This window comes from Nannobrachium achirus (assembly GCF_963921795.1).
Source record: "Nannobrachium achirus genome assembly, chromosome: 8".
In the NCBI taxonomy this organism is placed as follows: domain Eukaryota; kingdom Metazoa; phylum Chordata; class Actinopteri; order Myctophiformes; family Myctophidae; genus Nannobrachium; species Nannobrachium achirus.
In genome coordinates this window covers 53,970,817-54,114,995 of record NC_137817.1, presented here as the reverse complement: position 1 = coordinate 54,114,995, position 144,179 = coordinate 53,970,817, and the positions used below count along the sequence as shown (strand labels likewise).

The following is a 144,179-nucleotide window of genomic DNA, read 5'->3' as shown; positions in this document are numbered from 1 at the left end:
CGATACAATGTCTCCACGATATGCCTTTTCAGAGGTATCGTATATATCGTGATACAATTGAGGGAGCCTTGTAAAAAATCCTGTTTAATCCTTAATACAGAGATTCATTGCAGAATTCATTTAAATCTGCATTTTGGTCTAAATCAGCAGTTCTCAGACCTTAAAATGTCAAGGTCTCCACTTAACTCTGACAGTATACAAATGAAACCAAATGGACCCGTAAGGGTCCATTTGGTTTCATTTGTATACTGTCAGAGTTACATACTTGTAAAGCTCAATTTAGACCTCCCAAAAGGAACCCAGAGAGTCTAGTTTTTGTCAAGTAACTTGAAAAATAACCATCAAAACCAACGTGAAAAAGAATCGTGATAAAATCGTGTATCGTGAGACAGCTTGGGAAAATATCGTGATATTGCATTTTTCCATATCGCCCACCCCTAGGCCATATGGAAAAATACAATTTCACGATATTTTCCCAAGCGGTATCACAATACACAATCTTATCGTGATTCTTTTTCATGTTGGGTTTTTATGGTTATTTTTCAAGTTACTTAACAGTACAACCACCTACAAGGTAACAACGACTAAAAGAAAAAGGAGTAACAGACCATTTAGACCAGTGGTCCTCAACGTGGGGTCCAGGGACTCTCTGGGTTCCTTTTGGGAGGTCTAAATTGATCCTTAAAAGTTATGTAACTCTGACGGTATACAAATGAAACCAAATGGACCCTTAGAGAGATAAGCGGAGACCTTGACATTTTAAACGTTGCAGCGTAGGATATATCGCAAATACACAAGAGTGTACAATGCATTACTTATGGACTTAAGATTTCCTCAACACACTAATGTTTGCATCAATGATTGCATCAATGATTTTATTTGACCAGGGTATATTTTTATCTATCTAAAAGCAGGTCTCTAAGTCAGTGTTACTCAAACTTTCAAATCTCAAGGTCTCCCCTTAACTCTGACAGTGTACAAATGGAACCAAATGAACCCTAACGGGTCCATTTGGTTCCATTTGTACACTGTCAGAGTTACAGACTTGTATGGGTCCACTTAGACGCCCCTAAAGGAACCCACAGAGTCCCTGGAATCCACTTTGAGAAACACAGCTCTATTTGATGGTTGGGTATTTTATACGCAACACCTCCACCTTGTGTTCCTCTGGGATCACTGCATGTAAAACTGACCTTCATTTGCCAGGTTTATCTGTTAGATGTGTGTATTTTTCAATGGTAAACGGCTTACGTTATTTAGACTGACTTCATTATCTGTAAGTTGCGTCTTTGAAAAATGAGATCAGATCGTACTTGTTGTTGATTCAATATTTAGTCGATACGTCAAATATTTAGTAGGTGATTGAATATTTAGTCGACTAAAAATAGACTAAAGCTTTTCATATGACTAAAATATACGATTTAGCAATTTCCCAGAATTGCATCTTTCTAGCATCATCTAGTCATCTAGCAGTCTATTTTTTTATTTAGTTTTTATTTAGTTTTCGTCAGTGAAAAAAGCTAGTGGACAAACATTTTGACGCCATAGTTTTTAGTGGACGAAATCTGACCTCATACTGTATCAAGAGCTGTCACGATTATGACATTTTACATGATGATTAATTGTCACTCAAATAATTGCGATTAACAATTTAATTGTGTTTTTGTTGTTGACAATTACATTCCTGTTTGGCTTTTAAGCTTTTTTAGACGTTTTTTTTAGAAGTTGCACACGGCAGATATGACACATAAACCTAAATATACAAAGAAACAAATGACTGACATAATTGACAACTTTATACTTAAAAAGGAACATTGATAGTCGAAATAGCCGATCTACAAGCTCACAACGCGCCGCGGTGCGCCGCGTTGTGAGCTTGTAGATCTGCCATTTCCGCTATTTTAGAAAATGTTTGAAAATATATGAACATTTTTCAACATGGAATCGTCTGACAAAATAAATGCGATTATGTCAAATAATTGCGATTAGACGCTTATGTAATAAGTGTGACAGGCCTCCTCATATGATCCCACCTTGTGTCACCAGGCTGTGAACGTGGCGGGCGCGGGCCCCTTCAGCGAGGCGGTCCTGTGCCAGACGCCGTGCTCGGTGCCCGCCGCGGTCCAGAACATCCACGCCCTGAAGGAGGCGGAGCTGCTGGGACGCACCGCCACGCACGCCACGGGAGCAGAGGAGGAGGAGGAAGAGGTAGGGATGTTAGCGGTCGATCTAAAATCCATTGATGGCCGTTAAGAAATGATTTGATTACATTAAACGCTCGTTAATGTTATATACGTACATCAAGGCAATTGTGTTTCTGCACTCGTTTTTGGTTTTTCTTTTTGGTCCTTAACACATCGGATGCCCACGTGGTGTCTACAAGTCAATTTCTTTGATGTCGCTGGAGGCCCACGACGCGTTTGACGCGTTGTACAGTAAACTATACTGTACTGTAGCTACTGCACTTGGCTACCGCGGTGATGAAACAAACTCCATTTCCCAACATGCAGCGCGCAATTACGTCACCCGGACGTGCTGTGTGTCTCGTTGACTTCCTGTTTAGCGGCTGCACAAAAATGCTGTTTTCTCCGGATTTCTTCCTTTTTTCATTTTTTCTCAAAACGGCAGCCTCTTCTACATGCCGTAACACAAACACTGTGGCTTAGAAATGATAAAAAACGGTCCTGACTGAAAGAAAAGATTTTCGCGAAATAAACAGGACATACTCGGATTACATTTACTCGGATTACTTTTCTCGCCAGTACTCTCGCCGGTAGGTAAAATGACGCGTTGCCATGGGCACCAGCAAATTAAGACGTCAAAACCACGTGGGCGTCCGATGTGTTAAAAGAGCCACTTCCTTAACGTTAACGTACATCGCTAGCTTGGTTTTTGGGAGGGTGTCATGTAATTTGTAAAGTCTGTTATTGTTATTTGTTGTGTATTTGTATGTTTGTTATATGTTGTCATTGATTTTGTGTATTTGTATTCGCTCTGGTGGCAAAACATGTTTCCCTTTGGGGACTAAGCAATAAACCCATACCATACTTATTGATTAATCGATGGATAAGGTTATCAACTTTCGATTAATACATTGACTGCCGGGATTTAGATTTTTTTCTTTTTTGCGTAAAGTACAGAAAAAATGTACGCGCAGACACACACACATGTGGGATACTCAGTGTTGGGCAGTAACGAATTACTAATAATATATTACTGTAATATTATTACTTTATCCAGTAACGAGTAGTGTAAGGTATTACTCTGTCAAAAACGGTAATATATAACGCTTTACTCCGCCCAAAAAACGCCTTGTTACTATATTACTCGTGCCTCGCTGGCAGGAGAGGAGAGCACTCAGAGCAGCACATGCAGCTGCTTAATTGACGGTCGTTAACTTCTTTTGATGTTCTCTGAGAGCCTAGGTCAACTTGACACAGAGTTGCGCAGCGAGTTGTAGATTGCGTCGCACACACACACACACACACACACACACACACACACACACACACACACACACACACACACACACACACTGAAGAAAGAGAGAGAGAGAGAGAGAGAGAGAGACACACTGAAAAGAGAGAGAGAGAGAGAGAGAGAGAGAGAGAGAGAGAGATGGTCAGTGAGCCCCTCCTCTTCTCATTTACACACGACGACACACAGGGAGAAGTAGTTTCTCTTCATCTCCGTGGTGCTGGATTGTTTTTCAACTTACAGATACTCCTAATAAAGTAGGCTGCTTTCTGATTAGGCCTATATCCTTTATTCTGAGTTAAAGACCATACAGAGCCTAGGGTCAAAATTACTGACAGTTTTAAATGTCTGGTAAATGCACTGATCACAGCTGTCAAATAAAGCTTGTTTGGCTGATTGGAGACTTATTTTTCCAATAAATTGGATTCTGTTCTAAAAGGAGCTGGCTAAACAGATTGTGTCATTGTACCCTACATCTCTTTTCTTTTGCGGGGTAAAAAAAAAGAAAAAAGTAATATAACTTAATATATTATATATTACTCTTGATTCCAAGTAATAAGTAATATAATATTATTACTTTTTCCAAGGAGTAATAAGTAATATGTAACGATTACTCTCCTAAGTAATATTGCCCAACACTGGGATACTACACTTTCAAAAAAACTTTTGGTCATTTTATCATCTACTCAGGCTTTTGTGAACACCCTGCCTGGACAGTTTTTTTTATTTGCTTAATTCAATATTTAGATATTTAGATATAATACAATTAGATATTCATTTTATCAGATATAATACAATTAGATATTCATTTTATCAGACACTCATTCATTTATTTTTAATATTTTTTTAATTGTATATTTTTTTCCATTTTCCCAAAAAAGTATTAAAAATAAATGAAAAAAAAAGTTATCGAAAAAACACGGCCAGCTCATGTAATAGGAGGACAGTATGAGTCACCAGAAAAAAAGACGGGTGTTTTTGATGAATCTATCATGGTCAAAATGGAGTTTGAAGTTACAATGGGTTTGTATAGGAATGGGCCCTAGAGTGTCTGATAAAATGAATAATATCAAACATCTAAATATTGAATCAAGCAAATTAAAAACTGTCTGGGGTGTTCACAAAAGTGGAACATCCCTTTAGTCAATGTGTTCAATAATAATACAATAAGTAGGGCTGTCACAATATGACATTTTACATGACGATTAATTGTCACTCAAATAATTGGCGATTAACGATTTAATTGTGTATTTGTCGTTGATAATTACATTTCTGTTTGGCTTTTAGGCTTTGAAGTTGCACATGGTAGATATGACACATAACCTAAATATACAAACACATTACCGACATATTTGACAACTTACTACTTAAAAAATAACATTGATAGTGGAAATAGCCGATCTACAAGCTCACAACGCGTCGCGATGCGTTGTGAGCTTGTAGATCTACTATTTCCACTATTTCTGACATTTTTCAACATTCACGATTATGACGATTATGATAATAACTGTGACAGCCCTAACAATAAGATGATTTTCATCCCTAGGAAGAGGAGGAGGAAGATGAGGAGGGTGTCCGGGCTCCGGCGGCTGCCCTCTACTCTCCCTCCACCTGCCTGGGGCTGTGCTGGGAGCCCCCCTGTGACCACGGCTCTCCGGTCACCTCCTACCTGATCGACCTGGGGGAGAGGCAGCCCGTCTCGGTGGGCCCCGTCACCACACACATCATCCAGCACCTGCAGCCTGACACCAGCTACAGGTAGGGCTTCATGGGATCCTTTTCAACGTTTCCAGGCCAAGGAAGGACCCCTTAGTTGAGAGAGAGAGAGAGAGATGAAGCAGGGACCCCCACAACCTGTTCATAGCTCAAAATGCCTCGCGCTGCGAGGCGTTGTGAGCTTTTTTTTTTTTGCAAAGAGGTTTGGTGTAGAGGGGGAAAAAGAGACGACTAATTACAGAGTGAAAGGTCAAGTTTGACAGCACAATGATCAGTGTGTTTTGGCCATAAATTTGACCTTTCACTCTGTAATTAGTTGTCTCTTTTTCCCCTCTACACCAAACCTCTTTGCCGAAAAAAAAAAAGCTTTGAGCTTTTAGATCTGTTATTTTTGGCTAAAGTTCTCAGAATAAGAACACTAGGGTTCAAGAAAAGTGGTTAATATAAAAAAAGATGAAAAAAGTTTCTATCACACAAAGATTTGGTGCCCCCCCCCTGTAGTAACTCTGGGCCCAGTCACCCTGCTATAGGGTTTTAACCATTCCGGTTCCTTAACGGTTCTCTCTTAACTCATTTGCTGCCACCTCCCGAGTTTCCCTGAGTTATTCCTGTCGTCTGATGATGCCGCCACGCCGTGTTTCCCGAGTTTTGGCCGAATTTTCAAAAAAAAAAAAGACCCAGACCAACCCCATATTTTCAATATTATCACCAAAAGCCCCTTTTAGAAATGTCAGCCCCTGCCTCTCTAAAGTTCTTTGCCATAGGCGATTTTAAGGGGTGTCTATGGGTGCACTTGCACTGGCCGCCAGGGGGTGCAAAAAAATTTCTTATTTAGCTCTGGTGGCGAATTGCTCCTAAAGCCCTCTCTCTTAAATGTATTTTACACACAAGTTGTTGCAAAAATAAGTAAATAAATCATATAGACATATGCTCATGGTGTCTAGAAAATGCACAGTTTATATTGTGTTACAATTAGGTAAAAAATAAACCTTACAAACCCATTAAAACAACAGGATAAACCGTACAAAATCCGAAAATGTTCACACGTGCGCAAGCGTGCGTGCATGAGGAACCCAATCTTGCACCCCCTGCTAGAAGAGGCTAGAATCGCCTATGTTCTCTGCACATCACTGACAACAACAATCTCCTTCTGTTCTCTGTGTGTGTGTGTGTGTGTGTGTGCGTGTGCGTGTGCGTGCTGTGGAGCAGGATCCGCATCCAGGCCCTCAACAGCCTGGGCGCGGGCCCCTTCAGCCACAGTGTGAAGCTGAAGACCAAGCCCCTGCCGCCCCCGCCGCCCCGCCTGGAGTGCACGGCGTTCAGCCACCACACCCTCAGGCTGAAGTGGGGCGACGGGCCCGCCAAAGCAGCCACCTCCGACGCCCTCCAGTACCAGCTGCAGATGGAGGACAGGAATGGCAGGTATGTACGGTATATACACATGCTGTGTTTCTCAACCTTTTCAGGCCGCGACCCCCAAAATAATCATATTTTATATTTATATTTTACCCCCCCATCCTGACGAGCACTAAGAGTTTAGGCATTACATTTTGTATAACACGGTTCTATTGTTCTATTGCGTTGCGAGGCGTTGTGAGCATGTAGATCGGCTATTTTCACAATTTCTGCCTCTAATATTTGACAATTTGGCCAATGTTTAGTTTGTCATTTTATAGGTATTAAAAATTCCTTAAATTGTCACTTTAGAAATGTGCAGATACCCTCTATACACTTAAACTTTATGTTGGTCTGTCTACTGTCGGGAGAGAAAACGATGTTGCACATTAAGTTAATCATCTTGGGACCCCCCCCCAAAATAATTTGGGGACCCCCAGGGGGGTCCCGACCCACAGATTGAGAACCACTGCTGTATATCAGGGTTTCCCAAAATGGGTGCCGTTATGCCAGTCTGATGGTGCCTCAGAATAAATTGATAATATTTAGTATTCTTCAATATCACTTCACTATGCTTAGTAAAACAGACCTGATTTGCACTGTACTTCATGAGTTCTTTATCCATCTACGGCAACTCTCTTCGCCCCAGAATAGGGATGATGGGGTTCAAGTGGTTAAACGTTAAGTATAAAGTTATTTTCAGTCAGTTCTGAAGGAAACTGATATTTTTCCGTGACATAACCTACAGTGTATCTCAGGTGGAAATATGTGCATATTTACATAGCGTACAATGATGTAAGATTCTAAAAATGTAACAGTGTAAATGGCTTTGCACACAGGCACTTTGTGTTTACTTTTTTTCCCCGTTTGCTGCATGATTAAAATGCATTGGATTTAGTGTTGAATGTAGCGCGGAATCCTCACTTTGGATCCGAAAAGGAGTCATAAAAGTAGTCAATGAGTTTTTACCGCATGCGAAAAGACGCACAAATCGAACTGGGTTCGATGGGGGGAAAAAACGCACTGCCGCAGCCACTTAGAGAATCATTGGTTTCTTTAAAAGAAATAAAAATAAAAAAATTGTCTGTTTTTTTTGGGGGGGGGGGCGAAAAGTCACGCCTATCTGCAAAGCCCTTAACTCAGGGGTGCCGTGGATGAAAAAGTTATTTACAGGGGTGCCCTGAGTCAAAAAAGTTTGAAAACCCCTGCTGTATCCACCTCTTTCCAGGGGAATTTAATGGAGAATTTTTTGCACCACACTTCCGGTTAACAGCAGACATACAAGCTCACGTCGCATCGCAGATGAAACCGTTGTGAGCTTGTAGATCACACTCGGCTGCGGCGCCGGAAGCTCCGTGCAACTTCTGTGCAATGCACGATGGGATGTTGGAAAGTTGTGGATATGTTGAATCAAAACAAAATTGTACCTATCGTACGAAGCTGTTGTTTTGAGCTTGTATATCTGCTGTTTTTATGCAAAGAGATTTGGTGTAGACGGAAAAGGCGATCTAAGTACAGAGAAAACACCAGGTCCAGTTTCCTGAATCTACAGTAGGGATGGAGCTTGTTCGTTTTATTGATAATGAGCACCTTATTGAGCCGGGCTTTTATCGAGCCCACTATTGAGCGTGTTCTAATATTTCGTGGAAAGACGAAAAGACAAATTCTGAACAGAACTGGTACATGTATCTTTTTTTATTGGCCAGTTGTTGTGACTATGAGTTTGTGGCTGACCACCATCTATGACAGTGACAAAAGTAACACACATTATCATTAAATATCATTAAAACAATCATTCATTAGTGTGCAATAAGTGTTAAATGACTTTATATTATGAATAGTACTGTAATCATTTCTTGTTCGCTTCTTGTCGTGACTGTTTAAACATGACGTCATGGGCCGCTATGCTCGATAACAAGCTTGATAAGCCCAAAGCTTATTGATACTGGGGTCTCAATAAATTTGGTATCGGGTTTGTAGCGGGCCCTTGTTTCGAGTTCCATCCCTAGTTTTAAGTGGTTTTTAAGTACCCATTCAGAACGGGTACTCATTATAGTGTATCATTATTTTATGCTTTAACTATTGAAAAATAGCAGATATACAAGCTCTAGCTGCGAGCTTGTAGATCTGCTATTTTTGAAAAATCATGAGATTTTGACCTGATTCTATAAGTGTCTTTTGAAAAACCTATGTTTCTGTCAGCAATCTGGCTAGCCATCGTCAAAGAAAAGGTCCTTTTCACTTAACTGGAGCTCAGTTAGCCTGTTCTTGAGAGACTACTATGTCAGTGGTGCTCAAACTTTTTCATGTGAAGGACCCCCAAAATTATATGTATTTGGCTAGCAGCATGTATAAGCATGTATAAGCTCGCAGCGCGGCACTCGTTGCCGCGCTGTGAGCTTGTATATCTGCTATTTTTCAATAGTTAAAGCAGTCAATAATCCTTGGCCTAAATGGGTTAATTTGTGCTGTTCTGTTATTCACCGTCATGCCACTCACCTTTCTCTCTCTCTACCTGTTCTTGTCTGTTCTTGCAGATTTATCTCCTTGTACAAAGGACCATGCCACACTCACAAAGTCCAGAGGCTTAATGAGTCTACCTCGTACACGTTCCGCATCCAGGCCTTTAATGAGGCGGGCGAAGGACCCTTCTCAAATGTTTACACCTTCAGCACCCCACGTTCTCCCCCCGCCCCCCTCAAAGGTACGCTGAAGAGCTGCAGTCGGTGTCTTTCATGACGTTGTGGGTTGACACTAAGGTCTCAGAGGCACTTGCCCGTCGGGCAAGTACAGGTCATGTTCTACTTTCCCAAGGTTTATGCTCACTTGCCCAAAAAGTAAATTGACCATTATAAAATGATAGGTACATTTTGAATTACTGTTCAACTTTACACTGTAACACAGTGTAGCAACAATGAAAACGGCACATTATAGGTAAACAATGCCCTTATTTTACATTCCACAGACCAGAAGACAGAGCGCTCTGGACACGTTCAGGTGTTTAGACAGATACTGTATCTCGCATTGTGTTTATAGAAGGTTGCGTCCCCTCTCAAACGAGCACTTGCCCGGTCGGGCAACCCGAAAGCAATCTCCACCTGCCCGAAAGTTTTATTTACCTGCCAAGGGCAGGTGGGCAACCCTTAGTGTGAACGCCTGAACGGTATGTCTCATTGACTGCTAACATTGTTTTTCGACTTATGACGTTCCCTGCCAGCTATTTTGAGTTTTCTTACCCTTTAACACATTCAGTGCCCAAAAATGCTTGTTTTTTTCCCCTACCTTTGAACACGTGCGACAGAGAATATGCTGCGACTCTCGTAGAATGAGGAAATAGTCCTCATGTGTGAGCGTTGAGTGAGAAAACAATATTGCACATTAAGTTAATCATCTGGGGACCCCCCAAAATAATTTGCCGACCCCCCTGGGGGTCCTGACCCACAGGTTGAGAAGCACTGGACCTCCCAGCGTCACAGCATGGTAGACTAACTATTCTCCCCCCCCTCCCCACTACTTGTATCCTCTCAGCCTCCCCTCACAGTCAGACCCACGGTGTGACACGCGCCGTGACACAGACACTGACAGCGTCATCGACGATAGTGTCCCTGACTTGCGTCAAGCACTCGTCTCGTCCGTGTGTCATCACTGATCGGACGCATTTGTTGGGCAGAATTGTCATGTGTAGACTTACAAATGGATTTAAATGAACTGCATTTTTCTTTTTGCCTTGGGCCGTCTGTCGCAAAGCCAAACATGTATGGAGTGGACCGCTAGCTCACTCATTCATTAACTCTTGAACCATTTAAAGGAGTAGTTCACCCCCAAAATGACTTTTTTTACCTACTCACGCCATGGAGACTTGAGTTCAATGACATTTTATGATAGTTTTTTGTCACAAGACAATAATTTGATTCCAATAAATGTACCCCCATTTGACCCAAATGCATTTTATTACCTTGGCTATTTAAAAATAGATGATCTACAAGCTCACAACGCGATGTGGCGCGTTTTGAGCTTGTAAATCTGCTATTTTCAAACATTTTTGTACTTTCACTTTTGGTAACTTTAAGTACATTTTGATAGATGCCAATAGCTTCGTACTTTTACTCAAGTACATTTTGAATTTCTGACTTTTACTTGTAACAGAGTATTTCTATATTGCAGTATTGATACTTTTACTTAAAGGGTCACTCCACCACTTTTCAACCTATGTTCATATAATTGGTCCTCACTCAAAAATAGCTTTTTTTCCCCTTTTTTTTCTCAGAGGAGGGCTGTGGGCAGGTCAGAAACCCATCGTCTTGTGACATCATCGATTGCCAATCCAGCTTATAGAAACTGAAGGCTTTCTATTCCTGAAAAGTTGCAATTTTAAAGTGGAAGCCATTGTTCTCGCGATAATAAAAATCTAAATATTTTTTTCAAAAATATTGATACATTTTTTTGGGGGGGGAAATGATGATGTCACAAGACGATGGATTCTGAACTTCCCACAGCTCTCCTAGTCCTAGGAGACTTGGACTGAGTAGAAAAAAAAATGATATTTTATCATGAACATTAGTGAGGACCTATTATATGAAGACAGGTTGAAAAGTGGTGAACTACTCCTTTAAACATACTAAGCGTAAGCGTTGTAAACTAAATGCTGTGTCCCTCTCTCTGGTTCAGCCCCTAAGGTGGAGCGTTCGGAGGACAACTCCTGTGAGGTCACCTGGGAGGCCCTGCCCCCCATGAAGGGAGACCCCGTCATCTACACCCTGCAGTGCATGCTGGGAAACTCGGATTTCAAACAGGTACTGTGTATGTCCACCTTGTTGTGCTTTATGAAGAGTAGGCCTGTCACCATAGTAGGGCATTCACGAACAGTGATTTTTAGTATTCGAATTATTCGACCTCAAAGTATTCGAATAGTCGAATATTCGACAGGACTGGCCAAACTGTCAAATATGAAGTCAGCAAGAGGCGAACATTGTGAAAATAGCTGATCTACATGCTCACAGCGCCTCGCGTTGTGAGGCGTTGTGAGCATGTAGATCTGCTATTTTCACAACAATATTTACCTGCGGATCCGAGTTACATTAAATGTAATACCTACAATTCCAAGTGCTTGTTAGGGTGGGGGTCCCCAGTTCAAATATGTTTATTTCGGGGGTCACAGCCTAAACAAGTTTGAGAACCCCATGTAAAGAGCATTAACAAATTCATCCACCAAGGATTTCAGGGAAATTGAGAACAGGAGCGCTCGTCGTGCGTCGCGGGGTGGAACAAGCGGTCGCTTTCATCCTCAACAACGACAACGTAGCGTCGGCAGGAATGATAGCGCCTCACCCCACGGAGGTTAGGGTCAGGCATAGTTTTACTGAGGTTAAGGTTAAGGTTAGGGTTAGAGTTAGGCATGGTAAGCTAATGGCTAAACACAGCTAGGCTAGTAGATAAACAAAGAAAGAGTGGTCGCAAACGAGTGACGTCAGCGACTACACAAGTGAATGGCTGTTGTCGGCATCTCATGGTGAATACTCAGAATTACACAGGTGCGCTGATAAGAGACTATCAAGGTTAATTGATCCAGGTGGTGTTAGGGGTGTGTGGTGAACTACAAAACGAGGGCTCTTACCCCAATCTCACTGAGTTACCCAAACTGACTGTAACATATATATATATATATTACAGAAGAAAATGAACTTTGTTTTGAGCTTGCGGATCTGCTACTTTGGTGCTTTTGAATTTGAATCCTGAAAAAGTTAACAGTTTTGGGTCTACAAGGTTTCCACCCCGACAAAGACGATGATAAAGTAGTGCTTATTGTATTGACGTGGAGTTAGACACACGCAGGGCCAAGAGGCATGAGCTTCTTCTGACTGCAGCAGCCGGAGAGTGTCACGGCGCTCCGCGTATCGGTCATCGCTGCCTTTAAATTGGCCATTATGTAAAGGTCATTGATCCACGAGCAGTCCCAGGTGTCTGGCGTTCTGACAACAAGCTCATCGCTCTCCGCAGCCCCCGGCCGTCTTAACCAGGAGTAATGGCCGCCCGCCGCCGGCGCATGTACGCGCCATTATGCTAATATCACTGCATCACACTCGGCTCACTCGCTCGGTCGGGTGAGTGAGTTGATGTATGACGCTGTTGCTGCTCTGCACAAGCTGTATAGGGGCCCTGTGTCCATAGAAATGGTTGCAGGGGAGTGTTATAGAGCGGAGGAGGGGGTTTTGGATGTGGATATCGTCGTTCGTCTGCACACAGGTGCGTTTATCCACACGGATAAAACGGACAATTTAATTTTTTTTAAAGAAAACAATGATTCTCTAAGACCTCATGCACACCGAATCCGAATTAGCCGTGCGACAAGTGGCTGCGGCCGTGCGTTTTTTTCTCGATCGAACCAAGTTCGATTTGTGCGTCTTGTCGCATGCGGTAAAAAACTCATCACTCCTTTTATGACTCCTTTTGGGATCCGCAGCGCCGATTCCGCACAGCATTGCACACCAAATCCAATGTGTTTTATTCATGCAGCAGACGAAAAAAACGCAACTATCCTGTGTGCAAAGGGCTTAAGGGTTAGGTTTTAGGGTTAGGTTTAGGCATAGTTTCACTGAGGTTAGGTTTAGGCATAGTAGCATTCACCAGGTTAACATTGAACGTGAGTGTTCCTGACTAAACTCTAACGTGGTGCTCGTCCTCCCACAGGCCTACAAGGGTCCCGCCACGTCGCACCACGTCCACAGCCTGCCGGCCAACAGCGACCACCGCTTCCGGGTGTGCGCCGTCCGGCTGTGCCAGGACGCGCCGGCGGGGGAGCTGAGCGGGCCCTACAGCCCCACGGTGACCCTGTCCCCCCAGCGCGGCGACCCCGCGGCGGGCAGCGGAGGCACCGCGGGCCCCGTGGGCGCCCGGGGCGCCGCAGCGTCGGAGGCCGGGGGCCGGCCGCAGAGGCGGAGCCTGAGCGACGAGCAGTGCGCCTTCCTCCTCCTCATGGTGTTCGCCGTCATCGCCATCCTCATCGCGTTCGTCATCCAGTACTTTGTCATCAAATGAAACCCGAGCCGAGCCGCGCGGGTTGTTAGCTTTATTTTCTCCCCTTCATTTCTGTTGTGATTTATTTGTTTTCTACATACTTTGTCTTTTCTTATCATTTCTTTTTTTTCCGACATCGGCAGATTTGACCGGTTAGTGCCGAAGCGTACTCCACTTTTAGAGCACAGTTTAAATGGGTTCGGTTTTGGGTGTCACAACATCTCGGAAGCATCGAACAGCCGACTTTATATGACGGTACCCGCTCCCCCAAACCTCTGAATGATGTCATATTGTAGTTTTTTGACAGAGCTGAACCGATTTGAACTTGGCTCCGAAAGTGGAGTATGCATCGATCATACTTCGTCATTAATTCGGCTGCTCGGTGCCACCGATATTTTGTGACTCCCCGAACCGAAACGAAATAAATTCGGCTCTAAAAGTGGAGTATGCTTCGGCCCTAAGCCGTGCGGGTGGGAGCCGGGGGGGGGCAGCCTGAATACAGTTGAGGGAATAGCAAGAAATCGTACGGAACACTTTTCCCGAAGCCTGACTTCATACTGAAGTTGAAGTTGTGCATCGAGTCTCAACACCGAAAAACGGCAGATCTACAAGCTCACACAACCTGTCGCGGCGCGATGCTTTGTGAGCTTGTAGATCGGCTACTTCCGGTGTGTGAGAAAACGCAACGGCCGCTTAGTATAAATGAGCCGTGACTCTTGTACTTTGGTCCCACACACACACACACACACACACACACGGACACACACACCGGGCGCACACAGCCCGTTTTCAACCAAGCTTCTTATTCCGTTCTGATTGACTCCCCCTCCCCCCCGCACACAAACGGACCCTCTGAAAACTGGAGAGTCGGGATTATGCAACATAAACCATAATGATGTGTGCATAGAAAAATAATCATTATTTATAGTTATATATATCGTTACTAGACAATGTTGTCTAGTATGAAACAATGTTTTTGATAGATGTTTCCCAAAAAAGAAATTCAATAGTTATATAGGTATGATCTCTGAGCCTATGTTCTATTTGATGATGGGACCGGTGGGGGGATGGGGTCCAGATGCATATTGTCGTTATCGGGCAGAAACCTTGTATCTCCAAGTTTCAAATTTGTACGTTCTTTCGCAAAGTAAAGCCCTGCTTAATCATACAAGGCAGTCGCACAAAAGTAGTGAAAACAGCAGATCTACAAGCACACAACGCCTCGCATTGCGAGGCGTTGTGTGCTTGTAGATCGGCTGTTTTCACTAGTTTGAATCATTTTTAAAATGAAAAATGCTAAACAAACGGTTTTGGACATACAAGGGTTTCACCCGACAACGACGATATTTATAGTTTGTGCCGCAGAGGGTACAGCACATGGCCAGCAGGGGGAGTAAGAGGCTTCAGTATCAGGTGAAGAGAACTTCACCTTCCTCGCCCCAACCACTTAAACCCTATACGGTTGGCTATATTGGAATCCGTAGGGAAGGAGTGCTTGTTTTCTGTGGTGACAACGGCGGCGCGCCGTCTCAGGCGACCTTGAGCCACGTGAGACCCCGCCGAGCGAGCGAGTTCGCCGTGTCGAGCGTTGCGATGGTCGCATGAGCCGACTCGGCGCTGTTACCGAGTTATGTGCCGTTATGGACAGAATAGTAAATCTTCATCCCCCCCGACTTTCAGCGCCTCCGCGCGGTCCAAGTGAACACAGCAGAGTGCTCCCGACCGCCGTTCAGCCAATCACAAGCCGCGGAATTCTTAATTTATTCACCCCCGTATCCTACGGACTCCATTGTCGCATACGGTTGGTCGGAGTCCCCCAGGGCTCTGTGCCAGTGTCTTCTCCGCTTTCTTGTATATTGTGGGGAAAGCTTTGCCGATGCGACGCGTCGCGAGCTTGTCGATCTGCTACTTTTGTCTGCGAAAGCCTTCCCCGCATTGAGGATGCTGGGGTTTTAAGTGGTTAAAATAGTAGATCTACAAGCTGGCAGCGGGGCACTCGGTGCCGCGCTGTGAGCTTGTATATCTGCTATTTTAAAGGTGATATATTATATATATATATATAGCAGCGAGATGAGAAAAAAAAATCTATAATTCTTTTTGGCGTTATAGAGCATTCATTTAGCACTTTCCAAAACCTTTTTGATGTTGAGAATGTTTAAGGATGCAAAAATGACTGGAGAAAATGTTTAGTATATTTTTGTACAGTACAGACACGACGAGGACCTGTAAGTTTGAGGAGAAAAAAACAAAACACACAAAAAGAAAAATGGCTCAGTAGGAGATAGAGTTGGGAAAACCAAACAAAAAAAAGAAGAAAATCAACAACAACCAAACTAACACAATAAATTCTAATTATTTTTTACTATCATGTAGTTATACTGTAGCTTCTTTTTACAATCATGCAGCTGCTTTACTCCCAAAATTACATTGTTCAGCACAAACAAAAACAAAAAAATGTATGCTTACCTGTTTGTTATATTGTTTCTTTATTTTGTTATTTTGTTGTTTTTCGTTCCCGGTAAATTGATTTTTTTTGCACCTTAGTGAACAGAAGATGAACCACGACTTGGTTGTCGTCTTGGTTTTTGTGATGCATTTTTATATGAATTTAGAAAACATTTTTGAGATTGTGCGAGCCCTCATCTTTTTTGTTTTATTTTATTTTATTTTGTTTTGTTTTTGGGCGGGGGGTGCGTGTTTTTAAAAGTTGTAGTATATCTCATCACGTGGCGTCGCTGAAACAGCCGATCCGTCTGAGAGAAGGGTTTGAGGAACAGCTGTTTCAGAGGCCTTAATGCATTGAAGAGCAGAGGGAGAGAGAGGGGGGCGTCTTGGCGAGCATTATCTTGATTTCTCTTAAGTTTTCAAAAGATTTTTTCCTTTTTTTCTTTTAGTGAACACTAGCGTTTTTATTTTTTACTCTTTAAGCAAAAACCTTTATTTCATGTTAGCGGAGGTGCATAATCGTCGAGAATATAAATTTGAGAAAAGTATAAGTTCTAGGCATTCGTTTTGTTTCTTTTTTCGTCGGGTCATACATGTGTGAAGTCTATTTTTTATAATATTGAAGTTAATATAAGTCAGTAACTCTCCAGAGAGAAAAAATAAAATAAAATCCTCAAGTACTCATGCACCATGGAAAGCTGAACGGCAAGATTATACAAAAAATTGTGTTTATCTCATGTGCTTCATGTGAATCTAAATTTTTGCCTTTTTCTCTCTGTATGTTTAAGTATTTGTAACAGATTTGCTAAAACGCTGAGTTCTCAGTGGTAATCTGGCAGTAGGGTCTATAGTGTTGTGTTTGGTTCATGGGCTGAAAAAAGAAAAACTATTTAAAAAGATAAAAACTGCTGTTGCAAAACCAAATGCAGGTACCTTGCAAAACGTGTTGGAGAAATTACATGATTTGGTCTTTTCAAGACATTCTGCAAAAAAAAGAAGGAAAAAAAAAACAAAAGAAAATGTCTTCTCTTTGTCATTTAAATAATTAAAAAAATAAAAGAATTCCTATTTTTGATAGTGATTGCAACGTGTGCCATTTTAATATATCTCCTCATCGCCCCCCCGGGGGTGAAACTACCTTTTTGGCTGTGGAGACATACAAAAACTACAAAAAAATATATAAGAATAAAATAAAATAAAAAAACATGCACAAAAAGAGACCATTTTTATGTAATTTTAATGTTTGCAGTTACCTCATACACCGTACATTCCAAAATGAAGATTTGTTATACTCTACATAATACCAGACATATCACTTTAAAATGTTCGTTATGGGAAAAGAAAATGTATAATCATAGGTATGTATCTAAAGTGTATCTGTATAGCCATGATATCGACAAAAGGATCCATGCACAATAAAAGATTTATAATTCTTAATCACCTTTTTTGAAGTTCTGGCTTTTCTTCCTTACGTCGGTGTATTCCAGGGACGTGCTGGCCATTGGGAAAAGCGGGACAACTCCCGAACGGCCGGGTTCATTCCCGGCCGGTCCAGGCCGGCCATTGGGAAAAAAATACAAATAAAATGTCTGCCTTCATTCCATTTTGGGGGCTGGGCGGCCAACAAAGTAAATCGTCACTGTCGGGCAGAAACCTTGTATCTCCAAGTTTCAAATTTGTATTTTTTTTTTTTTTCGCAAAGCAAAGTCCTGCTTCATCATACAACGCCGTTGCACAAAAGTAGTGAAAACAGCCGATCTACAAGCACACAACAGCGTTGTGTGCTTGTAGATCGGCTGTTTTCACTAGTTTAAATCATTTTTTAAATTATAAATAGAAAACAAACGGTTTTGGACATACAAGGTTTACACCCGACAACGACGAAATATAACTTGTGTAATTGGCCCACTGGCTTGTCACTTGTCATGATCTGAAATAGCAAATCTTTGAGTAGCAGCAGCGCTATAGAGAGAGATCTCTCTTTTTCCCGGGCTGAATCAGGGGCCCAGCACGTCCCTGGTGTATTCATCAATGAGACATGAGCTCATCAGACATCTGGGGAAGTTGATGGAGGAGGAAAAAAAGGAAAACGAAATGCCACTTCAGTGATTGTATCTAGAATTGCTCATGAATTTGACAGATCCCCAGGGGTTAGTCTCGCGTGGCCAGACTTGCTCCCACAATGTTTTCAAAATGCTTCCAGTCATACGGTCTGCAGCCCGGAAGCTCTGAAAAATCTGCTATTTTGGAAAAATCGTGAACATTTTGTGCAAGTCTGTGAAAATATTTTTGACCCGATTCTATAAATGTCTTCTAAATCCTTCCAAGGTTTTTGAAAAATGCATGTTTCTACATCAGCGGTGCTCAAACGTTTCCATGTCAAGGACCCATAGAATTATATGCAATTTGCCCGCTGACCCCCGTCTCAAAATATTATTTATCAAGGACTGTTCCCAGAAGCAAATATTTGAGTCACAAATGTTTAACTTTAAAAAAAAAGATATATTCAAAGATTTAAAGGAGTAGTTCATCCCCAAAATGACTTTTTTTTCTATTGATTAATCATGCCAAGGAGACTTAAGTTTAATTATATTTTTCGATTTTCGTCGGATTCCTAAGACAAAAAATTGATTACAATAATTTTACCACCTTTGATTCCGGATGGGGACCCAAAAGCACTTCCCCTGTGCAATTGACCCACACCCATGCCTATTTATTCATATTCTCATCAACAGGATAAGCCTTTGTGTGAAAACATTCTCTCCTGGCGGAGACAATTCTGAGTGATTTTTGTGGCGACACCCTTGCACTTCCCCTGTGCAATTGACCCACACCCATGCCTATTTATTCATATTCTCATCAACAGGATAAGCCTTTGTTGTTATTCACTTAATTATGCAACCATAACACACAAACCACAGGTTTACATAGCATTGTAAACCTGTGGCAAATGTCACCACTCTACGTCCTGTTAGGTAAGGATGACCTACATATTCAGCCCCAGGACCCTTAAATCAATGTGCACGGTCGTCGTGCACATACGTATTCATGCACATGCATGCACGTGCACATGTATACGCACCATAAGTTTAAATTGTGCATTTATACAGCGCCTTTATTCAAGGTGCTTTACACAGATTGTGCATTACATTCACCCATTCACACATGCATTCATGCACCGATGGCGGAGGAAACCGTGCAAGGCACCAACCTGCTCACTAGGAGCAACCAGGGGTTCAGATTCTTGCTCAAGGACTCTTTGACACTAACTCAGGGGTAGCGCGGGATCGAACTGGGAACCCTTCGTGACCGCTCTGTGTTCTAATGACGGTTTCTCTACCCCTGAGCCACTGCCGTCCCCATTGTTGCAATACAATCGTTGCATACAGGCAACGACTGATCGACAAACGTAATTTGTTCATGTTTTCTGATTGATTAGGTGAGCAAGTTTACATGAAAAAAACATAATAAGGCCCGGACCACTGGCGTTGCGGCCCGACCACCTAGGCTCCAATGTAGCCTGACTTCAAATCCCATTCCCGGCGATCTTTACTGCATGTCTCTCCGCATCTCTCTCCCTGTTTGCTGTTAATCTCCTCTATACCTATAAATAAAGAAAATTTAGCCCAACTCTTTTTAAGAACATGATAAATGTTGATGCAACCACTGAAAACAACTATTTTTTTGAAAACCGGGACATATTAGTGTTTTAGAGATATTTATGTCGAGACACTCGTTATTCAAGAAACGGTCCTACAGGCTCTGCCTGTCGTGTCACTCTGACCTGAGCTGAGTAAACACTATTAGGACTGTCTATACAAACAGAGCTGCCTCCTGCATCTGAGGTCAGGCTCATGCCATGACGGGACAGACAGGGCTCTGGTAAGACTCAAACTGTACATGTTGCTGTGAGTGCTGGTGTGAGACTAGCTCCTTTCGGAACCTCTCCCTCCTCTATGCAGCTCCCAAGATGAGGCTCCTGCTCATAACAAGCCCATATGAGCTTTTCCGGGGATAGTTCGCCACGTTTTTGACCATTCTTACCTTCACCAAACATCGTATCCGAAAAGTAAAGGTCCTATACCCATCTCTCACATGTCTACTTTTTTAACGGTGGGGGTAATCCAAGCGATATGTTGAAACAATACTTTTAAATCGCTCGTTTTGTCAACCAGTTCCAGTACCAGTTTTTTCCCAGTGCAATGTTACGGAAGCGGTAATGTGTGCACACGTGACTCGCCATTAACCTGTGTTGCAGCCACCAAGCGGTCGAGGCGAGAAATGACCACAGGCTGACAAAAAATCGAACCTCTGTTCGAAGTGGAGCTGTGTGTGTGTGTGTGTGTGTGTGTGTGTGTGTGTGTGTGTGTGTGTGTGTGTGTGTGTGTGTGTGTGTGTGTGTGTGTGTGTGTGTGTGTGTGTGTGTGTGTGTGTGTGTGTGTGTGTGTGTGTGTGTGTGTGTGTGTGTGTGTGTGCAACAGCGCCCCTCCCTTAACATGTGTGGTCAGAAAAGGTTACTGCAGGCTACAGACAGACAGACACGGAGACAGACAGACAGACAGACCCACACACACGGCCATGTATAGGGAGCTTGTGTTCCACACAGCTCCAAAAATATGGAACTGTTACGCTCCTGGCTTGGTCTGCATGTCCCGCCCCATCCCACATTGGCCAAGCTTCACGGGACGCTTAATGAAATGAACTCATTAATCAGATTTGTGCCTCCTTTCGGAATCAATGTGGGTAAATTTATTTTTATCAAACTATTGTCCTCCTAAGAATGTGGGCGTCCACTGGCCTACCGGTCCAGGCGCATACCTCATAGGCTCAGTGTAGCCTGACAGTGTGTCACTGGTTCGAGTCCCGATCCTGACGACCTTTGCTGCGTGTCACTCCCCATCTCTCTCCCCATTTCCTGTCAGTCTACTGTCCTATCAATAAAAGTCCAAAAACATATCTTGAAAAGAATAAAGGCATAAAAGCCCCCTCCCCCCAAAATAACTAATCTTTAAAAAAAAGAATGCGATTTTATTTTTTGTATTGAACTCAAGTCTACAAGGGGTGAGTAATCAACAGAAAAAAAAGTCATTTTGGGGTTGAACAACTCCTTTCACACCGCTCAAAAACATTAACGACCAGAAGCAGAAATGTCAAAAGCAGAAAAAAAGCTATTTGAACCCGGTTGGTCGTACAGGTTTATTATTTTCCACTCTTCTGTGATTCAGTCCACTTCCTGTAAGGGCTTTGAATGACAGTGGGCCCACAGTGCACAACATCCACCGTGACAGGTAGCTCACAGTGGGACAACAGAGAGTGACCTCTCTGTTGTAGGACTCTGTGTGGGGTCAGTGGGCCTGTCTGCTGTTGTGTATGGATGGATGGATTCAACTTAGTGGAAAGTAGGGACTTGCAGAGAATGTTAGAGAGGCAGGGGCTGAACTTTCTAAAAAGGGCCTTTAGGTGAAAATATTGAAAATAGCAGACCTCCAAGCTCGCAACGCGTGAGCTTGGAGGTCGGCTGTTTTCGGTGCTTGATACCACACTGAAATAAGCCTAATCAAATCAATACTGGAGGTGTGGCGTAACGGTATGGATTTCTACACAGAGAGGGCAATTCTTTCAATATAAGATGCTGCGTTAAAGTTTAGGAGAGTTTGGATAAGGTAATTCTCTTGAATGCTGCCTTCAGGTATGGCATGGAAAGAGGGCATTTGCATTTCTTTAACCATAGTGAAAACAGCATTCATGGTTCTGGAGAGGGCACTTTTTTTTACAGACGGATAAAAGGGCAGGGGTTCAAGCCCCCTTTGATGTCTCTGTGTGCACGTGCCTGGTGGAAAGGCTCAGGAACTGGGTGGGGACGGTGTTGTTCTACAGCAGCGCAAACGGCGCTTGCATTTTCAGTGGCCTAAACCTTCAATCGGGTTTATTTTAATCAGATTGGAAGAAAGGTGTCCGTGCATGGCAGCCACTGTTTTATAAAGAGCTGTTCAAAAACAACTAATCTACAAGCTCACAGAGCTTGTAAGATTGGCTTTTTTTTACCAAAAATGTTCAAAGTACATAAGAAATTAGGGGTCCTCGGCATGAAAATGTTTGAGAAATACTGATTAAAAACTGATTTGGTTTTTGTCGCTTTCCTAAGACAGTAATTTGATTACAATAATTTTGCCCCCATTGATTCCATATGGGGACCATGGGGATGCATTTACTATAATCAAATTTTTGTTCAAGGAAAGCGACAAAAAAACTAAAATATTCTTGAACTCAAGTCTCCATGGTGTGAGTAATCAATAGAAAAAAGTCATTTTGGGGGTGAACTACTCCTTTAATCTTGTGAGACTATTTACTCCTCACAGAGACACACGCACAGTCACACACACACACACACACACACACACACACACACACACACACACACACACACACACACACACACACACACACACACACACACACACGCACTTACACACACAGGGTGGCTGCTCTTTAACCATTTAGGGTGCGTTTGGAGGAGGGAGGTGCTCTCTCTGTCGTCTCACCAGAGCTGGGCTGTCGTCTCAACACAACGGATCGTCTCTGCCAGCCTCTCTATTCATCCCTCTCACTCCCACTGTGTTCATCATCCACACCGAGAGAGAGAGAGAGGGGAGGAGGACCACCACAGACTGTCTGCCTGGGGGGGAGAAAACTAAACCTGGTTCCTTCTCAAAGGTAAAGCCACCCATTTACATCTTTTCAGTCTCATCTTTGACAGCTTTCCTACTTTTATAGACACCTTTATTTTTACCTTTACCCATATTTATTAGACTCATCAGACTCATTAGACTTTCATGCAATGTATTTGGCCTGCATCTGCATTTGGGCTGTTTATGGGCTGCTATTTTTGAAAAAGTCGTGAAAATGTGTGCAAATCTTTGAATATATGTATTTTCAAAGCGAACGTTTGTAACTCAAATTTTGCTTCTGGGTGGTCCCTGGAACTACATATTTTGAGATGGGGGTCCGTGGCCAAATACATATCATTTTGGGGGTCCTTCTCATGAAAAGGTTTGAGAACCACTGACATAGTAGTCTCTCAAGAACAGACTGACTGAGCTCCAGTTAAGTGAAAAGGACCTTTTCTTTGACAATGGTTTGCCAGATTGCCCACATAGAAACATAGGTTTTTCAAAAAATCATAGAAGGATTCAAAAGACACTTATAGAATCGGGTCAAAATTAAAATTTTCACGATTTTTCAAAAATAGATCTACAAGCTCGCAGCGCGCCACCTTGTACATCTGCTATTTTTCAATAGTTAAAGCATAAAATAATAATACACAATAATGTGTACCCGTGGGGATCACAAGTGAATAGTTCTTTATTTGTACCCAAAGGTACATTTGTCCAAATACAAACAAGTGATCACAATAATATAGACCTCAGACAATGCTTTAAAAAAATACATATCCTAAAAGGAAACCGTCCTAAAAAAAAGGGGGATTTTAATGAGTAACAGGTGTATTTTCCACACACATACAGTACATCGCTCACCTAGTCAGAGCTTGAAGTGCCATGCCTAGCAATAACATGTTTATTTTATTGCTGTTTTTTTTCTGTTTATCTCACCTTCTCTTTCATTGATTGTTAATTAACGTGGAGCCCTTTTGTACACTGTACAATTGTAATTCTCATAATCATTCTTGAGTGTCATCTACAGTATCTGGGTTGTAAGCCTGGATATCTTGGAAAATATAATGTCCAATTAGAGGACAGATTGAAAAACATTAATTCACAAATTATATATTGTCATTTCAAGCGAAGCAATCATGTCTGTCTGTCTGTCTGTCTGTCTGTCTGTCTGTCTGATTGATTGATTGATTGATTGATTGAAGATTTTATTAGAAGGTTGCATAGGAAAAAGTACACAGTTTCATCACAACTAAAAGGAGATCCTAGTAAGCTTTACGGCTTATTTACACAGGATCCCTTCATGTATCTCATATAACATTGAAAGACAGATGGATAGAATACAGTACTATGCATATCCATCCATCCATCCATCTTCAACCGCTTATCCGGAATCGGGTCGCGGGGGTAACAGTTCCAACTGAGACTTCCAGATTTCCTTATCCTGCGCAACTTCCTCCACTCCCTCTGGGAGTATACCGAGGCGTTCCCAGGCCAGTCTGGAGATATAATCCTTCCATCTGGTCTTAGGTCTGCCACGGGGTCTCCTCCCAGTGGGACGTGCATCGAGGACCTTCCTAGGAAGGCGCTCGGGGGGCATCCGTACTAGATGCCCGAACCACCTAAGCTGACTCCTTTCCAAGTGAAGGAGCAGCGGTTCTACTCCAAGTCTCTCTCGGGTGATTGAACTTCTCACCCTATCTCTAAGGGAGATACCAGCCACCCTTCTGAGAAAACTCATTTCGGCCGCTTGTACCCGAGACCTTATACTTTCGGTCATGACCCACACTTCATGACCATAGGTGAGAGTGGGAACGAAGATTGCTCGAAAGACAGAGAGCTTTGCCTTACGGCTCAACTCTTTTTTCTTCACAACAGTGCGATTCAGCGACTGCAAAACCGCTCCTGCTGCTCCGATTCTCCGGCTGATCTCCTTCTCCGTGGTTATCATAAATAACAAAAAAGAAAGAAGCAGTTAAGAAGAAGAGAAATTCATAAAGACATTATATTGTCCATGATATCCAGCCTTACATCCTGGATAACATCAGTCAAAAGGTTTACAAAACACAGGTTCACTTTGCTGGCAAAAAAATGATCGGACCGAAAATAATAGTGCATTGCCTATAGCAACTACAATATCGTCGTTGTTGGGTGGAAACCTTGTATGTCCAAGACCGTTCGTTTTCTATTTATCATTTTAAAAATGAACTAAACTAGTGAAAACAGCCGATCTACAAGCACACAACGCCTCGCAGCGCGAGGCGTTGTGTGCTTGTAGATCGGCAGTTTTCACTACTTTTGTGCGACAGCCTTGTATGATGAAGCAGGGCTTTACTTGGTGAAAAAACGTACAAACTTGAAACTTGGAGATACAAGGTTTTTGCCCGACAGTGACGATATAATAATTTCTCTATTCCACAGCTCAAAGCTTCCCAAGACCTGGAAGTATGTTATACTTTAGCTATTGAAAAATAGTAGATGTACAAGCTCACAGCACCACGCCCAGTGCCGCGCTACAAGCTTGTACAGTAAATCTGCTATTTTTGAGAAATCTTTTTTGAGAAATCTTTGAATATAATGTAACGCATGGCATCCCATGCGTTAAAGTCCAACATCTTAACCACTGGACCAAGGGAGATACTAGACTTTTGATGCCATCAGGCTGAAGCTGTGAATCACTCTTCTATACATATATTTTACAAAGCAAACTTTTGTAACTGGAACTGGTCCCTGCACAACATATTTTGAGATGGGGGGTCCGCGGCCAAGTAAATGTAATTTTGGGTGGTCCTTGACATGAAAAGGTTTGAAAACCACTGATTTAGAAGAAGGATGTAGAAGACATTTATAGAATCGGGTCAAAAAAATGTTAAAGACTTATACTAATATTCACAATTTCACGCGCTGTGAGCTTGTAGATCTGCTATTTTTCAATAGATAAAGCATAAAATAGTGGTTAAAGGACAACTTTGGTTTTTTTTACAACATGGGTTCATATTTTAGATTGTAATTAGAGAAAATAAAAGATGAGTGTTAAAAAGTTTTAATTTACTGCTTTCTATCGTTTTAGAGCTTTTAATGATGTTGATTTCAGTGGGATGGGGCATGCGTACAAGTGGCTAAATATGTCTTTTTAGACACCTCTGCCCATGAAAGATTGTGGTGCATCTTGGGAATCTTATTGTGTCTAAAAAGACATATTTAGCCACTTGTACGCATGCCCCATCCCACAGAAATCAACATCATCAAAAGCTCTAAAACTATAGAAAGCAGTAAATTAAAACATTTTAACACTCATCTTTTATTTTCTCTAATTACAATCTAAAATATGAACCCATGTTGTAAAACAAAACAAAGTTGTCCTTTGAAGTGGTTCAAATCACAGATTTGCGTTCCCTGCATCTAAATGGCTTAAAGGTGATACACCATGCATTTAAAAAGGCAGCAAATCTGGACAGCCTGTTTTGAGAACCTGTGGGATGCTTTTAACCTACGCCTTCCCAAAACCAGAGAAAGAGGAGGATAGAAGGTGCTAGTGGGACCCCAAAAAAGGTTTTAAAATAGGAAAAGTGAAATTTCATGGTGTATCACCTTTAACCTTTGCCATCGGGGCATCTATCTTACCATCCATCCATCCGCAGCCAGCCAGCCAGCATGCCCTGGACCCGAGCCCAGGTGGAGGTGCACTCGGGCTGGCCGGAGCCCAGCGACCCCTACGCCTACGCCATCGACGCGCACCACTACGAGGGCTCGCTGTTCCCCACCTCCACCCTGGTGCCCGTCACCGTCATCTGCATCCTCATCTTCGCTGTGGGCGTGACGGGCAACACCATGACCATCCTCATCATCCAGCACTTCAAGGTACGTAGCAGGTGTCATCAACAGGTCCGTACATGGACATAATGTGTCCGTGGAAAGAGTTGGTCTTGGCAAATGTTTAGATTTTCTGTTTTATACTTTTCTTATTTTCATCATAACCAGGGACGTGCTGGCCATTGGGAAAAGCGGGACAACTCCCGAACGGCCGGTTCATTCCCGGCCAGTCCAGGTCGGCCATTAGGAAAAAAATAAAAATAAAATGTCGGCCTTCGTTCCATTTTGGGGGCTGGGCGGCCAACAAAGTAAACTGTCACTGTCGGGCAGAAACCACGTATCTCCAAGTTTCAAATGTATACATTTTTTCGCAAAGCAAAGCCCTGCTTCATCATACAAGGCTGTTCCACAAAAGTAGTGAAAACAGCAGATCTACAAGCACACAATGCCTCGCACCGCGAGGCGTTGTGTGCTTGTAGATCGGCTGTTTTCACTAGTTTAAATCATTTTTTAAATGATAAATACAAAATAAACGGTTTTGGACATACTAGGTTTCCACCACACAACGACGAAATATAACTCATGTAATTGGCCCACTGGCTTGTCACTTGTCATGATCTGAAATGGCAAATCTTTGAGTAGCAGCAGCGCTATAGAGAGAGATCTCTCTCTATGCGCGCAATGAGGGCCTCTCCAACTCTTTTTCCCGGGCTGAATCAGGGGCCCAGCACGTCCCTGATCATAACATCCAGTTACTGAATGTCAAGTCTCCAGGTTTTCTTCAGAATATATATGACACTGATGTACTACGACACATTATGAGTCCACTGGTACTAGTGGTTCTCAAATGTTTTATTTGCAAGGACCCCCATAACACTGAGAGTGTACAAATGGGACCAAATGAACCCATAAGGGTCCACCACTGGTGGAAGGCATATGTAACAATTCACTTGTCTCACACGATACGATTCGAATGCTCGATACTAAGTTCACAATACGATTTTCTGCGATTCTTTTAACGACTGAAAAATTACCGACAGACAAATCTTTTTTTTTTCTTTTTATTGTTATTTCTTGTTATTTTTTTACAATACTGTTTTCTCTTATGCTCTTTTCTTCTTTTTTTTAAACTTAATTTTTATTCTGTCACATGCACACATATTCACAGGGTCAACATTTACATCATTTTCATTATCATATTAGAGTCCTTTTTTTCCAATACAATAGAAAATGACTGAAAACATATATTTTTTTATTATTCTCTTAAAAGGTTCCTGTATATTCTTATTTTTTTTACGGCCCTCTGATGTTTGCAATGCGATAAAAGTTTTATTAAATCAATTTACATTTTCACCAGTTTCAATTGATTTTAAAGGGGACTAGCCGTTTTACCACGCTAATCTGATGTTGCGATCTCGAGTCCTCGACAGCTCCAACCACGAGTGGTGGAATTGTACGCTAAATCGCTTATTTATATCGCTCGACAATTAAAAAAAAAAAATATAGGCCTATATCTGACTTTCATAATGGCAACATTTTTCCCAAAAATGTTGACACTGTGGAGCTACTGCAAAAAGGTGAACTGCCGTTAGACCCCTCCCACCTCCACCTCAGAGTTAACTCTGTAGATCCTTTCCCCGCCTCTACCACTTGTTATGGGTGGAATAACGTCAGATTACCGTAAGAAATTAAAGCACTCCTTCGGAATTCCACTTTAATCGTTTTACGATATATATCTTTACATATCGTCGTTGTCGGGTGGAAACCTTGCATCTCCCAAGTTTCAAATTTGCACGTTCTTTCGCAAAGTAAAGCCCTGCTTCATCATACAAGGCTGTGACACAAAAGTAGTGAAAACAGCAGATCTACAAGCACACAACGCCTCGCAACGCGAGGCGTTGTGTGCTTGTAGATCGGCTGTTTTCACTAGTTTAAATCATTTTTAAAATGATAAATGCAAAACGAACGGTTTTGGACATAGAAGGTTTTCATCGGACAACGACGATATGCCTACTGTACTTCCAAGGACATGAAGACCACCACCAACCTGTACCTGTCCAGCATGGCGGTGTCGGACCTGGCCATCTTCCTGTGCCTGCCCTTCGACCTGTACCGCCTGTGGCGCTACGTGCCCTGGCTGTTCGGCGAGGCCGTGTGCCGCTTCTACCACTACATCAACGAGGGCTGCACGTACGCCACCATCCTGCACATCACCGCGCTCAGCATCGAGCGCTACCTGGCCATCTGCTTCCCGCTGCGCGCCAAGGTACCGTTGAGTTGGTTAGTAACGGAATTGGTAGACATTAGATCCATTTCAACATTCCCACTTTTTACCAAGACTAAATATGTTGACAATTTCGTCAACTAATAAAAACCAGACTCAAATTTTAGGGAGGGAAGTAGAACTTAAAAGTAAGTTTGGTTGCACTCAGGTGTTGCGCTCTGAAAATAGCAGATCTACAAGCTCAACACGTTGTGAGCTTGTAAATCGGCCTTTTTCAGCTTGCAACCAAGTGTAGAATCAGCCATTTACGATGCCTCAAGGCCCACCGAAATACATTTGAGTCGACAAAATCAACTGTAGATTTAGTCAACTAAAATCTTATGAAATATAGTTATCTATACTAGACTAAAGGCTCATTCCAACCGGACGCGATAAAGATAACGATACCTATGTTGGCTTTCACATCAATTATGACGGCTTTATCATTGTGGTGTGAACACTACCATCCACTTAAATTAAAAAAGATATTTATTTTATTGTTATCGCGCCCAGGGGGGAAAGGGCTTTAAAACTGAAACATTTCAGATGACTGAAACTAAATGACATGTACTTGCGCCAGCAGAGTAAGTAGGGTGATGATAGCTGTCGGTGGGTATGTACGTGGGTTTGTATGTGGCCAAATATGGGGTGAGTAGGCCTATGATGTTCATATTCGGGGTCGCACTTGTCGTTTTCTTCGGAAAGTGACGCGAATTACCAACCATATTTGCCTATGAGTGCACAAGACGCAAGTTGGCCCCTGGATAGCCCTGAAACATGACTTCCATATGACATGACCGTCATGTTTCCACCTCAACCTTGCTTCTAGCGAGGTAGACAAAGAGCAATGGCAGGCTAAACACACGTCAGATTTACAAAATAAAGTGCTTACCCTAACTAACTCGCGTCAGAATTGTTTAGCATGCCGTTGCTCTTTGTCTACCTCATGTTATATGGCCGTCATGCTTCAGGGCTAGCACCTGGACAGAATGTAGTTCAAAAGTCTATGACTATAAAACGAAATAAAATGTTTACTTAACCAACACTAGGTGGTGGTGACCAAGCGGCGGGTGCAGTACGTCATCCTGGCGCTGTGGGTGTTCGCGCTGGTGTCGGCAGCGCCCACGCTCTTCCTGGTGGGCGTGGAGTACGACAACGCCACGCACCCGGACCGCGCCACAGGCCAGTGCAAGCACACGGCGGACGCCATCGCGTCGGGCCAGCTGCACATCATGCTGTGGGTGTCCACCACCTACTTCTTCTGCCCCATGTTCTGCCTGGTGTTCCTCTACGGCTCTATCGGCTGCCGGCTGTGGAACAGCGGCCGCAAGGAGCTGCATGCGGCGGGGCCCTGCGCCGCCGCCCGCGAGCGCTCCCACCGGCAGACCGTCAAGATCCTGGGTGAGTGAGTGGTTTATGAGATAAGATTTTAAATCTCTAAATTTGTATCCCACAAGTTTACAACCCATTTTTCACCCCAGTGCTAAATTATCTAATCTAATCCTGGGCGATACACTCCCTCTGCCAACCTGGGGAGACAACGGACTGACCTCATACTTCCTTCTATGCATGAGGAGTCCAAGGCGCTTCTTTTCACCTGAAAGCGGGGAGTTTCCCCGGTAGGACATAGCGAGTGGAAGGAACCAGTTCCTTTCCCCTCCATCAGGCGACCCAGCTGGCCAGGGGGAGGCAGTATAGAGACCAGGATGTTTTTGTGAAGGTACCTACCCTTAAAGACGCAGTGACATGAAAAATATGTTTTTTTTAGCACTTTTAGAGCATATCTGTAGTGATAATATGACCATACCTAACAGTAGATGCCAAAAAAAGTGATACATTCTTGTGTTTGTGTATTATAACAAAAACGTCATACGTGATGACGTACGTTGACTCTACTTAATAATTCACGAGGCCAGAATGATGACAGGTGCCTGCGACACTCGTGCCTTCCTCCCAGCGCTAGGTCCTGCTTTCCTGGCCCGTTTAACTGGGAAATAGTGTCACCATACAGAAGTGTAACAAATGGAGCACTTCCGTCGCAGTGCGACTTTAAATTCAAATCTGTGAGTCTGTGAGGGGTAGCTGTCTTTGATCAATCAACTCGGTGAACAACCCCTGTAAAGTTCAAAGGCCGAGCTCTCCCCTCCCCTCACAAACATAGACAAGTCCCTCCAAGGTTTGAATGTCAACATAAACAGTGCAACAGAACCAAAATACAGCCAGGGGGATGTGTCTTTCTGCAAGGAAACACCCCAGCACAACAATATAGTGGCTGATAAAGGGAAATGACTACCAAAATAGTTTTATACATATTAAAAACGGTCTCAAAGTTACTTAGTGTGCCTTTAATGAAATTAACTCATAAATAGCACTGCTCGCTTTGCACTGGTTGAGACATTGGCTCAGGTCTGAACCCAGATTAAGGTAGTGTATAATTCTCTAAACTTGCCTTTTGTAGCTGTGCTATAATCATAAAAGGCAGCGGTTATCAAATTCAGTCCAGAGGTTCCGTACTACAGCAAGTTTTACTACTTGGTAAAACTCTTTTTACACTCAGAGATTTCAATGAACACATGTGGATATTACTACCGTGAATGGACTGGTCCGCCAGGCGTTCTGCTGTCTATGATCTCCACTAGTGATTCAATACTGGGAGTCTGTTCATGTGAATTTGTTCTCCCCAATAGGCTATCCAGTTTCCTCTGGTAAGCTAATGATTATGCCCTTGCCTTGGCTTCATTTGCAGCCCTGGCATGTTTTGCGGGGGGGGGGATGCTGCTTTTACAGTAACAGGCCGCAACCAAGCTAATCCGTATTCCCCAGCTATTTAATCAACTGTGCCTATTACGATATTAATGTGGCTCATTAGCTGCAGGCTGCACGGAGCTCGTGCCATCGGGCCTGCTTGCCTTTTATGTCCGCGTTTGTCGAACCCCTAATTGGATTGTCATCAGAGGCCTCCATGAATCAACCCTAATAGAGAAGTGTTCCACAGTTCCTCAGCTGGTTTTTAATGATGCGTCGTCATGCAGTCACCATCCCTCAATCAAAAAAAAAGAAAAAAGAGGAGAAAAATAAATGATCACAGTAACAAGAAGTTTGCGATTTCTATTAGTTAGATGAAGATGGGCTTTTTAAAAATAAAACAAATTCACCTGGTTGGCTCTCGTTTGTCAACTATGTCATATCTTAAACGGAATGTGTTAACAGAATGTGTATACAATCTCCACTTGAAACATATTTATCCATACTTTTATGACCATGTTTATCTAAGACAATGGTTCACAGGGATGGTTGTCGGGACCCCCAGAGGGGTCCCCTCCCCATATTATTTTGGGCGGTCTTCAGATGTTGAGCTAAATGTTAACATTGTTTTCTCACTCAACAGTAACAGACCAACATACATGTAAGGGATAACATCCCGCTCAGCGGTCGTTATCGAGTGATAGGAGCCCAACAGGTTGATATGCCACTGACGCGATAGCGGAGGTGTCATATCAACCCGAAGGTTATCCCGCTTATTACCCGGCTACTAAATAAAATTAATAATTGGACTCAAAACTAAAAACAAAAAAAGTATTTGCTTCTTTACAGACGGCTGAAAGTATTCCACAAGTTTTGCGCGGGGTGTCCCCCCAGTGCAACACGGTCGCCTTGGAAAACAAGGAAGTGCTGATACTACGTCATCTATTTCTCGCTTAAAATATTTTTAAAAACATTCTTGAGAGCAACATTTAGTTCTAAATGTCGCTGTGTGTTTGTTTACATGGCTGACATGTTGGATACAGCACAAGATTCATGCAGTGCAGCCTGAGTGCAGCAGATGTTCTGAGCCTTTGATTAGGCTGCGGTCTGTTATAGAGCAGAGCAGTCCGTTATCAAGGAATATCAGACCTCTGATTTCAGCGATGAACCCTATTCACATCCCGCCCACTCCACGTCACGCAACTTCCTGGTGCTGACGTCACGCTTTGAAGGGGAAACCCTACTAAAAGCCCATAGAGTTAACAAAGAAATAGCAAATGTAATGCAATTTCCGAATAGTAAAGTATAAAATACGGCTAGCATGATCAAGAACACAAGATAGTAAAAGGCACAAAGCATTATAATTTACTTTACCGTTGGGAATAATGATTTGTTGGCTTTAAGTCCAGCAATTTCTGTGTTAGTTTACCCTTCAAAGCTGACGTCAGCACTAGGAAGTTGCTGAGAAATTTGCTGAGCGGGCGGGCTGTGAATAGGGTCTATCGACCAATCAGAAACAAGCATTCAAACAAGCCGGGTAATAAAAGTAGGGTAACGTAACCGCACATTTCTAAAGTGACAATTTAAAATCCTCTGGTAAAATCTTAGAGGCAGAAATTGTGAAAATAGCCAATCTACATGCTCACAATGTGTCGAATAGATTGAGTCAAACTAAATGTAATGCCAACTACAGTACTTGTACTACAATTCCAAGTGCTTGTGCATGGTGGGGTGGGGTGCGGGTCCCCGGTTCAACTATGATAATTTGGGGGGTCGCGGCCTGAAAAGGTTGAGAAACACTGTTCTGAGACACCGGTTTTCTGGTCCTGGGGAACACTGTCTTTATTTATTTATTTATTATTAGCCTATGCAAGGCAGGTTGTCTGGTCTAAATTAATCATGTTTATTTCTTGGTACTAATGGTCACAAACACTGCAGCAGGAAATTAACTTCAGCATGTTGTTGTCTGTTGCACTGCTGTTGTAAGCCGAAAGTGGTTAATTAAACAGCACTTCTTCAGTCGGAGAGGGAATTAAATAGTGAAAGCAGGTGGCGAAGATGGCTTCGACGGAAAGAAAGTGCATACTCTTCCTCGTTTCAACTCAATCGCTTATCTCTTCTCAGCCATCTGTTCATTAGTTATTTTAGTTGTAGGGGTGGAAGAGAAAAGAAGTGATTTTCAACTCACAGCATATGCGTTTCAGTTGAAAACCAGTTATAAGTGTCATCTTCGTTGTCTATTCAGAGCTTCAGCGCAGCTTCATTACTGCGGGCAGGTGGTTGATGTTTGGTATATTTAATTTGGACTTTTGTGATTAAAACTTTACTAAGTACGTTCCCTCTGCCCTATGTTCCCTCTACTTTGTTTCCTAGACCCCTATGTTCCCAAATGGGCCCTTATGGGTCTGTAACTCCATGTACAAAATGGAACCAAACTAGAAAGATGGGGACCTTGTGCCACGTGAGACACCGCCGAGCAAGTGGTAGCGAGCGAGTCTCCGTGTCGAGCGTTGCGAAGGTCAAATGAGCCGACTCAGCGCCGTCCAAGTTATGTCACGTTATGGACAGAATAGTAAATCTTCTCTGCGCAGTCCAGGTGAACACAACGAAGCGCTCCCTACCTCCGTTTCAGCCAATGACAAGCTTCCAGGGGCGGGTCTTAACTGGAATTGGAACAGTGTTTTGATACACGCCTATACACACACATAGCCTTGCGGGCCATCCCTGATACTGTGTTCACTCACTCATTCCTTCCCCAGTATCAGGTCTGGACATTGGCGTATTGGCAGTGAGTATAAGAAATTTGCCCGATCATTTTCTGATCGGGGCCAATCAGTGACTGCGTTTCAACTGCTGTGCGCACAGCAAGTGAAAAGCTTCCCCTGATTGGTCCATGTGTAGAGGGTGACGTAGATGAACAGGAGTATGTATTCGCTAGCAGCCTTCATCGTCCGAAAAGACGTGTTTGTTTGCCTTTCTCCGACTGGCTGTAGCCATAAATTATAACTCCTGTAGAGAGAAAACGTCTTCCAAATAGAAGCACTCTACAGGAGTTATAATTTATGGCTAGACTGGCTACACTGTGATCATGACAGATGTTTTGCTACGCTGATTGGTTAGAGGAGTTTGTCTGTCAAGGCAAGTACTCCCGCCCACTTTTCAAGCTGGCTATAGCCCAAAGTCCAGTCTTATATTGTGGGAAGGGACGAGTGAATGCACAGTATGAGGTTGGCTTGCCAGGCTAACACACACACACACACACACACACACACACACACACACACACACACACACACACACACACTACCCTTCTCCAGGGGCGTCAATTGGGTATGGCAGGGGTATGCAGCTGCCATACCCTGGGTCCAGGGGGGAGAATACAAGTTACTTTAAAATATAAATCCATGAATGTCTCATTGTCTATCTGTGCTGGTTATGTTGTTAAATTACATTAAAATAACTACAAATGCAAAATTTTACAAGGTATTATAATTATATTCTCCACACTTGTATTCTCCCCATCTTGACAGAATAGTATATTACCAGTTTCCGCAGGCCAGCTGCACAGGTGCAATTCATTATTGCCATATCCAGCCCAAGAAACCATTGACATTTTGGGGAAAAAAATTAGAATGTACTTCTTAAAATAAATGTATCATGCCTGTTGCTAAGGTATGGCAACATGACTGGTGTCTTGCACGCGCGCCTTCGCACGCTTGCAAGACACCAGTCATGTTGCCATACCTTACCTTTTTCTGAACTGACGCCACTGCCCTTCTCTCACCTTTCCTGTCTCCTCTGCCTCCTGTTCCTATGCAGTGGTGGTGGTGCTCGCCTTCGCCATCTGCTGGCTGCCCTACCACATCGGGCGGAACCTGTTCGCGCAGGTGGACGACTACGAGACGGCCAAGCTGAGCCAGGACTTCAACGTGGCCTCCATGGTGCTGTGCTACCTGAGCGCCTCCATCAACCCCGTGCTCTACAACCTCATGTCGCGCAAGTACCGCGCCGCCGCGCGCCGCCTGTTCCTGCTGCACCGCGGCGGGCCCCGGGGGCAGACCCACCACCACCACCGCCACACCGCCCACCACAGGCAGCTCTGCATCATAGACGACGTCACCACCACCCTCAACGAGACCACCCTGACGGGGGTGTGACGAGAGACAGTAGCTGGGGATCCAGTCACCAAACTGGGAGAGGACCTGTGATGTTCTGCCGCACTTTTGATTTCTGTTTTATCTGTTAGTTTGGTCATTAAGGTCCACAGAATGAGAGGCCATTTATGAAAAAAAAGAAAAAAAAAGTTATGGCCATTTGTATATTCACTGTCCCATTGACTCCACTAGAAATATTTAAAAAATGTAAGAATCTGCTTTAAGTAGCATGTGAGGGGTCACACTAGGGGTTCTTCATCATTCTGAATCCATTGCAAGCATTTGTTTTGCATGAAAAACATTCCTTGGTAAAAATATTGGCCCCCAAAAACTGTGAAAAGTGACGAGTCATCACCTTTTTTCCACTTTTTTTTTCTAGTGGAGTCAATGGGACAGTGAATATACAAATGGCTTTTTTTTTTGCGATGTTTCCGGCAGAGCAGGCCTCTCATTCTGTGGACCTTAAAGACCAAACTAATAGATAAAACAGAAATAAAAAGTGCGGCAGAACACCACAGGTTCAACCCTATTCCTTGAGCTTTTGGGCTTGTGGATCCCCGACTACAGGGTTTTTTATCGCCACCGCTTTGTGTTTGTAAATATTGTAACAGACGGATGGGCTTGCTGCTCGGTCCGTCTGCACGTGGTGGCGGACGATCGGTGTTTTGTGATCGGTGTTGAAGGACACGCAGGGGTTGACGCTAAGGGATCAGAGGCACTTGCCCGTCAGGCAAGTACAGGTCATGTTCTACTTGCCCTCAGGTCATGGCCACAACATTTTAATTACCGTTCATTTTAACTTATTTGTTACCTTCTACATGCAGTGATGTTGCTAGGTTTTCAAAGTAATGTGTCCCAGGACCCACAGGTGGTCATTGGGTTCCAAGAAAAATGTTTTTTTGAGAGTTGCGAGCTTGTAGATCGGCTATTTTCAAAATGTGCCTCTGTCTTATATTATTTGACAATGTGGCCAATGTTTGTTTTTATAGTATAGTTTGTTGATTACTTCTGATGCAGTAATGGTCTTTTCTTTCTTCATTAAAAAGGTCTTAAGTCCATAAATGATGGGGGAGTGACGAGAGACGTTTTTATCGCCACCGCTTGTGTTTGTATATATTGTGACAGACAGGCCTGCTGCTAGGCCAGTCTGCACATGGCGGGGGAGGGTGATGATGTGACAGCTTTGTGATCGGTGTTAAAGGACACGGTTTGCCGTTGTTTGGGGGGAAACCGTGGAACGATGTTGTTTAGTATATAGGCTAACTGCTGGCAGCAGACTGCACAAGAGGAATGTCTGTGTCGTGTTGTGTTTTTTAAGAGGCCGGGTCAGTAAAATATTTCAACTGAGGCAGTCTAAAGGGGAACACACCAGATGCGGGGGGAACACACACCAGATGCGGAGGCGGCGCGGAGGCAGCGCAGAGGCGGCGCAGAGGCAGCGCGGAAGCGGCGCCTCAAAACATACGCCCCATTATTTTCAATGAACTAACCCACACCGGCAGCGTCAGACGCGCGCAGCCCGACCTGGGTTGGCGCAGCCGCGTGTCTGCTGCCTTGCCTGATACGCCGCTGTTCTATTCTTCCAGCGTTGCAGCGCGGTGAACATGTTCTCCCATGGTTCTCCCCACCGGGGGAAATGGATGTGCTGTGTGTGTGGCAGTGCGCCGCATCCAGTTGGGGTTACCTCGCGGCACTTCACGTGCGTTGATACCGCGACGCGATGCTGCGCAGCTGCCCGTGTCCAGTGTGTGCTCCCCTTTACGACCTGTCTGCCCCTGATGTCTTTGTAATAAGAAAATAGTTTCCAAAGCTAGTTCCTGATAACATTTTAGCTGCAGCTCCAGGGTTTTGCTCACAAACTACTTTTTTGTGGTTAAAATTCTAGAAAGGTGCAATTCTGGGAAATTGCAAGTGTGGTTGCACTGACGCGAGTCACGAGGAATCCGCTGGAAAATGAATTCGGTCTTAGCATTTAATAATATGTCATTTTGTGATGCCAATCAGAAATCCTTTTGGGATTACAGAAACGTTTAACAAAATAGGTTTACTATAATAGGTGACATAAAGGTTCTCAGACCTAGAACAATAGTCTGGTTGCCTATAGCAAGGAATCCTAATGAGTTTGTTTGATGGCTAGAATGCAACCCATTCAGGAAGACTCTCTCTGTCCACAGTAGGGATGATACGATAATCTTTATTGTTTATCGTGATAAAAAAAAACTCACAATAATCGTATCGTGGATATTTACATTTATCGTGAAATGATTCTCCGTCACGCATATCCGGTACCATTTGAACCCTCTATAAGCCCACAACGCGTCGCATGGTCGTGTTGTGACGCATTGTGGATCTGCTATTGCTAGCTTGTAGATCAGCTATTTTTTTTGCAAATGTTCCACCCCAGGATAATGGATGTTGGGGATATTTTGATAATCGCAATTTATTTAAAACATTTTGTTCAGACCTAGAACAATAGGGGCACGGTGGTGCAGTGATTAGCACTTCGCCTCACAGCTCGAAGGTCCTGGGTTCGATTCCCGCCGGGGGCGCTGGGGGCGTGTTCCTCCACCCGCGTCATCAGCGCCCACACCCTAGGTGGGGTTGGCGATAGGGCCTTTCTGTGGTGAGTTTGCATGTTCTCCCTGTGTCTCCTTGGGCATAGGCCCTCACACAAAAACATGCAGTAGTCCTGGTTTCTATACTACCTCCCCCTAGCCAGCCGGGTGCTCCCCAATGTCCCCTGGCGCGGCTAGGGGGAGAGCGGAAACCAGGACTACAGGTTAGGTAGTCACCGGGTGAGAAAAATGGGTTGCAAAACTGTGGGATAAAAAACTTTTTAAGATAAAACATTTTGTTCACAATAATCATGACATGACATTTTCATATCCATCCCTATTCCCTAGTAGTCGACAGCAAGGCAGAGCACTGGTCTTGAGATCAAAGAACCCCACTGCTGTTAAATGCAATTTAAATTTAGTTGTTTTGCCTACATTCAAGTGTTTATTTTTTTTTTTTTTCTGTTTTTTTTTTTTTTTTTTTTTTTTTTTTAACATGTATGTGTCATTAGTGGATTTTTATCCTTTGGCCTTGTAATGCAGTTTCTGTCATTTCATTGTTCATAGATGAAAATGTGTCGATGTATCTTTTCTGCTTTTAATTAACAGACAGAATGTTCATAATATATCAACAAAATAGATTTTTATATTCATAAAAAAGGTTTACATTTTCCTCTGTCAGTGCTAAGGTTTGTACTGTTGACGTATTTATGTGTATATTATGCACTGAGACATATTTCCAATGCTTTTTGTCGAGCGTTTATTGACATCTGACTGTTCACTAGTCTGAGTTATGAATGGTTACATTTTATTATTCATGTCCATGACTATGACATTTCGAGGGGATCCCCCCTTCATTATGAAAAGATTTGAAACGAATGATCATTTATAACATCTTAATGGCAGCCAGCAGCCCATGGGTGACGTTTTGATGTAACGTTGAATTGATATGAAATGATCTCTGCGGTTAACGGTAGAGCACATGTCCTTTGCTTGGTTTGTACGTCTCATAAATCATGGAAATATATACCAGTGAAACCCATTAGCTTTGGCCCATTTGTCGTGTACATGTGTTTGTTGTGTGGTTCTGTGTGTGTGTGCCATACGCACATGCACGGCGCCCGTGCATTAACGTTTGCAGCATAAACTCAATAAGGAGGAGATCAACATGAAAATGTGATCATTATCGCCTATGTGTGTGTGTTGATAACACACAGGCCACCTGAGCCCTATGGGCTTTTGTCTGGCTGTGCGTACGCGCCGCTCATTTGATGCAATCTGCAACTTTTATTATATTACCTGTTACCCTTGAGCTAGATTTACACCGGCAGCAAGTGTTCCCTGCATCGCCATATTCAAAATAATGGTCGCCCCTAAGTGCATTTCACAGAGAGAGAAAATGGAGATGGCAATTTGTCAACTGCTGGAGAGTTTATTGCCATTAGGTTAGGTCGCTGTCATAATCTCTGCGACACCCACGCGTGTTACTTTGATTTTTAGATTATAAGGGTTTCTTATAAGTCGACAGCTTGTCCTTGTGATTAGACTGTGCACTGTAAACACAAGTGCTGAAGCCCTGCTTGAACCTCATGTTCCCTCGAGCAAACACAGCGCCCACCGGCACACTCATTCTGAAGTGGCTCTGGATAAGAGTGCATAGGCCTAGTGGTAACCACGTGAAACCTAGTGTCCCTGTTCCGGGCATGTAATCATAGCGGGCAAAAGTGTTTCTCAATAAAACATTCTGCAAGAATAGCACATCTACACGACGCCTGTTTTCGGCGAAGAGTTGGGTTTAGAGGGGAAAAAGGAGGGGACCAATAGATATATAACTAATTGGCCTCGCCAAGTATAGGCCATGTATGGCCTACTTGTGATCAAGCAGAGCGTGCCATGAGGTGTGCTCACCACTGGCATCACCACTTCCAAAAAGAAACAGTTATATTATGATATATGCCAATGTCAAGAGGACACCGACATACATACATACCCAGCTGATCGCAGTACTTGCGTGTTCTGCTTGGGCAAGTAAGTAGAACTGCACTCTGTCGAGGTGCCAACTTGTGTCTTGTGCACTGGTGGCCATGTATGGCCTACTTGTGCGCCAGAAGAGCATGCAAGTATTGGGATTGGTTCAGTTCTGTACTGTCTCTAGCAGTAAAGCTAGGGACAACAGAATGGGTTTGCCGCTCTGACATCACGCTCTGGCTTCACTGTGATATCACACGAACAGAATCCCTTTTATGCCCATATATGGAGTTTCCTGATGTCATCAATATTAACCCCATATCTAACAGTACTTCATATGGGAATGCCCATATATGGAGGCCACATATCACACTAACGGCTGGTTCTACAGACAGGGATCTCCAAGTATGGGCATAAAAGGGTATGATGTCAGATGTCATAGACATCATAGGACTTCCACATAACGAACTAGAAGCAGAGCACAGGTCTCCACCAGGCCAGGCGTCCTGGTGGTGCTACTGTATAATAGGCCAATGTAAAAAGGGTGGCGTATGTTCTTCACCTTACACCGCATGGCAATCGGACACTGCATGCATGATTTGAGGCATTGTGTTCCAAAAATGTGTTTTGCTAAGGTCTACCTGCTGGTGGCGCTATAACAGGCCAATGTGAAAAGGGTAGCATTTGTTCCTTGACATAGTGGGAATATGTGTGGCAAATTTCATGGTAATCGCAAGCTGCTGTTGATGATTTGAGGCATTTTGTTCAAAAACTGAGCAATCCTGCAAAATTGGAAGCTAATATTAGCCAATCAGGATGGAATATGAAATATCAGACAGATCAGACTTGATTACATGACTATAGAGATACTGCGTACTGATTTGTGTTATTTTTGGAGAAAATCTGAAGGAGTAATATCCAAAAATGTGTTTTACATAAGTCGGCCCAAAGGTGGCGCTATAAAAGGGTTTGACACTGATCGGTGGAGTTATAGGTAAAACCACAAATCGGCCTGTTATAGCGCCACCATGAGGCTGATTTAAAAAAAATAAGTGGCATTTCTTCCTCGGCCTAGTGGGAATGTGTGTGTGCGATTTCATGATAATTGCACTTTGCATATTTTGTGATTAGAGGCATTTTGTTCAAAACGGCTCAATCCTACACACTTTGGAAGCCAATCTTAGCCAATCAGAATATGCAAAATCGGACAGATTCATGTCGATCACATGACTGTCGAGATACTGCCTACCGATTTGTAGGAGTTTTGGACAAAATCTGTAAGAGTAGTGTACAGAAATGTGTTTTGCAAACATCGGCGCTAGAACAGGCCCATTTGAAAAATGTGGGTCAGAGCTTCTGAATTGGCATCCAGGGAGTGTGTGTGCTCATTTTGGCAGCGACTGGGCCAACGGCGACTGAGATTAGGTGGTAACAAACTGTGAGGACGCACGCACGGACACACGGACGCACGGACACACACACACACACACGGACGCACGGACGGACGGACGGACGGACGGAGGGGAAAACATACTCTTCCCCCATGCCTTCGGCTGGTGGAGACAATAACTGAGTAAGCATGTTTGGGCTCTCACAGCACATCTCCTTATACAGTACATGGATCTCCATGGGTACCAGGGGTCTCCATATATGGGTAACTGGTCCAATATACATCACTGGCCAGATGGCCAAGAATTGGCGCGACCTCGCCCTTTAGTGTGGGCAGCGTAAACAGTGAAACAGTGTGGGCTCGCTGAAAACATGCACAAAGTATATTATGCAAACTAGTCTGTTGTACACATGTACACATCCCTCCTCAAGAGAGTAAGAGAGAGTAAGCACAGCAGTACATGACAAGTTAATATGAGTGAACAGGGGAGATGTAACATTTGATGGCTCTTTTGGGGCTGAACATTTTAGACAATCGAAATGTCAATGGCCGGAGGCTCGGTTTGATAAATGTAGCCTATGAATAAAGTTAAATATTTCAAAAAGTATAAATGTTTTTAAAATCATTAAATCACCAATGAAAATTCAAAGATAGCTGAACATTTAAAAGTTTTAATGAGGTTTTTAGGTGAAAGTATGAAGGAGTTAAGCTATCAGAGTACAAACAAGGTGCTCTAGAAAAATAGGCTCATTTTCCCATAGACTCTCATTATAAGAAGTGTAAAAAGAAATATAAAAGAAAATATAAAAAGAAAAATGAACGAAGTTTCTAGCACAAAGTATGTGTAGTTATGCCAAAAAAAAAGTGGCAGAAACTTAGAATTCATGGGTTGCATTTGTAGTCCTACACCGGCCACGTAGAGGACCAACACAGGTGTTCTGATCGACTGGGCCCTCTGCTCTAGCTGGAGCCAGGCTACCTCTGCTCAGCTGCTTCTCCAATGTGCAATGCCCTCCATGACCACTTGAGAGCACCAAAGTCTCTTGATGTTTATAAGAGAGGACAAAATACCTTCCTTTTAGCTTTACTGGTTTTACTCATGGAATTATAAGGTTTTACCTGTCCTGCCTTTTGCCTCATCGTGATTTGTGTTCTCCTTTTTTAGCCATGTCCTTAGGCCTACATTTATGCCAATGTTTTGACTGAAATTTCAAATGTAAAGTGCACTACAAATAAAATGTACATAACAAAAGCACAATGATGGCATACTGTTGGTGTTGCCATAGCATCAAAGACCCTCACAGACACTGTTTCTGGGTCTCAGGCGAATCCAAACCCACTTTAAAGTGGGGTCCGGGAGCCCCAAGGGTCCGTGAGGCGGCTCCAGGGGGTCCCTAGCTATTTTACTCAGTATAGCGCAGGGGTAGGCAACCTTAGGCACTGGTGCCAACATTGGCACAGGGGAGGGTGATCACTGGCACACTGGTATAAGTGTGAGAGATTTTTTCTTTTAAAATTAAATATTCAGCATTTGAATTAAGTCCACTCACATCTATCTATACAAATTACATCCTGAACATAATTCTACATTCATTCAAACGCCAACTCTGACTGGGGAGCGAGTCTGGGAGATAGGTGAGCCACTAATGAAGAAGATATCACATTCTGATGTGGTGTCATAATTCGACTTGATGACCCCTGGTATTGCATTAACTTGTTTTATTTTGAATCACTTTAAAGGCATCATATGTAACTTTGTGTTTACATAACAAAACTGGAGTAGTGTGGTGGTATTTACCTGCAGAAACACTGCCTGGGGTTTGTTTTGGTAGACAGGGATGTTCCAAAGCAATGGAAACACCAAAATACAGCGAGAGAGCATTGTTGACTGTGGGTGTTGCACTTGTACTGTGGCATGAAATGCAACACTTATTATTTTATTTATTATGATCAGTGGTATGCACTGTATCAGAGGTGGCTGGACCAGCTTATCAACAAACACTGTGTATTTATGATGATTGCGACCATTGTCATATAATTAGTTCAGGAATATGAAAGAATACATATCAAACACTGAAGACATCAGTGGCTGATAACTGCTGGTATAAAGGAAAACTATTAAAAACATGTTTTGTTAACACAGGGAAAAGTTACATACTATGTAACTTGTATTTTAAGCTTGTCTACATACTGCTGACAGCACAGTGGTGTATAGTAGTACATCTAACTAAGGCTACTTGGTACTAAGTACAATATTGAGGTTTTTAGTTTTCAGTACTTTTACTTCTACGCCACTACATCTCAGAGGCAAATATTGTACTTTTACTCCACTACAATTATTTGAAAACTTTAGTTACTTTGTAGATATGAATTATAATATCTTATATGCCACTGTTGTCCTTCTTGTTGCCTTAAGATGTTTTGTGTGGAAGTGTTTGTTGCTGTTTATCTGTCATTTTAATGTTGTCTAAATGTATATGAGACAAAAGACACCTTTCCACATTGTGGACAATAAACTAAACTAACTAACTAACTAACTAATAGCCTATTATAAAAACATACATTAACCACTTTAGCCTTATTTTATACCTAGGCCATTTGAAAATAGCCCATGAATCTACCAGCCCACAACACGTTGCGAGCTTGGAGATCTGCTATTTTCAAACATTTTTGTACTTTTACTTTTGGTTGCTTTAAGTATATTTTGATTCCCATTCTTTCGTACTTTTACTCAAGTACATTTTTAATTCCAGACTTTTACTTGTAACAGAGTATTTCTACATTGCAGTGTTGATACTTTTACTGTAGTATAATGTGAGTCAGTGGCGTCAGTTCAGAAAAAGCTAAGGTATGGCAACATGACTGTTGTCTTGCAAGACACCAGTCATGTTACCATAGCAACAGGCATGATATATTTATTTTAAGAAGAAGTACATTTTATTTTTTTCCCGTTTCTAAGTTTCTTGGGCTGATATGGCAGCACTAAACTTGGCATGTTAGTAAACGTGCAACACAATTAACAATAATGCATTGCACCTGTGCAGCTGACCTGCAGAACCTGGGAATATACCATCTTGTCAAGATGGGGAGAATAAAAGTGTGGAGAATATAATTATAATACCTTGTTAAAGTGAGCATTTTGTTAAATTTTGCATTTGTGGTTATTTTACTGTAATTTATCAACGTAATAACCAGCACAGATAGACACGAAGAGACATTCATGGATTTATATTTAGAACTAACTTTTATCTTCCCCCCTGGACCCAGGGTATGGCAGCTGCATACCCCTGCCATACCCAATTGACGCCCCTGATGTGAGTAGACCTACTTTTTCCACCACTGCAACAGCACAACAACAACCACAAACATTCTGCTTTTTGCCAACCGCCAGAGACACTTGCAAATCGTACAGTATTTCACACTATACGTTTCCTGCCAAATATCCACCTCAAGACAGTTTCTTACCGTTATATAAAATGTAATTTTATAATGGGAAACTACTTGCAGGTTGTGGCGGCTACACTTTCTTTAAAGTATAGCCTACCTTTACTCCAATAACTTGTTCCATCGGCTTAGTATTTACAGATAATTATAGGCCTAACTCTGCTACAAAATGTTCTGTCTACTTTGTTCTGTCTAAATTGACCAATTCATTCATATATATATATGTCACGGTTTGATAGAGAAACAGTATGGTCGAGAAACGGAGCACTCGTCGTGCGGCACGGGGCGGAACAAGCGGTCGCCACAACAACGTCCTCCAGGCGGAGCGGCTCGATTGTCCACGACATTGCAAGCGGCGCGAAGGCCAGCGGACCTTGGTCCTGCTCTTCGCACCCGAGCGCCGCGCGAGTTACGAAGCCGTGGTGAATGCAATCGTTATATTTATGCCCAGGCCGTAAGGCCTGGGCAAGCCCACGATAAACGCCCTGTCCAAGTGACTACAATGGAGCGCTCCCTAGCTCATAGTAAGCTAATGGCTAAACACTGCCGAGCTAGGCTAGTAAATAAAGAAAGAGAGTCGCAAACGAGTGACGTCAGCGCCTTCACTAGTGAATGGCTGTCGTCGCCATCTGGTGGTGATTGGTGTGTGGTGAACGACAAAACAAGCGCTCTTACAATGAACGTACTGAGTTACCCAAACGTACTGTAACATATATATATATATATATATATATATATATATATATATATATATATATATATATATATATATACGTATATACGTTCCGGTATATACGTGTGTATATATATATATATATATATATATATATATATACAGTATATATATATATATATATACACACTGGCTATTGATTGATTGATTGAAGAGTTTATTAGCAGTTTGCAATAGAAAAAAGTACAGTTTCATGACAGCACCAATCACTGGTACAAGGTCGACTAAAAGGAGATCCTAGTAAGCTTTAGGGCTTATTTACACCGGAACCACTTTATGTATCTCATATAACATTGAAAGACAGATGGTTCGACGGTTCATTCTTTCGACCCGGGTGAATGTTAGCCTGGTGAAAAGCTAACCTGCCGACGTGGGGGAATGTTAACCTCTATGCCTAAACCTAAGCCAAACTCTAACCCTAACCTCAGTAACCGTGACACAGGTGAGTAGCTAACCTGCAGACACTCATAGTCGAAATAATGACTTGTCGAATGAACAAGATTTGCACAAGGTTAGCAGTGGTGGAAAGAAGTAATCAGTAAACAGCTTCTGGTTGGTGGACCGAAGGCATTCAGCCGTGATGAGGTATTCATTCACATAGGGTTTGGTTTGGTAAAAAAAACATCATTAGGGTACGTTCACACAGTCAGAGGCAGAACCATTGACCCCCATCCACTCCCATGTTAAGAGAATAACAAGGAAGAGGCGTTAGGTCTCTGATCGAAGATGCATTATGCCGTTGCGTTGCGGGGTCACAAGCTCAAGGGTTGAATACAGGTTCATGGTTCAGCACTGCTGTACTCTCACCCGGTAGAGAGGGGCGTTTCGCAGCCATACGAGCCAGATATCTGTTGCCTGGTTAATAAAGCAGACTGCACTCAACACCACCCCCTGGCGGTAGTGGTGTTGTAGTGAAGTCTGGCTCTTCACATTAAATAAGCTTTTTCCACCAGCCACCAGAAAGGGCGAGCCAATCAGAGGCTTGGGGCAAGTGGTGGGTGGTGGCCTGGTTCAGAACCATTCAGCCAATCAGGCGAGTCTGTGTGTATACAAACACCCCCCCCCCCCCCTCCACTCTATTACAGACATCAAACAGGTCGTAGTCTTTGATGCTTTCATTGACTAACGAGCTATTGTTAAATGGCAAATGGAATCTCTCTCTGCAATCCCAGACTCTCTTCCCAAAACGAAGTGTGTGATAGAGGCTGGCACCGCCAGGCAAAGATATCTGCACTTACCCTTAGTAGTAGGAGCTAGATGACAGTGGTGTCGAGGTTCATAGGTTATAGTTTATTTTATCAAATAATTCATTCAAATACGTTTCTAAAATAATATAGTGTTAGGCTACTTGAAGCTAAAGTTGCACCTACATTTTTTATTGTATTTTTCTCACACACACACACACACACACACACACACACACACACACACACACACACACACACACACACACACACACACACACACACACACTCTCCTCCCTTTCAACTCTATAGCTCCGCCTCCGGCATGTTCCCGGCTGCAGATATAAACAAACCCTGCCCCTTTTCAAGCACTTTAGTGGAAGTTAGTTCTCACTCTCTCTCAACTTCAGTTCACACACAGTCACAGACTGTCAAACACGCGCGCACACACATCAACATCCACTCCAGAGAGTCAAGACCCGACGCCAACAGAGGATTCTAGCACATCTAAAGGATGGAGGTAAGTTACTTTTATAGGCTGAATACTGACCATTATTTTCAACAACTCAAACCATTAATCATATTATCACTTAAATCCTGTGCACATGTAGATCGGCTGTTTTGTCTACTTTTGGTTGCAATTTCTTTTTACATTTCTCGGAAATTCTATTTTTATTTTCACCTGGTGTTTTCACCAGGATATAGGAACAAATTACTGATTTTAGGACTTTGCAACCCTAGAGACTGCAGCCGAATAGAACATATATAAACATAGATCTGTATATTGCTGTTATTATTTTTAAATGTGGTGGAAAACTAGGACAATTTCCTAGTGAATGTTGAAAAGCGGGACATTTGAGTGGTTTAGAGATAGTCCTGTTTGTCGGGACACCCAACTTGATACTGGGACAATTATAGCTCGTTTTCTGCATCATTTGTGTTAAAACCATAACCATAACATAGGCCTGGCAATGGCTCTATCACAAAGTTTGGTTTCGTATGGATTACACCGCGACGCACGTCCGTCACGAGCGTCATGGATACGATCAACTTTCTGTTCGCGCTCTCTCTCTCCATTTAGTCTGTACATCTACATAAACGTTTAGATTTCAAATATAAAGTGTTCTCCCCATCGTTAAGAATGTTATAATTCTGTCCGGACCTTCAATAGTACCCGTATCCTCTGTGTTGTTAATAAAGAGCATTTTAATCCGATCGGTGGCTATTTTCCTCATAGAGTTATAGGCCTAATCAGAATGCAGTACACCTCCCAACCGATAGAGTTGCATAGTTGAACGCATTGATTGATTGATTGATTGATTGATTGATTGATTGATTGATTGAAGAATGTATTACTAGAAGTTTGCAATAGGAAAAAGTACAGTTTCATAACAGCACAAATCACTGGTACAAGGTCAACTAAAAGGAGATCCTAGTAAGCTTTACGGCTCATTTACACAGGAACCACTTTATCTCATATAACATTGAAAGACGGATATCGGAGTAGGCCTACTTGCATAGGATAACATCAATTACAAAAGCAGAAAAATGTCTATTTACAAGTCTCGAGTAGCAGCCGTCTGAAGGTGACTTTTCAGGCCAATTTTGAAGGAAGCATAATTATGGAGGAAATATGGAGAGAATGCCACCGATATAGGATTAAAGTACTTTTTATTGAACAATATAAGCCTACTGAAGATGCAGCCAGTAGCCTACTTCTTCGGCCCGTACCATGGGCTAAGCACTTTATATTCTTTCGTGTATCATCGTCCTTGGTGATTGGTTGAGGCAGGGTTTGAACCACTCACCTTCCCCATGAAAGGGCATATGCACTAACCACTACACCAACGTCGATCGAACTAGAAGGTTGCGTAGGGAACGGGAAGTATACAGTTTCATGACCGTACAGTTCACTGGTTGGTTGGAGTTATTTCATGACTGTCTCAGTCAGGGATAGTTTTCTTATCCATAATGTAACCTACCGTGAATTGTCTGCACCATATCATTCATCACTCAATGGCACACAGCCAGAGATTCGTGGTCATTATAAAATTATACATTTGTGTATGTTAATTGGGGAAATTAGAAGCCTAGGCTATGTTGTTGTTATGTAGTCCTACATGGTAAACCACAGAACATCATTGGCTATATGGGCCACTTATTGCCAGGCTGGATGCCTTTTCAAATGTTTTTGTTATGTTATTAAGGTTGTAAAGTGTTCACCACTTGGTTATCTTGTTCTTGATAGTTTGTCAGGTTTATATAAAGTAGGCATACAGTATTTGTATCACAAATCAAAATGTGTATTGACTGAACTCGCCCACCCGCTTCCCCTTTTTTGCAGAGAGATCTTAAATGTTCTTTCTTGTTATTGTCAGATGGATGTTTAGTCAGATAGAGTTAATGCGTTGAAAAACACATGTGCAGCTGCTTCATGAAGGCAGGTCTGTGGCTACACGCCTCCTTGCATAGCGACGCTTATAAACCACACATTTGTAACAGATTTAAATCGCATGATGTTCATAACAAAAATAAAACCGGTTTGTCCACAATATTGGAAAAAAGCAGAGCACAGCAGTCTGTTTTTGGCCCTGGGTGTGCTATTTTCACTTGTCAACATTTGCCATTATGCGAGCCCAATCTGTGATGTGGGAGTTGGTCATCAATTTGAAAAGAGAGATGGCGATGTGGGTCGATGTGCTGGTGATGATGCATGCAGATGATCATTCTGTACACCAGTGGTTCTCAAAGCAGGGTCCCGGGACCCCTGGGGGTCCTTGGGGGTGGGGTTCCAGGGGGTCCCCAGCAGAAAGTAGTCAAATGGAGCTCAGTTAGTCTGTTCTTGAGAGACTACTATGTCAGTGGTTCTAAAACCTTTTCATGTGAAGGACCCCCACAATGATATGTATTTGGCCACGGACCCCCATCTCAGAATATTTAGTTCTAGTGACCACCCAGAAGCAAAATTTAGGTTACAAACGTTCGCTTTGAAAATGCATATATTCAAAGATTTGCACACACTTTCACGACTTTTTCCAAAAATAGCAGATCTACAAGCTTGCAGCGCGGCACTCGGTGCCGCGCTGTGAGCTTGTATATCTGCTATTTTTCACTGGTTAAAGCATTCAATAATTCTAGGCCTAAATGGGTTAATGTAGCATCACAATCATTTTAACCACTTTTTTATACTTTGGATATCCAAAAATAGCAGATGTACAAGCTCATAGTGTGGCACTAAGTGAAGCGCTATACAGTATGAGCTTGTGCAGCTGCTATTTTTCAAAAACTCTTGCACATTAGTGAACATTTTAACACAAATCTTTGCTTCTGGGGGGGTCCCTGTTACAACATATTTTCAGATGGGGGTCCGCGGTCAAATATTCATCAATTTTGGGGGTCCTTGGCACGGAAAGGTTTAAGGACCACAGCAATACAGCATGAAGCCATTTCATGTCAAAACAATGGTTCTCAGGGGGCATGGTGGTGCGGTCGGTTGCCTCACAGCTAGAAGGTCCTGGGTACGATTCCCGCTGGGGACGCTGTGGGCGCTGGAGGGCGTGTTCTCTCCTCCGTGTCATCAGTGCCCATACTGTGGGTTGGCAAAAGGGCCTTTCTGTGTGGAGTTTGCATGTTCTCCCCGTGTCTCCTAGGATAGGTACCCTCACAAAAAAACATGCAGTAATCCTGGTCTCTATACGGCCTCCACCTGGCCAGCCGGGTGGGGAAAGGAACTGGTTGGAATAACGTGTTCCTTCCACGCGCTATACGTCCAGCCGGGGAATCTCAGGTGATAAGAAGCGGCTTGGACTCCTCATGTATAGAAGGAAGCATGAGGTCAGTCTGGTCAGTTCTCCCCAGGTTGGCAGAGAGATTACAGCTTAGGCAATTGGCACTGGGTGAAAAATGTGTTACAAAATCGTGGGATGAAAAAAAAAAGAAGAAAAACAATGTTTCTCAACATCAGGTTCAGGGGACCACCAAGGGTCCAAGTGTAACCCAGAGTAAGTTAGAAATGGAACTGTAACGGGATGAGGGTCCGTTTTAGTTCAGTTTTTAACACTCAAAGTTACACACTGAGGATGATTGAGGTCCCAGAGATTGGGGGGGGGGGGGGGGGGGGTCCGTGGCCTGATGCAGTGGTTCTCAAAGTGGATTCCAGGGACACAGTGGGTTCCTTTATGGGGGTCTAAATTGACCCATACAAGTCTGTAACTCTGACAGTGTACAAATGGAACCAACTAACAGGTTCATTTGGTTCCATTTGTACACTGTCAGAGTTAAGGGGAGACCTTGACATTTGAAAGTTTGAGAACCACTGGCCTAATGTATCTGAAACTGGGGGGGTCATATGAAATTCAAAAGGTTGAGAATGAAAAGAAAAAAAAAACTCACAAACATTGTGTAAGAACTAAGAAGTCCTGGAAGCCATTGGACCGATTCACCATCAATGGAAAGGCTCCAAGAAGGCTGTAAATCTAGATGAGATCATGGATCATTGCCCCGGTGGTTTTTTGCGACCGTAGGTCGCAGTTACTTGCACACTATCCAAACCTCCACCGGCTGTCCCTCCGTCACTCCCTCCGTCACTCCCTCCGTCACTCCCTCTGTCACACGTCACACGTCACACTTTTGCCCTGCTCATATCTCTGCAACCGTTGCCCCGATCCATGCCAGATTTTGCACACACACTCCTTGCCTGCCAAACTACAACCTCCAAGGACCCCCGGAGTTTCGGGGACCCCCAGGTCCCTGGGGGACCCCCAGGTGTAAAAAATTACCAAATGTGCAAAAATGACCAAATGACCACCCCAACGGGGCTGCTCTCTCTGTGTCACACACACACACACACACACACACACACACACACACACACACACACACACACACACACACACACTCTCTCTCTCTCTCAAACATAATGTGTGACCTGCCAAGTGGCAAGGAATGTTGCCACTGTCCTCTCTCTCTCACACACACACACACACACACACACACACACACACACACACACACACACACACACACACACACACACACACACACACACACACACACACACACACACACACACCCCTTCACACCAGGGAGTCCAGGAAGGATGAGCCTCCATGCTTAAGTGTCAGGTGATCATTGCTGAAACCTCAGAACAATAGCCACATATTAGCAACCATAAATACAGATGCCCACCCTTTAGCTAACAGAAACTGCTTTTGTAAATGCTGGAATGTTAAAAAGGTCATCTCTTTCACTTTCAATTGTATACATTAGCTATTGTTCATAACTACACAGTCATGTCATCAAAATGCATCTGTCCCATCTAGCGCCACCATCTGGCTGATTTTTAAAAAACACATTTTTGGACACTGCTCCTACAGAATTTGCCCTAAAATCACACAAACCACTACACAGTATCTCTACAGTCACCCTGCTCCTACAGATTTTGCCCTAAAATCATGCACACCAGTACACAGTATCTCTACAGTCATGTAATCACAACGCATCTGTCCCATCTAGCGCCACCATCAGGACGATTTTGCACAAACTACTTTTTGGCCTATTTATGGAGATAAGCGACCAACGGTCGCTTATCTCCCGATTAGGGAGTCTTACTGGTAGCTAAGCGTCGGAGGGGAAGAGTGGGTCCATTTTCACTTTACAGTGGCTCCTAAAAAACAGGGGATTAAGGACACATTTTTTGTGCAAATGTATTTTACGTGGTACTTTATGTTTGTGGCGTTTTTTTTTTTTTTTTTTTTCAACATTATGTTTTTCCCCCCTCTTTAATAGCTCCTGGATCTTGTTTTTTTTTTCTAATACAACAAAAAGTGTGTGTGTGTGTGTGTGTGTGTGTGTGTGTGTGTGTGTGTGTGTGTGTGTGTGTGTGTGTGTGTGTGTGTGTGTGTGTGTGTGTGTGTGTGCGCGTGCGTGTGTGCGTGTGTGTGTGTGAGCGAGAGAGAGAAGGAGATCGAGGGAGGGAGAGAGGGAGAGAGAGAGAAGGTGGTAGAGCAGTCACAGGCGCATGTGTGTGCTCATGTGCATGCGTGCGTGTGTGTGACGTGTGTGTTGGGTAGTTTTCTTTTTTTCTCTTCTTCTTAACAGCACTATGAAGAACATGCAGTAACTGTAGAGGAATGACTGTATGGGTTTGGCTCGCCGGCCATATGGCTTGCACATTTATTATGTAATCCATAATAGTGAAGCAAAAGGCGCGCACAATAACAAGCGAGAAGTCCCTCCGCTCCGCCCGTTTGTTGACATGTTTTCACAGTACTCTGAGAACATCTAAGGCGCCCTACACACAGTTGCGACAGCTATCGTGTCCGTGTAGTCTGAGATTGAGGGGGGAGAGGCAGGTCGAATGCATTGTCAATGGAAGGTTGTTTGGTTTTTTGTCGTTGCCGTGTCTCTTGGCCAAAAGACAGCCTGTGGTTGAGCTAGAGACACGGCAACGACAAAACACCAAACAACCTTCCATTGACAATGCATTGGACCCCACCTCATTCTCAGACGATACAGAGAAGATGTTTCACGCATATGTGTGAGTCCGGCCTTAGGAAATGTGCTGTTATTAGTGTGGCGGTGTTGTTGTTACTACCACCACCATTACGACTTGTTGCAGAAGTGGCAGCGATGCAAGTGTCAACAAGTAGTATGTATTAATAGATGCATCATTTGGCTCTCACATTGACTGCTGTCAAAACAGGCGACCGTCACTGACTGACTAACTGTAAACGTTAGCATGGAATGAATCTTGTACTCCTCCACTTTCTGAGTGGCCCTGCCTCAGCTTAATGCCTGAGTGTCTAATAAGCAGCGTTAGAAAAAGTACTCACATTTTGTATTTAAGTATAAGTCTCAATACAGCAATGTAGATAAGATATAGGCCTATTCTGTTGCAAGTATTCGTGTTCAAAAAGTAAAAGTACTCATTGCAGTGCAGAGAATGTCCCATTTCACAGGTTCAAGACAGTAACAGTTAGCGTGGCCGTGGAATAAATCTTATTCTCTTCCACTATGTTGAGTGGCCCTGTCTCAAACTAAATGCCTGAGTGAGTGCCTAATAAGTGTCCCAGCCTGAAGGGGTCCGACGACGGGGGCCGTGTTTTGGCGGTGTCTCTCTCAGCGCGCGAGGAGGAGGAGGAATCATGTGCTGTGTGCTCTGCGGGCCGGACATAAAAATAGACACTGCATCGGCTGATCACGTAGCTCTGAGGGTCCCAGTGGAATGCATGCCATCATCATCATCATCATCAAAGCGGGGCCCAGCTTACAATTACATTACATTTGGCATTTGAGGTCGACGCTCTTGATATCCAGGGAGTGAGTGAGTGAGTGAGCTGGTGGGGTTTGGGGGGGGGGGGGGGGGGGTCCAGTGTCTTCTCGCACCCCAAGGACACGTCGTCCTGTTGTGGGAAATGTTGTTGCTGTTTTGCGGGAAACCTCTGATTGTGACGCATTCAGAAGTCGTGTTACCCTCCTCCTCCTCACCACTGCATGGGGTCTCTCATCTCACACCAGCTGAACTCACAGTACAGCAAGGTTCCCCAATTAGTTTTCCCCAATAGGGCCGAATCATGTCTAGGGTACCAAGCCGAGGGCCACAACATTGCAGGGGGGCGACGGTGGTGTTCCTGCTACTCCAGCGACGGTTCAGATATTGTCGTTGTCGGGTGAAAATCTTGTATGAACCAAACCGTTCGTTTTGCATTTATCATTTTAAAAATGATTTAAACTAGTGAAAACAGCAGATCTACAAGCACACAACGCCTCGCACTGCGAGGCGTTGTGTGCTTGTAGATCTGCTGTTTTCACTACTTTTGTGAGACGGCCTTGAATGATGAAGCAGGGCTTTACTTTGCGAAAGAACGTACAAATTTGGAGATACGAGGTTTCCACCTGACAACAACGATATACTAGTGTTGTTGCTGCTCTTATACCACCATTATTACTGGGGTTGGTGGGGGCCTTACAGTAGCCCCCCGCGGGCCGCAAATGGCCCGCGGGCCGCCTATTGGGGAACCCTGCAGTACAGTATGTTAATACTAGGGCGGCAGTGGCTCAGGGGTAGAGTTGCCATCTTAGAACGCGAAGGGCTCCCAGTTCGCTCCCAGGCTCCTCCAGAGTTAGTGTCGAAGAGTCCTTGAACAATACTCTGAGCCCCTAGTTGCTCCCGATGAGCAGGTTGTTGCCTTGCATGGTTTCCTCCGCCACCGGTGTATGAATGTGTGTTAAAGGGTGAATGTAATGCACTCTTGGATAAAGGCGCTACACAAATGCACCATTTACTATTTAATACCTAAGACAGTGGTTCTCAAAGTGGATTCCAGGGACACTTTGAGGTTCCTTTATGGGGGTCTAAATTGACCCTTACAAGTCTGTAACTTTGACAGTGTACAAATGGAACCAAATGGACCCATTAGGGTACATTTGATCCAATGGAACCAATTTGGTTCCATTTGTACACTGTCGAAGTTAAGGGGAGACCTTCAAATTTCAACGTTTGAGAACCACTGACCTAAGACAGAAACCAAGATCGGTAAAACCTCGATTGATGTCCTGTATCATCGTCACGTGGGTTTAGCAGACCAGAAGTCAACACAATTCAATTCAGTTCAAAGAAGCTTTATTGGCATGCGAAAACATACATTTACATTGCCAAAGCAAGTGTCAAAACATAATAAAAACAGTTGAAAAATGTGGATCATATATACAGTTGGAGGGGGTACAGCACTGCGTAAAACAGAGCTATGACACCATTAAATTGTGCAGCTCTTAAAGTACGCACTGTACTTGCTTATAGCACTTCTTCAGCCCTAGTTATACTTGTTATACCGGAAATAGCAGATGTATAAGCCCACAGCTTTATGGGCCTGTAGATCTGGTGCGACACCGGCACACCGGCACCCAAGTATAGGCCTATATATCGTAAATCTCCCTGCCTTTCACTTCTGTTTTTGTGACCGACTCGACTGTGTGCACACGTAGGTTTCATGTTGTTGTTCCCTGTCTGGATAACAGCATATCCGTGGTGGTGTCACTGTCACTGTCCCAGTCGTTTTGTGTATATCACCTTCGTACATGTCGCTCACAGGTGCAAAACAACACAGCTGGAGAGACTTTCCTATTCTGGGGGGGAACGTTCACCAAAAATTGCAGATTTACAAGCTCACACGTTGTGCCACATTGTGAGATTTTTGATCTTCTATTGTTTGGTAAGGAGGTTTGGTGGTCCTTACTAAGTATAGAGGGTTTAATTTAGGCCTAGAATTATTGAATGCTTTTAACCAGTGAAAAATAGCAGATATACAAGCTCACAGCGCGGCACCGAGTGCCGCGCTGCGAGCTTGTAGATCTGCTATTTTTGAAAAAGTCATGAAAATGTGTGCAAATCTTTGTATGCATTTTCAAAGCGAACGTTTGTGACTCAAATTTTGCTTCTGGGTGGTCCCTGGAACTAAATATTTTGAGATGCAGGTCTGTGGCCAAATAAATATCATTTCGGGGGTCCTTCACATGAAAAGGTTTGAGAACCACTGACATAGTAGTCTCTCCAGAACAGACTAACTGTGAAAACAGTGAAAAGGACCTTTTCTCTGACGATTGCTGACATAGAAACATGGGTTTTTCAAAAAACCTTAGAAGGATTCAAGACACTTCAAAATTCAAAATTTCACGATTTAAAAAAAATAGCAGATCTACAAGCTCGCAGCACGGCACTCGGTGCCGCGCTGTGAGCTTGTATATCTGCTATTTGGGGCTTTTAAGCCGTGACATCATTTTGTAGGCAGAGGAGAATCTGCCCCCAGAGCATTTTCTGTCCCTCGCTATTTTCAACAGATCCGAGACAAAAATAACGACTAAAGTATAATTCTAACACTTTCCTTTCAACAACAAAGAGAAGAAAAATGTGTAAATAGTAAAAATAGTAAAAAGATTCACAGAAAACTGGGGGCAGAAATGCTCCTCTGCCTACAAAATGATGTCATACTTAACAGCCCCATAGTTAAAGCATAAAATAATGATGACACAATAATGTGTACCCGTTCTAAATGGGTTAAAGGAGTAGTTCACCCCCAAAATGACTTTTTGTCTATTGAATACTCACCCCATGAGGAGACTTCCTTTGTTTTTTGTCGAATTCCTAAGCCAATAATTTGATTATAATAAATGTAAAACCCCATTGATTCCGGATGGAGACCCACATGCATTTGGGTCTCCATCCGGAATCAATGGGCTTACAAAGAGTCTCCTCAAATTATTGGCTTAAATGAGTAATTGATAGGAAAAAAATGACATTTTGGGCATGAACTTTAAGTGGTTATCAAATCTGCAGCACCCCTGGACTTGTGTCATGGCACCCTAGGGTGCCACTGAACCCACTTTGAGAAACCCAGCTCTACACAGTTCTCTCTGCACTCTATTTATGTGATTCTTTAGCTTGTTTATTGACTAGAGTTCTCTGGATAAGAGTGTCTGGTAAATGAATTGTAAGGTTGTAAATACAGAAAAGGAAAGAGGAGCACTCGTCAAAGAGTAGTTCAACAACTAGAATTGACAGAGTCAATGTTGACAAGTGTGCCTGCAGCTCGCTAAATGTGCAACCTTGTGTAGCGGTTTGGACTGTGAGACCATCCGCCAAGTTGTCTGTGTTTCGTTTTGAGAGGGTCGTTCCCCCTGAAAAACGCGTTCTGGGACGAAACGGTTACGTTTTGCGTGTTTGTGGCGCCCCCTACGGGTCGAAGTGGAAATGCTTTTGGGGATTCGTTGAGTATGCCACCCGCGACCTGTGGTTGAAATTCAGTGTTGACTCGACCTTTTGTTTGTGATTTATGGCTATTGTTTGCGAACCGGGCCCCTCCCGCTAACTTTGGAAGCGTGTTACGAACGAACGGTATGGACTATCGAAATATTCCTTGAGTATGTTCATTGCATGGGTTCATACTCAGGGATGCCCCGATCAGGTTTTTTTTGCTCCCGATCCGATACCGATCAAATATCATTGCTTCCGATTCGATCCCGATCTTTCCCGATCCGATCTTTTGGCAAGGCATTAAGAAAAAAAAAATTCTATTCATTCTATCACTTAGTGCAGCACTGAATCAACAAATTAAAAACAAAGCTTATGAGTAGTGTATAGTGATATAGGCCTACTAGTGCAGTGTTTCTCAAGCATTGTGCAGCGGACCTTTGGTGTGGCCTTTGAAATTTGGCAGTGAAGTCACGATTTAAGGACTTTTAAAACCTGTTTAATACCTCAAAAAATAAAATAAAATAGACCATTAAAGCATCAAAAATAATCAACAAACTATATAAAAACTGGTAAAACATTGGCCATTTTTAAAGTTGAAACAAAATAAGTTAAGAACCAATTAACCAGTCTGCTTGAAAAGTATGCAGTAGCAGCTAGTTGACAGTGCAGAGAGACATAATTGCCTTCCTTTGATCCATTGACAAGGGGCCAATTACTACTTATTGGCATCAGCTGCCAGCTGGACACAGAGTCTGACACAATCACCTCCCCTCTGCAGGGCTGTGTCTGTCTCATTTCTCCAAAAGCCCTTGAATATGATTGAAAATGATTAAGGATTACTGTGATTATGGTAAGCTTACATTTCATATCGCATTCACCTTACCTGTAACTTTCAGTACTCCCAGAAAATATATATATTTTTTTTCGATATTTTTTTCCCGATCTCCGATCTTATAAAAATGACCATATCGGCCGATCCGATCACGTGATCGGGAACGGGCATCACTAGTTCATAGATCATGTGTACCGATTTTTGTGACATTTGAAGAAAATATGTAGAAAAAGGAGCAAAAAGTGTGTTTTGGAGAAAATTCAAAATGGTGGAAAATCTATCCTGGCGCAAATGGATGTGGCCTATATGGGGAGATGCGTCTTGACTCTTGACCCAAGGAATCCAGGGAAAATTTATTCTTAAAATCATTATAAATCTCCTCTCCGAGTTTTGAAACTGTAGCCCCTATGGTTTGCGAGAGAAAAATACTTGAATGTGAATTTTTGCATTTTCCCATTATAAGTCAATGGGGACAATTAAGCGTCGTTTTTTGCCAATTACGTCGCCATGGGGAGATTTGGGGAATCGTACTGTCTGTCTGTCCGTCCGTCCGTCCGTCTGTCTGTCTGTCTGACTGACTGACTGACTTAAGTATGAGCGAGTACAATAAGTGTTTTGCCATTGCATGGCAGGCACACTTAATAACTTCAGAACAAGGACATTGTCAGCACTCACTTTAAAACGAATTTGTTCTAAAGTGAGTGCTGGTGTTCTTGTTCTAAAGTTGTAATGTAACCAGCATTTTCTGAGGTTGAAAGGAAAAGGGAAAAGCTGTTTTGAGTGCTGCATAATTGGGGTATGCAGTATATCACACAGGGAGCATTTCGCTGTTACTACGTGTCATCTTTTCGACACCCGACTCTAACCCTTACCCTAAACCTAACCTCCGTGGGGTGAGTCGCTAACCCTCCCGACACTCCTTTGTCGAAATGACGGTCGTTCGAAAGAAGGAGATTTCCCCTATCACACAGAGAAGTAGGGGCAGAACCTTATCATGACATTCCAATTTGAGATCTCTCTGCAGGCTGATGTTGGCATGAGGAGGGTTCAGGCCTCTATTTGTTAGCATTTTGTTTACATACCACCATGTTAAAGAATCCTAACAAATTATCCCAACATTGCACTATACTTTTCATTCTGAGAACCGCACAACTCAATATAGGGCTGTATATCCATTATTTGTCTCAGCTATACTTCTTATCAATTACCTTTTCAACTAATCGGATAACCGAGATGCAGTTTTATTTCCTTTCCAAATATATATATAATATTTCATATATCAAGTTATCAACGGATCGATTAACCACGTAAGGCTTGCGTTATTTTATATTTCATCTCAAACATTGGTGTCATCCAAATATATAGCATACCTGTATAGCATATAAGCTTGCAAGTTTATAGATTGGCTATTTTTTTGAGCGGTGGTAAACCGCTCCTATAAGTGGCTGTGCGTGTGTCTGTAGCCACTTTTCCTCAGCGTTTTGCCATAGCAATATGTGTGTGTGCGTAGCCATATTACATCATATTACATCATATTACAAAATCCTAGACCTATCTGTAGCCACTTTTCCTCAGCGTTTTGCCATAGCAATGTGTTTTCCTCAGCGTTTCGCCATAGCAATAATATTATGTGTGTGTGCGTAGTCATATTAAATTACAAAATCCTAGACCTATCTGTAGCCACTTTTCCTCAGCGTTTTTCCATAGCAATGTGTTTTCCTCAGCGTTTTGCCATAGCAATATGTGTGTGTGCGTAGCCATATTACATCATATTACATCACCAATTATCTGTAGCCACTATATCTGTAGCCACTTTTCCTCAGCGTTTTGCCATAGCAATGTGTTTTCTTCAACGTTTTGCCATAGCAATATGTGTGTGTGTAGCCATATTACTTCACCAATTACATCCTAGACCTATCTGTAGCCACCTTTCCTCAGCGTTTTGCCATAGCAATGTGTTTTCCTCAGCGTTTTGCCATAGCAATGTGCGTGTGTGTGTAGCCTGTATTACATCACCAATTACCAATTGAAGACGTTATGCAAGCACAACCACCGCTCACTTCACATTAGGTGTGATTTTTTTTTTTACTTTTCTTTATTTTATTAAATTATCTATTATTTCTCATGGTGGGTTAAATTCTGAGCTGTTGCACACCCCTCGTCCTAACAGAGTCCCAGCAGTGCACTTGGTTCTCTTTGTGAGAACATCCCAACCCACACACAGCTCATTTTGACATGTTATTGGGGGGGAGGGGAGCCACGCACTTCCTGTTCATTCTTGACAGGATGTGTTGAACTGTGGGTGACTTTGTGCTCTTTGAAGGTGGGGCATTTTTTTCAGACATGTTTAACTTTTTTAGTTACGACGTAGAAACAATGCAAGGCACAAACACTATAGACTCAAAAGTGTTCCATATCAGAAGAGCTGAAATGTCCTTTGTGTACTCCCCTCCCCCCCCCCCCATTAATTTAGAGCAGTGGTTCTCAACCTGTGGGTCGGGACCCCCAGGGAGGTCCCCAAATTATTTTGGGGGGTCCCCAGATGTGAAACATTGTTTTCTGACTCAACAGTAAATAAACAAACATACAGTATAAGTGTGTAGAGGGCATCTGCACATTTCAAAAGTGACACTTTTAAGACCTTTTAAGGACTTTTAAGACCCTTTTAATACCTCTAAAATAAAATAAATAATTAATCATTGGCCATATTGTCAAATATTAGAGGCAGAAATTGTGAAAATAGCCGATCTAGCCGAGGCGTTGTGTGCATGTAGATGTGCTATTTCCACAATAGAACCGTGTTATACAAAATGTAATGCCTCAAGTCTTACAACTCTTAGTGCTCGACAGGGTGGGGGGGGGGGGGGGGGGGGTCCCCAGTTCAAATATGATTATTTTGGGGGTCGCGGCCTGAAAAGGTTGAGAACCACTGATTTAGAGTAGGCAATTATTTTGCACCCCTTTTTTCTCCAATTCAGTCATTATGCCAATGAATTCCTCCCCACGCGACTTGTGTTTGTTGTCACTGCTGTTGTATCCTACTGACTCACCTGCCAGTGAGGAGCCCCCACCGGGAGGACATACTGTTGTATCCTACTGACTCACCTGCCAGTGAGGAGCCCCCACCAGGAGGACATACTGTTGTATCCTACTGACTCACCTGCCAGTGAGGAGCCCCCACCAGGAGGACATACTGTTGTATCCTACTGACTCACCTGCCAGTGAGGAGCCCCCACCAGGAGGACATACTGTTGTATCCTACTGACTCACCTGCCAGTGAGGAGCCCCCACCGGGAGGACATACTGTTGTATCCTACTGACTCACCTGCCAGTGAGGAGCCCCCACCGGGAGGACATACTGTTGTATCCTACTGACTCACCTGCCAGTGAGGAGCCCCCACCGGGAGGACTGCTCCTCCCACCCAACACTCCCTGCTGACCGGTGCCTCCCCCCCTCCCAGCCCGTAGGAGTACTGTATGTGCAACAATGACCAATATCCCCGGCGGCGATGATATGTTGCAACATGTTTCTTTTTCAACATCACTGACCCTACTAGCTAGTGACCCAAAAAGAAGTTGATTTGATGTTTTCGCAGGAGCCAGACTAGTCAAAATAGCCGATCTACAAGCTTGTTGTGAGCTTGTAGATCTGCTATTTTCACCACTTCCACTTCTCGTAACTTCTGCCAGCTTTATCAGTGTTTTTACCATATTCCGAGGGCGATCGCGAGCGCACATGTGTCCATGTGTGGACTCTGTGTCTTTTTAGAAGCGACCTCAAATACCTCAATGTTGTGGAATCCGGGATCTTTTGGCCAAAATCCATTTGGTTGTTGTAGCTCTGCCCAGTGTCCACTAAACAGCGTGTGTGAGACTTACCGCTTGTCATCACGCATTATGTTTTTGTTTAGGGGCTGGAATTAGGGCTGTAATTGTTAGGGCTTGTTATAATACTCAGTCTCAGTCTCAAACACAGGATTTTTTCAATTTTTTTGCAATCTACTGTTAGGTATGGCCGTATTATCACTACTGCTATGCTCTAAAAGTGTGAAAAACTGTTTTATTTGGTTTTTTCTTTTCGAAAATCTCTAGAAATAATAATAATTAGTGAACGTAAAATAAAAGGGGGCATTTACTCCTGCAGACCTACTGCTTGGGAAACAGCAAACAACAGTAATCTGCTTCCTGCTTGTCGAGTGTCTCTCAGCCAGTCAGTTATCATGGCGGTCGGCTGTCTGGCTGTGTGTGTGTGTGTGTGTGTGTGTGTGTGTGTGTGTGTGTGTGTGTGTGTGTGTGTGTGTGTGTGTGTGTGTGTGTGTGTGTGTGTGTGTGTGTGTGTGTGTGTGTGTGTGTGTGTGTGTGTGTGTGTGTGTGTGTGTGTGTGTGTGTGTGTGTGTCCGTGTCCACGCATGCAGGCTGGCATGTGATGTGATGTGCTTATCTCCTGAATGACAGCTACTTGTGTCTCCCTGCTGGGGATGGAGGCATGCGCTGCCGGCATGCCATCACACCCCGCCTGGGCATGGCCAGCATAGATAGACTGGGTGGAAACCACAGAATGGGGGGGATGGTAGATATAGAGCAATGTTCATTCTGTCGTCTAGAGAACTATGGCGAAAAATGTTCGTTAGAGATGTGCCGATTGATCGGTGAGTGATCGCGATCAGCCGATAAAGCCTCTATCGGCTTTGATTGGTATCGGCTTTGCCGATCTACAAGCTAGATCAGCTATTTTCACAATATTTATCTGTGAGACTGAATGTAACCTCAGCTTCAACTCCTAAGTTGAATTGGATACTAAAGGACCTCAGCCTGCAATACTTAATATACAATGTCAATGTTTTGTAAGAATCATTAATATATAAATGCTGCTACAGTAGCATAATAAATAGAAGAATTTGTGGATTTGATGCTGTGATCGGGATTATCGGTATCGGCAGATACTGATTCCAGATGATCGAGCCATTGTGTTTGGTTGCACTCTTGTGTTGGCACTCTTGTGTTGGCGTCACAACGTGTTGCGCTGCGACACATTGTGATGCTTGTAGATTGTCTATTTTCAGCATGCAACCAAGTGTAAAATGAGATATCTCACCAATGGAGTTGTATCATAGCGAGGTATAGCTACACGACCCAAACCTCTAACACAGTGACATTGTGATCTAGGTAGGCACATGCACACATAGACATCAAAGGGGGCTTGAGCCCCTGCCCTTTTACCCCTCTGTAAAAAGTTCCCTCTCCGGACCATTTATGCCATTTTCACTATGGTGAAAGAAATGCAAATGCCCTCTCTGTGTAGAAATCCATGCCGTACGCCACATCTCCAGTATTGACTTGATTCTGCTTAGTTTAGTGTGGTATCAAGTAACGAAAATAGCCGACCTCCAAGCTCACAACGCGTTGTGAGCTTGGAGGTCTGCTATTTTCAATATTTTCACCAAAGGCCCTTTCAGAAATTTCAGCCCCGGCGAGGTAATAAGAACAACAATGACATCATTGAGAGAAGAAAACAAACGAACGTGTTCCCTTGACAACGTATACTGGCCTCCAAGTATTACTAGATGGCTGATGTCATATTATAGGCCTATTAGCATCATAGTATTGACGTCATACGGCTGACATCATAGAATGGCCTCCAGTTCTTGTGCCTGCATGTATTTCAGCCGCGCAATAACTCTGCAATGCTGGGAACCCTGGTACTCTGACATCACTATACCTGGAGGCGAGTCTGTGAGGTCATAGTAATGACCTCACACAGGGGTGTCGCACCGAATTCTGGGCCCTGGGTACAAGGATTCACTGCGGGCCCCCATGAATGTTGTTCATCATAGGGGGAGGGGGTTTAACCCATTTAGACTGGGAACGCATTATTTTGTGCTTTAAAGAGGTGGTGCCATGATTTCCCCCCCTATAAAACATGATTATCAGGTATTATGATTATACTAGGAGGAAGATTTTTTCCAAAAAAGTATACAGAAAGTTCATTAAGTATGCATGGATGGCATAGTGGGTGGTGACCCAGCTGATATAGCCACACCCCACAGTGTTGGGTGAATGGTAAATTGGGGAGGAGTTGATACTGTGACATACAGTACTGATTTCATAGATGACTCACATCATAGACTGGCCTAAAATGTATCCTTTTATAATAGTAAAGGAACACTGAGGATCCCTTTGAGATGCTTTTGTGTTCCCTTTCAGATTTGACAGTTAAATCACAATGTAAGGACTTTTAAAACCTTTTTAATACCTCAAGAAAGAAAAGAAGAAAAAATAAAATAAAATAAAAAATAATAAGAAAGAGGAAAACAAATAGCCACACACATCGTATATATCTCTAGGTGTGCCCCGGGATCTTTTGGCTGTGAAAAGTGTGCACCGGCAAGAAAAAAGGTTGGGAAACACTGCTCTACCGTATAGACCTGGTCAGCAGGGCTGGGTGCAATAACCGCAATACCGCCATACCGCGGATGTGTTATGCATACCGCAGTCAATATACCGCGGATGTGTTATGCATACCGCAGTCAATGTACCGCGGATATGTTATGCATACCGCAGTCAAGACAATATACCGCGGATGTGTTATGCATACCGCAGTGTCGAGTTCATAACCGCGATTAGTTATAACTAAAGATATTATAAAAAAAAAAAAATTCTAGCTTAAGTGGATGACAGAGTTCACACCAGAACTATGACGACAGTCATCGTTATAGTGCTTGGTGTGAACTTCCCACAAGGCCAGTCCACACCAATGCCAAAAAACCATTGCATGCAATTGCTTGCAAGTATTTGCAACCATTATCTCCAATGGCTCTTGCAAGGAGTTGCATTGGTGTAACATGGCCTTAAAACTGTTTTGTTGCAAGGACTTGCCACTATTTGCAAGGAGTTGCATTGGTGCGGTCTACTGCTGGGTGCAAGTTGTGTTTGTGTACTTTCTGTCAACTTTTTTAGAAAATATCTTCCTCCTTGTATAATCATAATACCTGGTCATAATGTTTTAGGGCAATGGTTCGCGACCTTTTCTGGCCGCGACCCCCAAAATAATTATATTTTAACTGGGGACCTGAGGCATTACATTGAGGCATTACATTTTGTATAACAGTTCGCGAGGCGTTGTAAGCATGTAGATCAGCTATTTTCACAATTTCTGCCTCTAATTTGACAATTTGGCCAGTGTTTAATTTGTCATTTTAGAGATATTAAAAAGTACTTAAATTGTCACTTTAGAAATGTGCATACATGTATACCCCCTGTACACTTAAACGCTTACGTTGGTTTGTTTACTGTTGAGTGAGAAAACAATGTTGCAAATTAAGTTAATCATCTGGGGACCCCCCAAAATAATTTGGGGACCACCCTGGGGGTCCCGACCCACAGGTTGAGAACCACTTTTTTAGGGGGGGACAAAATCATGGCACCCAATCTTTCAAAAATGGATTGTGTACAAGCTCTGTGAGCTTGTGTACTATACATTTTGACTGTTCTTTTTCCCCAATGATCCGTACATTAATCGTATAATGGAGGCGAAAGCGTTGTGAAATAATGGCGGTATTGATGAGAGGTCGGTGGTATTATTGCGGCCCGGCCCCTAGCAGACGGTGCCTGGTGGTCAGTCATGTGACCCGCTGTGTGACCCGAGACGGCTCTTCACCAACACAAAGACTTATTGTACGAGTGTATGATTGCGTAACATCTCCACATGTGGGGGGGGGGGGGGGGGGGGGGAGGCACATGATATCGACCTCAGTAAATCCTTCTATCTGTCTGCTCAGTAGACTGAGTAGAGGACTGTAGTGGTGGTGGTCATCATTGCCATGCAATCATCTGACATGGAGTGACGGAGCAAGGGATGGAGCTTAAATTTGTAGATAATGAGCACCTTATCGATGCTGCTTATCGATCCGGGCTTTTATCGATCCCACTACTACTGAGCGTTTTCTAATATTTTGTGGAAAGACGCGAGACTTCAAATTCCCAACAGAACTGGTATGTGTTGTTTATTGGCCACCTGTGAGTGACTGCGAGTGTCAGTTAACCACGTGAGTGTGAGGTTAACCACTTCCAATTTACAATTTAGACATTTAGCGGATGCTTTTAATCCAAAGCGACTTACAATAAGCAGGTAATACATCAATATAATAAGCAAAATAATATGTCAGTACATCAACAACAATATAACACATGCATACCACGCACCTAATCAGTAAAAACGTTTCTAGAAAACCTAAAAAATAGAAAAAGCTATCTATCTTCATGTATGGTCATTGAGGTAAGGGGAGTGTTACAGTAGTGGGTTTAGGTGGAGTCTGAAGAGATGAGTCTTCAGTCCACAGCGGAAGCTAGGGAGTGAGTCTGTAGTTTTAAGTGTGACAGGGAGTTTATTCCACATTTTGGGGGCCAGGAAGGCAAATTGTCTAGGACGAGTGGACTTTTGTCCTTGGGTTTTTAGCGAGGGTTCTGTCAGCATCCCTGTGTTGGCTGATCTGAGTGAACGGGTGGGGTTGTAGGGGTTGATCAGGTTTTGGAGGTTTGGAGGAGCCGTACCTTTGGCTGCTTTGAAGGCCAGCATCAGTGTTTTGTATTCAGTGCGGGCCGCAACCGGGAGCCAGTGGAGGGAGCGGAGAAGGTGGTAGACATGTGAGAATGTTGGCTGGTAGAAGACCAGTCGAGCTGCAGCATTTTGGATCAGTTGGAGAGGCTTAAGTGCACATGCAGGGAGGCCAGTGAGGAGAGAGTTACAATAGTCAAGTTTTGATATGACAGATGTCTGGATGAGGAGCTGGGCCGACTCCTGGGAAGGGTCTGATTTCATCCTGGTGTCCCCGATAGGCTACTTTGGGCATGTCATTTATTGTAGGTGAATTCAATTCAAAAATCAATTTCATTTTTCAAGATTGATTAATTATTAAGATTTTCAAAGATGGAGAAAGTATCGTGAGCTTGTAGATTGGCTCTCTTAGCGTACCGACCCAAACCTGACCCCTTTCATTCGTTTTATCGAGTGCTGTGGTTGACACGCGACAGTTGCCTCGGAATCATGGAAACCATGACTTGGTTTTATTCGGAGGCTACAACAACTGTTGATGAGGGTACAAGGGAGCTTGTTCACTATTAAGTAAGCGCTCTACAGCATGTGGTAATGGCTTTGGGTGTGATGATGATGGGACTTGCATGGGTTCCACCACAGCAGCCTCCTCCAAGCCTACACTTGTTAACTGGAAGGAGGGCACACACACAGACGCACGCACGCACGCATGCACGCACACACACACACACACACACACACACACACACCTTCCTTCTCCTGCGCTCACTCTGGCTTTCCAGGAAAACATGATGTGTGCTTTTGGATTGGACCTGCTCTGAATATCTCACTTTTCCACTGCCCTCACTGGCACTCTCTCCCTCTCTCTCTCTCTCTCTCTCTCTCTCTCTCTCTCTCTCTCTCTCTGTGTGTGTGTGTACTTGTGTAACCTCACGTCACCAGGCTTTCTCGGGGGGAAAACCTGGTGCTCATTTACTAAACCGGTCGTTTGATCCGGTCTAGACCCGGAAGACATCCTAGATTGGATGGCAGAAGCGGCATCGCTTGTTTTGGTTCCCCGTTTGTTTCCCCAAATCCATATTTAAATGCTCGAGGAGTGTAGTCTTGCTAGTCGCTGTGAGTTGGACTAAAAGATGCATATATTGGGTAGGTGAAAAAATTATGTCATTGAGCGCGGAGAACATGTTTTGGGTTAAAAATAATTCCGGACAAAGTGTAGTCCGTTTTGACTACAAAATGACGTAGGACGCCATCCGCTCCCGACCGGATCAAAAGCCAGAAATTGGAAGCGATCCCAGGCTAGTACTTGTGTAAGTGTTACAGTACTTGCCAGGGCCACATGTCCCTAGCCTGGCGGGGCCCGACGTCATACTGCGTTCACTCACTCATTCCTTCCACAGTATAACGTCTGGACTTCCAGGTATTGGCAGCGAGTATTATGATTATTTTCTGATCGGGGCCAATCAGTGACTGCTTCGCACAACAAACGTAGCTGTCTTTCCTGACAACAAGTGAAAAGATTTCCCTGATTGGTCCATGTGTAGACGGTGACGTAGATGCATGTGCATGCTGCAGCATTTTCAAAACAACAATGGCTGCCCTCGCGATGCAACAAGTTTAACAGTTAACGCTCTAACCATAGAACAAGCAATAAGTACAGTTATTTCAGAGTTGGAATCAATTACAACAATTAAAAAGGAACACGGAGGATGCGCTAGTGGAGTTTATCGGCCGAAAAGACGTGTTTGTTTGCCGTTCTTCCGACTGGCTGAGAGATGTTCTGCTACGCTGATTGGTTAGAGGAGTCTGTCTGTCAAGGCAAGTACTCCCGCCCACTTTTCAAGCTGCCAATAGGCCAAAGGCCAGACGTTATACTGTGGAAGGAATGAGTGAGTGAACGCAGTATGACGTCGGGCCCCGCCAGGCTAACATGTCCCCAGCTAGATGGTAGAATTTGAGAGGAGAGTTCTTCCTGGTCCTCACAAGAGAAGTGGTCGTGTTATGGTTGAAAACACAATTGCCCAAAATGGTAAAAAATTATGCCATTCATAAAATCGCTGTCCTAAAAATGTTGATTTCCACACAATTATAGTAATAGAAACGTGAGTGTATTATTGCCGTTGTTGGGTGGAAACCTCGTATGTTTGTCCAAAACCATTCGTTTTGTATTACAATGATTTAAACTAGTGGAAAATGTCTCTTGTTTTGTCTTTTGTGCGACAGTCTTGTATGATGAAGCAGGGCTTTCATTGCTTTACGAAAAAATTTACACATTTGAAACTTGTGATGTTTCATGCATGCAAGCATACAACAAGTATGCATATTATGTAGGAATGTGTGTGTGCGTGCGTACGTGCGTGCGTGTGCGGGTAGCATGTTCACGACACGGAGCCAGTTCCTTTGCCTCACCCACCCAGCCAGCCACCAACCATCACATGCCCCTCATGCCCTGTCATTCCGTGCAAAGGGTTGGCCATCTTTGCACCCACGACGAGACATTGTGAAGTCATTGGGTCATCTTCCCGCAGCGGAGGACGAACGTGAGCATGTGCAGAGCAGCACTGTAGGCCAGGGTGTGAAGACATAAAATAGGAATCTCAGATAATAAGCTCTCCCCGAGAGACGTGAAACACAACAAGACTGTGAGATGCAGTGTTTCTCAAGCAGTGGTTTGGTACCCCCCCCCCCCCCCCTCCAAAATATCTTTATGAAACAGACAACTCTGATAAAGAAGTTATTCATGGGTTGCATTTGTAGTCCTAAACCGGCCTTATTGAGGACCAACACAGGTGTTCAATTTGTCTGATTGGCATAGAATCAATGTTCTATATTAATCAAAACACCTGTGTTGGTCCTCAAAATGGCTGGTGTAGGACTACAAATGCAACCCATGAATTGTTGTTGTCGTGCCGTAAACCTCTTATCTCTGTTATACGTTTCTTATTTTCATTGGTGGTCCTTTGGGTGCTAACGTGTGTGTGTGTGTGTGTGTGTGTGTGTGTGTGTGTGTGTGTGTGTGTGTGTGTGTGTGTGTGTGTGTGTGTGTGTGTGTGTGTGTGTGTGTGTGTGTGTGTGTGTGTGTGTGTGTGTGTGTGTGTGTGTGTGTGTGTGTGTGTGTGTGCGTGCGTGCGTGCGTGCGTGCGTGCGTGCGTGCGTGCGTGCGTGCGTGCGTGCGTGCGTGCGTGCGTGCGTGCGTGCGTGCGTGCGTGCGTGCGTGCGTGCGTGCGTGCGTGCGTGCGTGCGTGCGTGCGTGCGTGCGTGCGTGTGTCTGACTGCTTAATGTATTTTCTTTATTTTTGGGGGGTAGGTAGGTAGGGTACCAGACACATAGAGACAACTAAAACAGCAAAACAGTTCAAAACAACAACAACTCGGATAGTGTAAATGAAAGCTGTTACAACTCAACTGATTGATGCTTGGGGTCCAGCTGCTACTCAGCTGCTAGCTCCACAATTTGGGGCCATTGAAAAAAAAAGAAAAAGAAAACAACAACATACAGTTTATGTCGGTGACAAGAATGCATTTCACTGTTATCAGGCACTGTGTATAGCCGTATTCTAACTTTCAGTTTTTTTCCCTCCCGTAAATGAACACCCTACTAGTCTTGATCACACTACGGCCTCACACAAAAGCATAAAAAGATGGGGCGTTTTGAGCTTTTGAATCCTGAAAAGTAGTAGTTTTGGACAGATAGATAGCTAGATAGCTAGATAGATAGATAGATAGATAGATAGATAGATAGATAGATAGATAGTGTCATGGTTTGGGTTTGTGGTACCACTCTGGTGGCCATTTTGGACATTGTTCTGGCCTTGCTTTTGTGTTTGTTTTCCCTGCCTCCTTATTACCTACCAGTAAGACTCCCTAATCGGGAGATAAGCGACCGTCAGGTCGCAGCGTGATTTTAGGGCAAAATGTGCAGGAGCAGTGTCCAAAAATGTGGTTCAAAAAATCGGCCTGATGGTGGCGCTATATGGGACATCCATATTGATGAGATGAGTGTAGACATACTGTGTACCGATTTGCGTGATTTTAGGGCAAAATCTGTAGGAGCAGTGTCCAAAAATGTGTTTGAAAAAATCGGCCTGATGGTGGCGCTATATGGGACAGATCCATGTTGATGACATGAGTGTAGACATAGTGTGTACCGATTTGTGTGATTTTAGGGCAAAATCTGTAGGAGCAGTGTCCAAAAATGTGTTTTGCAAGAATCGGCCTCATGGTGGCGCTAGAAGAGGGCCATGTGAGAAATGAGGGGTGGGGTCTCCGCGTTGCCTTGGCGGACGAATAGGTACTGGCCTCGGCTCTCCCGGACGCTCCTAGCCCGAGCTACGGCTTTTTATGTGAGCTGCAGTGGAGGGGGTCCTCCACTGGGGGCGCCACCACTTTGGCATCCGTTCTGGAGCACCAGGAGTCGGTGGTCCCCGGGAATTCCCCGTGAGCAGCCCCGTTGGGGTGTTCATTTGGTCATTTTTGCACATTTGATCATTTTTTACATCTGGGGGTCCCCCAGGGTCCTGGAGCTCCGGGGGTCCTTGGAGTTTGGCAGGCAAGGAGTGTGTGTGCAAAATTTGGCATGGATCGGGGCAACGGTTGCGGAGATATGAGCAGGGCAATAGTGTGACGTGTGAGGTGTGACAGACAGACTGACGCACAGTGTGAGGTGTGACAGACAGACTGACGCACAGTTTGTGGAGGTTTTGATAGTAAGTGCGACCTGACGGTCGCAACCACACCCTTGTTAACCACCACACCTGAGTTTTGTATTTGTATTTGTATTTGTGTGTTGTCCGTGCTTAAAGGTACCTGCGGACACTTCCGTGAGTGCTGGCTTTGTTCGGCTTTCGTTGAACTCTTTGGAGCCATGCACCCGCGGTAAACCCGGTTTTCATTTTATTATTGCGACCGTCAGGTCGCACTTACTATCAAAACCTCCACAAACTGTGAGTCAGTCAGTCAGTCAGTCAGTCCGTCCGTCTGTCTGTCACACCTCACACGTCACACTATTGCCCTGCTCATATCTCCGCAACCGTTGCCCCGATCCATGCCAAATTTTGCACACACAATCCTTGCCTGCCAAACTACAACCTCCAAGGACCCCCGGAGCTCCCAGATGTAAAAAATTACCAAATGTGCAAAAATGACCAAATGACCACCCCAACGGGGCTGATCACGGGGAATTCCCGGGGACCACCGACTCCTGGTGCTCCAGAACGGATGCAAAAGTGGTGGCGCCCCCAGTGGAGGATCCCCTCCACTGCAGCTCACATAAAATGCCGTAACTCGGGCTAGGAGCGTCCGGGAGAGCCGGGGCCGGTACCTATTCATCCGCCAAGGCAACGCGGAGACCCCACCCCTCATTTCTCACATGGCCCTCTTCTAGCGCCACCATGAGGCCGATTCTTGCAAAACACATTTTTGGACACTGCTCCTACAGATTTTTCCCCAAAATCACACAAATCGGTACACACTATGTCTACACTCATGTCATCAACATGGATCTGTCCCATATAGCGCCACCATCAGGCCAATTTTTTCAAACACATTTTTGGACACTGCTCCTACAGATTTTGCCCTAAAATCACGCAAATCGGTACACAGTATGTCTACACTCATCTCATCAATATGGATGTCCCATATAGCGCCACCATCAGGCCGATTTTTTGAACCACATTTTTGGACACTGCTCCTACACATTTTGCCCTAAAATCACGCAGCGACCTGACGGTCGCTTATCTCCCGATTAGGGAGTCTTACTGGTACTCTTTAAATTTGTGACTGAGCTGTGTGCTCTCGCATTCTTTCTAAGCAGATAAGATCTGATCTAACCAGATCTGGGGTGATGAACTTGTAAAAAGGTACTCAAAAAAGACCAGCCAAGACTAATGACATTGTAATACACTTTTGACACGGCTGACGCAATTATTGATTGATTCATATAAACACAGCTAACTCTTAAGTAATGGTAACAAGATAAGACAAACATCTGTCGACGGCAGAGCCAAGCGTGTTCCTGGAATGTGTTGTGATTCCTCCAGTCCAGATAGTGACAGCCGACAGTCAGTCTACGTTATTGCTGTGTAGGAATATTCACACTGTTGTGCCATGGGATGGCCAGGTGGTAAAGTCATCGCTATTTAAAGCTGGATTCCTCCTTTTTTATATGCATGCACTTGAACCCTTGTGTCCATATTCTGGGAACTTTAGCCAAAAATAGCAGATCTACAAGCGCTGTGAGCTTGTAGATCGGCTAATTTTGGCAAAGAGGTTTGGTGTAGAGGGGAGAAAGAGCAGACCAAGTACAGAGTGAAAGGTCAAGTTTGTTAAGTATTGACAGTTCAAGTGGTTAAATATCTGAAAACACAAATTGACATGAATCCAAAATACACTGATGATTGTGCTGTCAAACGATGAAACTATATGGAATCTATGAAAAGGTTGTGGGGGTCCCTCCCTGCTTCATCTCTCTCTCAAGTGTGTGTCTGTGCATCCGTGTGTGCGTGTGTGTGCGTGCGTGCGTGCGTGTTTGTGTAATGGTGATCAAACAGTAGGCGTGTGCACTAATGTGGATGAGGGCATAGGGGTGGACCCGGGTTGGAAACTTGATTGCTAATAGTTTTGTGGTAGCCCTTTGTAATAGCAGAGCTGTCTGTAGTCAAGATATGGCTTCAATAGACATATTTTCATCACTTGTTCTCATATTGTTGTTTTTTTTACTGTTTACGTGAGATAACTTTTCAGGTCGAGACCCAAAAGAGAGACGTTTGTCTCGTTTGTCGCACACAACGCCTCACACCGCGAGGAGTTGTGTGCTTGTAGATCTGCTATTTTCACTAGTTTTGTGCGACAGTCTTGTATGATGAAGCAGGGCTTTTTTTTAAACTAGCGACAGGAACCATAAAGTATTTATGACAATGTTTATTAAGGTAAGAAAATCAAATGTAAAAGTTCGGGAGGAATGAATGGAATCCTATGGAGAACATGTTGCTTCTGGTGCCAGAACAGCGCAACTAGCGGCCAATCATAGGAACTTTCAGTTCTGTGTTTGTTTCATTTTAAATCGGGACAACTACACCCCTGATTGAAACCCTGTGTTGCATTCAGTTGGGACTGAGTTCTTGATAGTAGGCCCTTTAAAAAAATTAAAAAACATGCAAATTTGAAACTTGGAGGTACGAGGTTTCTGCTGGACAGTGACAGTATGCATCCTATGAGGACGAGCTGCATTTATTCTTCTTCTTTCCTTTGTGAAGTGAAGAAATGCTTTCGCTGTGTCGTGCTGTGCATCACGTCTTTTCCTGACCGCATGCTTAACTCGAATGTTGGCGGAATTTGAGGGAATTTCCCCGGGAAGCCAAGATTTCATAAATAGCTTACAGTATCTTGTTGAACTTGACCCCGGCCTGTCATTGGTAGACTGCCAGAATATCGTCTACATGCTTAGTGAGAGTCGGGGTACACTAGCTCACAGGTTCCATGCTCAGACTTGCTTATACATATATGGTATAAACTGTATTTGGAATGCAATGCATGCTTTAACGTGAGGAAAATCAGGAAATATTTGACCTTCAATTCAAAGTCAGGATTTTTTTTTTTTTTTTTTAAGTAGTTCAAATCATGGTTTGGTTGGACATTGTTTAGACTCAACTCACAACTCGTTTGAGTCCTGAATGCCCACTATGTCCCTTATCTCAGTGGTTCTCAACCTGTGGGTCAGCACCCCCAGGGGGGTCCCCAAATTATGTTGGGACGTCCCCAGATGACAGATGATTAACGTAATGTGCAACATTGTTTTCTCACTCAACAGTAAACAAAACAACATAAAGTTTAAGTGTATAGAGGGTATCTGCACATGTCTTAAGTGACAATTTAAGGACTTTTCAATACCTCTAAAATGACGAATTAAACATTGGCCAAATTGTCAAATATTAGAGGCAGAATTGTGAAAACAGCCCATACGTTGTGAGCATGTAGATCTGCTATTTTCACAATAGAACCGTGTTAGCCCCTATCAGAGTCGGTACCGCGGTGAAGAGCTATCCACTGCGGTGTAGTCTTTTTGAGTCATAAAACTACAACGTTACGTCATTCCTCGCGGTGAAGAGCTTTCCACCGTGAGTCCCGACACATCTCTCTGGTTTTACTTTCAGACAGATCGGCCCATCACCACGTTCACTGATTGGTCGACCTGGACCAGTCAGTCACGGTGAATAGGACTTCACCGTGACTGACTGATGGCCTCCACTTATTTTCTGACTTGAGGTGGAAAGCTTTCCACCTAAAATTTGCGGTGGATAGCTCTTCACCCTTGGACTCTAATAGAGCCTTTAGTGCTCGTCAGGGTGGGGGGTCCCCAGTTCAAATATTATTAATTTGGGGGTCGCGGCCTGAAAAGGTTGTGAACCACTGCCTTATCTTCTCTGAAGCTCCGGGGTCAGTGGGCCACCCACCCAATCCAAGTTGCAGTGCAGTCCAGGCTGTCCTGGTTCCTGTGGGGGCTTTTTCCCACGCATACAGACCCACAAATAGTTGCTTCTACTCCACAGTGTGGAGTGTAGTTGGTGCCCGCTGTCAAGTAGTTCGGAATAGTGGCATAAAAGTAAGACGAGGTAGACAGACAGATACAGAGATCCCATACATGGGCACAAAAGGCAGATAGACAGATGTACATCGGGTAAAATAGCCGATCTACAAGCTCGCAACGCCATACAGTCGGTCCCCCTCCTTTTCCCCTCTACGGTCTCTACACCAAATCCCTTGGCTGCAAATAGCCGATGTTGTACAAGCACACAGCGTGTCACAACGCGACACATATCTGCAATTTTTGCAGAATGTTTCGCCCATCATTGCCAAATGTTGGTCCGTTTGCCACAGATTAGTGACAGCATAGGGCTCATGGGCGTTAAATAACAACATGTTCCCGTTGAAGATACGTTGTCCGTGATGGTCAGGGGCATTTCGTGGCCTGTTTATGGGGTCCCGACCCCCTGGTTTCGGCACATTTCTCAGAGCTTTAGGAAGCAGTGATCCAGGCAAACTTGATTGCTTTGGGGCTTTTTTTCCCAGACACAGATCCCCAAAAATAGCGTTCGCTGTGGCTTCCCCTCCATTTTCCCACTCTTCCCTAGAGCTCGCGGGGACCCCGTTGACTCAAACAGGCCACATTGCTAATGTCCCAATTAGACGTCCATTCAAAACAGCTGTGTGCACGGCCGCGTCACATCGTGTTGGTTCGACTGTCTGAGGGAAATGTGATCCCAAATCATCACTATGTCTGTCTGCTGCTGAGGCCAAAAAGAGTTCACATACTGTGGATAGTTATTCAAACAAAACACAAGGAAGGAAGGAAGGGATGTTTGACAAAGTATATACCCTACACATGGTCACTTCCTATGATGGCCATGAATATGCATATTGTTAGCCTAGTAGCATATAATGCCTAACTCACTGTTTAGTCAAATTGATATTTCTGCCTAGCTCTACTCAACTACTACACTGCTGCATCATTGTGCTGCATTGCCTGTCCTAAGCCTATCCCTAGCCTTAAATTCCAAAATGACTTATTTAAAAGTGCTTTTAAGTCAACTTTTTCGTCGACTTAGGCTAATTTCGTTTTTATTTATTTTTTATTCTTTTGCCTAAGTCACCATTTGACTAAGTCATGATTTGGGCAGAAAGTGATCTTTGAGCAGTGGTCACACCGTCTCCTAAGAGTGACTTTGTCCGTGTGTTATATGTTACTATATTACTATGTTACTATGTATGTAGCCTGAGCTGCAATACCGCTGGTGACCAGTGGGCAGGCCTGGGTGACCAAGGGGCACTGTTGAGCAGGCAAGGCACACACACACACACACACACACACACACACACACACACACACACACACACACACACACACACACACACACACACACATTTTATGTTTTGTCTTTCCCTGAAAACCTAAAAAATATGACAATTATGCTACTGTATGAGACTAACGATATACATTACATTATTGCATACATAGTGCTCCCTCCCGAATGTGTCGGGCGCTCATTTACATTGAGGTTGAAGTTATTTTCGGCTCACAGCTGCACAGTAAAATCCTGGGGGTTAATTGAACTCTGGCGGGTCCATTTCCACACATGGACACTCAGGATTTGGGTTCCTGCCTACGGTCATGTCAGATAAGGGAGCTGTGCTGTGACGAGAGGCAGTGAATGTTATTCGTGGAACTTAAGACCTTCCATCTGAAAGCAAAGTGTCTGAATCATTCACATTGAAATGTTTAAACAGCTTATATGCGTCAGCGTTGTTATCGTCCATTCATCTTAAAATCATTTCCAAAACAATGCGTTGATTTTTATTCAGAACCTTTTAGCTTTTAACTGTTGCATTTCTCTGTTACATAAAGTCTCTTTTGATGTATATTTGAGCGCATTGACATGAGCACATTAGAATTCGGGAAACAGGAATCTCTGCTATTCCTGTTTTGAGTTTCGTCTCTCTCTCGAACTTTGATTAGAAGGGAGGGGAGTTTAAAATGAAGAACACTTGATTTCACATCATCACCCTGAACAAACCCAGTGCTGATTGAAAAAACAAGCAAATCAGCTGCGTCTCCTCCATGTCGTGGTCCAAAACGTAATTGGCTTCTCTACCGCGGCTGCTTTTGTTTTTCGAGGAACGAGGAAAGAGTTAAAGGAGCCTGAAACCCCGCCTCTAATTTGTTTTATGGGATTTCAGAACATGAAAAGAAATCTGAAATGTAGGCGTGGTTATCTGCTGCTGTGGGGGGAGGGGGCGGAGTAATGCGTGTTCTATCAGAGAGAGACAGAGCGAAGCTGTCAGCAGTAGGCACGTTGCTGTTTCCATTTCGGAAACATTTTTTAAAACCAGCCATTGGAGGTGTAAAAAGTATAAAGATTCGGCAACTCTATGTTCTATAATCAATTATAATGTGCAAGTATTTTACAAACAAGCTGTCTGAGCTGTTATCCATGGACACACTTTCTCCAACTCTGGACTGTTTTACACGGAACCGGAGAAGGACGGACGCTACTGCTAGGCTAACGCTGATAGCTATTTTCTGTATGTGTGTAGTGTGCGTAGCCTGTGTGTGTGTGTGTGTGTGTGTGTGTGTGTGTGTGTGTGTGTGTGTGTGTGTGTGTGTGTGTGTGTCGTGACGCGCGCACACACACACAAACACACACAACGTCCACACGAAAAATAGCAGATCTACAAGCTCACAACGCGTCGCTTTCGAGACGCGTTGTGAGCTTGTAGATCGGCTATGTAGCCGAGCTAAATCAGCTAATAGCCGTAGCAGCAGAAGCTTCTCATGTAAACACGTTTGTTTCGGCTATTTTGTGACAGTGTAGTGTGTGTGTGTGCGCGCGTGTGACACGTGTTTGTGTGTGGTGACAGTGCGCGCACACACACACACTACAGTCACAAAATAGCCGAAACCAACGTGTTTACGAGAGGCTGCTGCTGCTACGGCTATTAGCTGATTTAGCTCGGCTACATAGCCGATCTACAAGCTCACAACGGGTCACTTTCGTGACGCGTTGTGAGCTTGTAGATCTGCTATTTTTCGTGTGTGTGTGTGTGCGCGCTGTCACGATGCACGCACACACACACACTACACAGAAAATAGCTATCGGCGATAGCTTAGCATCACTTCTTCTTCGGTTCCGTGGTAAACAGTCCAAAGCTGGAGAAAGTGTGTCCATGGATAAGCTCAGCCAGCTTCTTTGTAAAATACTTGCACATTTTGTCTGGTTATAGAACATGGAATTGCCGAATCTAATCAACAAGTGCCTGCCCACTGCGACAGCCCTACAGTAGTACAGTCTATGCTCTGAACAACGAGACGCCACAACAAGGGCAGAATGAAACCACGCCCCCCTTGATACAACTCTATATTAAACAAACGTTAATATTAATTAGATATGCCAACGTCACATTGCACTCCAGAACAATGATAGCTAATATTTAATGAGTGGCGCCAAAGTTTTCTTTTCTTCTAGAAACTGGAAGTAAACAGAAATAGCTGCAGAGACCAGCAGAAAGCTCTGAATCCACAAGGCTATTGGCAAACTGAACCATATCACTGCTCCCTATCATAAGTGACTCATTTATATAATATATATTTATAGAAAAAGTGATTTTGTGTTTCATGCTCCTTTAAAACAATTAGGGGGGGCCTTACAAAATAATAGTGGAGGTTGGGGTGGTCCCTAGAGATGATTAGTATTTATCACGAGTGTTTCACGAGGAAAGGGGATGTGTATGTGCTGGGGATGTGTATTTAAAGCCTGATTTGTATAGTGTCATGTGCCAAAAAGCACAGCGCAGCGCAGAAAACAGACGCTTTGCGGAGGTTTTTCACCATTTTAGTGCTCCTTCAGCAGCCTTTGCTTCTAGATTTTGGTGCTTTTTGCGGTGATCAAGTAGCCTAGGTCATATAAGGCACAAGTTGGCACCTCGACAGTAGGGAGGGATGGAGTTCGAAACAAGGGCCCGCTACAAACTCGATAACAAATTTGAGTACCCGGTATCAATAAGCTTTTGGGCTTATCAAGATTGTTATCGAGCACAGCGGCCCATGACGTCATGGGAAGTAAAATGTCCTGCATTCAAAATCTTACTTCAGTAAAAGTACAAAAGTATTGGCATAAACAAATTACTTCAAGTACTTTTTCGAAAATAGACGATTTTTGAATAGCCAAAGTATAAAATAGGGCTTAAGCGGTATTTACTGTATGATTTGCAATTTTAATCTAAGTCTGCAAAGAAACTAGTAACTAAAATAATTATTATGGAGCAAAAAAGTACAATGATTTGCCTCTGAGGTGTAGTGGAGTAGAAGTATCAATACATGGGCACACTCATGAAAGGTAAAAAGCTCAAAATTGTACTTAAGTACAGTTGGCCTACTTGAGTAAATGTACTTAGTTACTTTACACCAGTGGTTCCCAAACCTTTTAGGACGAGACCCAAAAGAGAATTTAGACGTTTGCCCGGGCCCCAAACTACTGAAAACAGCAGATCTACAAGCTCACAAATCGCCGCTTCGCGCCGCGTTGAGAGCTTGTAGATCGACTGTTTTCACTAGGCCTACTTCTTAAACATTTGTGTTCTAATTTATGGAATCTCTTAGATTTTTCTTTGATTCCTTCATGAAATGACTGAAAAAAATCTTTGCATTATGTTATTAATTCATGAAAAGAAATACGCTTTTTTTGGGAATGTTTTTAGAAAATATCTTAAACAATAATAATGAAAAACAAAATGTAGTAAACTTATTTCTATTTATACTCATAAAAATGTGTCCATGACCCACAAATGGGTCCCGACCCACTGCTTGGGAAACAGTGCTTGACACCCCTGCTGAGCTGTGATTGGTGCTGTAGTGGTGCGGTGGGAAAGACCCATGTTGTTTTCCATGAGCTGCGCCGTAAACGCTGCAGAAAAGGAGTGAACTGTGGGGGGAGTACAGAGAGAGAGCACACCCAGGAAATGTGTCAGAATTGGCAGCTGAAACGCATCAAGCATTTACTGGTAAATAAAACTGGGATGGAAATTAGATGGAGTATGAAAAGCAGGCAGAGAGCGATCTTTTTTATGAGACACACAAACAGTCTCACGCACGCACGGTGACGCACGCGCGCACACACACGCACACGCACACGCACGCACGCACGCACGCACGCACGCACGCACGCACGCACGCACACACACACACACACACACACACACACACACACACACACACACACAGAGAGAGAGAGCAAGTTTAGATTTCCTTGGTTTGTCCAGAAACACAATGTGTGTTGTTCATTTTAACTTGTTTATTTATGCACTACAAATATCAATACTTCCATATCAATTGTACGTCTTCAGATTTGTATTGTCTTTGCAACATTCCTGCCAATGATGCTTCTTGAATTGAATTTAGGGAGGGAGGGAGGGAGAGGAATAGTGCAGTGAATAGTGTGAATAGTGTGAATAGGAGCAAATGCTAATTTCGTTCAAATCAGTCTAAAAATGCCAAATTTTGCACAGATGTAGCCCAGGGCATGCTCTAAGGATTTAGCTAGGGCGCCCGAGCCGACGACCTTCGGGGTCGCCACAGCGGCCAAATCAAGTTGGGCTCCCATCGACTTTCTATACAGCTGGAAAATACACAGAAAAACATATTTTTTTCTGGGTATTTAAGTAGGATGTGAGGGGTCTAACTAGGGGTTTGTCATGATGCTGAATCCATTGCAAGCATTTGTTTTGCACAAAAAAAAAAAAAAAACATTCCTTGGGCTACAAATGGCCATGAAAACGATGGTTTAGTGATGAAAAGTGATGACTCGTCACTTTTCATCACTAATTACAGTTTTGTGGGCGTTTTCTGGGGCCATTTGTAGCCCAAGGAATGCGGGCGCCCAGCAAAATCATCTGTGCAAAATGTAGTGCTTTTAGACTGAGGTGCATAATATTAGGGTTTACGATGCAAGTCACTAAAGTGCAACGACATGATTAACATCTCAGCTCATTCACCTCTTAAAGCTGCAATACCTTTCATGTCCTACCGGAGATTCGGACCCGAGACCAAACTTCTAGTGCCCTTTCTAAGAGAGAATCCAGGTGGCTTGGCCCCGAGGGGAGATAGTGCTCTTAAAAAAAAAATATATATATATATATATATATATATATATATATATATCCACAATGTTTCACCCAGTGCCAATAAACCCTTTTGCAAATCCCGCCCCATTCTGCCCTGTTACTATGATGGGACATTAACCCTGGGCAGATTGTTTTTATAGTGGAAGTGGATGGGATTTTTTTTCCCTTCATAGCCTCATTACAGCTATATAAAGTACCAAAGGAAAAATACCTAGGTGATATTAATAAAAAGGGAAGACAAAGGTACAGTAGTTACATTGCAAAACAGGGGATTTACCCGAAAATATATGTTTTAATTTGTTTAATCCCAGTGGGACAGAATCCTCTTTGCAGATTCTTTTATAGTGGTAGTGGATGGGATTTTTTTTCCCTTCATAGCCTCATTACAGCTATATAAAGTACCACAAAAAACACATCTACGTGATATTAATAAAAAGGGAAGAAAAAGGTACAGTAATTACATAGCAAAACAGTAGTTTTCCCCCGAAAAATAAATGTTTTAATTAGTTTAATCCTCTGGATCAGAGATAGAAAGAGAAGCGCATTGCATCTTGGGTACTAGGAAGAGGACAGAGAGAATGTTTCTCCTCACATAATAGGCTGGCTTTTCGTAATTCTGCCCATTTAAATTATATGTACCCAATCGTGACTCTTAGACCATTGATAAGGTACATGTGAACTAGTTTGTTGAAGCTTATTCGTTATGATGAGCGAGATCGCTTGACGCTTGCCGTCGCTATCACCGTACCGGCCGATCTCCGTGTCGCGCACTGCGGACAGTTGTTGAAAGCCACATTCAATATTCTCCACTGCACAAACTCCACCCCCGATAGCAAAAAGTGAATGTTTTTTTCTGGTTGGCCAGTCAGGGAGTCTCAGGGACCAATCAGAAGGCTGACAAACGGTCTATTGCCTAAGCTGTAATCCTGGGGTCTGCTCGCCCTCGGCCAACCTGGGGAGGGCCCCGAACTGAGCACATGCATGAGGAGTGAGCAGGCCGCTTCTTATCACCTGACAGGGGGGGGGAAATTTCCCCGGTTGGACGTAACGCATGGAAGGAACACGTTATTGCAACCAGTTCCTTCCCCCTCCATCAGGCTGGCCAGGGGGAGGCATTATAGAAACCAGGATTACGGTGATTGTGAGGGTATCTATCCTAGGAGACGCGGGGAGAACATGCAAACTCCACACAGAAAAAATGCCCTTTTCGGAGATAGTGCTCTTATGAGCTTCAGGCAGTACTTTCTTACTTGACCCTTTTCTGTCCTACCCGACACCAAGGTCTACATTTCTCAATGGAAGAATGTTAGTGGCGCGACCGACCGGGGAGTTTGGATATACAGTTCCGCCGGGCACAATGCTCGCTATTGTGATTTCCGAGACACCTCACGAGACATGTTACAGGGCATTCAGCCCCCCCATATCAGCATCAGGCGACTTCCTTGCTTATTATGCCACGAGTGATAAAGCCATACGCGATAAAGACATGGCTCAGTTTCGCACACATTCTCTAACATGCAGGGGCGTCACAAGGGGGGGGGGGGGGAGTGGGACTGAGTTACTAGGGCCCAAGGTGGAGGGGCCTTAATTATTTTATACTTTAGCTATTATATTATATATATTATACTTTAGAAAAATAGCAGATATACTTGTAGATCTGCTATTTTTGAAAAGTCGTGAAAATGTGTGCAAATCTTTGAATATTATGTATTTTTAGAGTGAACATTTGTAACTCAAATTTTGCTTCTGGGGGGGTCCCTGGAACAAAGTATTTTGAGATGGGGGTCCGTGGCCAAATACATATAATTTTGGGAGCCCTTCACATGAAAAAGGTTTGAGCACCAACATTGTTTTTTCAAAAAATCTCAGAAGGATTTGAAATATTCAAAGGCACAAATTTAAAAAAAATCATGAAAATAGCAGATCTACAAGCTCGCTGTGAGCTTGTATATCTGCTATTTTTCAATAGTTAAAGTACCCAGGGCCCAGAATTTGGTGTGACACCCCTGCTAACATGTCCCGTAACTCCGTAAGCCTTACGGACACATGTAAAAAAAAAAAAAAAAAAAAAAAGATGTACGCACACTGAGCTGAACAGCCATCAAAGAAAGAGAGAGAGAGAGAGAGAGGCGGAGGAGGGAGGTTTAGCAATCAGCCTGGGAATTGCAGGGCCGGGGGAAACCGAGAGGGAGAGGAGGGGAGGGCGAGGGCGGAGGAGAGCCAAGCAGCCGAGTGGTGATAAGAGCGAGAGGCTGCGAGGACAGCAGGTCTGTGCTGTCAGGGCCCGGCGCTGTGATGCTGAACAGATGTTCAGTTCTCCGGAGGGAGACACTCGTCCTGTCTGAGGCCGCCGGGCCCACAAACCCTCCGCTTTAATTATTAGGAGAGGAGAGAGGAGAGGAGAGGAGTGCCTTTATTGACAGCTGTGGTAACAAAACAAAACAACATTACTCCAGACAGTTCGTACTTTCAAAAAACGAAAGTGCAAAAGGATTACACATGAAATCATCAGTGTTAAAAGTGGGATGAAAAAGCCATGGGCTGATTTTGTAGTTTCCCCCCAGTACAGGTTCAAAAACGACAGACGGCAGGGCAAAAAGCATGGCAGGCTGCGTAAAGGGGCAGGGCAGACCCGTGGCCAGCCTAATCAGCGCTGGAGTCCGCTCACTATCCCGACGGGCCGCTGTTCCGACTAACGTCGGCAGGTTAGTTACTGAGGTACGGTTACTGAGGTGAAGTTTAGGGTTAGGGGTAGAGTTAGGGTTAGTTTTAGTGTCGGAATACCAGGCCGTCGGCACACTGATGCGGACCCATCAGCGCTATCTCTGCCAGCTCTCTCGAATGTGCCTCTCTCCACTCGCGTGCATGCAATTTTTGCAGGTTTTGGGGTGTTTTAGCCGGTTTTGGGTCGGTTTGGGTGGCTCATTAACTGAGATTGCGCTCTAGACGGTCGCTTATACAGCTTATACCTAGCCACGGCACTGGTAAAGGGCTTTCCACGCGGGATATACGACTGGCCAGTCATTAATTTGGGGACTGATCATCAAGTCCGACCTCTCAATATTCCGACCAGGTTAACATTCACCAGGTTAGCATTCACCAGCCGTCGGCAGGTTAGCATTTCACCAGGTTAACATTCAACCAGCGTTAGTTTTACTGAGGTTAGAGTTAGGTCTAAGGTTTATTAGGTGGTCGGGTCGGAAGAATGGCAAAAGTCGGAAAAATGGGAGGTCGGAACTATGACATGGCACCATTAATTTGTAGGTATAGGGAGGCCGCGCCGGCAATCTGACAGACAAGCGGAGGTTTACTCGTGAATCGATCGCATGTCCCGTGTATTCCCATGAGAAAAGCTGTGTGACCGCACTGATCCATGCCAGAACACAGAGAACAGAGAACACAAACAGCCCTAAAAGACTGACCTCGAAAGCACACAGTGATGTAAGCAAGTAAAGCAACACAGCTGCAGCTAATCAAATTAATGATGGGCGTGTGATTTTTAGGTGGCGTGAGAGTGTACAAAAAATGGAACCAAATGGACCCGTAAGGGTTCATTTGGTTCCATTTGTGCACTCTCAGAGTTATGGGGGTCCTCGCAAAATAGAACTTTGAGAACCGTAGACTCCTAATGTGCCATAGTGTCGTAGTAAATACGTCTTATTCTGAAGCAGGGACGTGCAGACAGTGTTAGAGAGGAGAGGTAGTTTTCGATGGCTGAAATTTCTAAAAGGGCCTTTTGGTGAAAATAACGAAAAATAGCCAACCTCCAAGCTCACAGTGAGCTTGGAGGTTGGCTATTTTCATTGCATGATACCACACTGAACTACTGTAAGCATAATCAAGTCAGTACTGGAGATGTGTCATAACGGCATGGATTTCTTCAAAGAGAAGGCATTCTTTTCTTTGCCACGGACACATTTTGTCCGTGTACAGATTTCAGATTAACCACTTGCTGGAGTGGTTAATCTGACCTCCTGATTCGGTCAGGGAAGGTTAAATGTTATCGTCAGTACTGTCGGGCAGAAATCTCGTATCTCCAAGTTTCAAATGTGTACGTCTTTTGGTAAAGCTATGCCCTGCTTCATCATACAAGACCGTCGCACAAAACTAGTGAAAACAGCAGATCTACAAGCACACGTGTTGTGTTCTTGTAGATCGGCTGCTTTCACTAGTTTAGTAAATTTTAAATACAAAATGAACGGTTTTGGACGTACAAGGTTTCCACCCGACAACAACGTTATGCTCCTGATTAGACACAAATTACCCGTCTTGGTAGGAATAAGGCTGAACTTTGAGGTTGTGATAGAAAAGGGGAAGGTTGCTGCTCTTCTTTGCGTGGCTTCCTTCCTGTCGCATGTTTCTCAACCGTCGTCATCCTGTTGAGAGAGAGAACTGAAACCCGTGTGTTGCCAGATTTTGAGACATTATTAAGCAACCAGGTGATTAGCCCAAAAGACACAACTATTTTAGGCCAGATGAGCACTTTAAGACCTGGAATTACTTTATACTTTAGCTATTGAAAAATAGCAGATGTACAAGCTCACACCGCGCTGCGAGCTTGTAGATCTGCAAATCTTTGAATATGTGGATTTTTAAAGCGAACATTTGTAACTCGAATTTTGCTTCTGGGGGTCCCTGGAACTAAATATTTTGAGATGGTGGGTCCATGGCCAAATACATCTAATTTTGGGGGTCCTTCACATGAAAAGGTTTGAGCACCACTGACATAGAAACACAAGCACCACTGACATAGAAACACAACCCACAGGTTGAGAACCACTGGTTTAAACGACATTAGGAAACAAGCCCAAAAAGACAAGCCCCAAAGTCGCTTATAATAAGCAGACATGGCAACAAGTGGTTTCTCAAACAACCTTCAGCCTGATTGTGAAACAGAGTGGCTGTTGTTGGCACAGATTGTGGCTGTTTGAAGCTGATGAAATGACCGTCCACCACTGCAGTGTGCAGTATGGTGTTACTCTCATGGTCAAGAGTTGTTTAGCATTTCACATAGTCTACATCAGGGTTCCCCAATAGGCGGCCCGTGGGCCATTTGTGGCCCGCGGGGGGCTACTGTCTGGCCCCCACCAACCCCAGTAATAATGGTAGTATAAGAGCAGCAGCAACAACACTAGTATATCGTCTTGTCGGGTGGAAACCTTGTATGTCCAAAACCGTTCGTTTTGTATTTATCATCTAAAAAATGTACTAAACTAGTGAAAACAGCCGATCTACAAGCACACAACGCCTCGCATCGCGAGGCGTTGTGTGCTTGTAGATCTGCTGGTTTCACTAGTTTTGTGCGACGATCTTGTATGATGAAGCAGGGCTTTGCTTTACCAAAAAACGTACACATTTGAAACTTGGAGATACGAGGTTTCTGCCCGACGATATCTGAACTGTTGCTGGAGTAGCGGAAACGCCACCGTCGCCCCCTGCAATGTTGTGGCCCTCGGCTTGGTACCCTAGACATAATTCGGCCCTTGGGGAAAACTAATTGTGGAACCCTGGTCTACATGGTGAGAGTATGGTAAATACTACATGGCACACCATGTAGTATTTACTTAATATTTGCACAAAATGGTCCAAGTAACCAATAATAGGTATTGCAAAGTCAGTACCATTCATTCATTCATTCATTCATTCATTCATTCATTCATTCATTCATCCATTCAATAATTCATTATTGACTGTATGTATCCTATATTTAACCAGAGAAATCACATTGAGATACACAAACATGAGATAGAGAGACAGACAGACAGACCACTGGAATAGAGGGTATGCGCATGACATCATCATCAGTGGCAAAAAAACGACTTTCTGGCCTTAAAAATGTTATTTTTCAAGAGTGAAAATACCATCGATTTAGTTTGTCTGCATTTATTACCATTTCAGCTGTGAAAGGTTTTAGTTTGAACAACATTTAAAGCCTAGTGCCACTTGAGGAATGCTTTTTCTATCACGTGCATAGATGTGATACAGGGCCAGCCTGAACTTGGCTTGTGGGGCGGAGGAAGAGGGAGAGAGCGCAGTGTATCGTGAACCACTGAAAAGCGTAGGGTTAGACTCAGCAAAAGTTAAAGTCATGTTTTCTTTTTTTCCGATAAATATACGCCTAATTTTGTGCAACCAAAAAAACACAACTAATACTTGTGCATCATTAAATTCATTTGCTAAACAAACTGTGGTCTGAATGTTCCAGTAGCTGGAGGAAAAGCAGTCTGTTTTCCTCCCAAAGGGGATTATTGGTTAACCCAACCACTTAAGGCCTATTTTATACTTTGTTGCACAATGATGTCACGTAGAGAAAATAGCCCATCTACAAACTTATACATCTGTTATTTCCCAAATGTCTTTTTTTTTTGGGCAATTTTTGCCTATAATTAATGAAATGCCAAAAATAGGGATGCCAGAGTGAAAGTTGTTTCAAGATTGCTGCTATTGTAAGCCAGTGGTTCTCAAAGTGGGCTCCCGGGAACTCCCAGGGGGTCCTTGAGGGGGTTTCAGGGGGTCCTCCTGAGCTAAATTATTGATAGGTTGGAACCAAATGGACCCTTACAGGTTTGTAACTCTGACAGTAAATGGAACAAATGAAAACATTTGGTTTCATTTGTACATGATTTGGGCATTGGATGCTGCTTAGAATTCACACTGGTTACAGCTGTGGCCTAGTGGTTAGTTAGAGTAACCGCTCTCTAATGACCAAAGAAAATAAATCTCAATCTCACTCCAGCCTTTGAGCGAGACACTGAAATCCTACCCACTCACTGACTGTAAGTAAGAGTGCCAGATACTGATATACAGAGGTACTCGTGAGATACTGAATGACTAAAACGAGATTAATTCCACATTGTTTAACTGTTGTTGTTTTCTTCTTCCCCAGAAGGATTCTCCATCCAAGTCATCTGTGGCTGAACTGGCCGGGAGGTTCAAGGGTCACGCCCTTCCCAAGCCCGGCTCCAATGAGGAGGTAAAGCATGTCTCTAGAACACTGTTGATTTTGACTGCACATTTTGATTTAGTTTTTAGTATTTTTTTGAATAATTATTCCATTTTAGTTAGTCATATTTTCATATAGTTAGTCATATTTTAGTCATACGAAAAATCTTGGTTTTAGTCTGGTTTTAATCGACTAAATCTACAGTTGATTTTGTTGACTAAAATGTATTTTGGCGGGCCTTAATGGCATCGCAATGGCATATTTTTGGCATATTTTTTTGGGTCGCATGCTGAAAATAGCCGATCTACAAGCTCACAACGCAAGCCCTTACGGGTCCATTTGTACACTCTTTGTTGTGGTTGTCCTTGTAAATAAAAGGTTTGAGAACCACTAGTAGGCCTAATAGTGGACTCATAATGTGCCACATAGCCTCATAGTAAATGAGAGTCATACATATTTGAATAAAACGTGGAGACTGACATTCAGTAATTGCCACAGACACATTTGTCGCTGACCAATGCCGAGACACAAACATTGATGTTTTGCTTCGCAGGCGTCCCAGGCCAGCATGTTTTTTTAACGACCGTTACTCGACACATTTCAATCCTACTGGATAAATCCCAAAGTGTATTTGTGTTCACTGCCCCGAGTATAGAAGCTGGTTATATAAAGGCTCATTGGACCAGGGGGCCCAGAGCACAGCTGGGTCTTAGCTCTCTGTCTGAATGAGGGACTAAACTTAAACCAGGGCACCGAGCGAACGCACTTAAAGGTGCAGTAAGTCCTATTCTATCGTTAAATAGTTAAATATTCTGTTATCAATCGTTGCTATAGAGCAGTGGTTCTCAACCTTTTCCGGGCGCGACCCCTAAAATAATCATATTTTAACTATCTAATTCTGGACTTTTACTTTAAAGGTCACCCCTAACGCATTATCACGCATTATCACTTTAACCAATATTTTATGCTTTAAAGGAGTAGTTCACCCCCAAAATGACTTTTTTTCTATTGATTACTCATGCCATGGAGACTAGAGTTCAATAATATTTTTTGTTTTTTGTCACATTCCTAAGACAAAAATTTTATTCGAGTAAATTTACCCCCATTGTTCCCGATGGGGACCCGTTTCGAAACGGGTCCCCATCCGTAACGAATGGGAGTACATTTATTGTTATCACATTTTTGTCTTAGGAATGTGACAAAAAAACTAAAAAGATTATTGAACTCTAGTCTCCATGGCGTGACTAATCAATAGAAAAAAAGTCATTTTGGGGGTGAACTACTCCTTTAAGTATCTAAAAATAGCAGATATACAAGCACCAAGTGCCATGCTGTGAGCTTGTAGATATTATCTTGAAAAATCTAGATTTTTTTTCCCAAGCCTTTGAATATTTTTGACACGATTCTATAAATGTCTTTTAAACCCTTCTTCTAAATCAGTCGTTCTCAAACTTTTTCATGTCAAGGACCACCAAAATGACATGTATTTAGAGAGGCCTCATACATACTCATTCATACTTTTTGTAGAGGCCGATTCGACGAAGACCTCCAAGCTCCTTAAGGCTGAACACCCAGAAACACCAGGACAACGATGACGGGGACTCAGATGTAAGTCGTTTCCTATGTTCCCTTCACCAGGCACGTGTCGTGCACACATAGACATCAAAGGGGGCTTTCAAATGGTGAAAGAAATGAAAATGCCCTCTTGGCATGGAATGCCATACCTGAAGGCAGCATTCAAGAGAATTACCTTGTCCAAACTCTCCTGAACTTGAATGCAGCATCTTATGTTGAAAGAATTGCCCTCGTTATGCCACATCTCCAGTATTCACTATATGCTTAGTTCAGTGTGGTATCAATCATGAAAAATAGCCGACCTCCAAGCTCACAATGCGTCGCGGCTTAACGCGTTGTGAGCTTGGAGGTCTGCTACCAAAGGCCCTTTTAGAAATCAGTCCCTGCCTGTCTAACATTCTCTGCATGTCCCTGCCCTTCACAATGATAAAGCTTTGGTTCCACCTCATTTAAATAGTTTGGGATTATAACTTAAACTCTTATTTTTCACTCGCATAGAGCCAATTTAAACACATGTATTGAATTATCTAGTAAAACTAGACACAGTTTTGCAATTGCCTTCATTGCATGTGTTGCATCCAGCACACACTCAATCCCAGTGTTAACAAACAAGTAAACCACACATGCCAACCATGCGCTCAACGGTATCTTTCTTGACATGGGCTGGTTTTGTTTTGTCTCGTGTGTCTCTTGCAGAAACCTGCGGTCGTCTCCCCACTTCCTTTTAAGGTCAAGATGAAGAAAAACTCGCCCATGATTGAAATGCTGCAGGTTGGTGAATGGCTTGATTGATTGAATACTTTATTAGAAGTTTGTAATAGTAAAGGACAGTACAGTAATAAAAAACAAGCAGACAAAGTAGACATTATACAGGGAAAACAAAGCACTTGTCGTTGTGTAGCTCACTCCTCCCTTACAGTAGGCATTACAAGGCATTCAAGTTAATCTCCAGAGATAAGTATTTCAAAATGTAAAGCATCGCTGCCACCTTCTGGCCAGTTAGTGTAGGTGCTTGTTAAGTGTCTTATATGAATGAGTGCTGAGAGAGAGCGAGAGGAGGGGGCGGTGCTTCGCTGATCACCTCTCAATCGGCTCACATTGATGGGCTAAAAAGGTTGTTCACGGGCCATCCTCTGCTACTACGCCTCTAAGCCGCCACAGTTCCTTTTAGTTCAACACTTAACACAGTGGCCGGCCATGGGCCAGAGGGGCTGTCGCTGCTCGGTCTTCCTGTTCTCTCCAGTTCAGGTAGGGTAAGGACCATAATCCTAACAATAATGATACGATTATTATTATGATTATTATGAACAATAATGATAATCATAATGATATCCTTTATTTGTAAATCACCTTTCATGGTTAAAACTCACAGTATGGGGCTTTTAAGCCGTGACATCATTTTGTAGTCAGACCGCCAAGCTGATTTATTATCAATATCTGTCCCTCGCTATTTCAACAGATCCGAGACAAAAATGACGACTAAAGTATAATTCTACCACTTTCCTTTCAACAACAAAGAGAAGAAACATTAGTAAATAGTAAAAATAGTAAAAAGATTCACGGGCCCCAAAAGTTCTCTGCCTACAAAATGATGTCAGACTTAACAGCCCTATTTTAACAGGCAGCAATCATTGGCAGAGGTGTGATTGTAAGTGTCAAACTATTTTATATTATTTATTGACAATGACGAGTGATAGTTTTTTTTTTGTTTTTTTTTAACTGTTGGAACTTATATGTTCAATGCAAATTGCATGTTGTGTCAAACTGTCAATGAATTGTAGTGAAACGAAAGTAAGCTCTTTTGCCAGGTACCAATGAGTTGTTCTGTCATTATAACTAATGATTAATTGGATTTGATAAAACTCACTTCATTCACAGTAGTTCCATTACGGTTAAGCACATTTTCCTCTCCTTATATCAGTTGAATTCACATGTAGGTTATACAATTCTTGGCAAAAGAGGGGGTTTCTCCCTGTAATCTTAGTAGTGCTGCATGAGGTATGTAGAACGTGGCCTTAGTGTTCTATATGACGTATTTTGGGGGAATATGAATACTTGGATCTGTGAGTTTGACATAATGTGGCTAATGTATCGCGGAGTTAGCCTATTTTAACCCATTTCTATTGTTTTGAACCACTTGCAATCTGGTGTCCCTATTTTGGGCATGTCATTATGGGCAAAAAGTTTTCCAAAATGTTAAACATTTAGAAAATTAATAGTCTAGGTCTGTACTATGTTATACAACCACTTGAACCCTTGTGTCCCTATTCTGGGGTGAACATTCATTTTGACAAAATACAAGCTCCCAACACGTAACAAGTCTATGTAGATCTGCTGGTTTTGGCAAAGAGATTTGGTATATAATTGTAAGTCTTTCCCTCTAAGATCCAGTAGGCTATGTCAACCAGGAAAACATGATTGGATATCCGTTTAACCACTTGAACCTCATCATCCCTATTTTGGGGGGAAAATTCACCAAAAATAGACAATCCACATTCCACAAGCTTACAACGCTTGTAGATTGGCTATTTTAGGTGAAAAGATTTAGTGTAGATTGAAGAATGCAACAAGGACAGTGCAACTCGGTTTTACTAAGTCTAGAGGGAAATACTAGCAGACCTAGTACAGTGCCCTGGGGGACCCCAGTCAACTAAGTATAGGGTTTAACTGGTCGAATGTGTCTGAACATCGCTGTTTCCCCTCCAGGCCAACCTTGCGTTGTCGCCCACTGCCCTGTTGCCTTCGCCCAAGAGCCCCGAGGTCAGGCTGCAGCCCATGCTACTGCCCTCCGCCACCACCGACAGCAGCCCAGGCCCTGCCAGCCCCCTGTCCCCCACCGCACTGAGACCCTCGCTGCACTCCAGCCCCCTGTCCCCCACCGCCCTGAGACCCTCGCTGCAGTCCGGCGAGGAGGAGGAGACGGTCAGCTTCGAGAGCCCCCCAGAAGGGCCTCCGCTGCCCAGCATCAACAAGGTATGTTCATAGGGCGGTCACAATTATTACATAATCGTCTAATCGTGATTGTTTGACATAATCGTGATTATTTTTTCACAACCGTCATAATCGCTTCCATTTAAAAACTAGTGGAAATAGCAGATCTACAAGCTCACAACGCGTCGCATCGCGACGCGTTGTGAGCTTGTAGATCGGCTATTTCCACTATCAATGTTCTTTTTTAAGTATGAAGTTGTCAAATATGTCAGTAATGTCTTTGTATATTTAGGTTATGTGTCATATCTACCATGTGCAACTTCAAAGCCTAAAAGCCAAACAGAAATGTAATTGTCAACGACAAAAACACAATTAAATCGTTAATCGCAATTATTTGAGTGACAATTAATCGTAATGTAAAATGTCATAATCGTGACAGCGCTATATGTTCACCCCAAAAGAAAATGGAAAACGGAGAAGCCAGACAAACACACACGCTGTTATGGGTACCACAAGGATGAAGGATTAACAACGTTTTATTTTAAAAAGTCAAAGAGTCGAGCAGCGTAACAGCATTACAGATCATAAGCCACAAGCCTCCCCTGCCCCATTCTCAGACAGTTCTTATAGTCCATTCTAACAGAGATGCTCTCCTAAATGGTCTTATAAGGATATGTACTAAAGATAAGGGCGACATACAAAATAGTTACAGAAATGTTTGCTTACAAAGTAATCGTGGAGGGGTCATCTCAGCTGTTTAGATTGACAGCTGTAGTTGAGTTCAGATTAGCACACGTATTGTGAGAACTTGCTGACGAGACACTCGATGAGTTTGAATGGAAGCCAAACAAGTACATAATACGTATATTTGGTAATAGATACATTTCTGCCACCACAACGCACGCACGCATGCGCGCACCGGCCCTCTGCTCTCCCAGAGAGTAGAGTAAAAGGGGTATAAGCCAGGCTGAGGAACAGTCTTTCCCCCCCAACACAAGTTCACATATCGTCACTGTCGGGCAGAAACCTTGTATCTCCAAGTTTCAAGTGTGTATGTTTTTTCACCAAGTATAGGCCTGCTTCATCATACAAGGCTGTCTCACAAAAGTAGTGAAAACAGCTATTTTCACTAGTTTAGTTCATTTTTAAAATGATGAATACAAAACGAACGGTCTTGGACATACAAGGTTTCCACCCCAACAACGACGATATGCACTTTGTTTGGGGATTTTCTGTATTTTGTATTATTATATTTTGTGCCTTTGCTTGAGTGACTTAAAAGGATATAGTTCAACCATTTAAAAGTACTTTTTGAGCAGATATATCCATTGTGACCACAGTTAGCAGGACTCCCTAAAACGCCTCTGACGCCATCCTTGGTGGGAGGCCATGCCATCTATGGAGCAGTGACATCATAGATGGCCACATGGCCCCTCCCGGGCAGCACAGCACACGGTGTCCCAGTGTTTGCTGTGCGTGTTTCCTAAACCCACCAGGCTTGAGTTAAGACCCGCCTCGCGGAAACACGAGAATGTCCAGGAGTGGCTGAAATCCTTGGACACATAGAGGGTGGATAAAGTCAGACCTAGTTAAGGCATGAAGACAATCTTAAAACTTGTACTGAGAAAAGCCTGCATTTGCACAATGCACAGCTATTAATTTGTCACTACAGTGCTCAAAATAAACTGTGCTAAAAAAAACACTTGAAAATTACTTTGTAGGCCTACTGTGTTTAAAAAAGGGAAAACTGTGTAACCTTGCTAAAGAGTGAAACGTACTGAGAAAGCTATTAATTTGTCACTACTGTGCTCAAAATAGAAACTCTTACTGTTAAATTGTTATAGTTTGGATATGGCTTTGGGCGTATTATTGTGCGTGTATTATTGTAATGGATCGGTAGGTAGTAGGTACAGTATTGCTTTGCACTAAGAGCACTAACGTTCATATCATAGAATGTAAAAAGGTTCATATGCACTTTCATACTTAAGATTATTGAGAGGGGTGTTTCCTCAACTCAATCCTGGTGGGTTTAGGAAACACACGTTTGGCGCTGTGCCCTGGCTTTGAGCAGGTGCTCAGATAAGCTGAAGGAAGCTGCTCTGATAGCAGCCAGCATGGATTTGAGGCGGTAATCCTGTTAGCCCATGAGTTCTCCTGCAGAGTTCTGGGGAGCAATGTGTGCAGGGCTCTCACTCTCTCTTTTGTTTATTAGAATATGAATATCGTTTCTAACATGTTCACATTCATCAGTGACGTCAATACGTGCGCGTCCCGCGTCTCTGACGCATTCACGTTGCCTAGAGACGCATTCACGTCATTGTTCTGGGGTCCCACGGACGCATCGCCTCCATGGACCATTGGTGTCCACGTTAAAATAATTTACCACGTCGCGAAAAAAATAATATTTTAAAAAGTCCACAGACGCCACCATTGTTCATGGGTGAAGGCATGCTACTTGACCCTACGTTAACACAAATGAAATCCGCGTAGAAAGTCTTAAAACAGACGATAGAACTAAGACTGTGTGTGTTTTGAATCCACGACGCCATTTTGTGCGACTGCGCTTGGTCACAGAATTCAATGGGTGCCTGAGTTTTAGCGTAGCACCGGGCCGCTCTCTGACCATAGTGGCACAGCGTGTTAGGTGATACACCGAAACTCATCCGAAAGACCCTTCGTGGGTCCTGGGGACTCATTACATTAAAAATTACATAAAAAATCACTGATTCATATTCATATATTTGACTATCTTACTACGATTAATGCCTCAATTAATTAATGCATTGAGGTTGAACACGCTAGGAAAACTCTTAGTTTCCAGTTTGACATTTATTTTCTAAAAAATGAGTACATTTATTGGGCAAAAATATATCTATATTTTTAATTATATACCTGCTAATTTTTTATATGTTAGATGTTTTCCCTGCCAATTGCAATTTTTTGATCATGCACCTTATGTATGATGGACTTTGTATATTAGACTTGACTGGGCATTCCTGTTATTTCCCTTGTTCCTTTCTTCTCTATTGTCTCTTTCTCTATTTTAAAGCTGGGCTTAAGGTGGTTGCACACTGCTGCGTTTTTCGGGCCGAATATCGGAGTGAATTTCGGAGCACGCAAATAAAAAAATCAAACTCACGTTATGTCAGTCACGTTTGCACACTGCCGCCCGTTTCACGCACCACTATGTCCCTTGCTCTCTCTATCTCTCTCTCTCTCCTTGCCCTGAAAAACGCATTTCGCAACGAAAAACGCAGCAGTGTGCAACCAGTAGTACTTGATTTGAAATGTTGGTAAATCTGGTAGCATCACACATGTCTCTTATAAGATTGTCTTATATAACATTATCTTAAACATGCACACACTACAATAACTGTTAAAATAACATAGCATCACACACTACAGGATTGTGCTTGGATTATTGGACTTGCCGGAGCAATGCAAACGCAGCACCTCACCGTGCTGTGATCACATGCAGAAGGAGATGTAAACACCAGAGCCGGTTGAACTTGCAGTGGCAACGGAGGACCGGTTCAGCGGTTCGGATATGCCTAGGAGGACATTCTTGTCACATATCTTTGGACAAAAAAAAATGTCATCCACTCTTTTACACCTGTAATCATGTTTGACGTGACAACATATTTTATTGTGATTCTGTTCTCTCTCTCTCTCTCTCTCTCAGAGTCGTGCTCGGCTGTCCTTCAAGCGGCGCCCGCCCACGAGGCTGCACCGGAAGTCGTGCGGCGACGGGGACAACCTGTCCCCCGGGGACCCCCCGCCCGGCAGCCCCAAGGCCAACGGGGGGGACGAGGACAAAGTCTTCCACGACGTCATCAGCCAGGGGGTTGGGGAGGAGGGGGAAGGGGAGGGGGGAGCACAGCGGGAGGAGGACAGTGACTCTAAACAACCCCCGGGCGCTCCTAAAGAGCCGGAGGGGAGAAGAGGGCAGGGCGGGGAGGAGGAGGAGAAGGACCTCGCCCGGGCAGAGGACAAGGTAGACCCGGCCCTGTCGGAGAACAACGCCACCGCCGGGGCAGACAGGGCTTCTCCAGACGGCCAGACGTCATCATCAGGACAACAGGAAGAAGCGGCAGCGGCAGCCCAGACCTTAGAGGAGCAGCCAGAGGAACAGCAGCAGAGAGAGAAGGAGCGACCTCAGTGTGAGGGAAACGAGGCGGCGTGTGAACCTCCATATTACTGAGAAGAAGCAAAACATGACTATATATATATACTGAATATACAGATACATCTGAAAAAATGTGAATATTGTGTAAAAGTACATTTTCTTGAAACTTTCATATTATATTTCTTGAAACTTTCATATGTTCTAGATACATTGCACATTCAGTGAATTATTACAAACCTTTTTTATGTCATACAGCTCATGAATATCAAAAATCCATATGTCAAAATATTACAATATTACATGAGACCACTCAAAACATTTATAATAAAGAAATGTCAAGTTAGAGTTGCTTAAAGTCCAGTGTGAAGTTTCCAAAGTCAGTTTTTTTTGGGGTGCTATGGCATCTGCAATGCTTTTTACACAATATTCAAATTTTTTAATGGATCTGTATAAATATGTATATATATATATATATATATACACACACAGTATATATATACGAAATCCTCGTAAGTTATATTCGATATCTTCACGAAAAGAACCATCAGAGATACTCGGAACCCGCTCGAAGAGATCGATTTGGGGACTTTGACTTTTTATTTTTCATTTGAGTTGAATTTGCGTTGCCTATTATCTCCCGTCTCCTGGCGATCTTAACCTCAAGCCCTGTTTTATACGCAAGAATACAGATGCAAGAATACAGCTCATCTAACGATCTACAAGCTCACAACGCATCAGGTATAAGGTCACGACAACGCCATGTACATGTAGATCGGCTATTATTTTTGGAAATGTTTGAATATTTTTGCAAATCTTTTTGACAATTTCTGCCTATAATGAATGACCCAAAATAGGGGATGCCAGGTTGAAGGTGGTTATTAAGGATCACGTCTAACAACACTGTAGACGGATGGAGAGACTTAACAGTGATGTCCGATCAAAACAACTTCTCTGGTCACACGAGCAGCAGCTTCTTCTACGGCTCTTTCCGACTAAAGAACTTTGTGAACCACGTTGTGCCGTGAAACGATAGTTCCCCGGTTCTGGGATTTGTTATCCATACGCTCAGTTCAGTTCAGTGTAAGATATGGTTCTCAGAACCTAAAGCTAAGTTCTGTTTAAACGACAGTGAGCTCGAGAGAAAACTACAAAGTGCCGTTGTTGCATTCTCACTTTTTATTCCGCGTTTAGGCGGAGGCGCCAACAGTGAATGAAAACGCTGTAGTGTGCATGCGCGGCTGTTCTTTTACATACACCAATGCAGCGCGGTCAAAGAGATTCCAGAAATACCAGAAATCTCTTTGGCTTGGTTCTTCGGCTCTGCACCAATGCAATAGCCGATATGAGTCCAATATGTTTTGCCGTTTCCCTCGTTTTGGCCTTTTACATGGAGACGCGAGGCGGAGAGCTTTTAAAGATTTCCACTCTGGAAGAGGGTTTCACTTTGTTTTGCATTTTCAGCCCTCGATAACGCTGTTGCCGTCTAAACGGACGGCACATCTGATATTTTATTTTGCTGTTTTCTCAAGAAACCGTTGTCGTTATTTGTGCCCTGCTCAGGAGGAGGTACTGGTAATCCAGAACTTATGATTTTATTTGTTTTCCTAAAATAGCAGTTTTTTTTTTAAATACGCTTTTATTAATTTTTTATGGCGTACCTGCTCGTGGTTCTGGTTATAGTGGAAACCAGGGATGGGACGATATGACAATTTCATATCACAATTATTGTGACAAAAGAAATCGTGATTTACAATATCTGGGGCGGAACATTTGGCAAAAAATAGCCTATCTACAAGCTCACAACACGTTGCAACGTGACGCGTTTTGAGCTTGTAGATCGGCTATTTTTTGTCAAAGACATTTGATAGAGAGTGAAAAAAAAGACTATCAAGTGCGTACTGTATATTATAAGTACCTTTTACAAATTCTAGAGGGTTTAAGTGGTACCAGATATGCAGCTCGGCAAATAAATGTTGAATTGACCCCAGTGCATGATGGAGGACGATATCACAATACTGTACATTAAATCTCTACGATATGATTATCGTGAGTTTTCTTTATCACGATAAACGATAATATCGCTTATCGTCCCATCCCTAGTGGAAACATAAACAACGAAATGGTCACAGAACTTCAGCGGTTGTTCTGGAAGGTTTCAGGTTATGGAACAACCAATAGGAAGGTTTCAGGTTATGGAACAACCAATAGGAGGCCAGCGCAGCGCTGTCATCATGATCCTGTTGTAACGGATAAACAGTTTTCAATGTTCTTCAGATCTGCGTCTAATCAGAGACATTGTTGAAAATGAAAATGCACTTCCATGTCAAAAGCTATTTTTTGCTATTTTGATTTTATTCTGAGATTGCTGATATTTTATGCTGGGTTAAAGGCAGAACAATATGGTGAAAAAAATTAATTAAATCATTGTACACATGACTATACATAAAACACTGACAAGCATATTGCCGCTAACAGGTGGAAACCTTTTATGTCAGAAAAAAGAAAATACTTTTCAGGAAATGGAAAAAAGAACCCATGTTTCAATGGAATTATTATTTGGTCATACTGTATGCTCTTGTTAATACTTTTCATTAATGGTTCAATATTTATAAACCCTAAAGACACAACCTTTATTGAAATATTATTTTTAATAGCAAAAATAGAATATCTACGAGCCAACAACGAGTCTTATGAGCTTGTAGATCGGCTATTTTTGCTACTTGTGTGTGACACTGCAGTATGGCAAAGTAAGTAGGGCATTCATTCAGGGAATACAAAACATAAAAAGTTGAGATGTGGAGATACAAGGTTTCTGCCCGACGGCAAGGATATTAAAATGTGAAGTTCTTTGCATTGCATCATAACCAAATCACTCCCACATTGATGTACAGTACTCTCAGCCATGCTCCAATCGCTTTCTGGGAGTTTTTGTTTGCTCTGCTTGCTTCGTTTACAGTACTACCAACACAATACTGCTACAGTATTACCACAGCCCATGGTCATCTGAAACAGTGTACAGCAATGGAAAATGAATAAAGACTTGTGTTCAAGTTCAAGTGAAATGGGTGTTTATGTCCATGTCAGTGATGTCACATGATGATAATAATAACAAAACTTTATTTGTATAGCACCTTTCATGACATGAAATGCAGCTCAAAGCGCTTTACAGAGCATAAAATGAAGCACAAGTGCTTAACAGAGAAAAAGTAAAATAAAATCAAAAAATACAGAATAAAAAGAAATAATTAAAATGATTACAATAAAGCAGAAGAATTAAAACAAAACATTGAAGAACAATTTCAGAACAGTGTGGACGTCAATTAGCAGCACAGGGATTTAAACATTCAGCTAAAAGCAAGAGTAAAGAAATAGGTCTTGAGCTCTGCTTTAAAGCTATCCACCGAGGCTGCCTGTCTTAGGTGTAGTGGGAGTTTATTCCAAGCTGTCGGTCCGTAGAAGCAGAAAGCTGCTTCACCATATTTTTTATATGTAGAATTTGATTCATTTGATTTCGATCAGAGATTTAAAGGGGAGTCTTCCAGCTTACAGACGGTTCACTCCTACCTCCTTGAGCCACTGCCAGCGGTGTGTCAAAGACCCCCATATTCAGTGGTGTAAAGTAACTAAGTGCATTTACTCAAGTACTGTACTTAAGTACACTTTTGATGTATCTGTACTTTACTTGAGTGTTTCCAATTTCCAATACTTTTACTTCTACTCCACTACATCTCGGATCCAAATATTGTACTTTTACTCCGCTACATTTATTTGAAAACTTTAGTTACTAGTTACTTACTTACTTTAGTTACTAGTTACTTACTTACTGCAGATACTAATTATAATATTATGAAACATACATTAACCACTTTTGCCCTATTTTCATTTGAAAATAGCCGATCTACAAGCTCACAACGCATCGCGATGCGACGCGTTGTGAGCTTGTAGATCTGCTATTTTCAAACATTATTTTTGTACTTTTAATTTTGGTACTTTAAGTACATTTTGATGGCAATACTATTCTATATTCCGAGTATTTCTATATTGCAGTGTTGATACTTATACTAAAGTAAGGAATATTAGTACCTTTTCCACCACTGCCCATATTGATATGCATTTGACCACAGACACCCATTCCAGAAGATTTTGTCTCTGGGCCTCCAAGAGATTGTGTTTACAGTGCGGCTAGGTAGGTGGCAGAGCTGTCAAGAAGATATAAGTCTAATATGTGAGTGTGATTTTCTGGGGATTCTCGTGCATGCTGCCAGTTGCCAGGCCAAGGAGGAAGTGAATTCTCCCCCCCACATATATTTTATAATTTTGAAATATTTTCCTTTCCTTTCTTATAAAGGAAGTCAAGGCAGTCAGATGTGCAGGGCTTAAAAGGTAAGTGCTATTTCTTTGGTCAAAATAAGTGTATACAGATAAATAGAAGGGGGGAAAAGTTCAGGTCAGGCTACCAATTGTATCCAATTAGGATAGCAAACTCAGCCAGGATAAAGATTAAACAAGTGAAATTGGAATTGATGACACACAGAAATGAGAAGACACAATTGGAACTGAAACACTATAAAGATTAAGCTGATAAATGGGTGCTCCCTCCTGATCGGCTGTAAACGTTCAACTGAAATGTATTTCATTAGTTTATTAAAGAGCTGGAGAGACCTTTTTACTGAACAAACAAAATGATTGCTATCACAATATAATGCTTTAACCCTTTCGTTTTGTTTTCACCAACAAATACTGTATCACTTAGTCTATTCACTTACTCTGGTGGTTAAGAAAATGATTCAGATCAGATGTCACTTAGATGCACTGTTTTCAATAAAATAAAAATCACACACAGTGTGAAGTGAACAGCGCTTTTTTATGAATTAATTTCATTAAGCGTCCCGCGAAGCTTGGCCAATGAGCCAAGTGTGGGACATACATACATACATACATACATACAAGTGTTTATTTTGGATGTAGGCTACAGTTTCTCCTTGATGCAGACTCAGAGTGAGAACGTAATAGAGGTCAACAACTGTTCTCTGCGTATGGGGCAGAAGTCGCCCCCTGCTGGAATAAATGTAACATTACACCAAAGGCAGCCCTTTGGGCGTCTATACATGGATGTGTAGACCTTTATGATATGTTTATGAGATATGAAATGAAACTAGAAATACTGTTCCTACGAAACAGTGTGGGCTTGCATGTAACACCATGTATGGGCATAAATATCTACCCTTTGGCTGCACCTCATTGGCTAAGGGCCCTGCCTTTGTACCATCGAGGAGAACTTGACTGATAGATTACGTCATTTTGAGGAGAACTTGACTGATAGATAAATAATGAAGATATATATACCCTTTCAGCGAGTCCACATTAGAGGGTATGCACGTCCACTGGGACCCGCCCCCCCTAATCTAGACTGAGTGGCAAAACATTGAGCAGCATGGAGCATTGGAGTTTGAAAGTGCTAGTTGCAAATCACTCAATGGCCCTGCATACCACCTGTTTCTAATTTTGCACATAATGCAGGAGGGAGTGTGATAGAGTGATATAATGGTGATCCGTTGACATGACAATTCATTTAATAAATAGGTCACAGTTCATAATGGTTCATAAATATACATTTAAAAACGTTTGGTGACAGTAAATGAATGTAAACAAGTGAACAAGTTAAAAGGTGAACAGAAATAAAAAGAGATCTGTGGATCTGTCATCTACTAGTCTCAACTAGTGCAGACTCATGGTGTTGGTTATCGATTGGTCTTGCCTGCAGGGGGAGCCATAGACTGCACGCGGGCATGTTGCTTCATTCTACTGACTGCTGACAGAGAAGCAACACTGTGTCTAGCGTCATTTCTAAACATCTCCCCTTTTCAGGGTACATCATTTTGGGGGCTCGAGCCGGGATGAATGTGACGAGGGCCACCTGTCCTAGATAGACGTCCCCGACCAACATTCAGCCCTTTTTCATCTACAACCAGCCAGGGTGGACGAAAGTGCGTGGTGATTTAATAACTGCGTGGAGATTATTGCATGCAATCTGAGGCCAACCATTGGTGCCAGGAAAGCTGCATCTACTCTGCAAACGGAAGGTTCATCGCCACACTGAAGTCCACGTTTCCACAAGGAAGCTGTGTTATTTATTCTGCAAAGGAAAAAGATTCAGCACCACAGAATCATCGGGCCATTGAACTTTGTTGCCTATTCTGTGGAGAGAAAATTCAGCACCACAGAATCATCAGGCCTTTGAACTTTGTTGCCTATTCTGTGGAGAGAAAATTCAGCACCACAGAATCATCAGGCCTTTGAACTTTGTTGCCTATTCTGTGGAGAGAAAATTCAGCACCACAGAATCATCAGGCCTTTGAACTTTGTTGCCTATTCTGTGGAGAGAAGATTCTGCATCACACTGACACACACAGGCCTGCGTGTGTGGTCCATTCAGCAAAGAAAAGGTATTTTTTTTTCACACTAACATTCTCTGAAATGTCCGATTTGGAGACTGAAATGGAGTCCTCAGCACTAGAGGATTTGACACTAGAAATTGGGGGTGCTTTATACACACTGACAAGGGATGCTTTGATTGAAGTTTGTGATTTTCTAAAGATTGCTGGGACTGGTTTAACATTTGAAAATGTAAAAGGGAAAAGTCGCTCTGCTCTCATCTCCCATGTCACAAGACACTTAGAGAGAGAAGAACTACGTACACTTGAGGACCAGGGTATGGCAGAGCTATTGAGGCTGCAAGATAAAATTGCTGATTTGCAACAGGTTGTTCAAACGAGTGTACAAAAACAAAACGCCTCTGATGCAAAAGAACAGTGTGTCAAACCCCTTGAAACTGAGCGGTTGCTAAGAGAGGTCGAGTCTCTGCAATTGGCATTAGCAGTGTCACTGCAGGAGAAATTAAACCAAGCCAGTGGAGACAAAAATTCTGGGGGGGTGGGAGACAATACTCCTAAGCAGGACCTTGCCTCTGCCCCACAACCCCGTCTTTCATTACAATGGAACAGAGAATTCAAAATATCAGGCCAGATTGGTGAACCGGGACAAAAAGATAAACTTACATTCTCCAGTCTAGCCCACCAAATTGAGCAGGGAATTAACAAGGGATTTCATGAAATTGAAATAGTGGATGCAGTGATCAGGGCAATTGCACCAGGCTTACAATTACGTAGCTACTTGGAGGGGAAAAGTAACCTCACTTTACCTACTTTGAGGCGAATTCTCAGGTCCCATTACCAAGAAAAGGGAGCAACAGAGCTGTATAAACAGCTCACGTCAGAGGTCCAAAGTAGCAAGGAAACGCCCCAAAACTTCCTTATTCGTGCCCTAGATCTGAGACAGAAAATACTCTTCGCTTCACAGGAAGCAGAGTCTGGTCTAAAATATGATCCTGCCCTTGTACAGAACATGTTCCTCCATACGGTTCTCACAGGCCTGCACAATGATAGCATTAAAAGTGACCTCCAGCCTTACCTGCAACAAACAACAACTAGTGATGAGCTGCTTCTTGAAAAGCTAAACATTGCATGTGCAAACGAAACCGAAAGGCAGAATAAAAAGAAACTACTTACCCCACAGCGGCCAACCACTGTGCACACAGTCCAGTCTGATGACACCTCAGATAAAAAGACTAAAACACCAAATTCGGAACCCACCATCAAAACTCACCCTGATATACTGGACCAACTAAAAGAAATGCGTTCTGACATGGCACTATTGAAAAACATAGGCGTTGAGGTTGCACAAATCAAAGAGTCAATCCGCCAGCCTAACACAGCACAAACACAGTATTTGGCCTCCCCTGTAGCACAGGAACGCATTCCCCCTCCACAATTCCAGTATCCCCCACAACGCTACTGGCCTCCCCCAGGACAAAGAGCGCAGTATCAGCAAGGGTTCTTGCCACAGCAATATCCGACACAGCGTCGGGCCCGACCGAACAGATGCGTTGGCTGCCAGCAAAGCGGAAATGAACATTGCACCCACTGTTACATATGCGGAAGTAGTGAACATTTCTTCGCAGGCTGCAGGATGAGAGGAGCTAGACAAGACAAAGAGGGTCCTTTAAACGAGCAAGGGTTACCCCCACGGGACTGAGAGTAACCAGCAACAGTATAATGTCCCAACAGTATTGCTCGAACTGTGGTGTCCCTGGGAAAGACCAAAGACTTATGAGATGTGCATCATGTAAAAATGACACTTACTGTTCGAAAAACTGTCAAGTCGAACATTGGCCAAGACATAGAAAACGATGCAACCAGCACTCTCAAGTAAATGCTGCCTACACAGAGAAAGAGGATGGCCATCCTCGTCTTGTTGGTCTGGTTGGTAAACGATGTATAGTTGACTGCTACATACAAGGCCATAAAACCAGGGCACTATGGGACACAGGCTCCCAAGTCTGTATTGTTGATGAGGAGTGGAAAAAAAGAAATCTGCCATATGAACAGTTAAAAGATGTGTCTGAACTACTTGATGCCCCTGATGATTTGAGGATCACAGCTGCTAATGGAGGGAGCATACCGTACAAGGGTTTCATTGAGGTGACCTTTGGTTTAGCCGCAGAGGGTACTGACCCCACAGAGCTTGTTGTCCCCATGCTAGTAATGAAAGGTGGATGCCTTTCACTGCCCATTCTAGGCTATAATGTCATTGAGCAAATAGTAAAAAACTGTACTACAGAACAACCTGATACTATGAAAAGAGAACAGTTGCATGAGACATTGAGAGCGGCTTTCCCAAGCCTTGAGCAAGAAAATGTCACAACATTCATTAATTTGGTTACTGCAGAACAGTCATGTGACTATATTGTGAGGACAACAAAAGAGAAAGTAACTGTCCCAAAGTACACCTCTGTTCAGATTGATTGTAAAGCACAGACATGGCCATTGATGGAAGCTACCACGCTTGTATTTGAGCCTGACATAAATCCGCAGTGGGCTGAAGGCCTAGAGTTTTGTGAGACTGTGGTAACCCTCAGGAGTGGTGCTCCACCTTACATCGTCCTTGATGTTCAAAATCCCACCGATCATGATATTGAATTGTCAGGAAGAACTGTTGTGGGCACCTTACAGCAGGTTCAGGCTGTGTATCCAGCTACTGTTTTAGAGAAACCCAAACACTGTTCCCCAGTATCAGTGAGTCGAGTAAAGGCAGAGGGTGAGCCAGTTACTGACACTCAATGGAGTCCAGCAATTGACCTCAGCCACCTGGGTGAGCTTGAACAAGAAATAGTACAGAACATGCTTCATGAAGAACGCTCCTCTTTCTCGGAATCAGATGATGACATTGGATGTGTTGAGAAATTGAAACTGAGCATATCATTAAAGGATATGGAGCCCGTAGCGCGTACTTACCTGTCAGTGCCGAAGCCGTTATATAAGGAGATGAAAGACTACCTGCACAATCTGATTGCACAAGGATGGGTGAAGAAATCCAACTCACCTTATGCCTCGCCGGTTGTCTGCGTAAGAAAAAAGGATGGCAGCCTACGCCTTTGCATAGATTATCGAGAACTAAATAAAAAGACCCACCCTGACAGGCAACCGATTCCACGAGTGCAGGACATCCTTGACAGTCTTGGTGGCAACTCGTGGTTTTCATTGTTAGATCAAGGAAAGGCCTACCACCAGGGCTTTGTGGATGAAGACAGTAGACCTTTGACTGCATTTGTGACTCCATGGGGTCTGTACGAATGGATAAGGATCCCATTTGGGTTGATGAATGCACCCGCAGTCTTTCAGCGCTGTATGGAGGAGTGTCTGGAAGACGTGCGAGACAACATCTGCATTCCCTATCTGGACGACACGCTCGTTTACAGTCAGTCATTTGATGATCATGTAAATCATGTCAGAAGAGTGCTCCAGCTGTTGAGGAAGTATGGGATTAAACTAAAACCCAGCAAGTGCGAGTTGTTTAAACGAGAGGTCCGCTATTTGGGAAGAGTCGTTTCAGCTGAAGGTAGTAAAGTCGATCCAGCTGACACCATTGCTGTGAGAGCCTTGAAAGATAAGAGACCGAGCAATGTAGGAGAGTTACGAACTGTAATGGGCCTATTAAGCTACTACAGACAATACATTAAAGACTTTTCCCGTATCGCTGGCCCACTTTATGACTTGCTGAAAGCTACAGAAGACAACAATGTGCCACAGCTTAAGACAAAAGCAAGGTGGGTTGCAAGGAAGTCTAGAGGAGTGCCATCGAACAAACCAATTGTCTGGACTGAAGGACATCAAGCCATATTGGAGCGGCTAATTGATTGTCTGGTGGAGCCACCGGTCCTCGCATTCCCAGACTTTTCACAGCCATTTGTCCTCCATACCGACGCGTCAAATAAAGGCCTCGGGGCAGTTCTTTACCAACAACAAGGCAGCAAACTCCGTGTGATAGCCTACGGTTCCCGAACACTGAACACCGCTGAACGAAATTATCATTTACACTCAGGAAAGTTGGAATTCCTTGCCTTGAAGTGGGCAATCACTGAAAAATTTAGAGATTACCTGTATTATGCCCCAACTTTCACTGTGTTTACTGATAATAATCCGCTCACTTATGTCCTGTCAAGTGCCAAGCTCAATGCAACTGGATATAGGTGGGTAGGGGAGCTCGCTGACTTTCATTTTACCATCCGATATCGTCCAGGGAAAGAAAATGTCGATGCTGACAGTCTGTCAAGAATGCCTGTGAATATTGAGAAACTGATGGAGCAGTGTACGGAAGAGTTGACATCAGATTGTGTGGCAGCAACAAACCAAGCAGTTGAGATTCAAGACTCCAACTCACCGTGGGTCTGCCCGATGCTTGCCGATCTTCACTGTACAATTCTGAGTGAGGATACGCTCAAACCATTGCCAATTAAAAAGATTCAGCAAGCGCAAATAGACGATGACAGTATTGGCCCAATAATGCAGTGCAAATGGAGGGACCGCAAGCCACTGGGACATGAAATGAATGCCCTCAGTAAGCAAAGCAAGTGTCTACTGCGTGAATGGGAAAGACTTCATATCGATGACGATGGCCTTCTCCACAGGAGAACATCAAACAAAACACAGCTTGTATTACCTGAGAAGTATAAGGCCACTGTACTGAAAGAGTTGCATGATGACATGGGCCACCAAGGCATTGATCGAACAACATCACTGATCAGAGACAGATTCTTTTGGCCCTACATGCAAAAGGAAATTGAACATTATGTGACTAGAGCTTGCACATGCCTGAAACAAAAGAGACCATGCAGAGAAACACGGGCACCTCTTACCAATATTGTCACCACGCAGCCGTTTGAACTTGTGTCGATAGACTTCCTCCACTTGGACAAATGTAACGGCGGTTACGAATATATATTGGTGATTATTGATCACTTTACTCGTTTTGCACAGGCTTATGCCACCACCAACAAGTCTGCCAAAACAGTTGCTGATCGAATATTCAACGACTATGCCCTGAAGTTTGGGATGCCGGCACGTATCCACCATGACCAAGGTGGAGAATTTGAGAATCAGCTCTTTGCCCAGCTGAAAAAGAACTGTGGTGTAGCAGGATCGCGAACGACACCCTATCACCCACAGGGAAACGGGCAAGTCGAACGCTTTAATCGAACATTGCTGCAAATGCTAAAGACACTTACCGATAAGCAGAAGACAAACTGGAAAGAATCCCTGAACAAGTTAATCTATGCATACAACTGCACACGATGCGAGGTCACAGGTTTCTCCCCATTTTACCTCCTATTCGGAAGGTCCCCAAGGTTACCCATTGACCTCCTGTTTGGCCTTACCTCTGAGACAGGGACAGCGGATCATCGGACGTACATGGAAAAATGGAAAAGAGAAATGCAGGAAGCATATGAAATCGTGCAAGAGAATGCTAAGACGTCAACAGACAGAAGTAAAAGACACTATGATGCAAAAGTAAGAAGTTCAATGTTGCATCCCGGTGACCGTGTCTTGGTCAGAAACCTGACACCAAGAGGAGGCACTGGAAAGCTTCGCAATCATTGGGAAGAGCACATCCATGTTGTAATTCGGCAGGTTGCAAAAGACATCCCAGTCTACGAAGTCAAGCCTGAGCAGGGAAAAGGAAGAGTGAGAATTTTGCATCGCAACTTGTTGCTACCATGTGATCACTTACCGTTGGAAGTCCAGCCAGAAGCAGCACCTAAGAAAAAGGAAAGAAAGACACAAACAGTTGCAGGAAACACAAGCCAGGAAGAGGAATGTGATGAAGGTGAATGGGGGTTTTATTATGAGCCAGTCGTGCCGTCTCAAGTGCCCAATGGAGAAAGAGTGACTGAGCATGTTGACAGTGACACTCAGGAGGATGGTGACCAAGACAGTGTTGATGAGCCAATGGTTGGAGAAAGGCCTGTGATAAACACAGATGATTCTGAGACACAGGATGACTATGTGCTGATGGAAGAGGAAGATCAGATCAATGATGTACAACCAGGTGAACAAGCCCAGTATGAAAATCCTGTATCCCCAGGTCCAAGTTCAAGCGAAGATGAGGGGGAACATGTGCATAACAGGCCAAGGAGAGAAATACATGCTCCTAGAATCTTTACGTATGACCAACTCGGTACCCCAGCATGTTATAGCACAGCAAATGCCAATGAAGTGTTTTATCAGTATCAACCTCAATATAGAGCAGTTCAAGCCATGGGAATATGGCCTAACCCATTCCAGATGTACCAACCCTTCTTTATGCAGCGATACTAGAATAGGTTTTGGACTGTTTGATACACATATCAGGTTGTGAATTTGACCATAAATGTGATGTCGGGACGACATCTAATGTTGCAGGGGAGTGTGTGATAGAGTGATATAATGGTGATCCGTTGACATGACAATTCATTTAATAAATAGGTCACAGTTCATAATGGTTCATAAATATACATTTAAAAACGTTTGGTGACAGTAAATGAATGTAAACAAGTGAACAAGTTAAAAGGTGAACAGAAATAAAAAGAGATCTGTGGATCTGTCATCTACTAGTCTCAACTAGTGCAGACTCATGGTGTTGGTTATCGATTGGTCTTGCCTGCAGGGGGAGACATAGACTGCACGCGGGCATGTTGCTTCATTCTACTGACTGCTGACAGAGAAGCAACACTGTGTCTAGCGTCATTTCTAAACATCTCCCCTTTTCAGGGTACATCAGGAGCAGGATGTTGTGTTGTTGAAAACGAGTGCTTCCAAACTCTGACACTTGGAAAAATAAAAACCTGCACAGAAAGTCTTGACAGAAAGTAGCTCATAACATGCCTATGGTGGATTTTTATGAAACAAAAACTTTGCAGATAGAAAGAGGAAAATTCAAGCTTTTCAGTACAGCCGCAATGTTGGTGAGTTAACTTTGTTTAATACAATCAGATAAGACTTTTCTGTTTGGATGTATGGGCTGTCAATGGCAGGAAATTAGTTTTTTGCCACTCAGTAGGCGTTCCCACATAACTTCCAGCAACAGTGATGTCACGCGCATACCCTCTATAAATGAAATTACATTTGTTTCACACCAGTCTGTCCACAGTAAACACTGGGGCGATGTTCCCACTATAAACAGTGTGGAAAGTGTTCCACAGCCAGTTACATCACCTGAACAGAAGTGGTTCCGCCCGCACCTGCTTGCCATATGAGAAAATAAGCTGCACTATGAAATCCTCAGTGTTCATATATATTTGTGATTTTATTTGCGACCATACCATGAGAAATGTCGCAGCTTGTCCGTCCGTACAGGAAGTGATGTCACTTGACATCACCTCATCAAAGAACAAACCCTGGATATCCATACTGTGTCATGTAAAAGTCCATATATGGGTATCCCTTTCATGCCCATACATGACGATCCCTGATGTCATCGATATATACAGTATCACTGGCCAGATGGCAAAGGCATGGCCCATATCTGTGTGGCTGGTTCAGATAGGGATCTCCATGTATGGGCATAAAATATATTGTATGTATTAATAAAGGATACAATAAAAATGATAAAATAAAATCGATATATGGTCATTCCCAGAAACAAATCCCTTTTATGTCCATATATGGAGATTTCTGATGTCATTAATCCCAGGCCCTAACTGTCCCAAGAGCCTGCTTTACTCTGATTTACACCCTACCTTCCCCGGAAACGTTAATATTAAGTCCATATATGTATATGGATATATATTAATAAAGGATAATAAAATAAACTAGAAAGTGCAATTCTGGGAAATTGCAAGTGTGGTTGCCGTGACTCAAGTCACACTTCTCTAATAAATTAGTAGCCATGTATGGAGATCTCTGTGTCAGTCCTTGTCCCTTTTATGCCCATATATGGAGATCCTCATCAATATTAAGCCTATATCTTGGAATGCCTATATATGGACATACTGGTTGTGTCGGCATTTTCCCATTTGGGAAAATGCCCATTTGGGCCTGATAATATTTACATCAAATATCTAAATATTGAATCAAGCAAATTCAAAACTGTTCAGGGTGTTCCCAAAAGCCTGATTAGACGATAAAATGACTAAAAGTTTTTTTGAAAGTGAAATATCCCTTTAAGCACAACTGGTCAGTGCAAGAAAAAACATAGAAGGGTGACACAGCAAGAAGCACACGAAAGTGCGTCTCCCACTCTTACGGTAAGTGGGAGACTTGATAGACCTGACTTGATAGTTGGGGGTGGTGAGCTATCCCTTTAAAGTGTTTTCAAGGACTGTGTCTCAGACAAGGCAGTCTCTTGAAGGGAGCTCCCTGGGTTTGTGGAAGTGTTGGCCTCAGGCAGCTCTTCATCGAAGGCTTTCTCCACCACCCTTAGGATAGGCCTGCGGAAAACATCCTTGAAATCCTGACCCATGAACACGTACAGCAGCGGGTTCAGGCAGCTGTTGAGAAGTGCCAGAGAGGAGGTTAGGGCGATCCCGTAGTAGACCACCTGAAACAATGTTTCACTGAACTCTGAATTCACCAGGACATTCACAAAATGAATCAGATGTATGACGTGAAAGGGAGCCCAGCACAGGAAGAATGAGGCGACGACAGCTGCCATGATTTTTAAGGGACGTCCTGACTGCAGCGCCAGCGAGCGATTATGCCTGAGATGGTAGACGACGACGGAATAGCAGGAGACGATCACAGTCAAAGGGACCACGAATCCCATGAGGAAACGAGTGAAGATCATGGCCCCATGTCCAAGTTCCCACAACTGATACTCTTCAGTTGTGCCATTAAAGCGTGGAAAGATGTCCCAGCACCAGATGTCATCATCTCCGTTGGAGTTCTCTATGTCCCTATAACTCATGTAAGGGGAGCTGACAGCAAAGGCCAGCACCCAGACACCCAGACTCACCCAAGACGCCTTTCTGACACTGCGATGGTTCCGGACCCACACTGGACATGCCACACATACACATCTGTCAACACTGATGACCACCAGGATGTAGATGCTGGTATGCATGTTCAGGTAGAAAACCATAGCGTCCAGTTTGCACATGAATTGGCCAAAAGGCCAGTGGAAGTCCAGAGCTGTTTCTGTGAGGGTAATGGGCAGGATCGCAGTAACGAGGAAGTCGGCCACAGCGAGGTTGAGGTACCAAACGGTGCTGACGGTTTTCTTCATTTTGAAGCCCGTCACCCAGATGACGACGCCGTTGCCCAACACGCCGAGCACAAAGACCAGGCTGTAAAGGAGGTACATGATCTTGAGGGATGTTGCAACATCCATCCTCCCAAAACCTAAAATAACAAAACAATAAAGGTACATGCTTTGTTTTAACTGGCCATGTATTATTAGTATAATGATGAACATATTTGTTCTTTGTAAAATAAAGCATAGATTTTTCAAAGTGTTTCTTTGTTTTGTGTAAAGCACCATGGGTTGCATTATAAAAGGTGCTATCTCTGTTGATACACAGCTGTTTGTCTAGCGCCTGATTCATACTTTTTTCTCTTCGTTGGGTTCCAAAACCAGGGGGCCTTTTGGGTCATCAAGGGATGGCAATTGCCAATATATATGTATGCGATAAGGTCTTGCTGCGCGGTCATTATGGCTTATATGGACACGACGGGGTGATAATTCCCCGAGGCGGAGCCGAGGGGAATTATCAGCCCGAAGTGTCCATATAAGCCATAATGACCAAGCAGCAAGACCTTATAGCACTTTATTACCCGGCTAATACATAAAATTAATAATTTGACTCAAAACTAAAAACAAAACAAAATATTTCCTTGTTTACAGACGGCTGAAAGTGCGTCCCCCCGAGCGCAACACGGTGCTGGTCAAATAGAATCCATTTTCTGTTGCTACGTCGTCTATTTCTTGCCTCAAATGGTTTTTAGAACATTTTTCAGAGCAACGTTTGGTTGTAAATGACGCTGTGTGTGTGTTTGTTTACATGGCTGCCACGTTGGATACGGCACTAAATCCACGCAGTGCATCCTGACTGCAGCAGCTGTCAGGCTGCAAAGTGGTGGCGCCCCCAGTGGAGGACCCCCTGCCACTGCAGCGCACATAAAATGCCGTAACTCGGGCTAGGAGCGTCCGGGAAAGCCGGGGCCGGTACCTATTTGTCCGCCAAGGCAACGCGGAGACCCCACCCCTCATTTCTCACATGGCCCTATTCTAGCGCCACCTTCAGGCCGATTTTTAAAACACATTTTTGGACACTGCTCCTAGTTTTTGCCCTAAAATCACGAATATCACTACACAGCATGTCTACACTCATGTCATCAACATGGATCAGGAAGATTTTGGAAAAACAAATTTTAGCCCTATTTGTGGAGATAAGCCACCTACGGTCGCTTATCTCCCGATTAGGGAGTCTTACTGGTATTTATCCTTGGTTATGGTTAGGGTTTGTTTAGTTGCTTTGTATTAATTTATGTTGATTCCTGTAGGATTGGGGAGCAGTAATTGATTGATGGCCAATCAAGCAGATTGGCGTGCACCTGGGCCCGGTGTACACGCCCATAAAAGCCTGCTTTCCCAGTCCTCTCCCAGTTCTGTTCGGTTCACTCTTTAGCTCCTCTCCCACTATGCCCCTTCCTTTTAATTTCTGTTAACACATGCAACACTCACCCATCCACACTCACATGCATTGACCATGTTTGAAATTTGCATTGAACATGTGGCAACTGGGGTGGCATTTCATTAACTTAATGGCAAGATGGCTGCCGTGTGATGGTCAATTACACTACTGACTTTACTGTTTTCCACACCTCACCTTTACTTTTGGTATGTTTGTTTAATCCTTGATAAATTATATTTTCTTTGTAAAACTGCATCCCCACTTGTTTTTTGTTGTGTACACTGGCACCCTTAGGCCAGGTTCATGATTTATAGAAAGCAATGCTATTTAACACTTATTTTTAACAAGATATCTTCATCACCTTACAATGGTAGTTGTAGTTGGTGTAACAAGACACCTGTTCAGAGTGAATCAAGTTACTTGACCTGTTGTTTGAAAGGCTACTCTGTGTATTGTGGACCGCGTCCACTCGATCAGTGACAGTCTGAGGACTTGTAGATGCGGCTGCAATATGAATTCTTTGTATGCTTTCATCCCACTGTTGCTGGCATTACCTGTGGGAACAGGAGGACAGGACCCTCAATGCCCTTCACAGAGCACCTAGACTAGAGCAACAACAACTGGTCACCCTGACGATGTCCAGGGAATCATCATCTTCTGACTGAGCATCAGGACGACGTGCTGGGTGGGCTTCGGCTTCAGTCCAAATGGAGGCATGTCAAGGTCGGACATTGTCATTGGAGGGATCGGTCCCGATTGGAAAATCATTTTCAGTAAGTCATCACTAAATCTTATGGTTTTCTCCGCCATGACTGTATGAATGGGTGAATGTTATGAAGTTATTGTAAAGCGTCTAGCGACAAAGGCGCTATATAAATGGACCATTTACCTTTTAAACAGATTCCTCTTCAATTCTTGTCCATTAGGATCGTCATGCCACAGGCAATTCCCTCCCACTGGTGGACGAGCAACAGAGCTACACTCTCCTTTCTCTGAGAGAGGATGATGGTCAGACAATCATGACCTTTCAGAGGTCGATTCAATCTTGTGACAGGGAGGACTTCCACATCACCGTAAGACATTAAATTACCTGCCACTACTACCGTCTAGGCGTCTACTGAGATTAACAACATAGAATTTTAGACCAGCTGGGTTCTAGTTGCGATTGACCAGGGTACATGCTCCAACTACTTTGTTTTGCTATTATGAAAGGTACCTATTGTATCTTTTCTTGCATTGTCAGTGTGGAAAGCTTGAATAACTAGGTTGGTTAACTTGTTAGTGGGGGTGTGTTGTAGAGGCGTAAACTATTGTTCACACCTCTAGAACATTCCAGGATATCTCTTATGACAATTCTAATTCTGTTATACGATATGCCTTTTGTTTTGAGTTCTGAAATTATGTTGTTTGATATTTAGTTTGTTTAGATAAAGGGATATTTCACTTTCAAACATGTTTGGGGTAATTTTAATGTCTACTTCGGCTTTTGTGATCACCCCAGATAGTTCTTAATTACCCACATAACCATTTGCACATCGGCGTGTGCGTAATGGTTGCTGAAACTTGCATTACTTTGAGAACACATTTCCTTCACAATAACAAACAAAGGATGACTGCTTTTGTGCCTGATCTACAAAAATATGTAGGCTACTTCATAATCTTTCCAAAACGTGGCTCAGCTGAACATGTAATACATTAGGCTACTCACTAGTTCTGTGGTTACAGGCAGTGGATGCTGTGCTCTGTCCCAGCTTTTTGGCAAAGTTGACATACCGGTATTTGTTCCTCGTAGTCATAGATATTTTTAAGGTAACGTTTTAACGTGTCCAGCTGTCCACATGATTAACACTGTGTTTCATCTGGATGCGACAGACCAGTGTTGGATCCATGTTGTTGTTTGCATCTTAAAATGAGCGTGCATCGTTGTTATTATTACTAGTGGTTGAACCAAGCCAACTTTAATCAAAAGTGCCCTCTCGTTTGAAAGGGTCTGTAACGTATTCTATCTAATAATACAACTTCTTTTTGACAGTCCATGCATGTACAGTACATACAACCCGCGCGCCTCATACTCAAGCTGACCGACATGACGTGCGACAAATGACGTGCAACTAACCATGCAGCAACAACAACTGTCTTTTCCGGTCTTACCTTCACAATAACATGTCTCACGTTTACCTCCCAATGCAGCTTATTTTACGCAGGTTATTATTATTAACAGAAAATAGGTGTAACTTAATGGCGTGTGTGTTTATGCAACTTTGCTTGCGTCCAGATTCAGGATGAGGGTGGGGGGGGAGAGAGAGAGGCTTTTGCGTTTCTTTTCTTCACCATAGTAAAAGGGCACTTTTTCTCTGTCGGCCAAAAGGGAAGGTGCTCAAGCACCCTTCGATGTCTATGTCTGCACGTGCCTGCTCACGGACCCGAAAAAGCACCAGAAATGTTACACTGTGTACAAAGTCACTGCAAGGGTAACACTGAAGCTTCTGCTACTCACATGGAGGCTTATGGGCAGACGTTAGCATAGTTGGCTTGGTAAAACGCTAAGGAATGGAGACCCCAAGTAGACAACCCTATTGTTAACAGGCGAAAACAATGGGGTGCTCAGCGACAGGTTCTTTTACTGCAGGGCTTCTCAAACCTTCATTTCAGCCAGATATGTTTGTCCCCTACGTCGGCGTTGTATCCCGGTGCGTACTTCTTTCCAGGGAGCGATCTGAAGGCATAGTAGGTCTGGTCGAACTCGTGGCCCCCGATGGTGAATTCTGGCAGGAACTTTGGTATGCAGACGAGGTTCGACACCTTCTGCTTGTCTTCCACCAGCATCCTCATGTGGTGGTAGGTGACGTCGTCCTGCTCCAGCCACGGTCCTTTGTCAAACTTTAGATATTCAATGTCTTCTGCCACCTTGTCGACGTCTCGCGCTTGTGTCGCGTCGTAAGTCAGCACTTCTGCATTTTCGCCGATTCGGGGCAGGAAGGACTTCTTGTAGGCGTCCTCGATGCTCTTCAGATACGCCAGAGGCACGTTCTGAAGATAAGCCTTTCCACTTTGTCGCAGATTCTTTTGCACCTCTTCGGCCGGCACGTCCACGTAGATGACTGCGTGCGGGGGCAGGAACTCACAGATGCTGATGCCCTTGATCTCGTCGTAGTGCTCCACACACTGCTTCCTGACGTAACCCTGTTTGTGCATGGCCTCCAGAAAGACCACGTCGCTGAAGGGAGACCGCTCCAAGATCACTCCTTGGCCAGTGGCGAGCAGATGTTCGATGGCGTCCGAGTACTGTAGCAGTCTCATGATGTACATCCAGAGCTGCAGCCTGTAGGAGTTCCCGTCGGCGGCCTTGGGGTCTGTGTAGAACCTCTCCAAACTGCACATCCCGTTGAACCTTTCGGAGAGGGGAGCTTTCTCTCCGGTCATCTTGTCTAAGTAGAACGTGTCGGCCTCGGGCATATAGAGCATCCCCAGCTTGTCTGCCAGCCTTTGAGCCAGCGCTCCTTTCCCAGAGGCCAGGTTGCCGTCGACAGAGATGATTTTGCTGAACTCATTGAATCTTGGCGTCGTCCTTTCACCCAGGACATAGGCCCACCAGCCATACTGCAGACTCCGTACGGAGCCTGTGTGAATACCAGCATTCTGTAGTGTTGCCGTCCCCGCTTTGAAAGCGGCTGTTCCCCCGGACGGGACGAGCAGTCGGCCCAAACTCAAGGCCATGTTGTTGTTTGACTGTCCTCCAAACGTTGTCCAGGAGCCTAATCAAACCCCTTCCAAATAGGGATCTCGGACTGATGTCACAATATTGACACGGTGCAACGCATGTTGCTGTGACATCATATTGACTTCCAAATATGGAGTTATTTTCCACTGACTTTAGGTATACATCACCAGTAAGACGTCTTGGCCATATGGATTCTGTCGTCTGACATCATACCTACAATCCTTTTTATGCCCATATATGGAGATCCCTTTCATGCCCATATATTGAGATCCCTGCTTTGAGTATCTGACATCACTGTGATGTCACAGTGATGTGTCAGGGGAACCACAGTGTCAGGCGTTACAGACAGACCGACAGACAGAGATACGGTCAAGCTGTGACGGTTCACATACTATACTGCGACCTGCAGTCGCAATTAAACTTTTAGGAAATGTCAAATATTTCAAAAAGTGTAAAACTAAAATCACACCCAGTGTGAAGTGAGCGGTGCTATTTATGAGTTGATGACATTAAGCGTCCCGCAAAGGTTCACCCTTAAACAGGTGATCTCCCCCTCGCCGCTTTTTGGGGCCTTTGATTGGCTAGGGGCATAAACAGAGACAGACAGAGATTTGGCTAATTTATAGATAGCAGATAGATGGATTGTTGTTATGAAATGTTATTTCCTACTCCATACATATAGGACTCATTTCAGGACCAAGCGCTTAGAAATGAGATGCAAGTAAGTCAGGGCTAGTAACAGGGGAGAGGAAGTCCCTCCTTTGGCCCGAGATCGAGACGTCAGGCAGAAGGCCTTAGGCTCCTTTACTCCTACGTAGCCAGAACGTTGCTTGTATGCCATTCGTTGTATTATCTTCACTGGTCCTTATACCTTACCCGTATATTTATGGTCTGGTTGGCTTAAATGCTCATGTGAAGCTTGACCAACCCTCAAGCTTAAACCGCACCAAATGTAGAGGATAAGTACCTGACAGACAGACGGACAGACATTCGGTCGATTAATAGTTGTGGGCTCGCTGAAGGCGAGACCAGTATGTTATACAGTACCAAAACTTTATATGTCAAGTTTATTCTCCTCAAAAAAATGACCGGCAGTACAAAGGCAGGGCCCTTAGCCAATGAAGAGCAGCGTTCTTGGTGACATCACCACCAACAAGTGCGACCTGATATAAATAACGACAAGTGGACTTGAAAGAATTTTAAATAGCCAGTGCTCTGAGATCACAGAAACAGATTCTGGTTCCGATTGGTCAAACAGACATGACGTCAGAGTCCACGTCACACATTCTATTTGAGCGTCCGCTGTGTGTACATATAGCAGGCGCTGATGAACCGAGGAATACTTTGAAAGGGGAACCGGTGACCGAAGCCATCATGACTGCGAGGATTGAAGTGCACGTTCTCTACATGTGGCCAGACCCAAATGACCCGGCCCAAGAAGTAGTTGGTGACTTTTACAGGATGGCCCATGATACCTTCCCGTGTTTCGACCTCGGCGAGCCCAACTACAACCCGCTGGAACTTCTGATGAAAGCGTGCAAAGACAAATTTGGTCAGGAAATGGTGCCAGACGAACATAAGAAGCGCTGCCCCGACCAGATTTTGTATTATGACGATCGGACGCCCGACGGGAATCTGGAGATTCTGTGGACCATTCCCAGGGATGGCCTGAACCGGCCCAATCCCTGGGAGAACTACCCTTGTCCACACGATCCGAACCAAGCGCAGCGGATCTGGCCTTTCCTTAATCTCCTGAAAGTTCAGTTCCCAACTGATCCTGATGGACAAAGGGCACTCCTGATCGTACGCTTCAGATGGCGAAAGTAGATGAAGTGAAAAATGCAATGCCCTCCAGTGAAATTGGGGGAAATTGCATTGTTATGAAAGAATTGAACCTGTAGTTATTGTAATACATATAGGTGATTTCTCAGGCTTGTATTGTGAGATGCTAAAGCTGCTATCCGTAAGTTTCATGGACCTCAAGCTAGTGAAGATAGCTGATCTACAATCGGAGCTTGTAGAACATTTTTACTGGCCTTTTTTTAATAGAATTTATTTTATTTTTTATTTATTTTTATTTATGAAATGATCTAGAAATTATTTTTTATTTATTTATGAAAATGTTAGATATTATTTTTTTTCTCCTTTTTTATTTTTATTTACTTTTGGTAGCTTAGCTGGTTCCAGTCCCTGAGTGTCAGGCTAATCTGACCCAGTGAAATGCTGGTAATAGACCCACATTCCACTGAGTGCACCTTTCCAGTTTATCTACCTTTGTATTATTATTTAAGTCTAGAAGAGGGTCTGTGTGTGTCTGCTTGGTTGGGATAATAAACACATGGCTTGAGTGATCAGAATGCAAGCTGCACAAGAAATTGTGCACACAAGAACCATCCATGCAATTCTTTTGTCCCCACGTATTTCTTAAATATTTCAAATATATATATAAGAAATAGTCAGACCACAACATTTGTATTTTTTTTATTTTTAATAAATTTAACTTTCATTTTACAAGTGGCAGTTGGATATAGGAAAATATCCAATAGCATTGCTCTCTCTAGGTCGTCCTCAGGCGAGCCTTCCATCGTCGCTTCCAGTCATCCCAGTTACCTCCATACCTCCATACATCCTGCCAGCTCGTTGGTGCTTTGCGATCGTGTGTCATTCTTGAGTACATCCACATATGTTTGTGTGGGACGTCCTCGTGACCGGTGCCCATGTGTTGGCTCCCACAGCACCAGTTTACTGGCTGGCAGCTCTTGGTATCTTTGGCAGTGTCCTGCAAGTCTCATTCTCCTGGCTGTTATTTTATCGCTCACCCTTCCCATTCAGGCCGGGAACACATTTTAGTGTATGGGAGGGGCAGAGTTGGCTTCAACCAGGGGATTATAGATGGACAGAATGGACACACTTTTTTAGAGCGGCTTTCCCCCCTGTAGCCACAACTGTGAGGAAAAAAAAAGAAGTCATTGTGGGTAGGACAGATGTAGTTGCGTGGCTGATGATGTGACATCGGAGACGAAAAGGCACATGGGGCTCAGTGAAGGGCTGCAACAATCAATTATTTCCGATTATTACTTTATTATTGAATAATCGAGAAGCAGTGCCTTTTAAAGAATATCGTATTATTGAGCTCTTGGAAGGAGCTAAGCTCTGAAGCGTGGCATCTAGCACAAAGCACTCAGTTTGTTGTACAATGTCCCCACACACACATAGTCCCTGTCCATTCAGTTGGAGTTCACCTCAGCAATCCATCTCCTTGGTTTAACACCCACTTTAACCCTACGTTGACCGGGGTCCCCATGGGTTTATGCTTTTTTGCAGATTGTTCACCTATTGTGACGAGAAATGTGGAAAAAAAGAGAAAGAGGAGCACTCATCAGTGTGTCGTTCAAAAAATACTTGTGCCTCGCGTGCACGGTTCTGGCAACAAAGAACTTTTGAAAAAGGAAAGCAGGAAACCGCAGCACTCAGTGAGTGCTGGTTTCCTTTTTCAGAAAGGTGATGGACACTGGTCATTGCTCGGCTGATACAGAGCAATTCTATCTACAATAAATAAAGACAAGCATGTGACCCTTCTGATACCCATGAAGTCGCTATCTGCTTGCTTTCAAGATTACAGTGAGGGGGACTTTCACAGAGAGAGAGCGCTGAACTCTTCTCCCTGCTGAACAGGCGCCCTGACCAAGCCGCAGGAGTCGCCGGTGACGAGGCAGAGATCGCCCTCTCCTGCCGGCTGCGTCTGGCCGAGCGGGATGCACCGCGGAGAACTCAGGCCCAAGGCGGTGGGCGGTGAACTTTCCGCCGTGCCACCGGGAAGCACGAGATCTCCGTACGTGAGCTTGGCGTTGTCTCTGACGTCGTCAAACGTGCACGTCCTCACGATCTTGCCATTCTGGAAAACCGTTTGCAACAGGTCCGGGCCGTACTCCCCCAGGTCTCTGTCTCCATTTCCCTTCTCCAGCGTGACAAACTCTCCGCTCTGCATCCGGTGCAAGGACAGCCGGCCTTTCTTTGACCTCTTGTCGGGCTGAGCCACCGGGTCCTTGAACACGTTGACCCCCAGGCCATTGGTGACCACGTAGCTGCACTTGAACGCGCAGCTCAGCTGATCCCGAGACAGCTTCTGCAGCAGGGCTCCTCCCGAGCCGAACGCTACGTTCTCAATGGACCACCCGTGCTGCTTCATGCCTTCCACAATCTCCTGCAGGGTGTTAATGTCGATTCCATCTCCTTGTATGACTCTGATGTACGGAGGCAGAACCTTGTAACCTTTAGAGTTCTCGGTGGGAGGGAACTTCTTGCCCAGGATCTCCAAGACCTTCAGGACCGTGTCCAGAGGGTTTCCGGAGTCCGGTCGGATCACCAGCGGGGCGTCTGCGCCGCGGCTTTCCACCAGACTCCTCAGCTCCTCCCCCCAGATCTTCTCGCAGGCATTGTAGATGTCATAGCTGTCGCTGACGATAGAGACGGGAATGCTGGGGAACTGCTTCATGATGTGCTCGTAGGCGTCTTTCTCGTGATCCTTGCCCCACGCCGTGATGGTGCTGTGCTCTGCGGCGGGGATGGAAAACCCGGGCATAGGATCTTTGGTTCCGTAGTATTTTTTAATGAGGCTGATGGCGGCTATCGTGTCTGTCCCCTTAAAGTTGACCAGGTGGGCAGACGCTCCTATGCCGGCGGTCTCCTGCGAGGACACTCCCCTGTAGCCAAAGTCGTGCAGCTTGTGCTCCAGACCCTCCAGGTTCCCGGATGTCTCCAGCAGATACTTGGCCACAATCTTCTTCTGCTCCCTGGAGTTGGTGGCCACGGTGATGGGGTACCAGATCTGCACCAGGATGGTCTCCACCCAGTTGGTGAGCCAGTAGCACTCTGGATCCGTGTTCTCCACCGTGAACAGCACGTTGCCTCGAGGAATCACGCTGCCTTCGGGGACGGCCTTGATCTCTATGGGCAGGTGGCCGTTGTGCTTCTCCAGGATGTAGTTCCAGCCTTTCTCGTTGAAAACGTCGTCCTGAAAGTGCTCTCTGTACACTTCCTTGGCTTCCTGGATCTTCTCCTGAGTCACGACCTTCCCCTTGAGATACTTGTGGAGAATGTACTGTAGTCCATAGAAGACGGATTCGTCGTACTTGACCTTTCTGTTCTTGGCGGGGTCTGTCCACTTCTCGCGGCACTCAAAGTAGGAGTACACCTTACTGGTGTGGGGAGGGTACTGCTTGTAATGCGTCACCTTGTAAGAATCGGTAGCCATCAGTATGCTGAAGTCTACGTCTGTGTGCTCCAACCTTGCCGTTTCCATTATTCAGGCGCAACAGCTGTTCAGTATTATCTTCAACTACTACTGTTTTCCTTTCTCGACAAGATCCAGAAAGAAAGATCAATTCCCAACAGCTTATGTAGGCTGGGCAGCACTCTGGTCTGACCAGTGATGTCACTCAAACCACAAACGGTTGCCATGCAACCGTTTGTTGCCATGCATGCTTAACAAAGCCGATTTGCGCATGCCCTTTGTTGACTATGCAAAGTTGAAGTTGCCTGTCTGTGTGCCTGGATTATGCCCAAATATGGGCATTCGTAATGTCACAGTGCTGATGTCATAGGCAGCTGATGTCATAGACTGGCCTTGAAATACCAGTATAAAAGGAGACAGACACAATACTTCTCACATTACCCAGTGAAGACTGACTACACAGAACGACTATAGCGACAGAACCATTTAGAAAGATGCAGATCTTCGTTCGTGCCCAGACTACCCACACCCTGGAGGTGACCGGGGAGGAGACCGTCAGAGACATCAAGACCCGCGTCCTGGCCTTGGAGGGCCTCGCGGTGGAGGAGCAGGTGCTCTCGCTGGCCGGCCGCCCGCTGGAGAATGACCGCCGCCTGGCCTCCTGCGGCGTCTCAGAGCTCCGCACCCTGGAGGTGAGCTGCCGGCTGCCGGGAGGCATGCCGGTCCATGGCTCCCTGGCCCGCGCCGGCAAGGTGAGGGCGCAGACGCCCCAGGTGGACAAGCAGGAGCACAAGAAGAAGAAGACCGGCCGTGCCAAGTGCCGCCTCCAGTACAACAAGCGCTTTGTGAACGTGGTGCCCGCGCCCTTCGGCCAGAGGAGGGGACCTAATTCCAACTCATGCCCCCCTAGTAAATAAGTACAACTGGGGGAGGGTGATATTCGTCGCTGTACGATGTACTCCTACAGGCTGGGGCGGTAGGACGAAGGCTCTACCTAGTTCCTTGCATGGGGCTCCCTGCATGGGGGAGTATAAAAGGAAGGCCTCCTGCCCAGCTCACTCTCTCTCTCTCTCTCTCTCTCTCTTCCCAGGAGCAGGTCATTCCCAGGGAGCCACCTGGCCTGTTTGGAGCCTAAGCCTTTTGTTCAGTTCTCCTTTTACACATCTTGTTACAACACGCACACAGCACACTACACACATGCACACACTGCAGACACCACTGACTACTGGCTTGCTCACACCTCACATGCCTTTATGTTTGATCATTGCTTTATTTCATTTAATTTAAGTAATAAATAATAATTTAAACGTTTTTGACTTGTGTGGACTCCCTCTTTTGTGATGCATTATTCCTGGTGCATGACATGACTCACTGGCAGGTGGGTCAGTAGGATACGAGCAGTGATGGCACAGAAATTGTGAAGTGAGCCGTGATATTTGAGTTAATTTCATTAAGCATCCCGCAAAGCTTGGCCAATGTAACCCTGGGCATACAGACAGAGACCAATTGACCAATGACAGGCCGGACAGACATCGGCCAAACGGACAAAGCCAGATGTAGGAGCAGTTAGCATGGATCAAAGAGATTAAAAGAAAAAAAGGGGGGGGGGGGGGGGGCAGGGGCATGCCCATATGGGCATATACAGATATCCACACGGGCATATACAGATGACATAAAAAAAAATACAGATGACATCAGAAACAAAAAGGGAAAAGGACTTACAGATCCATGTATTGGCATAAAAAGGACAGGTACTGACAGACACATAAATCTACATATGTGGGCACTGGGCATAAAAGGACAAAGATAACAGAGACAGAAGAGACATGGACTGACATACAAAGATCTCCATAAATGGAATACCAATCGGATTGGCGGTGTGGTGCCATTGCGAACTCTAGATGTGATGAACTACTCGAGGGCAGGGCATGCCCATATTCGGTCATATATACAGATGACATCAAACACTAAAAGGGACAAGGACTTGCAGATAGATGGCCTACAGAAATATCCATGTATGGGCAAGGGACTGACAGTCACAGAGATCTCCATATATGGGCATAAAACATTTTGGCTGTCCATAGATGGAGATCCATGCTTATTTGTTTTATGTTAATTGTGGGCCTGTTTTGGAGAGAAATGCATTGTCTGACTTAGGATATTGTGATGACGAGTGCTGACGGGAGGTGCAGTAGTTGTGCAAAACAAAGATTCCCACAGCTTTACTAAGTGTTGTCTTTTAAATCCCTTTTAAAGACCCACCTCTATGTTCAAACCTTTTCTTGTTTTTTTCCTGACAGTTTTATTGCGACCGTAGGTCGCATTTAGTATGTGAACTGTCACAGCTTGACCGTATCTCTGTCTGTCTATAACGCCTCACACTGTGGTTCCCCTTACACATCACTGTGATGTCAGGGGAACCACTCTAACAGAAAGGGTTTGCCGCTCTGACATCACACTCTGACTTCACTGAGATCTCCATATATATGGGCATAAAATGGACGCAGATAGACATATCTCCATATATGGGCATAGAGATCTCCATATATGGGCATAAAATGGACGCAGAATCACAAAGATCTCCATATACGGGCATAAAAGGGACAAGACCAATACAGAGATCTCCATATATGGGCATGAAATAGACGCAGATAGACAGATATCTCCATATATGGGCATATATGGGCATAACATGGACGCAGAATCACAACATAAAATGGATGGACGCAGATAGATATCTCCATATATGGGCATATATAGAGATCTCCATATATGGGCATAAAATGGACGCAGAATCACAAAGATCTCCATATTTGCATTAAAGGGTGGGGCATTCATTCCCTATTTACATCGTTCCTGAGTAGGCCGGTCCCCGACTAGACACTCGGCCGCCCGACAGACAGATACAGAGATCTCCATATATGGGCATAAAATGGAAGCAGACAGACAGATAGAGATATCTCCATGTATGGGCATAAATGGACACAGGCAAACAGATGGTCAAAACAGGTCCTATGACAACAGGTATAATGGGGTTTGCATTAAAGGGCGGGGCATTCATTCCTTATTTACATAGTTCCCGAATTGGCCAGCCCCTGACTAGACGCTTGGCCGCCCTTTCTTCTAGTGAGAAACCTCGCCACACTGCCCACCCGCTTCGGCCCGGGCGGCGGCGGCGGCGGCGTGCTCCCCCCCCCTGGGCCTGGGCCAGGGCAGGCTGAGGCTGCTCTGCGGCCTGCCCCCTCCGCCCCATATCTTCGTCGGCAGGACGTCGGCCTAGCGGGGCCCTCCCCGTGGGGCCGGCAGGGGCGGTGGTGCAGGGACGTCCCCTTCCGCTCCGCAAGGACAGTCATACAGAGGTTTGAGGAGATGGATCCTCCTGCTCCACGCTGGACTCTCTTCCGGACCAAGACAGGCATGGCCAGGGACGTGCAGAGAATGTTAGAGAGGCAGGGGCTGACATTTCTAAAAGGGCCTTTTGGTGAAAATATTGAAAACAGCAGACCTCCAAGCTCACAAGACGTCTGCATTTGTGTGCGTCCATTCCTCATACATGGCTCCGTGTAGGCTACTGTTTGAGATTCGTTCAATGCAAACTTGTTTCTCTACTGCAGCGCTGTATTTTCTAACTGAATTAAATGAAACTAGAAAATAAAATATTAAGTAACAATGCAAATGTTTATCACCCTCTCCGTTGTTGTTTTTCCACCATTAGATCTGCTGAGATCCGTTCTTTCTAAATTGCCTCTAGAGGCACGTGCGCGCACGCGTGCATGTGACATCAATAAATGACCATCCGCCCTGAAAAGAAAATCCCAAAGCACTCTTTCCACCAGTGGGGGTCATTGATTTGACTCCAGTGGGCCGGTTGGCGGACAGTAAGGGTCCGCGCGCGAGTGTGTGTGTTTGTTCGCTGGCTCGCTGGCCTCGCTCATGTATCTTTGTCTTGAATGCGAGAGAGAGAGAGAGCGCGGTATAAAGCAGCGGGGGAGAGAGATGTCGGGAGGCATGAGTACAATGACAACAAGCCGTGTCTGTTGACAGAGAGACGCGGGGGACAGGTGGTGACATATATACGCTTATCCCCCCGGCCCTGCCTTTTTGACGGGGACAGTAGGCTGCCCTTTACCGACCCTTTTAAAAACCACAGGAGCCCCCGGGTACTTCAAAAGAGGAGTGCGGGGAGAGAGGCTAAGAGAAAGGGGACAGAAAGGGAAAACAGCATGCGTGCATTAACGACAGCAGGTGATGAGCTGGTGAAGGAGAAAGGCAAGAGGACAGAAGCTTTCGGCACTTTTCATACCAACAGACCAAATGCACTGTAGATACAATTGGCTCAAGTGAATCAGTATATATGATGTACTGTAGACTGTTTCCCAAACTGTGGGCCGGGACCCAATTGTGGGTCACAGACTGGAGTAAAAATTAAATTTTCTTTTTCTAGATTTAAAAGGATTTTCCCCTTCCCAAAAAAAATAATTATTTTAGATTATTTTGTAATACATTTTAAAACAAACAAAATATCTAAGAAATTCAATGATATTGAAAGATTTTTTTTTTTTCGAACAAATGCTCAACAGATAAATGATGAAGAATATATTAAACGTTTTTATTGCGAAAGCAAAATCTCATAACAAATCTCATATCTGTGAGATGCCAGTGAAGGTACAGCCATCACTGGCAAAGTAAAATATATTTAAGTGAAATATCTGCAATGAATTTAATAACAGGATGAAAATGAATTACACTAATGTGTTTATGCCAATATCCTCTGCTCCCACACATTTTAAAACAGCACTATGTCACTTTTGTCTTAATTAATAAAATGTAATTTTGTCCAATCTGTATGGTAGAGTATGTTAATACAATATACCTTATACAATCTGTATGGTAGAGTATGTTAATACAATATAACTTATACAATCTGTATGGTAGAGTATGTTAATACAATATAACTTATACAATCTGTATGGTAGAGTATGTTAATACAATATAACGTATACAATCTGTATGGTAGAGTATGTTAATACAATATAACTCATACAATCTGTATGGTAGAGTATGTTAATACAATATAACGTATACAATCTGTATGGTAGAGTATGTTAATACAATATAACGTATACAATCTGTATGGTAGAGTATGTTAATACAATATAACTCATACAATTCGGGTGGTTGTATTTTGTCTCCCTGCTCTTCTATTGAGACATTTCAATTTGTGTCAAAGGTCATGTCTCACCTAGACACAAGATCTGACACAAGATCAATTTATCCCCTGAGCAAGCAGGCCGGCTCTATTAGCTCAATGGTAAATAGTTCAGCACTTGTGCATTAAACCAGGTTCAAATCCGGGCTATAGGAGGAAATTTACATAGTGCAGCTTTAATGTTTTTAAATTCATTTTGAGTTTTGTCATACTTTATACAAATACGGTATGTGACCTTGATGTTAGCCTGATTTCAGACCCAGCTCTCTGAGAGTGGGCGGGTCTATGGGCTGGAAACCAGACAACGTGATTGTAGCACTTTGAGGTTTGTTTCAAATGTAAATACCATTCATTACTATTTCAAACAAATGATAAATGATGAAAAATATATATAACGTTATTGCAAAAGCAAAATCTCACAGTCTTCATTGGCAAAGTAAAATATATTTAAGTAATATAGCTGCATATCTATTAAAGTAAAATATCTCAATTTAAAAACAGGACGAAAATCAATGAAAATTGCACTAATTATGCCAATATCGTCTCTACTTTCTGCCACCGACCCATTTTAAAATGAGCAAAGAATTCTGCCTATATCTGACGTAAAACCTCAAGCTTGTTTCTATGTCAGCTCAACCGTCAAAAAGCCACAGCATGAAACTGCTATTAATGTCAGCGTCTGTGACAGACAAAGCCGGTTGCACCACAGTGGATTTGAACCGTGATGGTGGGCAGGGACTTTAACACTGCTCCACCCGAGTGCAACTTCTCCTTTCTAAGAGTTCTCTGTCTTATCGTCATGATCATTATTCTGTTCTGTCCATCTGGAGTAGTTCACACCCCAAACTACTCCTTTTTTACTCAAGGCATGGAGACTTGAGTTCAATAATATTTTTTGTATTTTATAAAAAGATATACGGTGTAAGAAAAATTATATTTAATATATACATTAAACTATGTATTTTGATTCACAGTCAGGACTGTGGACTGGAGAGGAATAGAGAGAGGTGAAAATAAAATAGCATAGAGTTTAAAATCTAGGGTAAGTGATATTCCTTTGTTAAAATAAGTGCTAAATAACTATATATTATGATAATAAGTAATCATAGAGTGTTTGTTCAGACAGTAACACGGGTCTCTGTCTCTTTAATAAACAGAACATATAGTTTATTAAAGAGCTGTAGAAATGAGAAATGAATAATATAGAGCTATTTAACACTGATACTGAACAAACACTCTATACTATAGAGTGTTTGTTCAGTGTCAGTGTTAATAGCTCTATATTGTGATAGTAATCATTGCTATAGCAATGATTACTATCACAATAAGAGCTATTAACACTGTACTGAACAAACACTCTATAGCAATGATTATTATCACAATATAGTTATTTAACACTCTTAGGCCTACTGAACAAACACTCTATAGCAGGGGTCTTCAACGTTTTCAGGCCAGGGACCCACAAACTGATGGGGATTTGGAGCAGGGACCCCCTACATCGTAGGGTGGGGGTGGGGCTACAACATATATTGTATATTTGTTGTATGTCAATACTATCATTCTGTCACTAACAATCTGTCAACTGCACAATAATCATGTATACAAGCTATTCAAAATAGACAGAATTATGTTTTTTATATATATTTAAAGACAAATTACATTTTTCTTTCTTTTCTTAAATAAAAATAAGAAATATATAAAAAAATCTTTTTTTTTCCTCCAACAATTTTGGGGACCCGCTGCAGTATCCCTGCGGACCCCCTAGGGGTCACGGACCCCCTGTTGAAGACTCCTGCGCTATAGTAATGATTACTATCACAATATAGAGCTATTTAACACGGTTACTGAACAAACACTCTATAGCAATGATTACTATCACAATATAGAGCTATTTAACACGGTTACTGAACAAACACTCTATAGCAATGATTACTATCACAATATGGGCTATTTAACACTGTTACTGAACACCAATCTATAGCAATGATTACTATCACATATAGTGCTTTAGGAGTTCGCCCAAAAGATTAGGTATTTTCTACCAATTACATTATTTGTTGTCATTAATGTGATGACTGAATGCTCACTAGAGACTCTGAGTCACTCAGACATTCATCAAATTATCGTCTCAGGAGTGAAGACAAAAACACAAACATCTCCATCAGTTCAAGGCTTCATGGGGAGTGGAATTGATAGAAAATATGTCATTCTTTTGGGTGAACTTCTCCTTTAACCTTTCAACAAAACAACATCACTGTTCCACCTTTAAAAGAAAAGAGTTACTGAGTTTCCATGACAACCATGTTGCAGTAAAGCGGGTCCTGTTTTGGAGGAGGGCGGGTCTTCGTCTTGTAGTAAATGTAGAATCCAACACACACCACCAGCAGGACGCACATTTCAGCCACTTTGATGTAGACATACACACCGTGATCTGAAAGACAGCACAACACTATACGTGTTATACAATTATCATTATTATATATTGATCTACATTTATTATTTGTACCAATCTTTTTGTCATTGTGTCAAGTTTGCTAATTATTTCCTCCCCACCACACATCTCTGTGTGTTGTCACTGATGTTGTATCCTACTGGTTCACCTGCCTGTGAAGAGCCCCCACTGGGAGGACATAGACTCGTCCTATACTCCTCCCCTCCGCCCCCAGCCCATGAGAGTATATGTACACAGATCACCCTCAGATCAAAATGTGTGACAATGTAAAATCCATCAAGCCTCAGAATGGTGAAGTAGAGCAGTGTGTTCTTCGCAGCTTCTTCACAGCTTTCATGACATCTGACAATTCAGCACTGATTTCTTTGGCAGCGACTGACTCCCTAGTCCCTGTGTAGCTTGCAGTTTAACCTGTGATCTGTGTAGCATGCATTGCCTCCATCAGGTGCAGGTGCACATATTGTAGGGGATTTAATGGATCCCCATTAGCTGACGTCGGAGCAACAGCTAATCTTCCTGGGGTCCATATAAGATACATACAAATATCCTATAAAAACATGTAAATAAATACATAATTACAATGCATAAAAAAAAAGAAAAATCAATGTTGGTCTTGTTGAACCACAGTTGCTCTCTACCCTGCTCTCATTCAATACAACAAGGTGAAGTCTGCACTTCAGTCAGTGGCATTTCTGAGAGACAACTCAGTTTCAAGGCTTCTAATGAGGTAACAGGAACGGTCGCCCCAAAACCTACACCCAACCCCCTCCGATTCATTTTTGCCATGTCTATTTGCATTTGCAACATATTTGCTGCACTATTGATACTGCACCAGCCATGCTTTCTTTTATGTATCTTGTTTCTGCATAATGGACTCACACTCACTTAGTGTGAGATATGATCTACTGGTCCAAAGATTTCAACATAAAGTTGATGATAAAATGTACCACTTCTGTAACTTGGTCACTTCTCTTTTATTTTATCCCTGCACCGCCTACTGTGTGGGGCCCTACTGTGTGGGGGCCCAGTCCGGCCCTGCACTGCCTACTGTGTGGGGGCCCAGTCCGGCCCACTATGTGGTGCCCCAGTCCGGCCCTGCAACGCCTACTGTGTGGGGGCCCAGTCCGGCCCTACAATGCCTACTGTGTGGGGGCCCAGTCCGGCCCTACAATGCCTACTGTGTGGGGGCCCAGTCCGGCACTGCACCGCCTACTGTGTGGGGGCCGAGTCCGGCCCACTGTGTGGTGCCCCAGACCGCACTGCAACGCCTACTGTGTGGGGGCCCAGTCCGGCCCTGCAACAACTACTGTGTGGGGGCCCAGTCCGGCCCTGCAACAACTACTGTGTGGGGGCCCAATCCGGCTCTGCAACGCCTACTGTGTGGTGCCCCAGTCCGGCCCTGTCCGGTCTTCTCATAATCATAGGCTATATGAGTTATGAGTTATGGTGGATCTGTGTTGGTCTTAGCAGTGGCTTGATTGGATGTAAAGGATGAAGTCATGTTAATGTCAGTCTCCTTACCCAGTGGGACAGGTGTCATACACTGGGTGTCATTATCAAACACCCACTGCGGTGGTATCTGTGTCCCGTTGGATGAGGTGCAGTTGATGAATCTGAAGCCTATAATAGACAAACATGGTGGGCAAATGTTAACATATAATCGATGATTTATTTACAGTAGTTAGGATGGTTAAATGCAGAAGTTTCAAATTTCAAATTTCACCCATATGTGCAAGTGCCAACAAGGGGATTCAATTATTATTGTGGGCTCGTCTGAAAGACGAGACCAGTGTGTTATACCAAAACTTTATAGGTCAAGTTTATTCTCCTCACAAAAATGATCGACAGTACAAAGGCAGGGCCTTTAGCCAATGAGGAGCAGCGTAACAAGTGCGACCTGATATAAATAACAACAACACCCACATGAAGTCTTTGGGCTCGCTGAAAAGTGAGACCAGATATGTTCTCTCAAATCTTTATAGACCAAGTTTATTCTCCACTACGCTGAAAGCGTATGTTCTCCCATGCACGGCGAATCTCCTGAATCTTTATATACTCAGGTTATTCCCCTCAAAAAACTGGCCGACAGTACAATGAGGGAGCAGCAAGCCCACACTGTTTCATAGGAACAGTATTTCTAGTTATTATTATTCATTACTCCATGTTCATATCATATTCAGTCTCTCACCTGGACAAGGTGAGATGTTCTTCCCCACAGCAGTTCTGCTGAAGTTGTTGTAGACGACACAGATCAGGAGTCCAGATGTCCCCAGAGTCAGAGTGGTGGTGTTGGTGTCCTGATGTCCAGAGAGGGTTTGTCCATCCAGAGTCCAGCTGTACTGGACACTGTCCCCTTCACTGGAGCAGGACACCCTCATCTGTCCCTGGGACAGACACTCAGGGGACAGCCTAGGAGCAGACACTGGAGCTGCGTGGGCGACAGTTAAAACAGTGGAAGACAACACATGTTTACGTGCACATGACGCGCGTGTGCACACCCGTTTGTGCATGTGCATGTGCACATCCATGTTTCTGAGCAAGGCACTTAACCCATAACTTCTCCAAAGGAGTAGTTCACCCAAAGAATTACTTATTTTCTACAGTATCAGTTACGCACCGTATCAATTTGATTTCACAGAGATTTCATTATTTATTAATTTCTCTTTTCGCATTCTATAATAATTTGATGACAGGGTGGCTGGTCAGTACAGGAGTCTCGATGGTCATCAAATCATTCAAGTTCAAGTTACTTTTACACAACCAGGTTGGTGGTATTTGGTTTCAGTACAGACATTTGTTGCAGCTCTGACAAAACAAGGAACAAAACATAAGACATTTACACCATTACCACTTCCTCAGTTGCCTGAGGAAGTACAGTCGCTGTTGGGCTTTCTAGGTAATAATGGTGTAATTGCCTCAGGAATGCAATAAAAACGAAATAATCACCAAGACTTCTCGCATTTATTGTAAGATTATTATTATTATTATTATTACAATTATTGTGGGCTCGCCTGAAAGGCGAGAACACTATGTTATCTTCATTATTTATAGAGTTCAGCCGCGTGAGTTCCGTCGCAGACAGTACAAAGGCAGGGCCCTTAGCCAATGAGGTGCAATTGAGGTGTGGAAAATCTGGGAGTGGTGTTAGCTGGAGTATTGGTTGAGCTTCACATGACAGTTAGCACGCTGTAGAATATAGTCACGAGCGAGCCCACACTGTTTCGAAGGAACAGTATCTCTAGTTACTATTATTATTATTATATATGTCCAATCTCACCTGGACAAGATGAGATGTTCTTCCCCACAGCATCGCTGCTGACGTTGTTACTAACAGAGCAGAGCAGGAGTCCAGATGTCCCCAGTGGCAGTGTGATGTCCTGAGTGTCGTGATGACCAGAGAGGAGCTGCTGGTCCCTCAGAGTTTGTCCGTCCAGAGTCCAGCTGTACTGGACACTGTCCCCTTCACTGGAGCAGGACACCGTCATCTGTCCTTGGGACAGACACTCAGGGGACAGGGCCTTAGCAGGAGACACTGGAGCTGGACGACGCACAGTTAAAACACAGTGGAAGACAAGACATTAGTTTGAAAGTATAGATGTGACATTATCAAACTTAGAATATACCATTTACAGTTTCTGACATATTAGTGCTGCATTTATTCACAGTTGTTCCTGTTTCTACTTTTATGGGTAAACTATCTGCATGTAATTAAGAAACAGTTTATATTATACTATATTAATTTAATGTTTACAATGTACATTCATCAATGATAACACTAACATATGATATGATATGATATGATATGATATGAAAGTGCAGGTGTTCCAGATGTTCTATCAGAGCTGAACATAATCAGCTGTATAATCAGTAAAGGTTTATAACAATGTTTTATTAAACTTCACTAAACTACTGTAAACTAAACTTAAACAACAATAGAAATGTAATGCTGTCTCTAAGTCGTAGAGACAACATCACATTTCTATTTTTAAATTAATCTCTTAGTCTAAGAGATACTGGAATATGTTGTTGTCAATGATTATGTAAGCCATTTACCATGAGAGGGAGTGGGTTGTTGGCTGATTTACCACTGTTTCAGCGTTGTTGCACGAGGCACAACCCTGACCCTCTCATGGTAAATTCTCTACCACTACATATAAATGAAAGACAACACAGTTGTAACTTGCAAATCTTGGAAATGTTACAACTGCAACACAACAGTGGGCGGGGTCCATGAGCCAACTCAAGGTTGTTGACTGATTTACCACTGTTTTAAGCCAATCAGAATCCAGTATCTGAACATGTGACCACAAAAAGTGATAGAATGATTATTTTACATCAGTTCTTATTAGTAACACTTTACCTTGAACGGACAGAGGGAGGTGTTTTGTTTCAATGTGATGTCCTGATCCATTAGTGATTTCAAGGACATAATGAGCGTCATCACGCCTTGTGATGTCACTCATCTTAAATGTCCCACTACTGACATCAAAGGATGATCTGTCTTTGTATTCGCTATCATCAAAAATAAGAGTTTTGTTGTTCTTAACCTTGAATATAATTGCTAATTTGTTGTTTTGTTTCCATTGGTAGTCACGTTCTTTCTCAAATCTCTCCACCAGTCGCAGACCAACGGTTCCTCCCAGAGCTGCATAACATTGGGTTCCATTCTGTCTGGCATCACAGTGGGTCTCTATAGCTGAATAATAAGATACATCAATAACATCACAGTGGGTCTCTATAGCTGAATAATAAGATACATCAATAACATCACAGTGGGTCTCTATAGCTGAATAATAAGATACATCAATAACATCACAGTGGGTCTCTATAACTGAATAATAAGATACATAAATAACATCACAGTGAGTCTCTATTAATAGCTGAATAATAAGATACAACAATAACATCACTGTATTTCTCTATACATGGACAGTATGAAACATGAACATAAATAATTTATCAAAACAATATATATACTCGTTATAATAGTATAATAGTATAATCTGAATTGGCAATTCTTTATTACTATTTTTTCTATTCTTTATCATGTCTTTGTTATTTTTCTATTGCTGCTCCAATGTAGAGGAACCAAAACCAGAGAATTGTACTCTTGTGTACACTTATATATATGATAACACAAATCTTGCATTGAATTGAAATTGTTTCCCCAAACATTAAAGTTGCTGTGAGTGATATTATTTGGTTAAAATAAAAATGGTTAAAAGTTGTGTCACATGTTTACTGGTTTAACCCCTAAACAGAGTCCATTCACAAACTCTAAATACCTGTGACTTTATAATATTTCATAAAGCTTGTCGTCACTACATCACCATCAGAGGTGTGTGTGCTTTAATATGTTGAGCTTTATATTGTAACTAGAAATACTGTTCCTTCGAAACAGTGTGGGCTCGATTCCAACCCAAAACAATAATAGTAAAAGTGTCAAGTTCCCAGGCAATGCTCTCTTTCATTTTACTGACGTAAAATGGTAATGCAAATACAATGTAGACAAGCAGTGTTATTACATGAACTTAAAGGACCAGGTCACCTTTGGGACAACCAGATCTTATTTTATTGTTGTGTGGGACACGATCAACACAATGTTGAGTTATTTTTTGTGTTCAATCTGTGTTTTTAGATATTTTAGTATTTCAGTATGCTACAACTGGTCATATGATGCATTTTGCATCATATGATGCATGAGATGATGCAATATCATGCTACAAAGCATCATATGACCAGTTGTAGCATGCTGAAATAATAAAATATCTAAAAACACAGATTGAACACAAGAAATTACAGGATTGTGTTGATCGTGTCCCACACAACAATAAAATAAGATCTGGTTGTCCCAGAGGTGACCTGGTCCTTTAAAGGTATGGACAATTAAATCAAAATAAAATTAAAATATAATGTGGACGGGTAACCAACAACAAAAGTTCGAGACCAGTAGCATGTTGGGAACTGAAGTTATGGCTGTTTAAAGCCTGGGAAGAAAGATGGGGAACCTGTGTGTGTGTGTGTGTGTGTGTGTGTGTGTGTGTGTGTGTGTGTGTGTGTGTGTGTGTGTGTGTGTGTGTGTGTGTGTGTGTGTGTGTGTGTGTGTGTGTGTCTGTGTCTGTCCTAGGGGTCCCTGAACTACACTTTGCAAACCAGCAAACCACATCAAAGTAATAGTATGCAGATGGTCCTAATATTGACAAGCTTTTTAAAAACAGCAGATCTACAAGATCACAACATGTCGCAATGTCACATTGTAGATCAGCTTCTACGTGATTCATCTACCGTATGTTTTGTATTAATAATAAAATCTGCAAAGTAACAAGTAACTAAAGCTGCCAAATGCAATTGCAGTGGAGTATAAGTAACAAAAGTGTAAAGTAAAAGTTGGTATACAGTACGGGACATGCTGATCCAAATGCATATGGGATATACTAGGATTCAAATGCAGACAGGCTGAAATTCATGGCTTTTAAAGTGTTTGGGGTGTGGTTTTGCCAGGTGGGTCCACTTCGGTTGATCGTCTGATTTGGAAATGCATTGGTTGTGATATCTCCCTGACAACCAACAACAACCACACAGAGTGCCCCTGCGGGTTCTAGGATATATACTGTAAAGCCCATCGCCCGGGAACCTTATTCTTTTTAAGTTAAATTTCTAAAACACTACAAAACATGTGTCAAAGACAAATACAAGCAAACGTCTCCACAGTAACACAGTAACAGTTGTTTGTGTGTCAGTGTGTGCGTGTGTGCGTGCGTGCGTGCGTGCGTGTTAATAATTATTATTATTATTAATAATAAAATCTGCTAAATAAAAAGTAACTGAAGCTGTCAAATGCTGTATTTATAGTAGAGTATAAGTAACAAAAATGGAAATTAGAGTAAAAGTACCTAAAAATTGTACTGTAGGTACAAGTACTTGTTTGTATATACTTGAGTAAATGTACTTGGTTACTTTGCAGCACCACTAGCCTTACATTAAGACGTCTCTGCCGAGACTTTCGCATTGTCACTGCAGGGCCGACTTATGTAAGGCTACATCACCACAGAACAGCCAATGACAGCCAAGCCTTTAATCACAGCTGTGTCAATCAGTAGAGTGGAGAGGGACATTTATTTATAGTTTTAACTATAACTATAGTTTTATACATCACACAGCTTAGACATTTGGATCAAATCAGACAGCAGACCTGTGTGAACGCATTGATATAAATAGCATATCTGAAGTGTGAATATTGCAGCCACAGCGACTTAATATAAACATGGGTCCCTTTCCTCTGTCTCACTCTCTCCCCACTCACTAAACCCATTGGAAATGCATTGGGTGCTTAAAGTTAAACATTTTTATTTTTTTATAATTAAACTACAAAACATTTCAAAACCAAAAGTACAAGCACACGTGTCCTCAGTAAGCTGAACACATAAAAATTTGAATGGTGTTGAAAGGTGTAAGCGTTTAAGAGATGAAGCGCGCCAAAGTTTTGAGGAGATACTGACTAGTATAGTATATAAACTAGAAAGACTGTTCCTTCGAAACAGTGTGGGCTCGCTTCCAACCCAACAAATAGGATACTTTAAGGTACTGTAAGGTACAGTACCTTACAGTATTGTACTGTACCTTACTATACTGTACTGCACCTTACTGTACTGTACTGTACTGTACTGTACTGTACTGTACTGTACTGTAACTTACTGTACTTTACTGTACTCTACTTTACTGTACCTTACTGTACTTTACTGTACTCTACTGAACCTTACTGTACTTTTACTGTACTCTACCCGAACCACACTTTGGCAACCAGCCATGGACCCCCTGGAAACCTTTCAGGGACCCTCGGGGGTAACCGAACCACACTTTGGGAACCAGCAATGGACCCTCAAGGACCTCCAGGTTTCCCTATGTTTTGTATTAATTCTAAAATCTGCAAAGTAACAAGTAACTGAAGCAGTCAAATACTGTAATTGTAGTGGAGTTTAAGTAACAAAAATGGAAAGTAAGATATGATGAAAACATAATAAAAATGGTGTCATTCTTTAGTGCTGAATTGTGCCGTAAATTTTATAATTTGTGCTGCTATCATTATTGAGATATTCTACACGACACCACTGTTCTGCTGCTATCTTCTACAATGAAATACTGCTGCACCGGCAATCAGTAAACTGCTGCTAAATTTGCTAATTCATAACCATATAAATATTTATATATATAAATATATATAAAAGCACAATTGATGATTTCAACTGCACAAATTAGAGCACATCCAGCACAAAAAATGTAGACCATTTTTCCCGATTTGTAGCCAAACAATTGGGGTGCAAGCCTAAGCAAAACTATAACTTAGAATAATCCCTTATTCTTTTTAAGTAAAATTTCTAAAACACTACAAAACATGTCTCAAAGACAAATACAAGCAAACGTCTCCACAGTAACAGTTGTTTGTGTGTGTGTGTGTGTGTGTGTGTGTGTGTGTGTGTGTGTGTGTGTGTGTGTGTGTGTGTGTGTGTGTGTGTGTGTGTGTGTGTGTGTGTGTGTGCGTGCGTGTGCGTGCGTGCACATTGTAGATCAACTTCATAGCAGTATTAAGTGGTCCATCTATGTTTTTTTATTAATAATAAAATCTGCAAAATAACAAGTAACTGAAGCTGTCAAATGCTGTATTTATAGTAGAGTATATGTAACAAAAATGGAAAGTAGAGTAAAAGTACCTCAAAATTGTACTGTAGGTACAAGTACTTGTATATACTTGAGTAAATGTACTTGGTTACTTTGCAGCACCACTAGCCTTACATTAAGACGTCTCTGCCGAGACTTTCACATTGTCACTGCAGGGCCGACTTATGTAAGGCTACATCACCACAGAACAGCCAATGACAGCCAAGCCTTTAATCACAGCTGTGTCAATCAGTAGAGTGTAGAGGGACATTTATTTATAGTTTTAACTATAACTATAGTTTTATACATCACACAGCTTAGACATTTGGATCAAATCAGACAGCAGACCTGTGTGAACGCATTGATATAAATAGCATATCTGAAGTGTGAATATTGCAGCCACAGCGACTTAATATAAACATGGGTCCCTTTCCTATGTCTCACTCTGTCTAAACCCATTGAAAATGCATTGGGTGCTTAAAGTTAAACATTTTTATTTTTTTATAATTATACTACAAAACATTTCAAAATGAAAAATACACGCACACTTGTCCTCAGTAAGCTGAACACATAAAAATTTGAATGGTGTTGAAAGGTGTAAGCGTTTAAGAGATGAAGCGCGCCAAAGTTTTGAGGATACTGACTAGTATAGTATAGAAATAAATAATGAAGATAACATACGTGTGCTCGCCTTCCAGGCGAGCCCACAATAATGAAGATAACATACGTGTGCTCGCCTTCCAGGCGAGCCCACAATTATTGATATAAAGAGCTTTATGTTGTGATAGTAATCATTGGTATAAAGAGCTTTATATTGTGATAGTAATCATTGGTATAAAGAGCTTCATAGTGTGATAGTAATCATTGGTATAAAGAGCTTTATATTGTGATAGTAATCATTGGTATAAAGAGCTTCATAGTGTGATAGTAATCATTGGTATAAAGAGCTTCATAGTGTGATAGTAATCATTGGGACTGTATAAAGAGGGTCTCCCCGTCTCCCCAGCTCTTTAGTAAACAGAAAATACATTTTCGCAAAGCTTCAGTTTCAACTAGAAATACTGTTCCTTCGAAACAGTGTGGGCTCGGTTCCAACCCAACAAATAGGATAAGGTACTGTAAGGTACAGTACCTTACAGTATTGTACTGTACCTTACTATACTGTACTGCACCTTACTGTACTGTACTGTACTGTACTGTACTGTACTGTACTGTACTGTACTGTACTGTAACTTACTGTACTTTACTGTACTCTACTGTACTGTACTTTACTGTATTCTACTGTAACTTACTGTACTTTACTGTACTCTACTGTACCTTACTGTACTGTACTCTACTGTACCTTACTGTACTGTACTGTACCTTACTGTACTATACTATACTGTACTCTACTGTACCGTACTGTACCTTACTGTACTGTACTCTACTGTACCTTACTATACTGTACTTTACTGTACTCTACTGTACTTTACTGTACTCCACTGTACCTTACTGTACTTTATTCTACTTTACTGTACTTTATTGTACTTTACTGTACTCTACTGTACCTTACTGTACTGTATTGTACTTTACTGTACCTTACTGTACTGTACTCTACTGTACCTTTCTGTACTGTACCTTTCTGTACCTTACTGTACTTTACTGTACTCTACTGAACCTTACTGTACTTTTACTGTACTCTACTGAACCTTACTGTACTGTACATATTCTATGTGTTCTAGATCTACATTTTTGATTCTGTGTTTGGGAACCAGCAACTGTCAAATGGACTCCAACTGTAGTGGAGTATATTGAGTGCATATACTGTAGGCTAACAATCCCAGATCACATCTGTCCTCCACTATGTCTATAACCAAGGCGTTCTTCTATGTGGCCACTCCAGACTGAGGAGTGGAGCATGGCTTTTATTGTGTTTGTGGATCTGACTTGGAAATGCATTGGTTTTGATATCTCCCTGACAACCAACAACAACCACTAATATGGCTGACTGTCCCTGCGGGCTCTAGGATATATGGCTATGGGATTTACATCCCATCGCCCGGACTTGATTCTTGATCACAGCTGTGTAATCAGTAGAGTGGAGAGGGACATTTATTTATAGTTTTAACTATAACTATAGTTTTATACATCACACAGCTTAGACATTTGGATCAAATCAGAGAGCAGACCTGTGTGAACGCAATGATATAGATAGCATATCTGAAGTGTGAACACTGCAGCCACAGCGCCTTAACATAAACATGGGTCTATTATCCTTCTCTCCACTCTACTAAACCCATTGGAAATGCATTGGGTGCTTAAAGTTAAACATTTTTATTTTTTTATATTTATACTACAAAACATTTCAAAACCAAAAGTACAAGCACACGTGTCCTCAGTAAGCTGAACACATAAAAATTTGAATGGTGTTGAAAGGTGTAAGCGTTTAAGAGATGAAGCGCGCCAAAGTTTTGAGGAGATACACATATAGCTATAAATAAATAATGAAGATAACATACGTGTGCTCGCCTTCCAGGCGAGCCCACAATTACTTCCGCAAATCTGTATGTTTCATCACTTCACTTCTTGTTTATCCTGTAAAAGTGTACGTAGCCTACTCTCTGCTGAATTGATGACATTTGTAACCCAGAATGAAAGACAATTATATTTCTCTTACTGAACAAACACTCGCAAATTATAGAGATTAAACTTGTTTTATTTGCTTTAACCAAAAACATCACTTACAGCACCTATATTTGACATTGTACTCATACTGTTGAACAGTCCGATGATGAATACATATCATGTACATACATATCATGGTGATATTTTTGCTCTATATTGTTGAAGTTTCATACTTCCCTGTGACTTTAACTGCTGTCTGTGCCGCCTCTTGGCGACTGATTTTCCCTCTCTATCTGAATAATGAATAAATGTATTAAATAAAGCAGCTTCTCACCATGAGACAGTCCAACTGTCATCATCAGTAGAACAAACACAGTCTCCATGTGGAGAAGAGAAGAGAAGAGAAGAGAAGAGAAGAGAAGAGAAGAGAAGAGAAGAGAAGAGAAGAGAAGAGAAGAGAAGAGAAGAGGACTGGTCTGATGTTTTGAGGATGGAGAGGAGAGGGGGTTGTAGTTTAGAGGTCGTAGGTCAGATGGGGAGGCAGGTGGAGGTTGTAGGGCGTAGGTGGATGTAGAGAGATCTGTGACTCTGAGAAGTTTCTCATCAACTGATAGATTCAACATGGAGCCAAAGACAACCTACAGAGAAACCTTGATACACCCCTTTCTGCATATCAACCAATAATCACCTCCTCTCTCAACCAATTATCACATCACAACACCAGATTCTGACCAAAGCTTAGAGAAAGGAAGAGGAAGAGGAACCACCTTTTAGAAAGAAAAGAAAAAACAAATGCCCCTAAAAAAAGAGTGGTGGCAGACGTGGTCACATGAAACACACTACAGTAGAACTCCATAACTGGGAACTGACTGAATATTGGACCTGTCACCTGACAGTCGCTTATCTCCCGATTAGGGAGTCTTACTGTTAAGTATTTGGCCTAGAAAACAAATAGAAAAAGATGCAAAAGTATGGCATATTTATCACCTAAAATGTAATGGCTCTTTCTTTATGAGCTTCCAAAGACGAGCCCCCAGGTCTGTGTGTTTCTCCTGCCCAACTGTGAGCTCTGCTGTCTGGGTACGACTGCTGCTCTGAGTCCCTATAGAGCTCTCACTGCTGTCTGGGGTAGAGCTTTAATCGGGCCTAAATATTTCAATATTTTTGATTATCCCCCCCCCCCCCCACCCCTTTTCTCTGGCAGTACTCAACACCACCACATTCACATTGAAGTTATATTCATATAATATGTCTTTCATTATGTCTTGTTTGAACTTCATATAATATGATAGCTTATGTCCTGTATGAATATCCAGACATTAAACATCAGTTAACTTGGTGAGTTCTGAAGACATAGGGTTTTTTCACACCTTAAAACCACATCATGATATATGATATAGTACTTTATTGTCAGTTCACACTGAAATTTGTCTTGCAACACAGCAGCCATGTCATCATCTTTTCATTAAGCAACTCATACTTACACAATGCAACACTGCGAGCAGTCAACTTACTGTCATGAAACAGATGAATATCTGTGGTTTCCATAGATAACAAAAAATAGCTGGGGGGGGGGGGGGAACGGGTATGGGTGTGTGGGGGTATGGGTGTGTCCTTGTCACTGTGACACAGCCAGAAGAGCCTACGTTTATAGTTTCATTTTGACATTAACTGTCTACAATTATGTTTGTATTGTAAATGACATGAATATGAATACATTGTTGCTGTCGTCTATCTCACTGTCAGTTCTGTCTGCTTCAGACAAGCAACAAACGGCAACTGTAATAATTTTACAGTTTACTTAGAAAGCGTAATAGACACCAGGCATTCGCGCGCGCGTGCACACACGCGCGCTCACACGCACGCACACACACATAAATCAGATATATCCAAAATATTAACTCTTCAGGAAATGAAAAAAGTCTCAGGCCCAGGGACCCCCTTGAACATGAATC

At 43.2% G+C, this 144,179-nt stretch overlaps 7 protein-coding genes across 8 annotated transcripts in view; 4 read left to right on the top strand and 3 right to left on the bottom strand.

Moving 5' to 3' along the window:
* Positions 1-14,775, top strand: part of fndc3a (fibronectin type III domain containing 3A) — a 149,472-nt gene extending 134,697 nt beyond the window's left edge. For both annotated transcript variants that reach the window (XM_080731679.1, XM_080731680.1), the window contains 6 exons: positions 2,047-2,208; positions 5,024-5,235; positions 6,403-6,615; positions 9,126-9,292; positions 11,257-11,381; positions 13,276-14,775. In XM_080731679.1, the coding sequence (XP_080587805.1) occupies positions 2,047-2,208; positions 5,024-5,235; positions 6,403-6,615; positions 9,126-9,292; positions 11,257-11,381; positions 13,276-13,623 (1,227 nt within the window). In that variant the 3' untranslated portion in view covers positions 13,624-14,775. The remainder of the gene's footprint in view (positions 1-2,046; positions 2,209-5,023; positions 5,236-6,402; positions 6,616-9,125; positions 9,293-11,256; positions 11,382-13,275) is intronic.
* Positions 14,776-26,372: 11,597 nt separating this feature from the next.
* Positions 26,373-35,696, top strand: mlnr (motilin receptor; the record flags this gene model as incomplete). Its single annotated transcript, XM_080731993.1, has 4 exons — positions 26,373-26,579; positions 28,558-28,797; positions 29,844-30,195; positions 35,359-35,696. The coding sequence occupies 4 exons, from the start codon at positions 26,373-26,375 to the stop codon at positions 35,694-35,696; spliced, it is 1,137 nt and encodes a 378-aa protein (XP_080588119.1).
* Positions 35,697-47,349: 11,653 nt separating this feature from the next.
* On the top strand, positions 47,350-97,420 carry LOC308290217 (uncharacterized protein; the record flags this gene model as incomplete). The annotated part of the gene is made up of 6 exons (XM_080731992.1): positions 47,350-47,487; positions 88,657-88,743; positions 90,241-90,321; positions 90,985-91,059; positions 92,995-93,261; positions 96,902-97,420. Exons 1-6 carry the CDS (start codon positions 47,482-47,484, stop codon positions 97,418-97,420), a joined length of 1,035 nt encoding a protein of 344 aa, XP_080588118.1. The 5' UTR covers positions 47,350-47,481.
* An 11,118-nt stretch (positions 97,421-108,538) lies between these two features.
* On the bottom strand, positions 108,539-113,047 carry LOC308290216 (formyl peptide receptor 2-like; the record flags this gene model as incomplete). Its single annotated transcript, XM_080731991.1, has 4 exons — positions 108,539-108,555; positions 109,472-109,498; positions 109,632-109,705; positions 112,041-113,047. The coding sequence occupies 4 exons, from the start codon at positions 113,045-113,047 to the stop codon at positions 108,539-108,541; spliced, it is 1,125 nt and encodes a 374-aa protein (XP_080588117.1).
* Positions 113,048-116,993: 3,946 nt separating this feature from the next.
* LOC308289659 (NADH dehydrogenase [ubiquinone] 1 alpha subcomplex subunit 10, mitochondrial-like) lies at positions 116,994-118,067 on the bottom strand (the record flags this gene model as incomplete). The annotated part of the gene is made up of 1 exon (XM_080731404.1): positions 116,994-118,067. The coding sequence occupies one exon, from the start codon at positions 118,065-118,067 to the stop codon at positions 116,994-116,996; it is 1,074 nt and encodes a 357-aa protein (XP_080587530.1).
* A 2,919-nt stretch (positions 118,068-120,986) lies between these two features.
* LOC308290215 (nicotinamide phosphoribosyltransferase-like) lies at positions 120,987-123,373 on the bottom strand (the record flags this gene model as incomplete). Its single annotated transcript, XM_080731990.1, has 2 exons — positions 120,987-121,016; positions 121,757-123,373. The coding sequence occupies 2 exons, from the start codon at positions 123,371-123,373 to the stop codon at positions 120,987-120,989; spliced, it is 1,647 nt and encodes a 548-aa protein (XP_080588116.1).
* Positions 123,374-123,798: 425 nt separating this feature from the next.
* On the top strand, positions 123,799-127,044 carry LOC308290214 (ubiquitin-like FUBI-ribosomal protein eS30 fusion protein; the record flags this gene model as incomplete). The annotated part of the gene is made up of 3 exons (XM_080731989.1): positions 123,799-124,213; positions 126,432-126,744; positions 127,020-127,044. 3 exons carry the CDS (start codon positions 123,799-123,801, stop codon positions 127,042-127,044), a joined length of 753 nt encoding a protein of 250 aa, XP_080588115.1.
* Between the last annotated feature and the right edge of the window lie 17,135 nt (positions 127,045-144,179).